The following is a 144179-nucleotide window of genomic DNA, read 5'->3' as shown; positions in this document are numbered from 1 at the left end:
TTTGTTTTAGATATGTCTATACACTTTTAGATAATATGACATCTTATAAGATCACATATAACTTTTGTCATGCCTGGAAAGCCATAAGCACAAGTTTAAAATTGTCTGCCAATTATTATCAGGCTGTGTGCCTCCTCATTATTGTTGTAAGACACTCACCTTCTCATGTTTCTCCATTCTGCTATCCACAAATACTTCATGGATAACAAAGCAAGGCTTCCAACTTTGCCATTGAGATATTACTTTGACAGTTTTTGCAGTAAATAGCTAGATTGCGAATTTATTTGAAATGTAAACAATTTAATCACCTGTTCACTCCCTCATACTCCTTCATTCCTTGCCATCCACAGGAGCAAGTCTGTTTAGTTTAGTTTAGTTTAGAGATCCAGCACTGAAACAGGCCCTTCGGCCCACCGAGTCTGTGCCGACCATCAACCACCCATTTATACTAATCCTACACCAATCCCATATTCCTACCACATCCCCACCTGTCCCTATATTTCCCTACCACCTACCTATACTAGGGGCAATTTATAATGGCCAATTAACCTATCAACCTGCAAGTCTTTGGCATGTGGGAGGAAACCGGAGCACCCGGAGGAAACACACGCAGACACAGGGAGAACTTGCAAACTCCACACAGGCAGTACCCAGAATTGAACCCGGGTCGCTGGAGCTGTGAGGCTGCGGTGCTAACCACTGCGCCACTGTGCCGCCATAAGTCAACCATAAAAATGTATTATCTTACCTATTTGCAAGAATGAAAGGAAATCATGGTTACACAAAAAACATTTCCTACTACACCAATGTGGTCTTTCCATTTCCCAGTCTGTAGCCCCAAATTTAGCTCGCCCAACTGGAATGCAGCGTGTGAGGAATTAAAATCGGGGTGGTGTCCTAACCTCCACATGTAAATCACTCCAACACCCAGTGTAATTTTTACTCCTGGGATTCGGGAAGTATATGATAGTCCGAGATTGGGATTGGATAACGGCATTCAGACTCCAGGGCAAATCAAACCCAGTGTGAATCACACCCTACCAATCGCACCCGGGAAATCTGCCACAATTTGAACCCAGGGCCAGAAGATGCCTAAGTGAGTATTTTTTGAAGATTTCCTTACAAGCAACAGTGCTCCTTAATGTCCCACAATGTACCCTTGGGCTTCTTTTGCCACATACATCCCTTTTTTTTCCCCTTGGGAAAAGCAGGGCCTTTCTGCTGCATGATTTCCCACTCTCGCCTTCAAGCCATCAAATCCTGCCAGGCGTCCGATTTCAAATTTGGTGTTGAGGCCCAGTGGTTGAAATTGCTTGGGCCTATTTCCGGTGTGGCCATTCGTTCCTCTGGGCCCCACCAATGCCACACATGCCCCTACGTTAATATCGGAGCACTTTTATAACCTCTCTCAGTGAGATTGCTGATCAATGGATAGTTCTGTTCTATGGGTTTGTATCCACTGATAATTGGATTGACCTTGTCCAGATGCATTTTACTTGGGATCCTTAGGGTTGGTAGAGAAAGAAAACTTTCATCCCATCAGTCTTAACTGAACGTAAACCTCGTCCATAGACTTCAACCCCATCCCATCACAAGCAAATAAATCTTCAAGATGAAACTATGTGTAAAACAGGCTAACCTCCAGCACACAATTGCATATATTTACATAAAATTTACATATTTGCACTTCAGACAAAAATTGTGTTGATTAAGCATTGTTTAAACAGATGTTATGAAACTAACGTTTCATTAATAAACTGTATCTGAATGTATGATCTTCCAGCTGCACTGTAATCCCATTGTACTCAAATGATTCCATGCCCAGTCAAATTATTTACAGCGTGCTAATCTCTTGTAATATTCATCAAAACAAATCATAACAAGTATCGGCACCTTTGATGAGAAGTTTTTTGCTTTGAAGTTTTAATCAGCTATGTTTATTTTCAGTGACTAAGCAACTTGGGTGGTGCTTTGGCACAGTACATTGGAGTGTCAACATGTGGGATACAACTGAGTGGGTGCCCATGCCCATGGCTACCATTTTGCAGAGTTGCTGATCTCCGTGGCACCACTTGGGTCAGGCCAAGTGGATTCCAAGTGTTTCTGCCTAGAAGTAACAAGCTGGGTGGGATGAATGGCGAGTCAGCTCTGGGCTGCTGTCCCATATCATCTTCTGTTTGGCTGATAGGTAACTTTAGTGTGGACCACATATGCAGGTTGAGAAAATGTATTTGAATGGCACCCACACACAAATAGACAGGCACACGAGCATACATTCAATGCGCCCACACATGTGCATATAAACGCACATACACAGACACATAGCTGAAACCTTTCTTTCCATTTTCTCAAAAAATTGAATTTAAGGATTATCTGTGCGATTCTGTTGCTCAGAGTGCAACACACTGGTCATCATCCTGCCTACTCAGTGCCTGTGAGTCAGCAATACCATTTCTGAGATTGAAAGCACCATGATAATTTATTATTAAAAATGGGCATGATCTCAACAGTGGAGCAGTTAAAAAGTTTTAAGCACTAAAATATCAAATTTATACAAGTGACCAAATGACATCCTCCAGAGCAGTTACTCAGCCAGGAGCAATAAAATGATCATGGCATTTAGGAAAGGACACAGTTGGAAGTAGGTTCATTCTAGAACAGTATTTACTCTTAAATTTCTATTTTCATAAGCCCTGGACAGAAGCTGTTTATACTGTAACTTAGGGGAAACTAATCAGATCGTTATTTTGAGACTGACTAACTGAACACAGACCAGGCAACAAATCTGATACTTTGCCAAGCTGCAGAATAACTTTCCCCATTGGGCCACTGGAAGGGACCACCGCCCCCTCACTCCCCGATCCTACCATAGAAACCAAAGAACCATTTTGGCCTCACAACTAAAATCAGCACGAATGAAATCAGCGATAAGATCAGAGCTCAAGACTCCTGTGCTGATTGATGATAACTGAACTCTGGACTTGTAATAATCAGACTGTAAGGCTGAGAAAATGCAGCACAGCAGGACAGAGTGACAACAGCACAAAGCCAGATCCGATCTTTAATTAGTTAGGAAAATCTGCCAAGGACTTAAGTTCTGTCATTTGGGGCATCAGCCACCAGCAAATGGCAAAAAAAAAACACTACAATTAACATAGTTCTTCAATGTGAATAATTGATTTCCACAAAATGGTTTTCAAAATTTTTGGTGGTGTAAACATTTCTCAATCTTTTGTTAGTTGAACTGCTTGAAGATTCATAGAAAACGTGAAGCTCCCTGACGACTCATTGGTTCAACGTACCCACTGGTGCAGGGGCACCTGGCTTTCACCCTGTTCTTTGCTGAGTTAGCTGACGTCAACTAGAGTAGCAGTAAGGCTACAACAATTGGCTGAATCCTCCCTTATCTTGGAAGGGGGAGAAATCAACCAGGGCTACTGCACCTGATCACTAGCCAGTGATCCTGTAGAAAAATATATGTGTGTGTAGATGTCGAGTGAGGAGAGGAACAGGCTTGACTGTGATCTCCCATAGTCAAATGGTTCGCTGACTCTTACTGTCTTTGCTCACAGGTGAAGAATGGCCCTTTGATTGGGGTGCAGGAGGCTCATGCAACATGACTATCGGCCAGTATGAGTCACAGTGGCTGCAAGAAAGGAGGAGAGTGAAGAGGATGTTCAAAGCATAAAAACTCACAACATGACTCACACCTTGAACACTCAGACTGGAATCAAATCACAAAGAAATAAAGTGTATATCACACCACTCTGATAGCTGTTTGTCGAATTTAAATGTGATATAAACATAAAATATCATAAAGACACATGGATAGGATTCCACTGGAAGTCTTGAAGTGCTGACTTTGACCCTGGCTATAGATAGTTCCCCGCGGACTAAGCATAAATCATATACCGCACGTCTAATGCCTCCTTTATATCTTCCTCTCCAGTATTTTAGCTATTTAATCCTCACCCTCTTTAGATCCCTTATGCTGTTTCCCTTCATTGGGTGAGGGAGAGGAGGAGAAGAATGAAGTGCTGCCAGTATAACTCATTATTCTGTCCTCACTTTTTCATCCTGTTGTTCTTTGTGGCCACAACTAAGTTATATGAAATAAATCAATCTGTCAAGGAATGGACCAAATATGAAAATTATGTGCAGAGATACATAATGTTATAACGCAGCAAGCCATTGGTTCTAATTAGATGATCAGTAAAACTGTTTATCAAAGGACTGCATGAGAGCTTATACTTAGATTAAAAAGAAAAGGCTTGGCAAGTCTCCGAACTAAGGCATGTACATAAAATTCAGTGAAATGCAGGTGAATGCAACAGCCGTTTTGAATGCAGCAAGATCATGGAGAAGCAGTAACCGGTTTTTGGTTGGCCCAGACACTGGAAAAAAACATCTAACTCTTCTTCTAATTGCTCCAGGGGCCGTATAGTGTTTACCCAACGCACTGGAGGAGGCAGATGTGATTTAATGTCAATCTGAACAGCACCACCTTTGACAAGGCAGCACTCCCTCAATACTACATTGCAGTATTGGCCTAAATCGTGTGATAAAGTGCTGGGGTGCGTATGAGAGGTAAGGATGCTACCAAAAGAGCCCAGTTAATTCATGAAGAAATTCAGAAATATGTACACAAGGAACACAAATGTAAATGTTCTGTTAGGAAATATCTGTGAAGCCCAAGCCTCTGGGCTGTCCTGTCAGGTGCATGATAAAGATTCCTTTGGCACCATTTTGAAGAAGAGCAGTGGAGTTATCCTTCGTGTCCCAGCTAATATTTAACCTGCAATCAACATGACAAAAAAAAAATTATCTGGTCATTATCATCTTGTTGTTTGTGGGAGTTTGCTGTGCACAAATTGGCTGATGCATTTCCTACAATACAGCAATGACTACACTTCAAAAAGTACTTCATCAGCTGTGAAGCATTTTGGGACATGTTGCGGTTGGAAAAGGCTGTATAAATTTAAACCTTTCTTTCGTTTTAATCTTGCTTAGCAAGATTTATGATAATAGTTCGAATGCTACAGAATGTGTTTACTGACCTGGGTCCTGTTGGATTCCAGTCACAGTTGACCAAGTTTCCTGTGGGTTTCGTATGTATAAAAATTATGTCAAAACTTGACCTGATAAGATATCACAAGCCTTGGCTTTAAACTGGCTGAAAAAACAACTTTTGTACATAGTTTTACTCTTAATGATTGAGCAGTGACAGTTAAGTATTTATTCACTGAACACAAAATGTTATCACAACAACCAGTTGCTCCGTCAATCAGATTACTGCAGTATGCTCTGATTGGAATCCGTTTGCTAATCTTGTTTTATAGATTGCATGTTTCCTTTTTAAAAATAGCACAATTAGATTTTACTTTATTATTTTCAAGGGGATGTTACATTTGCGATAACTGTAGGGTTACCAGTTACATACACCAACAGTCTTAACTGTGACAAAATGCAACACTAGATTACATTTGTTTCAAGGTTCGACATTACCTTTAACTACATCCTTAGGGCAAGCATAAGATTATGGCTCAGTTTATTTGTTTTAATATTCTGTGCTCCAATTTACCAGCGATGGGGGAAACATGCACATGAAAGAGAGTTTACTACTCTGAAACAGACTAATCCTACAGAAAAACTTGGATTGTTAGATTTCCTTTCCTACTTTACCCCTACTGAATTGCTCAGATTCCACACAGCTTGAATCATACTCTTGTTTCCTTCCTGTTTCCCTTTCTACAGCAACACTGAGCTAAACCCAGCCTGTGATGAACATTTAGGGATGCTAGTTGCCAAGCATAGCAGTATCAGTAATGTCATGAGCAATGACACACCTATTTGTTAGCTAGCAACAGCAAGAGGAGGAGCTTTGAAGTGTCAGGGATCGGACCTTATAATCCATTGCACTCCACATGCACGTCCACTTAACTATTACACAGCCCATTGACTTATAGATGGATCGTGAATAGTTAAATTTATCTTCAACCTTTCACAGACCTGTGACATCTTCGATAATGAATTGCAAAGACAATCTTCAGTCAGTGCAGCTGTTCCTGCAGCAGTCAAAATAATGACATTTCTAAGTAGCTGCACAGCCTAGCTGGGGTGTGGTACAGTCACGGCCAGACCAGCATCCTGATCAAGCAGGTCTTTTACATGCTCAAACAATACTTCAGGTGCTCAGAATCCTGTAGCAACCCCCCTCACCCACACAGCTGCAGTGACACTGAAAAGTGGCCAGAGCAGTTGATATGTAATATTCTCTTCCATTGTCTTCCTTTGTTTCTAAAGCCACACACCAACTCCCATGAGGGAAGGTAGGTGAGCTGCTCCCAGGGGATCTCCAGTGAAGAGCAGGCACTAGCGCAACAGGAAGACAAAAAAGAGCCACACTATCTACCCCCTTGAGAAAGGACAACTGGCAGCACTAGCTTTCCGACATCAATTAATGCCTCTTCTCCTGAGCTGTGTCATAAGCCTCACGCTTGCTGTAATGACGTCTGTCCAATCTGCTTGGCAATTCGTGCGCTGCATCCTTGTATAACTCATCACCAGCATGTGCTGATATCTCTTGGTGTTAACAGAACACTTATAAATGTCACATAAATATACGGCTCTTTTCTTCCACTCAATGTTGTGGTCCTCGTGGGGATGGTCAAAGTAAAATAGCTTTATACTAGCAAAGACCCCAAAACATTTGCAGTGATATTAGTATCTTTGCTGTAACAGTACTTTGGTAAATCGCCATTCTATGCCATTCCATTCTTCCCATATCATTCTCATCCCATCCCTTCTTCCTATGCCATCCCCATCCCCCATGCTATCCCTCCCCATTCCCCGTTCCATACCTCCCACGTATTCTCCCCCTTCCACGTCACCTCTCCAAAGGATCGGTCAGCCCAGTTCACAAAGAATATGGCCTCGCTCATGCCTTGGTTAACTTTGGCTCCCGAGGCCAGTTCGAACTGGTCGCAGATGCTCATCAGTCTGTGAATGGACAGCGGATCCGAGCAGACGACGACGATGTTGCCCATGTACAGGGAGGTTTTAACCTGAGTGCCTCCACTGCCTGGGATTGTCACCCTTCTATGCTCGCAACCTTCCTAATAGACCCAGCAAAGGGTTCAATACTGCAAACAAACAAGACAGGGGAGACAGGACAGCCCTGTCTGACTCCAGATTGGATCGAGAAACTTTCTGATTCCCACCCATTGATTGAGACTGCGTTACTGATGTTTGTGTAGAGCAGTTTGATCCAATTGCAGAATTCCTCCCCAAACCCCATTTTGGAAAGCACGTCCATCATGTAGGTGTGTGATATCTTGTCAAAAGCCTTCTCCTGGTCCAGGCTGATGAGGCAGGTATCCACCTTCCTGTCCCGTACATAGGCGATCGTATCCTTGAGTAGCGCGAGACTATCAGAGATCTTCCTGCCGGGTACAGTGCAGATCTGGTCAGGGTGAATCACCAACTGCAGAGCAGACTTGACTCAAGTGGCTATGATTTTGGACAGAATCTTGTAGTCAACATTAAGCAGTGAGATGGGCCGCCAATTTCTGATTTCTGCCCTCTCCCCCTTCCGCTTGTAGATGAGGGTGATGATGCCTTTCCTCATGGATTCTGACCTGCTGCCGACCAGGAGCATACTCTCGTATACGTCCAGCAGGTCTGGGCCGACCCAGTCCCACAGGGCCGAAAAAAACTCAACTGGTAAGCCATCGCTTCCGGGAGTTTTACTCGTCTCAAAAGGACTTGACGGCCTTTGCCAGCTCGTCCAGATTTAACGGCTTGTCCAGTCTCTCCCTCATGTTGTCATCTAAGACCTCTGTGACAGATGACAGGAAGGACTGTGAGGCTCTGCTGTCTGTGGGCTTCGCGTCATACAGCCCAGCAAAAAAAAAGATTTGGTGATCATTAGTATGTCGGACTGCGAAGACGTTACCAAGCCATCCTCTTCCTTCAGGCTTCTGATCACAGAGCTCTCTCTGTGTACCTTTTGAAAGAAATCATATGAGCACGTCTCATCCTGCTCAATGGAGCGGACTCTGGACCGGAAGATGATCTTGGAGGCCTCCATGGCAAAGAGCGAGGCCTGCTGGCTCTTCACCTCATGGTGATCCTTCTCGACCTTGACCCCCATCAACTGCAGCCGGAGCAGATCTTGCATACTTTTCTGGAGTCGGGACATTTCCCTCTGTCTCTCTCTTGCCCTCTGAACACCTTTGAAGATAAAAAACCTCTTACTGTTCTCCTTGATCGCCTCCCGTCACTGAACTGGAGACTCAACCTCCCCAATCCCTCCTGCCAGGGTAACTTTGTTGTTGGGCTCCCCCTTACCTTCCACTGTGTTTTTTCTCCACCAACCTGTAATGAGCTATTTTTAAGTTGTCTGATGCAACATAAATGAGATGCATGGAGTCCAGTTGGAAAAGATCTCAAACAGGTTTATTAACAGCTAACTATTTACATAACCTTCCTCTAGGTGTTTTAGTTACCGGGTGACTCAGGCTTGTAGTCATGACTGCATCCTGGCACTTTGCTCATTAGCGTACTAAGATCTTAAAGGGACATCACTCGTAAAGGCAATCACACAACATCCCCTTTCTTTCCATAGATAAGTCTCGTATGCTAAAAGCAAAAAATACATAAAATTAGATACATCAAAATTATTTACACATGGATAGAGATTGTGAAATTTACAGATATAGTGGCTAAAAGTCCATATATCGTCTCGGTGGTTTGACAACTCTTGCTCATGACTCATCAGTTGCGCTTTTTTCTGAAGTTCCTCCCTCTCTGCATTCAGTTTCTGTTACTCTGCCTTCAGCCTGCTAACACACTCTGTTGCTTTTCTCAAGATGACAACTTTTGAAGCCTTGTCATTCTTGGAAAGTTCTGGCACCTCATCTCGAAGAGCCAACCAACAATGCTTCAACTCATTCTTCCTCTGCCTCTGAAGGACATTGCGTGTCCTTCGCCTCTCCTCATCCTCTGCGTCTGAAGGTCTTGGGCGCAAGGTCAATGACTTGTTGGGGGAGGGGTACTTGGCCTCATGGCAGTACCTGTCCGTTCTGGCTCGTTGTGCCGGCTGTTTTCTGGATAGAAGAGGTGAAAGCACAGCATAGTTGTGCTGTTGCTGGGTTTCCAAACTGCACTGTTTGATGCTGGCCAGAGTCTGCAAGCGGGTTCCAGTCCTTGGAGATTTCCCCTTGACAATGCTCTCGTGGATAGTTATGACGTTGAGGTCCTTACACACTGGTAGTCCTGTCACTGCTGGTCCACTCGTTTCTACTAGGCAGAATGTTTGCAGTTTCCATGCCACCTTGACATAGTTGCATGGCATTGTTAATGTGCCACTGCACGGGATGGGTGACCCATTATATGCAGATAACTTGGCAGTTGTTGGTTTTATCATTGATTTCCAACGTCTCCGGTACATATCTTTCAGGATTCGGACTGGTAGGATATTTGCGCTACCGCCAGTGTCAATCTTGAACTTGAGTGTGTGTTTGTCAGGTTCTTTTGGGCATGTGAAGTTAACAGTGGCAAAAGATTCCAGTAGCTTGACCTCATCAACATGATGTGTCAGCTTTACAATGTGGAAATCCTGTTCGTCTTTTGGCTGAGAACTGCTTCTCTCCGAGTCTTGCCTCAGGTCTGTTTCGCCATGGACTTTGCGTATCAGATTGCATTTACGCCAGTCTCTGGAGTTCTCTTTGCTGCTGTTACCCTGTTTCTGCACCTGCCATCTGTTTGTCTGTGACCTACCAGGACTACTGGCTGCGTCTTTGGAGCCAGAATTTCTGCATAGGTGGGCCCAATGCCCTTTTGCACCACACGCCTTACACAGGTCCTGAACTGCAGGACAACATCGGGACCAACCACACTTACCTCACAGCTTGCTTGCTCTTTTCGAACTGGTTATGCTGCCATTACTGTTGGCTGCATCTAGTACTTGCAGGTGCAATCACACAACACAACCCACCACTGCCTCTGAGGTCACCCCTGGTAGAAAATACCACAAAAATTTGTACCCCAAAAATTTGAGCAACAGGTAAAGCCAGCTGTTTCATGCTGCTACTATGCAGTAGCAACACGTGTGATGCTTGCCACTAGTAGGATGCTGCCATCAAGCCAAAAAGACGTCCTGCCTATCACACAAATGAGTAACGTGATTTATGAATTTCAATGCCAGTACGATGTTAGGTATATAGATAGGCCTTAAGTCCCAAAGACAGATGGATCGTATCAAACAACATGTCCCTTCTGCTATTTGCAATGGGCAAGGTACGGGCTGTACCCAACCAGCCCGTGCTTGCAAAACTCAAAACAGTGTCCAACATTAGATGTGATTCTGCGATTGTGGATTATTTAGCAAATGTTGTCCAGTGTGCCAAGAATTACACTGACAACCAATTTAAGATTGTCAGTAGGGCTTGCAGTGTGGTGCATTTGCGCGTACTGGAAGCTACATATATTAATACACAGGGCCGTGTTCTTTGCGGACAGAAAGAATATGTACAAACATTGTGCCTGTTTCAGCCAAACAAAGTAAGTGACAGCCATTCGCTGGTTCATTCCTCAGGGCAATGCCTTGACCAGAGTCAAGCTGCCTGGTTTAAATTTCAAACAAAGCTTGGCAGTTAACTGTCAGTCACCGTAAACTGGTGCATTCTCCATGGCAACACCTCTACCAATCAGAATTCACTTGCCAACCAATCAGCACTCTCTGCTCATGCAGTATAAGTTGTTGTTTTCCCTTACATTGGTTATTCTTGCGGATTGTCCTGATGAATGCAAGATGAAAAGCTTCGACAACATATCTCTATTTTCAGCAATACTCAAGTTCTGTACTACCAAACGACTAATTTTTGATCCATTTGATAGAAGCCAGTGGTGGTGTGATTGAGGGAAGAATACAATGTCCTAACAACTGAGGCAGGTTAGGGTAGCCTAGTGATAATGGTATTGGATTAACAACCTAGAGATCTAGTGGTAAATTGTAAAATTAAATTCAATAAATCTGGTCATTTGTGGGCTAGTACCAGGGAATGATTATGAAAGCTGCCAGATTGTTGTAAAAACCCCAACTGGTTCACGCTCATGATTGATGTTGAGCCACAGGCATTTTCCTGCTTCTACTACCCAATTCTTCTAGTCTTTCTTAAAGACTAGGATAACTTGGGCCTCTCCAAGCAATCACATTTCTTGCAACATTTAAGTAGGCATAGCCCTTTAAATTTTCCCAGTCAACATTAAGAACCATTGAGTCATGACCCATCAGTGTACCCATTAAATCAAAGCCAATGTGTGTGGGGAACATGTTCTAATAATTAAAATGATATGGGCAAGGTCAGAGCAGTGTGCTAATGACACAAGTGTTGTACGCATGGAGCAGAATTCTGCAGTGAGACCACAGAATCAGTTCTAGGTGCTAAATATAGACTAGAAACACTGAACATTTCACAAAAAAACTCAGTGAGCTAATGTGCAAAAAAAAAGCACTGTGACAAGATTAAAACGATTTTTAAAATTTTTAGTTAAACACATAACTCAATTTTATATTTCCCCTAAAACCTGCATCAGCAACTAACTGCACTGCATGCAATTTTTCAAAGCACTAACAATAATTTGCTATTCTCGATTGGGCTCTCCATCAGAAGGGACTACGCTGTGCAACTACTTTATCTCATACATGTGACAATAAATCATCCTGACAGGACTGACCCCATTTCAACACCTGAAGCAGGGAAAAACATATGATTGATAAAGATTTCCTTCACCTGCCCTCTTCTTCAGTCTCCATTTAACACTGTGGTTTTCCCTAATACTGTAGTAGATGTAAAATTGAAATGTTAACTCTTGGACTGGTCTGGCCTGTCTTTTTCAGTGTGTTAATTTTGTTCTTTCAAAGCTGTTGAGCCACATTTTCATTCCTCCGTGTTTATTTTATGGTATGGGGCGTTAAATATTCTCCTGCAGTTTGAGGTTGAAACGTTGGTGACTATCACAAATCTGGATGCTTTTTTGCATCTATCAGCTTTTGTTTCTTTTTTTTCCCCTTTTCTCCACTCTTGTCCTGAAGGTGTTGACTCATGCTGCCTGCAGTTCCTGCTGGGAACTTGCCAAAGTGACAAATGGTTGCCCGTAGATATTTAACTGAGGGGAGGTAGCACAGCTGAGCCTAGTCTTTCCCTCGCGCAATGTCCATCTGTATGTACTTGCCAGCACAAATGGCTTGCTGGTGATCCATTGTGGCAACCATGGCATGTTTTTTTCCACTTGCTCAGCCAGAGGCATTGCAGCCACTTGACAAACCTCAACTATAGCCCGGGTGGAGATCAGCTAACTCAATGCAAGTCAGAGTATGAACATAAGTAGAAAGCCCTATGAAGCATTTGTCCAGTAAATCAGAAGGGACCTAGTTGCTTCATGTTTTATTCACATGTAGTACACTATACAAGTTCACTTTCTTACATTTGGGTTGACTGTGGGCTTGCATCATTTAAATCTGTTCTTCCCTCATGCAACATGATGATTTTGTTTATATTTACTAATTCTCAGGATGTGAGCATCACTGGCAAGGTCAGCATTTATTGTCCATTCTTAGGTGATAGTGAGTCTTCTTCTTAAACTGCTGCAGTCCATACAGTTACTCCTGCAATGCTGTTAGATATGGAGATCTGGGATTTTGACCCAGCGACAATTTTTTTTTATTATTCGTTCGGGGATTGTGGGTGTCATTGGCCAGGCCAGCATTTATAGCCCATCCCTAATTGCCTTCGAGAAGGTGGTGGTGAGCTGCGTTCTTGAACTGCTGCAGTCCATGTGGGGTAGGTACACCCACAGTGCTGTTAGGAAGGGAGTTCCAGGATTTTGACCCAGCTACAGTGAAGGAACGGTGATATAGTTCCAAGTCGGGATGGTGTGTGGCTTGGAGGGGAACTTGCAGGTGGTGGTGTTCCCATGCACCTGCTGCCCGTGTCCTTCTAGTTGGTAGAGTTCGTGGGTTTGGAAGGTGCTGTATAAGAAGCCTTAATGCATTACTGCAGTGCATCTTGTGGACGGTACACACCGCTGCTACTGTGCATCAGTGGTGGAGGGAGTGAATGCTTGTGGATGGGGTGCCAATCAAGTGGGCCCCTTTGTCCTGGATGGTGTCAAGCTTCTTGAGTGTTGTTAGAGCTGCACCCATCCAGGAAAATGGAGAGTATTCCATCACACTCCTGAATTGTGCCTTGTAGATGGTAGACAGGCTTTGGGGAGTCAGGTGGTGAATTACTTGCCACAGGATTCCTAGCCTCTGATCTGCTCTTGTGGCCACAGTATTTATATGGCTACTCCAGTTCAGTCTCTGGTCAATGGTAACCCCCCAGATTGTTGATAGTGGGGAATTCAGCAATCGTAATGCCGGAATGTCAAGGGGAGATGGTTAGATTAGATTAGATTAGATTAGAGATACAGCACTGAAACAGGCCCTTCGGCCCACCGAGTCTGTGCCGAACATCAACCACCCATTTATACTAATCCTACACTAATCCCATATTCCTACCAAACATCCCCACCTGTCCCTATATTTCCCTACCACCTACCGAGACTAGTGACAATTTATAATGGCCAATTTACCTATCAACCTGCAAGTCTTTTGGCTTGTGGGAGGAAACCGGAGCACCCGGAGAAAACCCACGCAGACACAGGGAGAACTTGCAAACTCCACACAGGCAGTACCCGGAATCGAACCCGGGTCCCTGGAGCTGTGAGGCTGCGGTGCTAACCACTGCGCCACTGTGTTAGATTCTCTCTTGTTGGAGATGGTCATTTCCTGGCACATGTGTGGCACGAATGTTACTTGCCACTTATCAGACCAAGCCTGAGCACTGTCCAGGTCTTGCTGCATTTCTACACGGACTGCTTCAGTATCTGAGGTGTCGCAAATAGTGCTGAACATTGTGCAATCATCAGCGAACATCCCCACTTCTCACCTTGTGATTGAAGGAGGGTCATTGATGAAGCAATTGAAGATGTCTGGGCCTAGGACACCACCCTAAGGAACTCCTTCAGTGATGTCCTGGAGCTAAGATAATTGACCTGTCTGTTGAGCAGGCAGATACCGAGTGGAGAGAGTCTGTGAGGAAGGTTAGACAGTTGACAGGGCAAAGTTGCAGCCAGTATGATGGGTTGAAGTGTGTCTATTTTAACGCAAGAAGTGTCAGGAATAAGGGTGATGAACTTAGAGCATGGATCAGTACTTGGAGCTACGATGTTGTGGCCATTAGGGAGACGTGGATATCACAGGGGCAGGAATGGATGTTGGATGTTCCGGGGTTTAGATGTTTCAAAAGGAATAGGGAGGGAGGTAAAAGAGGTGGGGGAGTGGCATTGTTAATCAGGGATAGTATCACAGCTGCAGAAAGGGAGGTCGTCGAGGAGGGTTTGTCTACTGAGTCATTATGGGTGGAAGTCAGAAACAGGAAAGGAGCAGTCACTTTGTTGGGAGTTTTCTATAGACCCCCCAGTAGCAACAGAGACATGGAGGAACAGATTGGGAGGCAGATTTTGGAAAGGTGCAGAAGTAACAGGGTTGTTGTCATGGGTGACTTCAACTTCCCTAATATTGATTGGAACTTCCTTAGTGCAAATAGTTTGGATGGAGCAGTTTTTGTCAGGTGTGTCCAGGAAGGTTTCCTGACTCAATATGTAGATAGGCCGACTAGAGGAGAGACTATGTTGGACTTGGTGCTTGGCAACGAACCAGGCCAGGTGGCAGATCTCTCGGTGGGAGAGTATTTCGGTGATAGTGATCACAACTCCCTGACCTTTACTATAGTCATGGAGCAGACGGGATGGGAAAATATTTAATTGGGGGAGAGGGAATTACAATGCTATTAGGCAGGAACTGGGGAGCATAAATTGGGAACAGATGTTCTCAGGGAAATGCACGACAGAAATGTTGAGGTTGTTTAGAGAGCACTTGCTGCGACTGCTGGATAGGTTTGTCCCGATGAGGCAGGGAAGGGATGGTAGGGTGAAGGAACCTTGGTTGACAAGAGATGTGGAACAGCTAGTCAAGAGGAAGAAGGAAGCTTACTTAAGGTTAAGGAAGCAAGGATCAGGCAGGGCTCTAGAGGGTTACAAGGTAGCCAGGAAGGAACTGAAGAATGGACTTAGGAGAGCTAGAACGGGACATGAAAAAGTCTTGGCGGGTAGGATTAAGGAAAATCCCAAGGCGTTCTACACTTATGTGAGGAACAAGAGGATGGCCAGAGTGAGGGTAGGGCCAATCAGGGATAGTGGAGGGAACTTGTGCCTGGAGTCGGAGGAGGTAGGGGAGGTCCTAAATGAATACTTTGCTTCAGTATTCACTAGTGAGAGGGACCTGGTCGTTTGTGAGGACAGCGTGGAACAGGCTGATATGCTCGAACAGGTTGAGGTTAAGAGGGAGGATGTGCTGGAAATTTTGAATGATATGAGGACAGATAAGTCCCCGGGGCCAGACGGGATATACCCAAGGATATTACGGGAAGCGTGGGAAGAGATTGCTGCGCCTTTGGCGATGATCTTTGCGTCTTCACTGTCCACTGGAGTAGTACCGGATGATTGGAGGGTGGCAAATGTTGTTCCCTTGTTCAAGAAAGGGAATAGGGATAACCCTGGGAATTATAGACCAGTCAGTCTTACGTCAGTAGTGGGCAAATTATTGGAGAGGATTCTGAGAGACAGGATTTATGATTATTTGGAAAAGCATAGTTTGATTAGAGATAGTCAGCATGGCTTTGTGAGGGGCAGGTCATGCGTCACATGCCTTACTTAATTCTTTGAAGATGTGACAAAACAGATTGATGAAGGAAGAGCAGTGGATGTGGTGTATATGGATTTTAGCAAGGCGTTTGATAAGGTTCCCCATGGTAGGCTCATTCAGAAAGTAAGGAGGCATGGGATTCAGGGAAAGTTGGCTGTCTGGATACAAAATTGGCTGGCCCATAGAAGCCAGAGGGTGGTAGTAGATGGAAAGTATTCAGCCTGGAGCTCGGTGACCGATGGTGTTCCACAAGGATCTGTTCTGGGACCTCTGCTCTTTGTGATTTTTATAAATGACTTGGATGAGGAAGTGGAAGGCTGGGTGAGCAAGTTTGCCGATGACACAAAGGTTGCTGGAGTTGTGGATAGTGTGGAAGGCTGTTGTAGGTTGCAACGGGACATTGACAGGATGCAGAGCTGGGCTGAGAAGTGGCAGATGGAGTTCAACCTGGAAAAGTGTGAAGTGATTCATTTTGGAAGGTCGAATTTGAATGCGGAATACAGGCTTAAAGACAGGATTCTTGGTAGTGTGGAGGAACAGAGGGATCTTGGGGTCCATGTCCATAGATCGCTCAAAGTTGCCACCCAAGTTGATAGGGTTGTTAAGAAGGCGTATGGTGTGTTAGCTTTCATTAACAGGGGGATTGAGTTTAAGAGCCGCGAGGTTATGCTGCAGCTGTATAAGGCCCTGGTTCGACCACACTTGGAATATTGTGTTCAGTTCTGGTCGCCTCATTATAGGAAGGATGTGGAAGCTTTAGAGAGGGTGCAGAGGAGATTTACCAGGATGCTGCCTGGACTGGAGGGCATGTCCTACGAAGAAAGATTGAGGGAGCTAGGGCTTTTCTCATTGGAGCGAAGAAGGATGAGAGGTGACTTGATAGAGGGGTACAAGATGACGAGAGGCATAGATAGAGTGGATAGTCAGAGACTTTTTCCCAGGGTGGAAAGGGCTATCACCAGGGGGCATAATTTTAAGGTGATTGGAGGAAGGTTTCGGGGAGATGTCAGAGGTAGGTTCTTTACACAGAGAGTGGTGGGTGCGTGGAATGCGCTGCCAGCGATGGTAGTAGAAGCAGATACATTAGGGGCATTTAAGCGATTCTTGGATAGGTACATGGATGATAGTAGAATGAAGGGTAGGTAGTTAGTTTGATCTTCGAGTAGGTTAAACGTTCGGCACAACATCGTGGGCCGAAGGGCCTGTACTGTGCTGTACTGTTCTATGTTCTATGTTCTATGTTCTAAAACCCACAACCATCTTTCGTTATGCTAGGTACAACTCCAACCAGCAGAGATTTTCCCCCCTATTCCCACAATGAAAGAACGGCGACATATTTCCAAGTTGGCATGCTGTGTGATTTGGAGGTGATAGTGTTCCCATGCGCCTGCTGCCTTTGTCCATCTCAGTGGTGGAGATCACAGATTTGTGAAATGCTGCTAAACAAGCCTTGGCGAGTTGCTGCAGATGGTACACACTGTAGACATGGCATGCCAGTGGTGGAGGGAATGAATGCATGAGATGGTGGATCGGGTGCTAATAAAATGAACTGCTTTGTCCTTGATGGAGACGAGTTCCTTAAATGTTGTAACTGCACACATAAATTTATTCCCGAAAATCATATTATTTTACTCAGTATTGGTGTGAGACTAATGAATCTGTTGTTGACTGGATCTATTTCTCAGCCTTTCTTGAAAGTAAAAGAAAGACTTGTATTTATTTAATGTCGTTCACAACTTTAAGACATCTCAAAATGCTTTACAGCCAATAAAGTACTCTGAACGCAAGACGTAATTGTAATGTAGGAAACACAGCAGCCAATTTTCACACAGCAAGCTCCCACAAACAGCAATGTGATGATGACCATGTTATCTGCTTTGTAATGATGTTGATTGAGGGACACTCCCCTGCTCTTCTTTGAAATATTGCCCTTGGATCTTTTACACCCACCTCAGTGAGCAGACATGGGGCTGGATTTTATTTCGGCCACGGGGGTCCCGGCAACAAGGCAGAAGTTTGGGGGTGGGGGTGTGCATATCTGCCTTGGCCCTTTATCGGTTCCCCGGCCAAGTTCAATGGTGGACAGGCAATTCGCTGCCTGCTGTCGGAGATGCCGTCCCCTTTAAGGGACAAGATCCCACCCCAAGAGTTTGTCTCCAATCAGAGGGCCGGCAGCTCAGCAGTCGCAGCAGCACCACTAGAACCGGTGGCAACTGCCAGTACTGCAGGAGGCCCAGAACAGAAAAGATGAAGGAGGCCCTGGGGTCAAGGTAAGTGGGTTTGGTTACATCACAGCCAACCAGGCAGGTCCCGGTGAGAGGGTGGGGCAGTGGTTGGTGGGGGCAGTGGTTGGTGGGGGCAGGAGAGTGTCTTGCCATGAGGGTGGCCATTGCTACCGGGGAGCACTCTGTGGGCCATGGATTGCCCCTAGAGGAGGGATCTCCCATGAGCCTGCTAGGTGGCCACTAGGTCTGACCTGGCGTTGTTTCCACTTGGCAACGGGCCTCTCCAACAATGGCTAAATGCCACTGGTGGTGGGAGGCTGCCCTTAATAAGCCACTTAAGTGGTTTAATTGGCCTCCCAACAGACTTCCTGTTTGACACAGACAAAATGGAATGTGGGCAGCACAACATCAGACACACCATCTGGTGCCACTCCATCTGTACCCCTCCCCTCCACCATGGTCTTAGTTTAATACTTCACCTTTATGATTGTAGCACTCCTTCAGTACTGTACTGGAGTGTCAGCCTAGAGTATTGTACTCAAGTCACTGGACTAGGACTTAAACCCACAATCTTTTGACTCAGAGGCAAGAGTGCTATCAGCTGAGCCACAACTGACACTGTAAATGAACCTTAGACTCCAACAACACGGTTCGCAAATTTCATCCATTATCTCACAGGATCCAAGAATAACCACCATCCATCTCTCTGGATTTATTTGATTTGAACTCTTTTAGCTTCTAGGATTTCAATCTTATTTATCTGTGTATCTCAATGATTTTAATGCATAATCAGTTATTAGTGTACATGTTCCAACCTCGCTTCGGGGGTTTTAATAAAACACTGGATATAATATTCTCCTCAATATCCATTCTGTCAATGAGATCCGAATCAAATCCATAAAAGGCAACTTTTCTCAAATAGAAAAAGCGAGGGAAACAAACCAAGGCTATAGTGCAGAACACCATCCCACTGTAAAAGAATTAAAAAGACAAGCAACGAGAATTTTCTTGGGCTTGAGTGAGAGTGAGCAAATATCCCTTGACACATAGATCTCAATGTTGATTTTTTTCGATGCAGTCCTGTTGAACAGACTCCCAACAATAAGACCTTGGGCAATGGGAACAACAACAAATCCTGGTATATTGAGAACAATAAAAGCAAAACATGGAGCAGTGGGAAAGGAATAGGAACCAAAGTAGTGGAAAAACACGAAACAAAACACTGGACAGCAGTAGCAATAAGAAGGCCTGAAGTATTGGGCACAGGAACAAGGCCTGGGATAATGTGAGCAGCAACAGCAGAACCTGGGTTAGTGGGAACACATCAAGGAGCAAACTGATAATGGAATGAGGTGGGAACACAGTAAAAGCAAGTTTTCTAATTTGGAATGAGGTGCAGGGTGGAAGGAGGTGCTCAGTACACTAACCGATATGCCAGTAATATATACCTAAAACTAGAACAAATGAACTAAATGAAGAAAATGGGAGTACAGGAACAGACAGAGCTTCACCATTCCTGCAAGATGTGGGAGTTTTGAGCATCACGTATTGAATTCAATCCCTGCACATTAAGAGACACAATAATAATGGATGTCACATTATATAACTCGCCAAGGTTTCTTCGACAGCACCTTCCAAACCTGCAACTTCTACCACCTAGAAGGACAAGGGCAGTAGATGCATGGGAACACCACCACCTGCAAGTTTCCCTCCAAGTCACACACCATCCTGACTTGGAACTATATCACTGTTCCTTCACTGTCACTGGGTCAAAATTGGAACTCCCTTGCTAACAGCACTGTGGGTGTACCTACACCACTTGGACTGCAGCGATTCAAGAAGGTAGCTCAGCACCACTTTCTCAAGGGAAATTAGAGATGGGCAATAAATGCTGGCCTAGTCAGCAACACCCACATCCTATGAATGAATAAAAAAAGAATTTAAACAGTGACCAACAGATGAGAAAAAAAGTCTTACCATGAGGGAAAGAGGCCAGTTAACTCTGATAAACCCTTGATCTACACAGTATCATAATGAACTTCACCTAAGAGTTTATCCAATGGATCCTGTGTTAGGGAATTGGAGCTGGAGCTGGATGAACTGAGGATCATTCGGGAAGCTGAGGGGTTGATAGATAGAAGCTACACGGAGGTCGTTACTCCACAAATCAAAGGCAGCTGGGTAACAGTTAGAGGTGGGAAGAGGTCAGTGCAGGGATCTCCTGTGGTCGTTCCCCTCAACAACAAGTATACAGTTTTAGATACTGTTGGGGGGGACGGCCTATCGGGGGCAGGCTGCAGTGACCGGGCCTCTGGCACGGGGTCCTGCACTGTGGCTCAGAAGGGAAGGAGGGAGAATGGGAGAGCACTAGTCATCGGGGACTCGATGGTGAGGAGTACGGACAGGCGGTTCTGTGGGCGCAGGCGAGACGCACGGATGGTTTGTTGCCTCCCTGGTGCCAGGGTCCGTGATGTTTGTGATCGCGTCTTCAGGATCCTTAAAGGGGAGGGGGAGCAGCCAGAGGTCGTGGTGCACATTGGCACCAACGACGTAGGAAGGAAGGGTGGCACAGATGTTAGAAGTGAGTTTAGGGAGTTAGGCTGGAAGCTGAAAGCTCGGACGGACAGAGTTGTTATCTCTGGTTTGTTGCCGGCGCCACGTGATAGTGAGGCTAGGAATAGGGAGAGAGCACAGCTGAACACGTGGCTGCAGGAATGGTGTAGGAGGGAGGGCTTCCAGTTCTTGGATAATTGGACTGCATTCTGGGGAAGATGGGACCTGTTCAAACAGGACGGGCTGCATCTGAACCAGAGGGGCACCAATATCCTGGGAGGGAGGTTTGCTAGTACTGTTCGGGAGGGTTTAAACTAGTTTGGGAGGGGGATGGGAACCGGACTTGTAATCCAGGGACCAGTGGGTCCACTCAGAAAGACAAAGAGTGTAGTGAGGTATTGGGGAAGGTAGCACTGTCACAGAGGACAGATGGGCACGGAGAAGGGTTAAAGTGCGTATACTTCAACGCAAGAAGCATCAGGAATAAGGTGAGTGAATTGAAGGCGTGGATGGGCACTTGGGACTACGATGTTGTGGCCATCACTGAAACGTGGATAGGTGAGGGGGAGGAATGGTTTTTGGAGGTACCTGGTTATAGATGTTTTCATAAGATTAGGAATGGTGGTAAAAGAGGTGGGGGGGTGGCATTGTTAGTTAGAAATAGTGTAACAACTGCTGAAAGAATTTTCGAGGAGGATCTGCCGACTGAGGCACTGTGGGTTGAGGTCAGGAACAGGAAAGGAGCAGTCACCTTGATGGGAGTTTTCTATAGGCCCCCCAATAGCAGCAGGGAGGTGGAAGAGCAGATTGGGAAACAGATTTTGGAAAGGAGCAGAAGTCACAGGGTAGTAATTATGGGGGATTTCAACTTCCCAAATATTGATTGGCAACTCTTTAGATCGAATAGTTTGGATGGGGTAGTGTTTGTGCAGTATGTCCAGGAAGCTTTTCTGACTCAGTATGTAGACTGCCCGACCAGAGGGGAGGCAATATTGGATTTGGTACTAGGTAATGAACCAGGGCAAGTGATAGAGCTGTTGGTGGGCGAGCACTTTGGAGATAGTGATCACAATTCTGTAGCATTCACTGTGGTAATGGAGAGGGATAGGTATGTGCAACAGGGCAAGGTTTACAATTGGGGGAAGGGTAGATATGATGCTGTCAGGCAGGAACTGAGGAGCATAAGTTGGGAGCATATGCTGGCAGGGAAGGGCACGGTCGAAATGTGGAACTTTTTCAAGGAGCAGATAGTAGGGGCCATTGATAAGCATGTCCCTGTCAGACAGGGAAGGGATGGTCATGTGAGGGAACCGTGGTTGACAAGAGAGGTTGAGAGTCTTGTTAGGAAGAAGAAGGATGCGTATATAAAGTTGAGGAAAAAGGGCACAGGCATAGCTCTGGAGGGATACAAGTTGGCCAGGAAGGATCTGAAGAAAGGGATTAGGAGAGCTAAGAGAGGGCATGAAAAATGCTTGGCGGGTAGGATAAAAGAAAACCCCAAGGCCTTTTACGCGTATGTCAGAAATATGAGGATGACTAGGGGGACCATAGGTCCGGTCAAGGACAATAGCGGGAGACTGTGTGTTGAGCCGGAAGAGATAAGTGAGGTTTTGAATGAGTACTTCTCTTCGGTATTTACGAATGAGAAGGGGTGTATTACTGAAGAGGACGGTGGGAAGCAGACTGGTAAGCTCGAGGAAGTGCTCGTTAGGAGGGAAGATGTGTTGGGGTTTTTGAATAACTTGAAGATAGACAAGTCTCCCGGGCCTGACGGGGTATATCCAAGGATGTTATGGGAAGCAAGGGATGAAATTGCAGAGCCGCTGGCAATGATCTTTTCATCTTCTCTGCTGACGGGGGTGGTACCAGGTGATTGGAGGGTGGCAAATGTTGTGCCCCTGTTCAAGAAAGGGAATAGGAACAACCCTGGGAATTACAGGCCAGTTAGTCTTACTTCGGTGGTAGGCAAGTTGATGGAAAAGGTGCTGAGGGATAGGATTTCTGAGCATCTGGAAAGACACTGCTTGATTCGGGACAGTCAGCACGGTTTTGTGAGGGGTAGGTCTTGCCTCACAAGCCTGATTGAATTCTTTGAGCAGGTGACCAAGCAAGTGGATGAGGGTAAACCAGTGGATGTGGTGTACATGGATTTTAGTAAGGCATTTGATAAGGTCCCCCATGGTAGACTTATGGAGAAAGTCAGGAGGCATGGGATAGTGGGGAATGTGGCCAGTTGGATTAAGAATTGGCTAACTGATAGAAGGCAGAGAGTGGTCTTAGATGGTAAATACTCAGCCTGGAGCCCAGTTACCAGTGGCGTGCCGCAGGGATCAGTTCTGGGTCCTCTCCTGTTTGTGATTTTTATTAACGACTTGGATGAGGAAGTCGAAGGGTGGGTCAGTAAATTTGCAGATGATACAAAGGTTGGTGGAGTTGTGGATACCGAGGAGGGCTATTGTCGTCTGCAAAGGGACTTGGATAGGTTGCAGTGCTGGGCTGAAAAGTGGCAGATGGAGTTTAACCCTGAAAAGTGTGAGGTCGTCCATTTTGGAAGGACAAACATGAATGCAAAATACTGGGTTAACGGTAGGGTTCTTGGGCATGTGGAGGAGCAGAGAGACCTTGGGGTCTATGTGCATAGATCATTGAAAGTTGCAACTCAAGTGGATAGGGCTGTGAAGAAGGCATATGGGGTGTTAGCGTTCATTAGCAGAGGGATTGAATTTAAGAGCCGTGAGGTGATGATGCAGCTGTACAGGACCTTGGTAAGGCCTCATTTGGAGTACTGTGTGCAGTTCTGGTCGCCTCATTTTAGGAAGGATGTGGAAGCCTTGGAGAGGGTGCAGAGGAGATTTACCAGGATGTTGCCTGGAATGGAGAATAAGTCTTACGAGGAAAGGCTGAACATTCTAGGCCTCTTCTCATTAGAAAGGAGAAGGATGAGGGGTGACATGATAGAGGTTTATAAGATGATCAGGGGAATAGATAGGGTAGACAGTCAGAAACTTTTTCCCCGGGTGGAGCAAAGCGTTACAAGGGGTCATAAATTTAAGGTGAAGGGTGGGAGATATAAGGGGGATGTCAGGGGAAGGTTCTTTACCCAGAGAGTGGTCGAGGCATGGAATGCCTTGCCCGGGGAAGTTGTTGAGTCAGAAACTTTAGGGACTTTCAAAAGGCTTTTGGATAGGTATATGGATAAAGGAGAATGATGGGGTATAGATTAAATTGTCCTTGACAGAGGACAAAGGATCGGCACAACATTGTGGGCCGAAGGGCCTGTTCTGTGCTGTATGTTCTATGTTCTATGTTCTATATCACAACATAGCTAAAACACAAACATGCACAGGTCCATTAGCACCATTATCTCCCATCCCACCCACACCCCAACTAGTAACAGGGGCAAGGGCACACAAAGCAAGATCTCCCAGCCAACTGTCCCCACAATCACAAAAGCTAAGTGTTCACATCGATTCACAAGAGTCTCTATGAACCAGGGATAGGCACTGACATACTGCACCACAGATATATGACAAAATTATTGACTCAACCACAGACATGGAGCCAATTAATCTGTGTATAAAGTATATAGCCAATCTAATGCCATGAAAATACAGTCTGATTTAAAACACATTTCCCCCTATAAATAAAATAGCTAAGCATACAAACATCAATGGAGAGCAGCACAACTGTATTAGCTAGCTAGCAAGCAAAATAGTATGCAATGCCAATGCAAATTACTTTTGTTGACAGAAGAGAGCTAGCTACACCATGTCACAGGGCGGTAGATGGATCTTATCGAATGACCTTTTTGGATTCACACTGTGTCAGGAGTTCAAATTCATCCAATAAACCATGAAACCCAAGGAGAGGATTGTTATTGTGGTTACTGAGGTGAGGCAGTAGAAAAATCAGCAGTAGTAAGATGGACCATTTCCTACACTGCTGTTGTCACAAGACAATTTAACCCGTGATGGTCAATGTTTGTGTAACTTCTCCACCTGCTTGTAATATGTGTCTGAAGACAGGGAAGCTAACAAAAGGGCAGTGATCTCCAAATCTGGAGAATTTTAAAGGATGGAGCAGATAGTACTTCAGAAAAGTCATGTAAAACCGAAAAGCAGAGCGGGACAGGAAGGGGCAGAGAGATTAACGGTAGATAGTCAAGACTAGTTTATTCATCTTGACAGGCTTTTAAACTAGGTCCTGTATTGTAAAATATAGAAACAATAGAATCTCTACCCAACAGTTGATTGGAATGTGAAAAAAATGAAAAGATTTATAAGGATCACATCAGCAAAAAGATAGTTGAAAGTGGTAGAAACCATCACCAATACTTTGTCAAATAACCAGCACAAATTGCTGTACATACATCTCACAAATAAATAATAAAGAGCTAACACAAACTGACATTCAAACTCATATAGAGCAAATAAACAGAGCTGCCCACAAACTGCCAGTCAGTCAGAGCATTTTTTGTTTATTAATTAAAGAAGGGTGAGAGGAAGAGGAAACCCAAAGAAGGGAAAATATACAATTGGCACAGTCTGTAAGGTGCAGCAAATCAATGTAGGCGAGGAAACTGGAAATACATCTCACCATTACTAAACTCAAAAAAGAAACAAGAACAAAAACAGAGCAAGACAAAATGCCCACTCAGCCCCTCCTCCACAGGACACTGATCAAAAACAAATTCTGACCTCAGATGCGATATCTGTATAAAATAAACTGCGTCACTGTCCCTTATCTTTTTATATTGATACGCTTTGGGAGAGCTGACAGAGTAGATCAGTCATGTAGTTGGTAGACAATCCTACACCGTTTCTGACATAAAAGCAGCTGCCACAAGTGTTTCCACTCAATATTGGGAACTGTAGTAATTGTTGCTTCCACCATACCCCATATTGTGGATTAATAACAACAGCAAACTATTAATAATAGATTCGCCAAATGATTACGGGAAATTAGTAATAATTTTGACTTACTGCTGATTCCTGTGAACACCACTTTAGTAAATAAAATGTCACTTCCAGCTGCAGCTAAAGGATACCTGGCAGATGTGGATGCTAACCCCTTTGCCCCTGACCACCCAAGTGTGAACAGAGCGAGAGACTCTTAAAAAGACACTGTTCAGGGCAACCTAGCAGAAGGAGAAGCAGGGAGCAGGACCACCTGCATGTGTTATAGAATTGAACTGTCTTCACAATGGCAAAAAGGATTTTGCCGACACACACCTTGTTTAACCCAAGGGCTGACTGCTCACATGCAGCAACTGTATCTTTGGAAGCATCGCTCAATAGCATGCTTTTACGATCCGTGATTTAAGCATCTGCCAACTGGAGAGCCTGCAAGATCTGGAGGGCACAGGGACTGTTGGCTTCTCTACTCACTGCTTCCGCCAGACACGAGTTAATGGTTGGAGCGCTGGCCATACAATTTTTTTTTTTTCGGCCCACAAGCAATGGTACAGGAGGTTAGCAAGTTTATCAATGTGGTTATGGAGAAACAAGTGAATAACCACCAGCCCAAGACATTCATTGGAAAATAATTTTGAGGCATATAGTAAAATGCTCAAGAGGAGTCAATGGGAGCCAAACCCAGGACAACTATGTGAAAGTTAGGAATCGTAACTAACTGATCCCATGGAAGATAAGAGCTCATTCCTGACACGACCTAAAATGGCGGCTGTTGATCTCTTGATGCCAGCTGGTCAGGTTCACCTTCATCCAATCCATGAGACTCCTCCTGTACATCCTCACATGGCCTCAGTGCCTTATTTTCAATCATGCTCTAGATGGTTGCACTAATCAAAATTATTAACAGCAACAGAAAGCAGCAGCCCACATCCCCAGGGGCTGCACTCACCAATGATCCCAGTCCTCACACTGTTTTGACACCGTCAACATTTCCTGCAAACTATGCCAGCAACACTATTTGAGATGGACCCAGGCATGATCATGTCAATCGCCACCCTTATCCTCTGACCTTGCCCACCTAGTGCCACCAGGTTGTCCCATTATAGACTGGCATTTGCCTTGGTTCTCCAGCACCCATTTTTATTTGCCCTTGGCTGCCAATTTGGAGTAAATAGATGCTACCGAGAGAGAAGCAAAAATACAGTAAAAATAGTGAAGGACCAGACATTAGCAAGAGGATAAACTAATAGGATGGGAATTTAATGTTAAAAACCATAGTACAAATTTGTACGGTATGCTGCTTAGGAAGCAAATTTACAAAAAGAAGATACTGAGATAAGTTCCAGTGTGAAAATTGCATGCAATTGAAATTCTGCTGATCCTCAAAAGGTCTTTAGACAGTGTGCAGCAGGAAGCATTTCGGGTAAACCTTAAAATTAACTCACCAGCATCCAGAAGATATTTTATCAATAGAAACTTGCATTTGTATAGCACCTTAACACGTTGTTCAAAAATACATGTCAAAGCACTTCATATACAATAAATTACTTTTGAGGTGCAGTCACTGTTGCTACAGAGGCAAATGCAAACAAGAGGGTGAAATTGATCTATCCCAGCTGCATGAAATGGGCTTGTGCCACACGAAAGGTTACTAGGCAAGATAAGGGTTCATGGAGTTGGGGGTAATATATTAGCACGAATAGATGATTCGTTAACAGACAGGAAGTAAAGAGTGGGCATAAATGGGGCATTTTCAAGTTGGCAGATCGTATATAGTGGAGTGCCGCAAGGATCAGTTCTGGGGCCTCAGCTATTTACAATCTATTTCAATGACTTAGAGGAAGAGATAGGGAGCTAGGTTTGCTGATGATACAAAGGTAGGTGAAAAGGTAAGCTGTGGGGAGGACACAGAGAGGCTGCAAAGAGATATAGACAGGTTAAGTGAGTGGGCAACAAGATGGCAGATGGAGTACAATGCAGGGAAGTGTGAAGTTACAAACTTTAGTCGTAAAAATAGAAAAACAGAATTTTTTTGCAAGGTGTGAAACTGGTAAGTGTCGATGTTCAAAGAGACTTGGGTGTGCTTGTACAAGGAACGCAGAAAGTTAACATGCAAGTACAACAAGCAATTAGGAAGGCAAATGGCATGTCGGCCTTTATTGCAAGAGGATTGGAGTACAGGAATAAGGAAGTATTGCTACAACTGCACAGGAGTTTGGTGAGACCACATCTGGAATACTGTGTGCAGTTTTGGACTCCACATTTAAGAAAGGATATACTTGCATTGGAGGCAGTGCAAGAGGGTGAAATTGATCTACCCCAGCTGCATGTGCCACACGAAAGGTTAATAGGCAAGATAAGGGCTTAGGGAGTTGGGGGTAATATATTAGCATGAATAGATTATTAGTTAACAGACAGGAAGCAAAGAGGTGAAGCAGATTGGTCCCTGGAACGAAGGGGTTGTTCTATGATGAGGCGCTATGTAAATTGGGCCTGTATTCCCTGGAGTTTAGAAGAATGAGAGATGATCTCATTGAAAGATATAAGATTCTGAAGGGGCTGGATAGGGTAGACCCAGAGATCATTTCCACTGGTCGGCACATGGGGGCACAGTCTCAGGATAAGGGGCTGATCATTTAGGACTGAGATGAGGAGAAATTATTCATTCAAAGGGTTGTGAATCTTTGAAATTCTCAGCCCCAAAGGGTTGTGGATGCTCCATCGTTGAATACATTTAAGGCTGGGATAGATAGATTTTTGGTCTCTCAGGGAATCAAGGAATATGGCGAGTGGGCGGGAAAGTGGAGTTGAAGCCAAAGATCAGCCATGATCGTACTGATTGGCGGAGCAGGCTCGATGGGCCATATAGTCTACTCCTGCTCCTATTTCTTGTGGCGAATCGGCAACTGAATTTTCATTGGGTCAGCTTTTATTTTCGATCGACTTAGAAAATATTGTGAAGATTTTTAATTTCGAACCAAGTAAAAGTGACAGTGAGACTAGGAAATGAGTCTCTAAAAACTGTTTGAACAACCATTCTGTGAACCTCAGTGGAAAGAAGATCAGGCCTGGTGAAAAATGGGCTGCAATTCACTACGAGCCCGTTTCGCGTGGCTGGCAGTTTCATCCCCAAGATCTCACAAGCATCACAAATATGAATTGCAAGTGGATCTGTATTTTCTGTTATTGGCTAAGTATGGAATGTCACCCAGGATACTGGGGGAAACCACTTTCCTGCATGGTACCATTGGAACTTAAACATCCACAGGAACTAACGGAATAGGATGTGTGATCCAAAATGACACCAACGACAAATGCAGTGAAGTGTTGGAGATTATGTGGACAAGTCTGGGTTGGGGATTGAGCTCGGAACTTTGTGACGCAGAAGCAAGGACAATATCAAGCTGATACGCATATTTTCATGGCAGCCATTGGGCATCTCACTAGTTGCTTAGCACGAGTGAATAGGGATTTAGACTATGGTTTTTGACTTTTAAAAGCAATATATGCCAAGCTATTTTTAATTCAATAAATTAAAAAGTTCAATTACCAAATGCAGGGCCAGGGAGATAAAAAGAAAGTGTTTTATTCTAATCCACAAATAACATTTAAGCTCCAATGTAACCTTTGTAGGTTATTACTTACATAATCTTCTTACATAATCGTGAACCTATTGCTAATCTTTGAACATTTTCTGCTTGTTATTTTAACCCTTTCAGTTGGCTTTATGCTGGATTATATTTGCATTAAGACTGATAAATATTCACCAACATTAAACATACTTCCGATGTAAATTTAAGGTGACAGGTTATGAAAAGCTGATAGAATAAAAACATCGTGTTACCTTCAAAGAAACCATTAGCCACTGCATATGCACCCTGTTGATATTAAGGTACATTAATTATGAATATTGTAAATGTCAGAGGTAAACCCCTGTTATTTTTTTTCATTACTTAATGAATTCTATACTGTCAAAGTGACTGCAACTGGAAGCTGTCCTGTGCTGTCACCTGTGCTGAGTTACACCCATTCATTTTGTGCAACAGCCAAGTTTTCTTTTCATTATGTACTGGATACACCCATCCATTTGTTTTATATAAAGCGAAGGATGTTCTCTTCCATTAGATATTCCCCATAATATTAGGCGAGGCCAACATTTATTGGCCATCCCTAATTGGCCTTGAGAAGGTAATGGTAAACCGCCTTCTCGAACTGCTGCAGCCCATCTGGTGTAAGTACAGTGCTGCTGAAAAGGGAGTTCCATGATTTTGACCCAGTGGCAGTGAAGAAACAGTGATATAGTTCCGAATCAGCAGGGTGACTTGGAGAAGAACTTGCAGGTGGTGGTGTTCCCATGTGTCAGCTGCCCTTGTCCTTCTAGGTGATAGAGGTCGTGGGTTCGGAAGGTGCTCTCAAAGGAGGCTTGGGGAGTTGCTGCAGTGCATCTTGTAGATGGTACACACTGCTGCCACTGTGCGCTGGTGATGGAGGGAGTGAATGTTTAAGGTGGTGGATGGGGTGCCAATCAAGCGGGACCCTTTGTCTTGGATGGTGTCAGCCTTCTTGAGTATTGTTGGAGCTGCACTCATCCAGGCAAGTGGAGAGTATTCCATAACACTCCTCACTTCTGCCTTGTAGATGATGGATAGGCTTTGGAGACTCAGGAGGTGAGTTACTCACTGCAGAATCCCCAGCCTCTGACCTGCTGTTGCAGCCACAGCATTTATATGGCTGGTCTAGTTAACTTCATGGTCAGTGGTATCCCCCAGGATGTTGATGGTGGGGGTTTCAGCGATCATAATGCCGTCGAATGTCAAGGGGAGATGATTAGATTCCCCCTTCGTTGGAGATGGTAATTGCCTGGCACTTGTGTGGCGCGAAAGCTACTTGCCACTTATCAGCCCAAGTCAGAATATTGTCCAGGTCTTGCTGCATGAGGACACAGACTGCTTCAGTACCTAAGGAATTGTAAATAGTACTGAACACTGTGCAATCATCAGCGAGCATTCCTACTTCTGACCTTATGATGGAGGGAAGGTCATTGATGAAGCAGTTGAAGCTGCCTTGAAGCTACCCTGAGGAACATCTGCATTGATATCCTTGCTACTTCCTGAAAACTTATTAACTATTTAGGAGCCTAATAAAATTCACAACTACGTTTCTCATCTTCCACACCAAAATGTATTTCTAAATGATCTAACAGGATACATTTGTTAATGTGCTCCAACTTAGCTGGGACAAGAGCTCAAGATTGCTAGCTTTTAAATTATTTTTATTATTTTGATTCATGTAATTTAATCTTATGATCTCCTCAAGACCAGCTGCTATTTCTTTCTTAATTGATTGTAATTGTTGACGGGTATTTTTGCGACTGGAAGGCTGTTTGCAGTGCGGTTCCACAGGGCTCAGAACTAGGTTCCCTGCTTTTTGTGGTATATAGAATCATAGAATGGTTACAGCACAGAAGGAGGCCATTTGGCCTATCGTGTCTGTGCCAGCTCTCTGCAAGAGCAACTCAACTAGTGCCACTCCCCTGCCTTTTCCCTGAAGCCCCACAATTTTTCTCTTTCCAGATAATTATCCAATTCTCTTTTGAAGGCTTCAATTGAACATACATTATTGATCTGGATGTAAATGTAGGGGAATGATCACAAAGTTTGCTGACGAAACAAAAATTGGCCGCATGGTTAATAGCGAGGAGGATAGCTGGAAACTGCAGGAAGATATCAGTTGACTGGTCAGGTGGCAGAAATCTGGCAAATGGAATTCAACGTGGAGAAGTGTGAGGTGATGCATTTGGGGAGGTCAAACAAGGCAAAGGAATACACTATTAATGGGAGAATACTGAGAGGTGCAGAGGAAGTGTTGGACTTTTGAGTCTATGTCCACAGATCGATGAAGGTAGCAGGACACGTCAATAAGATGGTTAAGAAGGCATATGGAATCCTTTCCTTTATTAGTTGAGGTATAGAATATAAGAGTAGGGAGGTTATGCTGGAACTATATAAAACATTAGTTAGGCCACAACTTTAGTACTCTGTGCAGTCCTCTTTGCAGAAAGGATGCAATTTCACTAGAGACAGTATAGAGGAGATTTACGAGGATGTTGCCAGGACTGGAAAACTGCAGCTATGAGGCAAGATTGGATAGGCTGGCATTGTTCTCCTTGAAACGGAAGAGGCTGAGGAGAAATTTGATTGAGATGTACAAAATTGTGAGGGGCCTGGTTAGAGTGGATGGGAAGGGCCTATTTACCTTAACAGAAAGGTCAATGACTATGGACATAAATTTAAAGTGATTGTTAGAAGGATTAGAGGGGAGATGAGGAAAAACTCCAGAGGGTGGTGCAGGTCTGGAACTCATTGCCTGAAAGGGTGGTAGAGGCAGAGAACCTCATCTCATTTAAAAGATGCCTGGATGTGCACCTGAAGTGCTGTAACCTGCAGGGCTACAGACCAAATGCTGGAAAGTGGGATTAGACTGAGTGACTTTTTTTTTTATTTTGTCGGCGCAGACACAATGAGCCAAGTGGCCTCCTTCTGTGCCGTAAACTTTCTATGATTTTATGATTCATTCATGCTCACTAATGTTGTACCAGATTTATTACAACTAGACCACTACTGGTGATGCCTTTGTGCTAGCATGTGGCCTTCCACTTCGAAGGTGTGTTCATTTCATCTTGTTAGCCTTAGTTGCATAAATGTTTCAACAATTTACATGAGTGGGCTTACTAAATTGAATCAAATCCATCTGACAACAAACGGAGTTTATACCAATGGAAACTTCTACTCAGTTAGCAATTCCTTTTGCACCATTCAACTACACAGTTGGATTTAAAGCCTGGCTACCCGACCCGAACCCGACTAAACCTGACTACATGTGTCAGGTTCCGGTCCGGTCGGGTCTATATTCAGTGTCCAGCATTCGGGCTCGGGTCGGGTTGGGTTCGGGTTGGCTGCGATCGGGTTTTGTTTCGTATTTTTTTAATCTATGTTTTGACGCGATTTTATTTTTCCGTTAATAACATGTTTTGATATTTTCGGGTCGGGTCAGGCACGAAAAAAAATTGAAGGACTAGGGCCCGGGTCAGGTTCGGGTTGGCTGTGGTCGGGTGGGGCCCACGTCGACTTTTAATTTTATACCCGAGCCAGGCTTTAGTTGGATTGAGTGTCACATAAATGTTTCCATTAAGGTGATTCTACTGTACATTGTGATTATCTGCAGAAAGTGAACTATGTCAAACTCTAATAACTGCAGACCAATATCCCAACTTCAATATGTAGTCGAATGCACAGAATCAACGGTGAATGACTTGAAGTTAAGGAAGCCTTAAGGCTTAAAACTCCCCAAAGAATTAAGGAAAAATGAATGCCAGACCTGCTTCTAGCTTTCTGTTCTGCAGCTAATGATCCCTTTAAGTAGCAGCAGAAGTGACTGCCTCTTGGCCTGCACTGTCCATGAATTGTGAATGGGTTAAATAAGCAAAGGTGACACTGATTGACATGAAAATTGCATTGGGATCTTAACTGCATCATTGACCCTTATTTACAGATATCCTTTAGACCCTCACCTACTTCTGAAATAGAATGGGGGAACATTCCACAGTAAGTCAGCAGAACCTTTGCTTTGCAACTTTTATCCTGCTACCACTCTGTTTACATGCGAAAACAAGATGGTAGAAAGACAAGAATTGGTCCTTAAAGCTCCAGTTCATGCTTGCTGCCAGTGGAGCCTTGAAAAATTAGACTGATTTTATCAATCTGAATTAAACAGCGTTTTAGAAGCCTATAAGAACTCTCAATGTATTGTGTAAAATCAACTGTACTGCACACTTTTCTATCTTAGTTTGTCAATGATTAAAGATGATTAAACAGAAGGGAATTGACTCAAGCAATTTGAGTTAGCCATTCTGATCTTGCTACATGATGGAACACAAAAGTCCGAGTGTATCAAGCCTGTGTCCTCAGTACCTTGCTCTATGGCAGCGAGGCCTGGACAACGTATGTCAGCCAAGAGCGACGTCTCAATTCATTCCATCTTCGCTGCCTCCGGAGAATACTTGGCATCGGGTGGCAGGACCGTATTTCCAACATAGAAGTCCTCGAGGCGGCCAACATCCCCAGCTTATACACACTACTGAGTCAGTGGCGCTTGAGATGGCTTGGCCATGTGAGCCGCATGGAAGATGGCAGGATCCCCAAAGACACATTGTACAGCGAGCTCGCCACTGGTATCAGACCCACCGGCCATCCATGTCTCCGCTTTAAAGACGTCTACAAACGCGACATGAAGTCCTGTGACATTGATCACAAGTCGTGGGAGTCAGTTGCCAGCGTTCTCCAGAGCTGGCGGGCAGCCATAAAGGCGGGGCTAAAGTGTGGCGAGTCGAAGAGACTTAGCAGTTGGCAGGAAAAAAGACAGAGGCGCAAGGGGAGAGCCAACTGTGTAACAGCCCGACAAACAAATTTTTCTGCAGCACCTGTGGAAGAGCCTATCACTCTAGAATTGGCCTTTATAGCCATTCCAGGCGCTACTCCATACACCACTGACCACCTCCAGGCGCTTACCCATTGTCTCTCGAGATAAGGAGGCCAAAGAGAGAGAGAGAAGAGACATGATACTTTCCAATCTGTTGCACAATGGCATTACTTTCGCAAACAGTACCGTTATGCAATGTATCGTCATCACTTATTTCATCAAAAGGATGAGTCTCCGATACATGAATAACTAAAAATAAAAGATACAGCAATTCCTGCAGCACACACTGAGCATGGGAAAGAAAGTAGCTCTTTTACTTTTAAGAAAATCTTGTTTTGCCTCCAAATGTTTGGACAGTTTAACTGAAAGAAATAATTGTCAACAGGAATTTCTGGCCTAAATTGCAGAAATTCCTGATGCACCAGAATCTTCAAACTGGCAAACAGGCTTTCACTTCTATTCTTTTGATGGAGTTAAACCATGTATAAGAGGTTGGTGGTTGGGCACCGATTTGTGTACAGGTTAATCAAATATTTGCTTAGGTAACAATTCAATTCTTGGCACTGAACTGCACGACTGGATGAAGGGAATGTGTTAGTACTCCACTGGTGGGGTCCCAGGAACAAGATTTTCTGCAAGCTCAGCCAGCACCCCTCCCACAAACAACACCAAAAATAGATTATCTGATCATTCAATCAGTATGAGGGGAACTGTGCAGTGCATAAATTGGCTGCTTTGTTTGCCTTCTTAACAACAGTGACTGCTTCAAAAGCAATTCCCTGATTGTAAAACACTCTAGGAAGTCCTGGGCATACAATAAGATACTATACAAACTCAATTTCTTAACTCTTACCTTCTTTGGTAGGGAGTGGTGCATGATGTACAGAGGACTGAGGAGAGAAGTGAAATAACATAGAAAATAGGTAGAGGAAAGGCATATGTGAGCTGACTTGATATTTTCCATCGAACCTAATGTAACAGGTTTGCACAGCAAATTGCATGAAATGTACTTCCTGCAGAATTTCACCTGACTGTAATTGAAAGTCCAATTGAATAATTAAAAGTCTCTTGATTGGCTGGCTCTTTATCTGTCCTTCCTAATCAATAATGTTCAATTGTTGGTTATTTTAAGCTGAATAAAACTTTAGCATAATATACTGGTTTTGGTATTTATATTTTTTACTGCATTATGTTTCTCTTTTTCATTGATTTGTAAAGATATGTCTGGACACGACTGAATTTATTAACAGCATTATCACCCTGAAAATGAAATAGTTCTATCAGAAGCAACATCCGACATGTCTAAATGTTTAAAAAGTACAAATGGCAAAGAACTTCAACCAAGCTCATGCTGCAGCTGTGACCCTGTAATCCCAAGATTCTCTCAGAGTGTGTGGTATAACAACAGACAACAGGAACATACTATTGGCTTTGCTATGATGCTTGGCCCTAAATGACCACCCATTGCTTCAGATCTGATCATTTCAAGTTGGACCTTAGTTGCAAAACCACCATCGACAGGGAGCAGCTGCCTGCAGTCCATACTTAATTCATTTATTTTAGTGGAGGTCACAACTTTGAAGTGAAGTGGGAGCTGATCTCTAGAAAAACACTAAGTTGGAGACTGCTGCATACTCATTATGCTATTAGTACCATACAGTGCTAGTATCTTGTATATTCTTTCAGGAGATTAAGTAACTGAGGTACAGTCCATTGAAGAGTGGATTGTACATAGCCTGAGGAAGGAATTGGATTAATATGGAGAGTCAAGTTCCCTTTTCCTGCTCACTCTGTCTTAACTTCCTACATCGATATAATTTTGTCCCTCATCTATGTTGTAATAGTTCTACAAAGGATGAATTTGTTTACCAGATCATTCTGCAGAGACAGAGAAGGCTTGAATTAGGGAGAAATCCACCCCCCCTCCCATCTGAGTTGATGAAATCATTGACAATCCCATGAGAAGGCACAAGCTCACAGTTTGTTAACTCCTTGCTACAAGAAGAAATGTCAAAGTTTTATGTCTCCACCTACATAGAATCTTGAACATCTTCCCTTCCATTTCTTGTACATCCTTCACTTCATATAAATCTCCGTTCTAGGTAAACAAGCATAATAATAATGGACAGGAAAGAATGGGCATAATAAAATAATTTCAATCTGAAAATACCAATGCTCCCATAATACTTTGTAATAAAAATGCAAATTCACATATAAAATTACCATAAATCAGTTGCCATATTAATATATTATACATAACTTTGCATTAAACTGACAGTGTGAGCAACACAACAGGAGATCCACTGGTGTGTACACAAATTTCAAATTTAGCATATGTCCAACACCCTTCAGATGTCATAGTTCAGACTTCAACATGTTAAAATTAAAAATAAATCCACTTATTTACTCCTGATTTTGTTTCTGACTTTGACAAACTAGCCTCTCCCCTCAGACAGGAGCCAGGGATTTCCAATCAACAGGTAGTTCTCTAAAGGATTAGCCTCTAGTTAACTTCAGAACTTACTTGGACCATAACTCCACAAGGAATACCTAAGCAGTAGCTCTTAAGGTACAAGTCCAATTATGCACTCCATATTAACAGCTAAACATCGCACTGCTGCTCTGGACCCTAGTCTACTGTTGAGCAATGCCACAGATGATCAATTAATACATACATATATACCCTTCTATATAGTCTTAAAAGTTCATAGTGTACCTCATGAACAAAATGTCTATCACATGTATTTGGTGATGCACTGCATCTGCACTTACTGTGAAGTTAACAAATAAAATAAAACTTCCAAGTTTTGTTGCTGTTCATTGCCAGAAAAAAACAGTGAGTGCATTTAATTTCTTAAAGAAACACAGGAAAAAAAATTAACTATTATCTGAATTCATTCTCATATAAAAGAAAATTAACTGATGCAGATGCCACACAGCATTGAATAATAATGGCCTGGATTTCATTGGTGAAGGGATGAAACTCAGTGCTGACTTTGAAGAAAGCAGCCCACAAAGATCTAGCAATCTCTGTGGAGTGGATTTCCACTTTCCCGATGTTCATTTGTTATCTGGCACCAAGTCAAAGGGATCTCCAGGATCCAACAAAAGTGATGCCAGCGAGCAGGGCAAGCAACCAATCACATTAATGTATTCTCACAGACAGCAAACCAGGAAGTAAAATGCACTGATTATTCCTCACTTTTAATTAAATCTATAGAGATCAAAATAAATAATTGGGACATACTCTTGGGATTGAGATAGAAACTGAAAAATCTGAAAATTTGTTTAAAAATTTAAAATATGTTTTTTATCATAATGAAAAACTTGACATTCCACAAATATAAAAGTAGTTTTCAGGGACAGTGAGGCTGCTCTGCAGTAATCATAAACTTAGTATACCTTTAAAAACCCCGTTACACTTAATCCAACAAGGTGTAACTTTATTGAGGGTTTTTACAGTGAGACTGATGGTGTAAAAGGGCATTTCAGTGATTTCTACTTGATTGCATTCTGCAGGGACTCCAACACCCGATGGAGAAATTTACTGACAGCAACTTCTGATTTCTGTGTTAACTGCGAATATGCAGACTCCAGAATTTGCTGTCAGTTTCAGAGGAATAATGATGGCAAATGCTGACAGTTTCATCATTATTGCTACTGCAAAATCCAGGCCATTGTGAAGTCATCCCACCAAGGAAAACTTCACAGGAAATGAACGGCGCTTGCAAATCCAGAATGCATATGTTAGCACTTGGTGGGGATTTATTCATACTTTACACACTGCAACATGAAGGTACACCTGAGAAAAAACAGTGAAAAGGGGAGGGGAAGTGACACCAGGTAACTAATTCATATATATACAAAAAATGCTGGAAATACTCAGCAGGTCTGGCAGCATCTGTGGAGAGAGAAGCAGAGTTAACGTTTCAGGTCAGTGACCTTTCATCGGAACTGGCAAAGGTTAGAAATGTAATAAGTTTCAAGCAAATAAAGCGGGGGTTTTGCCCTGGGGAGACAGAATTGCAAGATCCATCACTTCAGTATAGCTACAGCATGGGTATTATTAGGTTATTTTTAAACATGTGCTAGAAAAAATTGGTTTAAGCTGGAATGTGGACTGCACAGCCTCCTCATGTACATTTTTTTCTCCATTTTAGGGGAGCTTTATATTTATTATACCAAATGCAGTTGGTAAAATCTGTATCCAGTTAAATGAGACAATAATTATGGATTCAATCTGCAGTTCTATATGGCCGAGGGGGTTTGGAGCTGGGTATAATTTCACGATACAGCAGTGCCGTTGCAAAATGAAATCAGACTGCTAATGAACTCACAAGGACATACAAAACCAGACTTAAGTGGAAGCCGTACCCATGGTTCCAAGGCAGAGGCTAGGGAGGCTTCTGTACAACAACTCTTCCACATTATGTTTCAGAAGGGACAAACTTTCGGCATCTTCTAGTTTTTGTCCTTTCACTTTGAATGTCAATCTTACAGTGCCCAGTGATGATATTAACTATATGTACAAAACATGAGTTAAGTCGAGTACTGTGTGCAGCTTTGTCTACCCCATTATAGAAAGGGCATTAAAACCATTTAGGGCATACAGTGTAAACTTAACAAGATGATACCAGGGATAGTAAACTTGTCATGAAAAGAGACTTGAAATACTGGGACTATTGCCCCTGGAGCAGAGAAGGCTAACAGGAGATTTAATTATGAAGGATTTTAATAGAGTGAATGAAGTAATACTATTACCCCAGGCTGGGGAGATAGTGACACAGGCTATCAATTTAAGCTTATCATAAGATTGTGGGCAGCACAGTGGTGCAGTGGTTAGCACCGCAGCCTCACAGCTCCAGCGACCCGGGTTCAATTCTGGGTACTGCCTGTGTGGAGTTTGCAAGTTCTCCCTGTGTCTGCGTGGGTTTCCTCCGGGTGCTCCGGTTTCCTCCCACAGCCAAAAGACTTGCAGGCTGATAGGTAAATTGGCCATTATAAATTGCCCCTAGTATAGGTAGGTGGTAGGGGAATATAGGGATAGGTGAGGATGTGGTAGGGATATGGGATTAGTGTAGGATTAGTATAAATGGGTGGTTAATGGTCGGCACAGACTCGGTGGGCCGAAGGGCCTGTTTCAGTGCTATATCTCTAAATCAAATCAAATAAGAGAGTAAAAAGACACATTAGCAGAAAGTTGTTTGCGTGTATTATTGGACCATTTGTGCCATGGGGAGCTGTTGAGGGTGAGACTATTGCATATTTTAAGGGAAAATTTGATAAATAGTTGAAGCTGAGCAAAATATAGGGCTATGGGAAGAGAGCAAAGCAGTAGGAGTACTCAAGCAAAGACCTAGCACTGACACAATGGGCGCTGAATGGCCTCCTTCTGCACTGTAAACTTGTATGTTTCTATGTTTCTAACTTTTCCTTGAGTAGCGTCATGGAATCTTAATACATAAACAGGGCTTTGGTTTAACGTCTCATTGGAAAGATGGTAAATAAACTGAACAACTCCTTTGGTTCACCCTTTAAGATTGCAATGCACCAAAATCAAAAATGTTGGAAGATCACAATTTGTTTATTCTAATCATGTCCTGAAGCAGAATACAACATCAAACAGTAAATGGTTTTTTTACAGACTATTTAATTGAAATGTTTTTGATAGAGCAGTTGACTTTTAGATACTCTATTTATAGCTCCCTAAGTATATAACTCTATAAGAACAGCCTTCGGCTATATGAGGTCCTGCAGATTTTTTTCAGCCAATTGACTTTGTTATGCTTGGGGCTGACTGTATTATTGTGTTCAAATTGTCAAAATTGCACAATTACAAAGTTATCAGCCGAGTAGTAATTATTCTATTATTAGCCACATAAGACCTTGAAATCAAATCAAATTACCTTCCAGTTAATTTTAATGCATGTTAATAGATGTATGATTTGACGAAATGATGTCATGGATTCTATTGGTGCTATAATACAGCCAAATCTGAACTCACCTGGTAATCTTTGGTTCTTACCTGTCTATCACCCAATTTATCCCACAATCAGTTTATTGTGCTTAAACCTTTAGGCTATTAGTTATTTTATTAGAGACTGGGTCTACTTATTTTTCACAAATCTGTTATCGACACTGTCACAATAGCCCAAAACTGGCAAAAATGCAGCTGAATATCAGAGGAACAATTAAAATATCAATTGGTGACCAATGGTTATAGCTGAAAATCCACTGCTAACTCACTTTTGTAAAGTACTGGAAACGCCAGTGATTCAGTGGAGATGTGTGCACCCAAGAATGTAATATGGTCTCCTTTGAACAACAACAACTTGCATTTATACAGCACCTTTAATGTAGTAAAACGTCCCAAGGTGCTTCACAGGGACATTATCAAAGATAATTTGACAGAGGGTTTAAAAGAGAATTTGTGACAGTGGGGCCTTGGCAGCTGAAGAGATGACTGCCAATGGTAGAGCAAAGGTAATGGTGGGGCCAGCGTGAAGAATGTACAAAAGGCCAGTGACAGAAGAATGGAAAGTTTGAGGTTGTAGGGACGGAGGTGGTTACAGAGAATGAGGAGTGTGGACAGGGGATGTGATGCCTCCATTGGCACAAGACCAATTAGAAAATAGAGGTCTACCAGCTACTCTTGAGTTTCAGTACAGGTCTAGTGCTATATATTGTGGAATCTTTACCAGGCTGGACTCCAATTCTCTCAATTCCTCATATTTAAAATTCTCATCCACATGTTCAAATCCGTTCATGCCCTTCAGGAGGGAAGTTAACAAACTCTTCTACAGTCAAAGGATGGTAGAAGTTTGGAACTTTCTTCTGTAAATGGCAGTTGATGCTGGGTCAATTGTTAATTTTAAATCTGAGATTATAGATTTCTGTTAACCAAAGATATTAAGAGATATGGGGTATATGGAGTTAGGTCACAGATCAGCCATTGAATGACAGAACAAGCTTATGGGGCCAAATGGTCTGCTCCTGTTCCTATGTTCCTTCTAGGGGATGTCTGTATTTTGGGGTGTTTGATTTTAGAGCAGCTGCAGGTGCACAACATACCAAAATTTGCAGCCAAAGTTTGACGTCCATTTTTACTATACTTGTTCCTGTCAGCCAATGTAGAATTACTGAAGTCGAGCCAAGTATACTGGCTGCTGACATCAGCACCTGCAAGTTTGTAAGACAGCACCGTAACATGCACAATAGAGACTTATATAATGTTCAAATATAAAAACATTTAGGAAACATTTAGTGATCTTGGGCTTGGCACCAAAAAGTGTTTGAGCTACAATCCTGGATATCCTCACTAACTTCAGACAAATGTCTGAAAAACAAACCCTTGTGGGTGGTCTCAGTTGGAACTGCTTCCATGGATGATATTAGGGAGCCTGTTCTACACACTAAGTAGTAGCAAAAAAAAACAGTATAACAAAGGAGTATTAGTGGGAGTGCCTGCTACAACTCTACAGAATGACAGCAAGTGAAAATGCAACCAGTTTTGTGTGCATGGGTAGCATGACTTCTCCTTTGCCTCCCAGCCAAGTTTTTAAGGATCTACACTGATAACTATTAAATATCTAATATTTGCTATCTAACTTAACCTATCCTGACATACCTATAATGCATTGTATATAATAATTTTCCCGACTTAATGACTTTGTGCTACAGTTCGCTCAATGGTTTAGTGGGTAATGTTATCAGCTAGTGCCATACTGAGTTATGTAGACCAAACGTGTCAGGTTCAATCCTTGGTCCATCCTGATTTGACTGATCTAAACCGGAATGGCAGTATAGACATTGCAATTGAGGTTCGTGTCCTCTGGGAAGGTGTGAAAACATCAGCCAGGGTTCCCATTTCTAGTCTCTATCCGTGACTGCCGCCACCTACCCCCCCACCACCACCCCCCCCCCCCACCCCCATCTGCCTTCTGGAAAAGTGCATGTATGTGCACAGTTTTGGTCTTCGTACCTAAGGAAGGACATACCTGCCCTAGAGGGAGTGCAACAATGTTTCAGTAGACTGGTTCCTGGGGTGAGGGGATTGTCCAGTGAGATGAGATTGAATAGACTAGGTCTATATTCCCTGGAGTTTGGAAGAATGAGAGATGATCTAATTAAAACACATAACATTCTTAAGGGGCTTGACAGGGTAGATGGTGGGAGTCTGTTTCCTTTGGCGGGGAATCGACAATGTGGGGTCACAGTGTCAGAATAAGGGGTTGGCTATTTAGGACTGAGGTGAGGAGAAATTTCTTCATTTAAATGGTTGTGAATCTTTGGAATTCTCAACCCCAGAGAGCTGTAGATGCTCAATTGTGGAGTAGATTCAAGACAGAAATATTAAGGGAATTAAGGGATATGGGTATAGTGCAGGAAGGGGGATTTGAGGTCGAAGATCGATCATCATTTTGTTGAGTGGTGGAGCAGCCTCGAAGGGCCAAATGGCCTACTCCAGCTCCTATTTCTTGTTCTTATGTTCTTGTGTATGTGTGGACAGGAGTGGACATGTCTCAGATGCATCTTCTCCTTGATTCCCTAGCCTGCTAACACCTACTGTGTAGGCTCAAAGATTAAAAATGGTTACTTCAGTAAGTTGTTGATCTATTAGTGGAATTATTAGTGGATTAGTGTGTTCTTGCACCTACACTGTTTGGGATCTTCTTCTCCCTGCTGCTTTCACAGGCATTTAAGTCCTCAGAAGAAGGAATTTTCCTCCACACAAGATCAGGTGTCAGGTTGTTCAACCTTGCCCGTCTAAAGGCGAAGACCAAAGTACGGAAAGTCCTCATCAGGGAACTCCTCTTTGCTGACGATGCTGCATTAACATCTCACACTGAAGAGTGTCTGCAGAGACTCATCGACGGGTTTGCGGCTCCCTGCAATGAATTTGGCCTAACCATCAGCCTCAAGAAAACGAACATCATGGGACAGGACATCAGAAATGCCCCATCTATCAATATCGGCGACTACACTCTCGAAGTGGTTCAAGAGTTCACCTACCTAGGCTCAACTATCACCAGTAACCTGTCTCTTGATGCAGAATTAAACAAGCGCATGGGAAAGGCTTCCACTGCTACGTCCAGACTGGCCAAGAGAGTGTGGGAAAATGGCACACTGACACGGAACACAAAAGTCCAAGTGCATCAAGCCTGTGTCCTCAGTACCTTGCTCTACGGCAGCGAGGCCTGGACAACGTACGTCAGCCAAGAGCGACGTCTCAATTCATTCCATCTCCGGTGCCTCCGGAGAATCCTTAGCATCAGTTGGCAGGACCGTATCTCCAACACAGAAGTCCTCGAGGCGGCCAACATCCCCAGCATATACACCCTACTAAGCCAGCAGCGCCTGAGATGGCTTGGCCATGTGAGCCGCATGGAAGATGGCAGGATCCCCAAGGACACATCGTACTGCGAACTCGTCACTGGTATCAGACCCACCGGCCGTCCATGGCTCCGCTTTAAAGACGTCTGCAAACGCGACATGAAGTCCTGTGACATTGATCACAAGTGATGGGAGTCAGTTGCCAGCGATCGCCAGAGCTGGCGGGCAACTATAAAGGCGGGGCTAAAGAGTGGCGAGTCGAAGAGACTTAGCAGTTGGCAGGAAAAAAGACAGAAGCGCAAGGAGAGAACCAACTGTGTAACAGCCCCGACAACCAATTTTATCTGCAGCACCTGTGGAAGAGTCTGTCACTCTAGAATTAGCCTTTATAGCCACTCCAGGCGCTGCTGCACAAACCACTGACCACCTCCAGGCACTTACCCATTGTCTCTCGAGACAAGGAGGCCAAAGAAGAAGAAGAAGAAGAGTGGAATTATAACCCACTGACAAGTGAGTGCCTTCAGGAGAGGAGGAGCAAACATTGGAAAATAAAAGACCATTTGCTCTCTGTTCTAGCCTTGTATGGATCAATTTGCCTCAACAGCTTGTCAGGTATGGTCATAGAGATACCAAAATGTTTTAAGATTATTATTAAATGGTGGCAAAGGGACTGAAAAACAGGATCGTCAAAGCAGCATGTTAAATCAAGACAATATTGTTATCTCTGCTGCAACTTAGATTGTGTAGTCACAATGGACTTGATCAGTTTGCCACCATCTTGGATATCACTGAACATGAAGCTATCAAACTCCCTCAATGGCTCAGTGCATCAATGTATTTCGTGATATAGTACTCAGCCATGCAGGGCAGGTAAGCCTCAGGTTCAATCTGCACTCAATCTGATCTGTACTCAATTAGCTGATCTCAACCAAGAAAGGGAAAAGTAAGCTGTGAGAAAAACACAAAGAGGCTGCAAAGGGTTATAGACAGGATAAGTGAATGGCAGATGGAATATTATGCGGGGGAGTGTGAAGTTATCCACTTTGAAGTAAAAATAGAAAAGCACAATATTTTTAAATGGTGAGAGATTGGGAAATGTTGGTATTCAGAGGGACCTGGGTGTCCTTGTACACAAATCACAGAACGTTAACATGCAGGTACAACAAGCAATTAGGAAAGCAAATGCAATGTTAGCTTTTATTACAAAGGTATTGGAGTATAAGAGTGAAGAATGACTGCAATTGTATAAGGCTTTGGTGAGACCACACTTAGAGCACTGTGTACAGTTTTGGTCTCCTTACCGAAAGAAGGACATACTTCCCTTCGAGGGAGTGCAACGAAGGTTCACTAGACGGATTCTTGGGATGAGGGGTTGTCCTATGAGGAGAGATTGAGTAGACTAGGCGTATATTCCCTAGAATTTAGAAGAATGAGAGCTAATCTCATTGAAGCATATAAAATTCTCAAGAGGCTTGATAAGGTAGATGCTGAGAAAATGTTGCCCCTGGCTGGGGGAGTCTAGAACTAGTGGGGGGGGGGTGGTAAGTAACAACAGAGAGAAAACTTCTTGTTAAATTCAGAGGGGACTGCAGGAAAGGAACTCTTCAATAGCACAACTACTTTTCAGAGTTAGCAGATAAAAACATAAATGCATCAAATCTCATGATTTTGCAACAGTAATGTCCTAGAACTACCAGCAATGTCAAAGTAGTACTTGTCCCAAAATGAAAATAGTGCAGACTGTACCATCTTCCCTCCAAACCTCCAGGAAGCCCTGTGTAGTAGTGAACAGACTCTCTCATGAATGATGGCACAGGCTAGGGAAGTGACTCACACGTACCATTTTTTTCTTCAGAGGAGTTCAGTGGAACAAAGCAACATGCCAAATTCTTTGCGGTTTAGTTGAATAAAAAAATCAGACATTAAAGGTTTATATACTGCTGACCTGATACATGTCCTTCAATCTAAACAATGCCAGAATCTTGCCTCTTCCACAGAACCTTATTATCCAGTCCTTGTACTATCGACTATCTGCTGCTTTAGAAACGAAGACATTTTGCAGCAAAGCGGACAGAATCCCACTTTATAATATTTCTAGTGGTATTTCAAAGGCTTGTAAAGAACTATGACTAAAGCTGTTTACAGTGAGTACTGAACTAATCCAGGGAACAGCTGGACTCCTGAGTCTATCACTTTATTAATCATTTAGTCAGTTTGAATCCTCAATGCGTTATTCCTCTGAGCAGCTTGCATTCAATCATTTGAATGCTTATGTTTTTTTTTACGGATCATGTAAGAGGAACTTAAGCAGTTCTGCTCTTCAGATTAGTTTCCTGCACATCAAGCAGTCCCTTTAGAGAATGGTCTTCAGTTAGACGTCACAGCCAATCACCCAGCAGCCCAGTCTCCGTGGTGTGTTAAAAAAAAAAGGAGAGATGATGAGGCAGAGCTGGGAGGCAGAGAGCCCAGAGCTGACTCACTTTAGGATCAGTCTGCTTCTAACTTACAGCAGTGGCTCTGTCTGCTGTGCTGTCTGCATGCAGCAGGCACTAAGCTGAAGAGTTCACTCCAGTAGCCAGCTGCCAGTCACTAAGGAGAGCTTTAGAACAAAAATGGATTTGGAATCTGGGGAACTGAGTGAAGGAGATCTTTCTTCAGGTAAAAAGGTTTCTTTTAATCTTGAGAAAGGACTTTATATCATTTTCATGAAACTACTGAAACCTTATTAGGCATAAGTGACCTTACAGTGCTCTGCGCAGTACCTGTTGCATGGTTATTAATAAGATCACAACAATGGCTCATTTAAATAAGTATTCTGTCTTCTTCTGTTCTTTGCTTCATTAAGTAAAATGTATATCACTGCTGTTTCTAACGTAACAGAAGAATACACTGAAAAATGCACTCAGCTCCGTCAGAGGCAGCTTTCAGCATGTAACTCCACTTCCTGTGTAGTCTATTATTTGTGTTTTTCATTTCTCAACTTGTGAGTAACATTTTACACTGTTCTCACAGTGTCTTTCAGCCAAGCCAAAGAGTCTGTGCAAATTCATCATAAGAGGAATCAGTGGATGTGTGTTGGGGGCTTTTAACAAAAAAGTTATATCTACTGTTCGAATGAATTTCTTAGATTGGAAAAACCCCAATTTCTCGAGGAGCTGGAAAGAAAATCTTATTTCTTTTTCACGGCTATTGAATTCCCTTAACTAAAGGATAAAAGGCAAAAGCAGTTTAACATCTGCATTAAGCTGTTATTGTGTCTTTGTATCACAGGCCAGGTTTGGCCAAATAATGTTTTCCAGCTCTTCAAAGGGACTCTCTATTCGCAACACAGCTTTAGAATAAAACATCTGTATTGTCAAGCAAGTCTGTCTGTTTGTTGCTGAACATCAGCAAGGAAGAGATGGCCGCACTTTCTGAGTGTTAGGGGAGGGTGGTGGGCAGGGGAAGTAACCAGGAGATAATGATCAATTCATTTTTTTCGGAACTAGCAAATGTTGGGATCCATTCCACTCTGTGTTAATGCCCATCTGAAAATGTACTGATTCCTTTTGGCAGGATTTCCTGCCTTGTTAATGATTAATTGTGTTCAGCAATTAACACCTGCTGTACCGGGCAGTTATCGACCCTAGTTAATAATCTCAGTCATTTGCATTGGTTATAATCTTCTCTCTGATTCATGGTAAAAAAAAACTTGTTAATGCAAAGTGCTGTTATTTATGCAATCTTAGTCCACAGTAAACAAAACTGACATTCTTGATGCCAGATTTATACCAGCTGGAAGCCAGTGACAGAGCACTCACTAACTGGTGTGAACAGGCCGAGGTGAGTCAATTGTCACTTCCTGTCACACAAATGGCAGTCCAACTCAGACTTGTGATTTTACACTTTTGGCAAGGGCAATAAAACTTCGGCACAGTTGCCTCCCTCTTTTACTTTTTGACTGCCTACTGGTCACTCTGGGCTCTTGCTGGTGACTAAAATTCAGGGGTCAGTCCCCTTCATTAATTTTAATTTAAAGCAGTTCTTTTAACCTCATGTTAGATTCGGAGGCTCACAGTATCCTTGAACTATGATATTGTCTGTTCCCTGAATTTTGAAGCTTTCACATCGTGGAGTGCAGACACACATGCCTACAATAGGCTGCACTCCTGCAATATAAAGTTCCTTAAAAGTGAGCCAATAAACAGATCTGGATATATGGCTGTGCCTTCAGCTGCCTTGGCCATTATAGTTAGCTGTGGAATTCCCTCTGCTCCTCCTTTAAGTCACTCCTTAAAACCAAGCCATATGTCTTAATATCTTTTTAATGTAGCTCAGTGTCAATTTTTTGTCTGATAGTGTTTCTGTGACATGCCTTGGGACATATTTACTACATTTAAGGTGATATATAAATGCAAGTTCTTGTTGTTGACATAAGTTAGTGCCAATGCTACAAGCAATTTCAGCTTAAGTAATTCACGCCAGCCTGTATGAATGGGCTGCACTTTATCCTATTCATATTTTATTGCACCTTGTAAAGCGGTTACTTCCCCTGTCTCAAGGAAGGAATGTGGCACAAGGAGGGCAGGTTAAACCATCATCCTTGGTATCACCAGATGTCACTGTCCTATGCCAGCTGCAGCAGTTCCTTCCCTTCTGCAGTAAGGAACAATGAATAAAAGAAAGACTTGCATTTATAAAGCTCTTTTCACGACCTCAGGATGTTCCAAAGCGCTTTACAGCCAATGTATTACTTTTGATGTGTGGTCACTGTTGTAATGTAGCAGCTAATTTGTGCACAGCAAGATCCCACAAGCAGCAGTGTGATAATAACTAGATAATCTGTTTTCATGATGTTGGTTGAGGGATAGATATTGGCTCAGATACCGGGGAGAATACCCTGCTTTTCTTCAAAACAGTACCATGAGATCTTTTATATCCACCTACAAGGGCAGACAGGGCCTCAGTTTAATGTCACATCCCAAACTCAGCACCTTTAACTCCTTCAGTACTGCAATGAATTGTTAGCCTCAATTTTGTGCTCAAGTCACTGGAGTAGGGCTGTGAACCCACAACCTTCAGACTCAGAGGCATACGTGCAAAGTACTTGCCTTTCTTCTGATGCTGCCATGGGTGTTCGGAATCCACACTGTAGTGTAAATGGGATGAATTCGGAAATACCAGCACCTCTACCACCAGCAATGTAAATAGGCACTGGCATGCATTTTCCTCCATTTGGTAATCTGACTGGGAAAAAAAAGCTATTGCAAGTATAAAGCAGAGAAATGCAATGACTAGAAGAAATCCATCCAAGTGAACAATCAGATCACAATACAGACAGGTTCTGCAGGCTCCAATGTGTTTTACTGCATCACTTCGCAAGTCATTCATTGCCCAGATCTAAGTTCCGTCCTGTGCCTTTTTAGATTTGTGGAAATGCTAACCAAAAAATAAATTCCAGCAGTGATGCATGATGCCCATAAACCACATGCTTTATCTCTTTCAGTTTCCTAGGGATTTAGTTGTTCATAAATAAACTGTCATGCTGCAGCGGAAACATCTGGGGCCATTGTTTGTAGCTGAATTGTGTTTAAGTAACCTTAGTGCAGTGTAAATATTTTGTACATCATTAATTCGTTTTTAAAGGGGCTCTGACTGCATGAAAAAGTGTCAAAACAGTTTTGGGGGGTTAGTGGAGGGGGAGGGAGATCCTTGCATCTTTTTCATTCTGGCAAGAACACAAGTAAGTGAAGCAATGATCAAGATCACATGTTAAGTACAGATGAGGAAGGTCATGCAGCCCATTCATCCAGATGAACCCTGTGAGCTCCCCATTACAGTATCTAATTTGTTCTTAAATGACTGAGGTTTTCACTGTGATGCCAGCGTGGCTCTGTTAGCAGTTCCCTTTTCTCTAGGTTAAAGCATTGAGTCCCACACCAGGACCTGAGTTCAGAATCCAGACCAACATTTAGGGAGTGCTAAGTTGTCAGTGCTGCTGTGTTTCGGTACATGTCGAACTCGGGTCCTTTTCGGATGGTGAATAAAAGCAGCTTTTATGCTTCATCCCAAGCAGCTGAGGATAAAGTTGCCAATCAAAGTGGTCTTTCTTTCTGTAAAGCTGGCAAGTTTACTTTGCTGTTGCTGCCCGCTCTGTGTGGCTCATCTGCCACTGGCACTAGTATGCCCGAGGCACTAGTATGCAATAACAAAGCAGCTAAAGATCCCAATTTGGAGAAGCTCGTCCACATATTTCAATGTTGGTCCCAAGGAGAGGTTTAGGGAGGGATTAATGGAGCCTAGGGCCTGGGCAGCTGAAGGCACAGTCACTCTACCTCTCTTTCCTCCTTTAAGATGCTCCTTAAAGCCTACCTCTTTGGTTACCTGCCTAATAATGTCAAATTTCTCTGTTATAAAAAGAATCCATATATTTTTTAAATAATTACTTTTTTTTTAAAGCTTATGACATGTTAGCTTCTATTGTAATCCAATCAGAATCATTTATTTCACTATCTGAAAATTTAGATTAAAAATGATGGATAAAGTGCTTTTAACTTCCTGGTTTGCTGTTTGTGAGAATAGTTCAATGTGATTGGATGCTTATCCTGCTTGCTGACATCACTGCTGCTGAACGTCTGGAGATCGCCTTGACTTGGCGCAAGATTTAAATTGCTGCCGGGGTGGGGGGGAGCGAAATCCACACCACTGAGATCGCTAGATCTTTGTGGGCAGCTTTGAAGATCAGCAGTGAGCGATGCTGCTTCACCATTGAGCATATTTTGGTTAGTCACCATGTAAATCTCCTACTTTGCTCCACCAATGTGCCTTACCATAAATCTCAGAAGAGCATTCCTCTCCGTAGTGCCTGACAGCTGACGAAGAGGAGGTTTTCATCTCCACAATTTGCTTAAGCATAATATAGTAGACATGAAAGAACGATGTGCAAGTTCACTTTGCCACCTAGTTATCTCAGGATATATTATTTAAGTACTGCATAATAGCATAAGTATGTTCTGACCTGGCGTAGCAACATAGCCACAATATGCCGGTGGGAGTAGACAATTGGACCACCTACCCTACCCATCCCACTTCTCACAAGATTACCTCGATGTATACCTAAACCTAATAACTCTGAACCTTATTTCCTGACAGGAGTTTGTTGACTCCTTTATCAGTTTCTTGTTCCAACATCCCTTTGTTACGTGTCTATTGGCCTTTAATTGAAAAAGATTTACCTGAATTTCCCATTTTCTTTTGCCGTCCTTAATTTGAAATTATGATCATTTCTTAATGGTCCAACGTCTTGCTATAATCATTGCTATCTTCGGACATATTTGAAGTTGTTGCTGTTCTACTTTATGGTTGAAGGTATATTGTTCTTGCGTTTTTTTTAGTATTTCATCAATTTGTTCACATTTCACAGATTATTTTTATAGATCTCCATGTCCTGATCCTTTCCTGAACATTTAAAAACTGCCCTACTTAACCTATTTACTGGAATATAGGTACCACCTCAGTTTAGTTGAAGACTGTCCCATCTATATAGTCTTCCCATGTCCCAGAAGTAATCACTGTGCCCCAGGAAGGTAAAACTGTTTATCATACACCATTTCTGCAGCTCTGACCTGCCTTTCTACCTTTCCATAATATTCCAGCACTTGGCTTGTAGAGTAATGCTGAGAGTTTTACCTTGGAGGTCCTCTCATTCATCTTTCACCTGAAATTCTCCATGAAGGACCTTCAACTCACTCCTCCCTATGTTGCTGTTTCACACAAGAACCTTGACCTCTAGCTGCTTGCACTCCCTTTACAGAATATTTTTCACTTACTCGTTTAAGTCCCAAACTCTGATTTCTGGGGGGGAAACTTGCAGTTTAGGACTCACAGTGAATATTGCAAGGAAACTATCTTGCCTTTTGACGGAAGAGCTGCTTATAACTATTTTTGCTATTGTCTCACTATTCCTCCTGGATAACCACTCATTGCCTGGTATCATGGTTTTATTCCCAATTTCCCTCTCATGTAATACTATTTTTGTCCACCTTCAGCACTGACAATCTATTGGACAGGTCCATAAGTTGTGTAAATGGTCCATTTCATCAGATTCCACTTTATTCATACAATGACTCACTGATTAGAGTATTTTACATAATTAGCTTAAAATTCTAAAACTGTCATTTAAAATGAACTTACCTCCTAAGAAGGCATTGCTAACTCCATATGTAGCTTCAGTGCCATTTAAAGGTTTAAAGAGACAGGGTTGTGAAAATGTGAAATAAAATTTTATTAACATGTCCAATCCCCTCTCCCACCCCATGAATAATCAGTTGATTTTTTTGTCCTATCCCCCCCAAAAAAGTGAGTTTTCACTCACGTACCTTCCCCCCGAACTTTATTACCTTTGACCCTAAACCCCTTCCCACCATCCCTGCAACCAATCGGAGCAGATTTCCCCGCTCCCCCAACACCCCCTGCCCTGAAATTCTTACACCTCCCCCCTCCCCACCAGTATCACACCTCGGAACTCCGAACAGAGTTCGAAAGGCGCGAGTTGCGGCCGGCAGCCCAAACATCGGCATGGGACGGCCATCGGGACCAGGTAAGTTTATTTGCATGCATTAACCTTTATTAACATATTCAAATGAAGGCCCTGCCGCCAAGTGACGGGGGTGGGAGGCCGGCACCGAAGCCTTGCCGCTGCCAGTAAAATGTGGCAAGGCCTTCTTGGTGTTGGGGATCGTGACGGGCCGCTCCTGGAAAAATTGTCTGGGGCACCCCCCACCCCCCGCTACAACCTCCGATGCCGGAGGCCTCATAAAATTTAGCCCATGGAGTGCAGAAATTCTGGAGCCTACCATGGAGTGTAGGCCTGAAGCCAAAGAATTATTTCTTGTTGGCAATCAGCATGAAGTTTTGATGCTCAATGGAATACATCACTCTCCCTGTCTCCCTGTTTATATATGTAGTAAATATATAGTTGTGAATTGTGGTGGATAACTAAGCAGCTAGCAGGAGGAGTCATAGAGTAATACAGCACAGAAACAGGCCCTTCGGCCCATCGTGTCTGTGCCGGCCATCAAGCACCTATCCTAATCCCATTTTCCAACATTTGGCCCATAGCCTTGTATGCTATGGTGTTTCAAGTGCTCATCTAAATACTTCTTAAATGTTGTGAGGGTTCCTGCCTCTACTACCTCTTCAGGCAGTGTGTTTCAGATTCCAACCACCCTGTGGGTGAAAAAAATTTCCTCAAATCCCCTCTATGCCTCCTGCCCCTTACCTTAAATCTGTGCCCCCTGGTTATTGACCTCTTCATTAAGGGAAAAAGTTTCTTCCTATCTACCCTATCTATGCCCCTCATAATTTTACATACCTCTGTCAGGTCTCCCCTCAGCCCTTTCTGCTCTAAGGAAAACAACCCTAGCCTATCCAGTCTCTCTTCATAGCTGAAATGCTCCAGCCCAGGCAATATCCTGGTGAATCTCCTCTGCACACTCTCCAGTGCAATCACATCCTTCATATAGTGTGGCAACCAGAACTGTACACAGTACTCCAGCTGGGGCATAACTAGCGTTTTATACAGCTCCATCATAACCTCCATGCTCGTATATTCTAAGCCTCGGCTAATAGAGGCAAGTATCCCATAGGCCTTCCTAAGCACCTTATCTACCTGTGCTGCTGCCTTCAGTGATCTATGGACAAGTACACCAAGGTCCCTCTGACCCTCTGTATTTCCTAGGGTCCTACCATCCATTGTATATTCCCTTGCCTTGTTAGTCCTCCCAAAATGCATCACCTCACACTTCTCAGGATTAAATTCCATCTGCCACTGCTCCGCCCATCTTACCAGCCCATCTAAATATATAAATATATAAATCATTAAATATATTGGCCAAATCATTAAATATATTCAAAAAAGAGTTAGATATAGTTCTTAGGGCTAAAGGGATCAAGGTATACGAGGAGAAAGTGGGAACAGGGTACTGAGATTGGATGATCAGCCATGATCGTATTGAATGGTGGTACAGGCTCGAAGGGCCAAATGACCTATTCCTGCTCCTATTTTTCTATGTTTCTATCTATATCGTCCTATAATCTAAGGCTTTCTTCCTCACTATTTACAACACCACCAATTTTCGTGTCATCTGCGAACTTACTGATCATACTCCTATATTCACATCTAAATCATTAATGTACACTACAAACAGCAAGGAGGAGTATTCCCAGGTAAATTTATTTGCATGCATTAATATTCCCATTCAAATAGATGGTACAGCCCAATATGTCAGTGCAAAAGGCAAGGCTGAGGCATTTGCAACCATCTTCAGCCAGCGGTGCTGAGTGTAGACCCACCTCAGCCTCCTCCTGAGGTCTCCACCATCACATTTGCCAGTCTTCAGTCAATTCAATTCACTCCACTTGATATCAAGATGTGACTCAACACATTGGATTCAGAAAAGGTTATGGCGGGCCCAATAGCACTCTGGCTGAAGAATTGTGTTCCAGAACTAGCCAAGTTGTTACAATACAGATACAACACTGGCATCTACACGACAAAGTGGAAAATTTATGCCCTGTCCACAAAAAAACAGGACAAATCCAATCCAACCAATTACCATCCTATCATCTAATCTCAATCATCAGCAAAGTGATGGAAGATCTTGTTGACAGTGCTAACACTTGAGCCCTTACTCATCAATAACCCACTCACTGGTGTTTAGTTTGATTTCCACCAGGACCACTTGACTCCAGACTTTCTTACAGCCTAAACATGGTCTAAACATGGGCAAAAGAGCTAAATTCCAGAGGTGAGGTGAGAGTGACTATCCTTGACATTAATGCAGCATTTAATCGAGTGTGGCACCAAGGAGCCTTAGCAAAATTGAAGTCAATGGGGATGAGAGGCAAAGCTTTCTATTGGCTGGAATCATACCTAGCACAAAGAAAGATAGTTGTGGTTGTTGGAGACCAATCATCAGGACAGTGTTATTCATTTGTGGTTTGTGGCCATCACTGGCTAGGCCAGCATTTATTGCCCATCCCTAATTGCCCTAGAACTGAGTGGCTTGCTAGGCCATTTCAGAGGGCAGTTAAGAGTCAACCACATTGCTTTGGGTCTGGAGTCACATGTAGGCCAGACCAGGTAAGGACGACAGATTTCCTTCCCTAAAGGGCATTAGTGAACCAAATGGGTTTTTACAACAATCAACAATGGTTTCATGGTCACCATTAGACTAGCTTTTTTAATTCTAGATTTTTTATTAATTGAATTCAAATTTCACCATCTACCGTGGTAGGATTTGAACCCATTCCCCAGAGTATTACCCTAGGCCTCTGGATTACTAGTCAGGTAACATTACCACTATGCCACCACCTGCCCATCTTCAGCTGCTTCATCAATGACCTTCCCTCCATCGTAAGGTCAGAACTGGGGAAGATTGCTAATGATTGCACAGGATTCAATTCAATCCGCAATTCCTCAGATACTGTAGCAGTCCGTACCTGCAAGCAGCAAAATTTGGACAACATTCAGGCTTGGGCTGGTAAGTGGAAAGTAACATTTGCGCCACACAAATGTCAGGCAATGACCATCTCTAACAAGAGAGACTCTAACAATGTTCCCCGATGTTCAATGGCATTACCATCGCTGAATCCCCCATCATCAACATCCTGGGGGTTACCCTTGACCAGAAACTTAACTGGACCATCCACATAAGTAAACTGACTACAAGAGCAGGTCAGAGGCTGGGAATTTTGTGTTGAGAAACTCACCTCCTGACTCCCCAAAGCCCTTGCACCATCTATAAGACACAAGTCAGGAGTGTGATGGAATACCCCCCACTTGCCTGGATGAGTGCAGCTCCAATAACACTCAAGAAGCTCGACACCATCTAAGACAAAGCAGCCCATTTAATCAACACCCCAATTACCATCTTCAACATTCACTCCCTCCACCACAATGTGGCTGCAGTTTGCACCATCTATAAGATGCATTTCAGAATCTCACCAAGGCTTCTTCAACAGCACCTCACATACCCATAACCCCAAACATCTAGAACGACAAGGGCAGCAGGCATGTGGGAACACCACCATCTCCAAGTCGCACACCATCCTGTTTTGAAAATATAAGAATGTAAGAAACAGCAGCAAGAGTAGGCTGTACAGCCCCTCGAGCCTGCTCCGCCATTTAATAAGATTTTGGTTGATCCCCGACCTCAACTCCACTTTCCCACCTGATCCTCATATCCCTGGATTCCCTTAGAGTCCCAAAATCTAGCAAACTCAGTTTTTAATATAATCTGCAACAGAGCATCCACAGCCCTCTGGGGATAGAGAACTCAAAAAATTCACAGATTTCTGAGTTGTTAAGACCGAGGCAGGAGTAATGCACTGTCAAATCAGTCCAATGACTCCACAGGTCACAGCATATTATTAAAGTTTCCCACCTACTGGAAATTTGCCAAATTAAACACTTTATTAACCCCCAGAATAAAACACACCAAACCAGGTATCTTTAAACAACAACAAATTAACTATTTATTAATAAACTAAATCTTAAACACTATTGAGATAAATCTATGTCCGAAAAGATTTTATAACTTCTTATTCCTGACAACCCTCATGCACATACACATTCATTCAAAAACCAATGGTTAACCGGTTTTAAAAATGATGTTTTAAATTAGAGCTGTTTCTTAGGAATAATAAAATAACTGGATTTTTTTTATTCGTTTCATGGGATGTGGGCATCGCTGGCCAGGCCAGCATTTATTGCCCATCCCTAATTGCCCTTGAGAAGGTGGTGGTGAGCTGCCTTCTTGAACCACTGCAGTGCATGATTGGATTGTTAGTCCATGTGGGGTTGATACACCCACAGTGCTGTTAGGGAGTTCCAGGACTTTGACCCAGCGACAGTGAAGGAACGGCGATATAGTTCCAAGTCAGGATGGTGTGTGGCTTGGAGGGGAACTTGCTGGGTTGTAAGTCTTGGTGGATTACATTCCTGGAGCGATGAAGTGTCCCAGAGTCGAATAGTCAGATGCCACTCGAAATCTCCAGGTGAGTTTGACGAACAGTCTGTAATGGATAGGTGTTCAAAGCACTTCGGCTGCAGCAGGCATCACACAGATCTTTCAACAAGGAGTATAGCAACAGGTCTATTTGGATTTTTAAATTAGCAGTCTAAGAGTGGAAACTTTCCTGAGAATTCTAGAACGCCCAGAAAGGCAACAGAAAGTCACTACTGAGGCAGAGACTTCTCAGAGACTGGAAGTAAAAAATAATTTTCTATCTCCAACAATACAAAGATTCCTTTCCAGGGGTTTTTTCTCTTTAGGTGAAACATAGCCTGTAGGCCAATGTAGATTTTCTGCTGAGAGAGAGACAGATCCTTCCTTCAGGGAGAGCACACTTCGCTGGTCTGCCAGATCAAACGTGTTCTAGTCAGTCTTTACTCACAGTCAAATTGATACAATACAGCACGTGCCCTCTCTCTCTTGCTGTTGCTTAGGGTCAGACTTGCAGCTCGCACACTGTTCCCAGAGAGTATAAAAACTTCTCTTTGCCTTAAAGGCACACAACCCCCCCTACTTAGTTTTTAACAGGAAAAAAACTACACACCCATGACAGAGTGAAGAAATTTCTCCTTATCTCAGTCCAAAATGGCTGACCCCTTACCCTGAGCTTATGCCGAATAGTTCTAGATTTTCCAGCCAGGGAAAACAGCCGCTCAACATCTACCCTGTTAAATTCTCTCAGAAGCTTATATGTTTCAATGAGATCACCTCAGATTCTTCTAATGTCCGGAGAGTATAGGCCCATTCTAGTCGATCTTTTCATAGGACAACCTTCTAATCCCAGAAATCAATCTAGTGAACCTTCATTGCACCCCCTCTAAGGCAAGTATATCAGGCCTTATGAACAGAGCCAAAACCACAGTATTCTAGATGTAGTCTCACCAATGACCCGTACAACTGCAACAAGACTTCCTTACTCTTGTACTCCAACCCTCTTGCAATAAAGGCCAACATACCATTGTCTTGCTAATTGCTTGCTGCACCTACTTGTTAACTATCTGTATTTCATGCACAAGGACACCCAAATCCCTATGAACACCAACATTTAAAGGTTTCTCACCATTTAAAAAATATTTTGCTTTTTTATTCTTCTGACTGGGCTTTATAAATAGAGGCATAGAGTACAAAAATAAGGAAGTTATGGTGAACCTTTACAAAGCACTTTACAAGTTAAAAGTTATGGTGAACCTTTACAAAGTAAGGCCTCAACTGGAGTATTGTGTCCAATTCTGGGCACCACGCATTAGGAAGGATGTGAAGGCATAAGAGAGGGTGCAGAAAAGATTTACGAGAATTGTTCCAGGGATGAAGAACCTCAGTTACGTGGATAGATTGGAGAAGCTGGGGTTGTTCTCCTTGGAGAAGGTTGAAAGGAGATTTGACAGAGGTGTTCAAAATCACGAGGGGTCGAGACAGAGTAAATAGAGAGCAACAGTTCCCACTGGCAGAAGGGTCAAGAAATAGGGACACTAATTTAAGGTAATTGGCAAAAGAACCAAAGGCGAGATGAGGAAAAACTTTATCAGGCAACGTGTGGTTAGGATTTGGAATCCATGCCTGAGAGTGTAGTGGAGGTAGATTCAATCGTGGATTTCAAAAGGGAATTGGATAATTATCTGAAGAGAAAAAAATTGCAGGGCTGCGGAGAAAAGGTGGGGGAGTGGGCCTAGCTGAGTTGCCCTTGTAAAGAGCCAGCATTGGACATGATGGCTGAATTACCTCCTTCTTTGCTGTAAACATTCTATGATTCTATTCCACGAGGCAGTATTTGGCTCAACTATGACCCACAGCCAAATAGCCTGCTGATGCTCAATTATTCAGGTCATATATGAAGTATTATTATTTAGGGTAAGGTATTAAGAGCCTCATTCCTTTCTCAAACCATCATTGTCACCACCCAGCTCTGTGCTCACGTCTCCTAAAATGTTGGGATATTGGTGTATGGTAAAAGTACGTCAGTCATCCACAGCCTTAGTAATTCCCTAATATCTGGGAATTATTTAGCTTTAATTCACTTAGTAATATATTTTTGCAATCACCATTCAGCCCCATCCCCATCCCCATTTTCTGTTTATTCGCTTAAGTATTTTCCCTACATACATTCACTTTAAAAGGAACTAAGCTGGACTCTTTTGAGTTCTGAATTTAGATCATTCTAAAGCTATCCAAACAATTGGAAGGTCTGGCTTCAGGCTTCAAGCTAGGCAATAATTAATCAAAGTAATTTGGCGAAAATAGAGAAGACAGAATTAGTCAAACCTAATTCTCTGGCCAAATTCCACCTTCATGAACTCCTGCTGAATTGAGTTTGGTTGACTTGATACAGAACTTTGACTAAAAAGGAAAGAAAAAATTGTAGCCAAGAGACAATATAGTGGATTGTTGGATATTTCTGACTTAGTTTAAACAAAATTCTTTAATATAAAACAATGTTGACTTCATTGTGGGGGATTGGCATCAAAGAATTATTGAGCCTGACATTACATTAAGCCAAATTAAGACCAGTGGAGATAAGGGAATAAAATTCATCGATTAAAACAAGAGAATGTCTATTTTTTCCACAACTACAAGCAGTTATATTAATATAACACTGTTAATGTGATAAATCAAGGCATTTCACAGCCAGGAATCAGGCCTCAACCTGTAAGTAGCAAAGGCGCAAGGTTCTGTCATGAAAAGGTTTATGGAGAGAGTTCTGGAGTGTACATGGAGGATAGCTGAATCCTGTGGCACCAGTGGTAAATTGTAGAGAAATAAGAAGGGAGCTAACACTAGATCAGAGCTAGAAGAACAGAGAGTGCAAGAAAGGATGTAATGTTGGAGGAACGTAGAACGGCATGAGCATGTGTTGGGATTTGTAGATGAGAGTGAGGATTCCAAATTTGATGTACTGAGAGACAGAGAATCAATGAAGATCGACAGGGAGATGGCTAAGCAGGATTTGGTGCAGGTTAGGATATTGGAGTTTATGGACAGTTAGATTTTGGAGGCTAGTTGGGAGATCATTGATTCTGGAGTTGACAAAGCATGGATATGAGTTCCAACACCAATGGGGGTGAGGTCGGAATTTAAACAGATAGAAATAGGTTGACTTGACAATGTATTGGATGTGGGGCTTGAAGCTCAGCTCAGAGTCAAGCAGGACACTTAGGTTGAGCATTATATAACAACTTGTTGCCAAAAGTTGCATTCTCAGAAATCACATGTTTCAAAGCAGATTGTTAATTTCCCTCCACCACTGGGCACAATAGCAGCAGTGCGTGCCATCTACAAGATGCACTGCAGCAACTCACCAGGTCTCTTTCGACAGCACCTTTCAAAACCGCCATCTCTACCACCTAGAAGGACAAGGGCAGTAGACTCATGGGAACTGCAAGTTCCCCTCCAAGCCCCACACCATCGTGACTTGGAACTATATCACTGTTCCTTCACTGTCACTGGGTTGAAAACCTGGAACTCCCTCCCTAACAGCACTGTGGACGTACCAATGCTATATGGACTGCAGCAGTTTAAGAAGGCGGCTCACAACCACCTTCTCAAAGGCAATTGGGGATGGACCACAAATGCTGGCCTTGCCAGCGATGCCCACTTCCCAGGAATGAAGAAAAAAATCAACAGGTCTTTAATTACAGGGGGAAATACGCATTCTCTTCTTTCTCATTAAAAAGGGGATTTTACCCCCAACGTCACTTAAAAGGTCATTTTAGGTTCAACTGTGCTTGTTACTTCAGCCACCAGATATAGTAAGTTCTTCAGAGCAGTCCCCTCCTTGCCCCATGATATCACTACTTACAAAAATATATTTTTTCAAATGACAATAACAAACATATTGATGTTCACATTAGTGGTAATTATTTCAAGGTGTTTAATTTGGAGACTGTTGATAATACTAGATTCAGAGCAATGTAAAATCGTCCAAGCCAATATCAGTTCATGACTTGGCAGTGACTATGTGACCAGCTTGATGGAATCTCATATGAGACAACCACAAGGAGAAACAGTCATATCGCTTGGGCTTCACGTCAACTATATTTATATTTTTCAGCAAAATCAACTGTGTAAACATTAACATAAAAGTCACTGAACTAGCACTAAAGCTTCTAACGGATAATCACTAACATTCAGAAAATATAGTGAATTTCATCTGCATGTTTTCTGCCTCATGAGACTAGACGTTTAGGACAACTGAACAGATTTTGGATTTTCAAATACCTTTCTTCACTGGAACATACTTAATTTTTCAGTGGGGAGCATGCCCTGACCATGAACTATTAATCTAGTAACTTTTAGCTTAAATGCAATTCCAAAATATCTAATTAGCGTCAAAGCTAATTTGAAATTTAGGATGAAAGATTGTTTTAATGGTCTAACTAGGAAGAGTGAGATTGGAGATGAAAGATTTTCAAGGTAGCTACTCAGATTTATACAATCAGCAAGTTGGCTTTCTGTCTGCTCACAGATTCTGGCAATAAGGTCCCATAATTAATAATTTATTAATGGGCCAGATTCTAGCAGTTTAGAGACAAATATGTTTAATTGGTACATGCAGTTCAACACATGACTGAAGCATGCTGAAAAAAAAATTAACTGATAAAGGTTTCTTCATTCTTTTAATGATGTTCTAATGCGGCTAGCACCAAATCCTTGCCTTGTACAACCAAAGCATCCGGCAGTGTTAATGTGGTTTTTACATTAGTGGCAGATAATGGGCACCCTACTGAAGACTTTGCTAAGATTCAAGTAGCCTTCACCGAGCTTGAGGACTGCTGTCACCAGCCACGTGGGGAGACAGAACACGGCAAATTGATATTACCCTGGCATTCAGGGTGGCAAGGAAATCTAACAGGGTTTGAGAGCACAGCTCATAAAATAAATGGGCACTTTTTGCTTTTTATACTTTTTGGGATCCCAAAGATCCTCATTGGCACTCTTTGACAAAATTGTTTGATACTCAGTTTTCCCATTCAATTAGAAATTCTGTGTGGCTTTTCAATTCTGAAAATCTGTTGTTGTGCTCCACAGTGATGTTCTCCGCAGTCAACCTTTCCACTTCCATTTGATTTAATATTCTTGATATTGGAGTTCATTGAGGTGCCAACTAATGGGCACAACCAAATTGAATTGTCACCTTTTGCTAAAGATTGCCACCATTCCTGTGGTGTATGGAAATATGTGTCATATTGCTAAATATCTATTGCATTCAGCTGGATTGATTGGGAGCCTACAGTCTTGAGGAGTTTAAAAGGGGGTAAGAGTTCTGTAGAAGCAATGTTACTATTGGTTTATTCTGTAGTTTCTTCACACAAAAGCCACAATGTTTATTGGTTTGCATACCAGGCTATTATTTCAGGAAATGCTTACATTTTAAAAACTCTTACAGATGTAGGGTGCACGGAGCTCTTGTAACAGATGGACATTATCACAGTGACACCATACTTGGGTAGGTTCTTTTAAAAGAAACACTTGCTAAGGTTGCAATTAGTTAACTTTGAAACATCTTCTAATGCTTACCCAGGAACAATTGCTTGTCATGGTTGTGTTCCGATTAAGTAACTTATACTATAAGCCCCTTTTTGTACAATTTTTTTTTACATAATCTTAGAAATCAGTAAAATTCACTCAATCTGTAAATCTCCTGATGTTGTTTGGGTATTGTACTGCGAGGGATGTTACAAAGCCTTGCAGATAGGGAAGGTGCCAAGCTGGATAACTGGCCTGTGCTATGTTAGGTGGTCTCAGATTGGGAATCAGTTCAGCAGCCCTGGGCTAGGAAGGGATAAAAAGTAGCCATGGCTTTGAATGAGTGATGATGTCTCTCAAGTTCAAATAATCAACACTCAGAATGGAGCTTTCCGCTTCTGCAATTACTAACCTGCGATTTTCACCCATTCATCTTTAACGGGTGAAATGTCACAGGCTGCAAACGCAGATTGAAAAATCCCAGTCCCAATGTCCCATGAATAATGGTCACTTAGACAATGAGTCGGAAAGCTTCTGTCACTTGTGGAATTGTGCCACAGCACGAGTTGGTGCCTTGAATCATAGAATATAGAATATCACAGCACAGAAGCAGATCATTTGGCCAATCAAGTCATTGCCAGCTCTTTCCAATAGGAATCCGGTTAGTTCCACTCCCCTGCTCTTTCCCCATATCCCTACAATATTTTCTCCTTCAAGTATTTATCTAATTCCCTTTTGAAAGCTACGTTGCATTGGTATCCACCACCCTATCAAGCAGTGCATTCCAAATCCTAAGCACTCACTGTGCAAAAAACATTTTCCTTATGCCACTTCTGGTTCTTTTGCCAATCGCCTTAAATCTGTGCCCTTTGGTTATTGACCCTTCAGCCATTGGAAACAGTTTCTCTTTAATTACTATATCTAACCTCTTCAAGATTTTAAACACCTCTATCAAATCTCCGCTTAGCCTTCTCTGCTCTAAGTAGAACCCCAGCTTCTCCAGTCTATCCACCTAATTGTAATCCAACATCTCTCGAGCGGAATAAATTTTTCTAATCTATAAATTTGCCAGTGAAATAATAGAAGCTTTGAGCGCACAGAAAACGAGTGAGAAAGAAACAAATTACCAATAGTTAAACACATCTAGAGAACAACAGAACTTTTCAAAAGTACAATCTTTGGCTATAAAAATAAAAGTAATTTTTCGTAGGATTTACTGATGCTTGGCCCAAAGTCTTGCACTGCATAAGTTTCCTACAATCAAAAGTTCCATTAACAACCTCTATTGCACACCAATCTTTGAATGTCATAATATCTTCAGATAAGATTCCAGCCAGGACTGATTCATTTTCAAAACATGCAACGGAAAGACAACTGAAAGTACCTTTTAATCATTTCCGGGTACAAGAATACTGAAAGCCGTGTTCTTGGCTGATAACATCATGCTTGTTACAGTAAAAATTATTGCTCACTGGCAAAGAGCTACATAAAATTGAAAATGATAACTCCGCTTTCTTATTTTCTCCCTTTTACCAAGTAATGCAGGCACCATACATTACGCTGCTAAACCTATTCATCCCTGTTTTAGAAGTGATTCTTCTGCTTTCACCCTGTATTTCCTCTTCTAATTCTTTGTCTTCTCCAAGCTGAGATTCAAAAATATAGGGCATTAGTTTATAAATGTTATGCACCGGGAGGAGAGCTTTTTGTACATAAAACTGCTTTTTCCCACATCTCTTTTGCAGAATCAGTTTTACACCAGTGCAGCCATCATAGAGGTACACCTCAATCTGGTTAACTGCTCACATCATTGTGACAGCACAGAGTCAACATGTACCTCTTTGTTCGTGTTCGAGATGCCGCACCTGTGCTGCTTCGTTGGAAAACTGTTAAAAGTATGAAATAATTTAGGGCGTTTCTCACATGGGAAGGAAACGGCTGCACTGTGTAATGCAAATAATTCCATTTAGTTTGCAACTGGAAGTAAGTATCCAATTGCAATCCATTGGAGAATTTACTTTAAAAATATAGGAAGGTGCAAAATCAATGAGTCACCAGACCACATGGTTTCCTGAAACAAGGCAACAAACGGAGACTAGAAACAAAGCACAGGAAACATCTGCCTTGACGAAAATATTAAGGTTGACCAGCTCACTGATGAAGTTCTGGTTGACTAACTAATGAAGTATAGGCTGACTCTTCCTGAAATTCAATATAATATGGTGATTTATATCATGCTAAGGAGATTTCTCACCCACAGCTGTTACAAAAATTTCTAAATTCACTTGCAACAGCCCTTCAAAACACTCCCACAGGGGATGCTGAGACCAAGTGGGCCCACATCAGAGACGCCATCTATGAGTCAGCTTTGACCACCTACGGCAAAAGTGCGAAGAGAAATGCAGACTGATTTCAATCTCATAATGAAGAGCTGGAACCTGTCATAGCCGCTAAGCGCATTGCACTGTTGAACTACAAGAAAGCCCCCAGCGATTTAACATCCGCAGCACTTAAAGCAGCCAGAAGCACTGCACAAAGAACAGCCAGGCGCTGCGCAAACGACTACTGGCAACACCTATGCAGTCATATTCAGCCGGCCTCAGACACCAGAAACATCAGAGGAATGTATGATGGCATTAAGAGAGCTCTTGGGCCAACCATCAAAGAAGATTGCCCCCCTCAAATCTAAATCAGGGGACATAATCGCTGACCAACGCAAACAAATGGACCGCTGGGTTGAGCATTACCTAGAACTGTACTCCAGGGAGAATGTTGACACTGAGACTGCCCTCAATGCAGCCCAGCCTCTACCAGTCATGGATGAGTTGGACATACAGCCAACCAAATCGGAACTCAGTGATGCCATTGATTCTCTAGCCAGCGGAAAAGCCCCTGGGAAGGACAGCATTACCCCTGAAATAATCAAGAGTGCCAAGCCTGCTATACTCTGAGCACTACATGAACTGCTATGTTTGTGCTGGGACGAGGGAGCAGTACCTCAGGACATGCGCGATGCCAATATCATCACCCTCTATAAAAACAAAGGTGACCGCGGTGACTGCAACAACTACCGTGGAATCTCCCTGCTCAGCATAGTGGGGAAAGTCTTTGCTCGAGTCGCTCTAAACAGGCTCCAGAAGCTAGCCGAGCACCTCTACCCTGAGGCACAGTGTGGCTTTCGTGCAGAGAGATCGACCGTCGACATGCTGTTCTCCCTTCGTCAGATACAGGAGAAATACCGTGAACAACAGATGCCCCTCTACATTGCTTTCATTGAGCTCACCAAAGCCTTTGACCTCATCAGCAGATGTGGTCTCTTCAGACTACTAGAAAAGATTGGATGCCCACCAAAGCTACTAAGTATCATCACCTCATTCCATGTCAATATGAAAGGCACAATTCAACATGGTGGCTCCTCATCAGACTCCTTTCCTATCCTGAATGGTGTGAAACAGGGCTGTGTTCTCGCACCCACACTTTTTGGGATTTTCTTCTCCCTGCTGCTTTCACATGCGTTCAAGTCCTCTGAAGAAGGAATTTTCCTCCACACAAGATCAAGGGGCAGGTTGTTCAACCTTGCCCGTCTAAGAGCAAGTCCAAAGTACGTAAAGTCCTCATCAGGGAACTCGTCTTTGCTGACAATGCTGCATTAACATCTCACACTGAAGAGTGCCTGCAGAGTCTCATCGACAGGTTTGCGGCTGCCTGCAATGAATTTGGCCTAACCATCAGCCTCAAGAAAACGAACATCATGGGGCAGGACGTCAGAAATGCTCCATCCATCAATATTGGCGACCATGCTCTGGAAGTGGTTCAAGAGTTCACCTACCTTGGCTCAACTATCACCAGTAACCTGTCTCTTGATGCAGAAATCAACAAGCACATGGGAAAGGCTTCCACTGCTATGTCTAGACTGGCCAAGAGAGTATGGGAAAATGGCGCACTGACACGGAACACAAAAATCCGAGTGTATCAGGCCTGTGTCCTCAGTACCTTGCTCTATGGCAGCGAGGCCTGGACAACGTATGTCAGCCAAGAGTGACGTCTCAATTCATTCCATCTTCGCTGCCTCCGGAGAATACTTGGCATCAGGTGGCAGGACCGTATCTCCAACACAGAAGTCCTCGAGGCGGCCAACATCCCCAGCTTATACACACTACTGAGTCAGCGGCGCTTGAGATGGCTTGGCCATGTGAGCCACATGGAAGATGGCAGGATCCCCAAAGACACATTGTACAGCGAGCTCGCCACTGGTATCAGACCCACTGGCCGTCCATGTCTCCGCTTTAAAGACGTCTGCAAACGCGACATGAAATCCTGTGACATTGATCACAAGTCGTAGGAGTCAGTTGCCAGCGTTCGCCAGAGCTGGCGGGCAGCCATAAAGACGGAGCTAAAGTGTGGCGAGTCGAAGAGACTTAGTAGTTGGCAGGAAAAAAGACAGAGACGCAAGGGGAGAGCCAACTGTGTAACAGCCCCGACAAACAAATTTCTCTGCAGCACCTGTGGAAGAGCCTGTCACTCTAGAATTGGCCTTTATAGCCACTCCAGGCGCTGCTCCACAAACCACTGACCACCTCCAGGCGCTTATCCATTGTCTCTCGAGATAAGGAGGCCAAAGAAGAAGGAGATTTAGGAAGATTATATCATGTGCTTTCACACATCTATAGAGATTAAATTTCACATATAAAAACATCCCAACTACATCTATCTGTATATCCTGTCCATAACGACCTAGGCCAATTAAATCCAGCTTCATATTCTATCTAGGCTGCAGCTGATTATTTTACAGCCTTCCCAACCCAACCTGAAATAGTTTAACTAAAAGTTGCAATGACAGTTCATACTGGGCTGAAGTCTTTCGCCCTTTCAGCATCCTACACAAAAAAATTAGGAATAAACATACTTCCTGTCCACAGAAACTGAATGCCTGTTGCCACATTTTGTCATATTTTTGTGCTAACTTTTTTTCTGTTATGGCCTCGTGTATAATGGAAATAGTCCATGCAAACTTGTCACGCAGTAAATGCACCCTCCCACCAATGGTGGTGCTGTAGCACCTCAGTTTTGCATTTCATATGTCCTCAGCATCAGCATGTGGAAAGTCCTATCCTCCAACTAACTGTAATTTTGTTACCTTAGTTAACTTCCATTTTGTTATATAACTATAAATAATATAAAATCAAAATATTACATTGTAAAAGGAAGGACAGAGCTTATGACTTTAAAATGGGGACTGAATTACATCTGTGTTCCTCGGTCCAATTATCCCCAGCGCTCTAACCCCAGTTCACTTGTAGGTTACTGTCCCTGTGTGTAACACCACAGGTGATCTCGTGAATCTGAAATAGGGACAACAATAGCAATCTAAATTCTTACTGCCCTTCATTTACTGTGCTATATGGACAGCTTGTGTCAGCAAATTGGACAGCGAATTCCAGATTTTATATTGTGTCATTTTAGGTGAATTCATAAAATCCTGGATTTGGACCAAAGGGAGCTTGTTGAGGTGCAACCCGTCCCTTTTGAATCAGTGCCTCCTGCCACAGAACTGGTCCCAATGTCCCAAAAATCTGAAGCCATCCCTCCTGCACCACGTCTACTCCTTTAAGCATTTTGTAGGTTTCAATAAGAGCACCTCTGATTCTTCGAAACTCTATAGAATACAGGCCCAGTTTCCCCAATCTCTCCTCAGACAACAGTCCCGCCATCCCAGGAACAAGTCTGCTGAATCATTACTAACCTTATGACACAAGGATCATTCTTATCCAAGTATTCACCGACAGACACTTGGCCCTCATTTCCCAACACCAGATCCAACAACGTCTCCTTCCTAGTTGGACTGAAAACATACTGCTCATGGAAGTTCTCCCCTCCTTATCATTTACTTTAACATTATCCCAATTGATATTTGGGTAATTAAAGTCCCCCAATAACTCCACTCTATAGTTCTTGCACATCTCTCTGTTTTCCCTGCAGTTTTGCTCCTCTATCTCTCTCATTATTTGGAGGTCTATAGAATACCCCCAGTAGGGCAATTATATCCTTTTTAGCTTCTCAACTCTAACCAAATAGATTTTGTCTTTGTCCCATAAAGGATATCCTCCCTTTCCAACACTACAGTGTCTTCCCTGGTCGTTACTGCTGACCCACCTCCATTTTTCCCTTCCCTATCATTTCTGAACACTTTGTATCCTTGAATATTAAGTGCCCAGACTTCACCATTTTTAAGTCACATTTCCGTTATTACCAAAACACCATTTTCCCACAGGGCTATTTGTGCTTGTAGCTCACCAACCTTATTCACCAACTTTACACATTTACATACATGTATCCTAAGCATATCTTTGCATTCCTCATAGACCTTCTTAGTCTGCTCCTATCTAATATGGTGCTACTTCCTTCTCTCATACTATTCAACATGCTCACTCTTTTATGCAGCTTATTCCTCTTTTCTACTTCTATGTGCTGGTGCCCGACCCCTGCCAATTTAGTTTAAACCCTTCCCAACCACACGTGAACCTCCGCACGAGGACATGGGTCCCAGTCTTGTTGAGGTGCAACCCGTCCCTTTTGAACAAGTGCCTCCTGCCACAGAACTGGTCCCAATGTCCAACAAATCTGAAGCCCTCCCTCCTGCAACATGTCTCAAGCCATGCATTGATCTTGTCATTTCTATTCGCGTTAATGCGTGGCACTGGGAGTAATCCAGAGATTATTACCTTCGAGTTCCTACTTTTTAACTTCCTCCCTAGCTCCTGAAAATCTGACTGTAGGATCTCAATACCTGCTGTTTCCATGTCATTGAAAAACTGCTGGCTCACTCCCTTACTCCTTCAGTTTTAATTTTCTAACATTTTTGTAGGTGAGTGATGTAGGTGTCTGTGCTGGAGCTACAGTATTAAAGGAAGGTGCTATATAAGAAAAGCAAAGTTGTGATTTTGTTCAGTGTTTATTTGTGTGGTGACTATTTGTGTGTGTAGGAGGGGGAGAAGTCTGATGTCTTGCAATCTGACATCAAATCTGATGTTTTTGGGTAAGGGGATGCATTTTCTCTATTGGTTGAGAGGGGAGAGTTGATCCCTTAACACTCTCGTGGCAAAACATCTGCTAATTCATCTAGGGTTGTCTGCATTTGATCATAGACAGTGTGAAGGCAAGTATACATCTGCTTTCCACTGTGGAGGGAATGCACCAATGTTTCATTATGCTACAGGAAGGCTTGTGCATCAGAAACAGAACTTTGCTTCATAATTTTCCACATTTAACAACATCAAAAGTCAAAGCAAACTAAAACCTGACCTTAAAAAAAACCTTTCTAACTTGTTTATATTAAAGCACTAGACTCAACAAACGACTTGCTGGCCATGGGACAATCCTTGTTCGGTACAGTATAAATTAAACCACAGTACCATATTTGGTGAGAACTTTTTCACACATTTCCTCAATTAACTGATTGCTGAACGATCATCTAAAATTAGTCCAACATGCTTTCCTATATTTATATAACTGCTACAGTGAAATAAACATTAAAGACAAGATTAAGCCAAATGTCAGCAGATTTACATAAAATGTACCTGAAATTAGTCACTATACGCTGCTATTGTGAAGTTACTAACTATAATTAACACTCTATTGGAAAACCATCTGCCACTTTGTTTCAGGATGTCTGTATTTGATCACTGACAGTGTAAAGGCTTTCTGCTAATACATCTGCTTTCCATCACCTGGGATGGTGATGTGGTGGTTATGGAAATCCAGAGGTCTGGACTAAAGATCCACAGACATGAGTTCAAATCCCACCATGGTACCCAGGGAATTTAAATTCAATTAATGAAATGAATTTGGGAATTTTAAAAAGCTGGTATCAATAATTGTGGCTATGAAACTACTGGATTGTCGTAAAAGCCCCTCTGGTTCACTAATGTCCCTAAGGGAAGGAAATCTGCTATCCATACTCGGTCTGCCTATATGGGTCTTCAGATCCACAGCGATGCAGTTGATTCTTTGCTGCCCTCTGACGTGGCCTAGCAAGCCTTTCAGTTGTACCAAATTGCTACAAAAAAGTATAATAAGATTAAAATTGACAGACTATTTGGCATCGACCTAAACATTAGATTTGGACATGACAAAGGCATACCCAGCCCAGTCAAAGTCTTACTCACTAACAATTAGAGGCTTGTGCCAAAATTGGGAGAGCTGTCCCACAGGTGAGTAAAGCAAATGCCTGGCAGATTAATACTCACAGAATCATAGCTTTCAGCCAATATCCCAGACTTCTCTATTACCATCCTTGAGTATGTCCTGTCTCACCAGTTAGTGGCAACACAGTGGTATACAGTTGGGAGGGAGTGACCCTGGTAGTCCTCAACATTGACTCTGGGTTAATTGGTAAATGGGATAGATCTAGAACAGTTTTAGCAGCTCAAATCTGGGCATCCATGAAGCGTCGTGGACCATCAGCAGTCGCAGAATTGTTTTTCATCACAATCTGTAATCTCATGGCCCGGCATATCCCTCACTCTACCATTACCATCAAGCCAGCAAGCCAACCCTGGTTAAACGAGGACTGTAGCAGAGCGTGCCAGATACAGCACCAGGCGTACCTAACAATGAGGTACCAACCTGCTGACGCTACAACATAGGATTACATGCATGCTAAACAGCAGAAGCAGCATGATATAGACAGCTAAGCGATCCTACAACCAATGATTCAGATCAATGTTCTACAGTCCTGCCACATTCAGTCACGAATGGTGGTGGGCAATTGAACAACTAACTGGAGGAGGGGATGAAGGCTCCATGAACATCCCAAAAGTTGCATTCACAGAAATCAGATGTTTCAAAGCCGATTATTAATTTCCCTTCACCCACCGTGGCACAGTGGCAGCAGCGTGTACCATCCACAAGATGCACTGCAGCAACTCACCAGTTTCGACAGCACCGTTCAAACCCGCCATCTCTACCACCTAGAAGGACAAGGGTAGTAGACACATGGAAACATGGCCATCTGCAAGTTCCCCTCCAAGCCACACGCCATCCTGACTTGGAACTATATCGCTGTTCCTTCACTGACACGGGTTAAAAACCTGGAACTCCCTCCCTAACAGCACTGTGGGTGTACTGACGCTATATGGACTCCGATGCCATTATGGCATCTCTGTAATAGAAATGAAAATCAGGTGCAAAGTGTAATATCTGATATCGCCCTTTTAACACTGTTCTCCGAAGTCAAAATCACCCCCAGAGAGTGACAGTTACACTGCCTGCTCACATTAATAGGGAATGGGAACATATGGAGCTGTGAATACAATAATCAAATACCTCAGACTCCAGTCAGTGACTGAAAGAGCTACTAAAAGAGTCAGGCCCCTTCAATCAATAGAAATTGTAAAGCTGCCTCGGGTCGCATCAGAATATCTTCAAAACAACATATTACTACCTGCACAAGGCAAAAATGTAAGCCATTTCCAGGAGATAGTGCAGTAAGTGAGACAATCATTCAACAATGACAGCCATAGATTATGCTTTTAGCATCAGTACCAGAGAGATGGGTGACGGGAGAAATGGCTCCCCATCCTAATTTTCCACCCAACCACTGTGTCAGGAAAGGGCTGCCCTAAGTTTGTTTTTTCCAGTGCATCTATCTTCTATTGTGATAAATACGTACTCACTAACAAACTCTTGCAAAAGTCAGTGTTTATTTTCTTTAATGTAACTCTTTTAATTGGACTGAGTAAAGCTATTGCTGGACAAAGATCAACTTAAGTAAAGCATCAAAGGGTTTTAAATTAAAAAGGGCATTGCCATTGTAATGATAAACACAAATTAACGGATGCCATATTTACAAAAAGCTTTAATTATGTGTAGTTGTTACATTGATGTGGAATTTCTAAAAACAAATGTTGTAGGGATGTATAAATATCTCAATGGATCAGCAAAATTTTGGGTTAGACATTGTTCAAAGGCTCAGTCATGGTCACTCGTAGAGCACGAGTTTGCACTAGCTTGAATCCTTCTGTAAGATTAAAGTTAATGTCTTCTCTTTCTGTTAGCTGTTTATCACAAGTGAGTAATCTTCTTCCGTAAACTAAAATGAGCATGCAACCACCATCTTGAGAAAGTGGTGGTGAGTCTCCTTCTTGAACTGCTGCAGTCTGTGTGCTGAAGGTACTCCCACAGTGCTGTTAAGTAGGGAGTACTACGATTTTGGCCCAGCAATGATCAAGGAATGACAATATATGCCCAAGTCAGGATAGAGAGGGACTTGGAGGTGATGGTGTTCCCATACGCCTGTTGCTCTGGTCCTTCTAGGTGGTAGAGGTTGTGAGTTTAGGAGGTGCTATCAAAGAAGCCATGCTGGATTGCTGCAGTGCATCTTGTAGATGGTACACACTGCAGCGACAGTGTGCCAGTAGTGGAGGGGGTGAATGTTTAAGCTGGTGGATAAAATGTTGTTTTCACTGAGACATCCAAAATTGATGGTCATTATAGCACTATTGACACTTGACTATGCCTGCAACATTGTGGATTGATCTTGCCAGTTCTTGATCAGGACCACAGATTAATGGCGCATAACAGTAGACCAAGCAGTAATGGCAAAGTTTTTAATTTATTAAATATGATGTCAGAAGAACAAGGAATTTAAAGCAGGAAACATAGAATCGTAGAAGTTCACATCACAGGAAGCCTTTCAGACCATTCTATCTGCACCAGTTCTTTGCTGGAGCAATTCAAAACAAATCCCACTGCCCTTGGTTTCTCCTCACAGCCCCTAATTTTCCCTCTGCTTCAAGCATTTATCCTTAAAAGAGACAATGGGCTCTGCCTCCACCATACCCTGTGACACAGTATTCCATGTTCCAACAACCCACAGTACAAAAACATTTCTCCTAACTTCACTCTCATGGTAATATGTTTAACTTGGTGATCCCTTGTCACTGACTCTTTAACCAGAGGAAATTGTCTTTCTCTTCTCACTCCATCAAAACCCTTCATAATTTTTTTTTTAAATGTTAAATGGGAAAGAAAGAGGCTAAAAATGTAAGTATATTTTGTACTGAACATAGTGAAACTGGACAAAAGAGTCATTGATACTCTTCCCTTACATAAAACTGTATGAGAATGATATCATAAAGGGCCTAAGGAATACCAGCTCAGCCAATTCATGTGCAAGTAGTTTTTCATTCCAATTTAAAAAACAGTATGATAGAAATGCATTTCTGCCTGTACTGCTCAACTATCTTCAAATAGTTAATATATGATCAATTTTAAGACTAACATTAATGTTCCTTTATGAGATATAATTTACTGATGTATTTATTGATAAGAAAGTAAAAGTCGTGCGTCCAGTGCACACTTTGTGTAGGTATCATGGTTAATTCCTGTCGCAGAATCTCTGTCAAACTTTGTTGATTATCTTAAAGTAAAACTGGTAAATCAGAACTTGAGAGATAGAGAATGTACAAATCAAAATTGAAGAAAGCTGTTTTTCTAAAACAGAATATCATCCAACTTCTCATGAGAAACCTCATAGCAAAGCCACTATAACAGATTAAAAATCTTGCATATAGTGTGCATTTCCTACCAATATCACACTTACATCCTATCATGCTTTAACTGTCACACTTCAGCTGTTACAATACCACTTTAATACACCACGTGCAATGCCACAGAAGGTCTGCCAGTATCATTATAAAACGTCTGAGACTGTCACACTTAAGGTGTCACACTTCAAAGTGTCAAAAGTTAAAAAAGTAAAAAGAATGACAATCATTTATCTGATCTGGAGTCAGGAATTTACAAGCATTTGCCTATCTACAAACCTCACTCATCAATATTAACTAACCTCTATTGACCTTAGAATCTTGGTATTTAGAGCAATTAGACTTTGTTGCGTAGAGGGACAGGTCAGTTTAAACACACCGGCAGCACAATAATATATTGTGCATTACCATGCCTGTTGTCACAAAATAGTCTATCATCCCACTAACCTTAAGCACCAGACTACGGGATCCACAGGTCATACCTATAATTCGTTTTTCCCCATTATTTCTCCCAATTCAAAAGATACCAGCTGTGCTCTGCTGTGAGCTTAAACAGTCAATATCAGTAGACTATGTTCTTATGAGTGGAGGCATTCTAACAATTCCGACTCAAACAACTTCCTCACAGAAGCACGTTCCACCACAAAAAGTAATTAGGAGCTGGAATTCTGGCTAATCCTTTACCTTTCCTGTCTTGGACACACCAAACTAAGACTAAATGTGCCCCACTACTGCCCTGATTTGAATCATCATAACTAATTCAAGTTCAAACCTGAAATTGTTGCTGGTCTATATTACACATATATATGTGTATGTATTGAGTAGATATATATATATACATAAAACTTCATGCAAAGATTGTAACTTACCTCACTATACTTTCTGTCAGCTGGTATAGTGCAGGCTGGGGCAGAGATTTCTTTTTAGTCAACATCATTAGTAATCCATAATTATTTGAGATGGGATGTACTTTTCTTAAGTTTGAGACATATTCTTCCTCTCCTTCCCTCCCCATAAAAAACATTTATTTTCCATTGTAACCCATTCTAGTTAGTTACTAAACAAAGATAATTTAGTGATGATTTGCTGCTGTGTCATAAACACAATATTTGAGTCAGTTACGAGGTCACGTACAATTTCCATGTGTGGCAATTTTAAGTGGCATGATGACAGACACAATCAATAAAAGATTGTTAATATTTGAATAAATATGTGCTCCTCAATATCCAAATTTCTTCTATTTTGCAATTAATGATAACATCAAGAATTGTCAAACTTAGGTGTAGATCAGATTCAATGCATCACTCTGCAGAAATCATTTCAGCTATCCATTCTGAACTGCAACATTATTGAAACATCCATTACACCACTGTTTAACATTTTCCTTATTCTCAGCCTCTCATCCCTCTGAGTATCTCCGAACTGCATGGCCAACTTTAGTACAAACCAATGTAAAACTGGTAGGTAGGTTTTTTTTTGATGTGGTCTCATGCCCATTAGAAACCATAGCCTCATTGGATTCTTTGTAGTCAAGCCCAGAAGCAATATGACAACATGAAACACAATGGCTCGGATTTTAACTGTCCCACCTGGCAGAAACCAATGCATAGCATCTCATTTGAAAGCTTGCACCTCCAATAAATGCAGCATTCCTCTATACTTCACTGAAATGTGAACCTGGATTATATGCTCAACTCCTTAGATTGGAGATTGAACCCATAGTCTTCTAACTTTGCTGAAAATGCTGCCAACTGAGCCAAATGAGATAGAAACATAAGTCTGATACCTTTATAAGTTAATAAAGCATATGGAATTCTGGGCTTTATAAATAAAAACGAAGAGTACAAAAGCCAGGACGTTATGCCAAACCTATATAAAACATTAGTTTGGCCCCAGCTGGAGTATTGTGTCCAATTTTGGGCACCACACTTTAGGAAGGATGTGAAGGTTTTGGAGAGGGTGCAGAACAGATTTCCTGGAATGGTTCCAGGGATAAGGGATTACAGTTACTTGGATAGACTGGAGAAGCTGGGGTTGTTCTCCTTAGAGCAGAGAAGGCTACGAGGAGATTTGATAGAAGTGTTTGAAATCACGAAAGGTTTAGATAGGGTAAATACAAGAGAAATTGTTTCCAGTGGTTGAATGACTGATAACCCGAGGGCACAGATTTAGGGTGATCAGCAAAAGAACCAGAGATAGCATGAGGGAAAAAAAATTTACACAGTGAGTGGTTAGGATTTGGAATGCACTGCCTCATATGGTGGTGGATACAGATTCAATTTTGTAGCCTTCAAAAGGGAATTGGATAAATAATTGTAGGAGAAAAAATTACAGGGATATGGGAAAGAGTGGGGGAGTGGAACTAACAGAATAGTACAGCACAGAAGGAGGCCATTTGGCCCATCAAGTCTGTGCCAGCTCTTTCAATGATTCTAAGTTGCCTTGATATTTAAAATTATATTACCACAATTTCATCCCCCGTGTTTGTTGGGTTCTGGTACTGACAGGAGATGCACTGCACAGGGATTGAACAATATGCAAGTACAAATTGGGTGTCAATGAATGATAACAACATTTTCAAGGTATTAAGAGGAGCAGATAGAGTAGATATCTCCCCTTGACATTCAACGGCATTACCATCGCTGAATCCCCCACTATTAACATCCTAGGGGCTACCATTGACCAGAAACTGAACTGGAGTAGCCACATAAATACCCGAGGCTACAAGAGCAGGTCAGAGGCTAGGAACCCAGAGGCGAGTAACTCACCTGCTGACTCCCCAAAGCCTGTCCACCATCTACAAGGCACAAGTCAGGAGTGTGATGGAATACTCTCCACTTGCCTGGATGGGTGCAGCTCCAACAACACTCAAGAAGCTCGACACCATCCAGGACAAAGCAGCCCGCTTGATCGGCACATCTACAAACATTCACTCCCTCCACCACCGATGCACAGTGGCAGCAGTGTGTACCATCTACAAGATGCACTGCAGCAACGCACCAAGGCTCCTTAGACAGAACCTTCCAAACCTGCGACCTCTACCAACTAGAAGGACAAGGGCAGCAAATTCATGGGAACACCACCACCTGCAAGTTCCCCTCCAAGTCACACACCATCCTGACTTGGAACTATATCGCCGTTCCTTCACTGTCGCTGGGTCAAAATCCTGGAACTCCCTTCCTAACAGCACTGTGGGTATACCTACCCCAAATGGACTGCAGCGGTTCAAGAAGGCAGCTCACCACCACCTTCTCAAGGGCAATTAGGGATGGGCAATAAGTGCTGGCCTGGCCAGCGACGTCCACATCCCATGAATGAATTAAAAAAAAGATAGGCAGAAACTATTTCCTTTATTTGTGGAGTCTAGGACTGGGGGCACAGTCAAACAAATTAGAGTCAGATCTTTCAGGAGTGAAATTAGGAAATATTTCTTCACACAAATGGCAGTAGAAGTTTGGAATTCTGTTCCGCAAACAGCAAGTGATGCTAGATCAATTGTTAATTTTAAAATTTAGATTGATAGATTTTTGTTAGCTAACGGTGTTAAGGGATATGGCATCGCAGGTCAGCCATGAATGGCAAAACAGGCTCAAGGAGCTAAATGGCCTCCTCCTATGTTCCTATTATAGTGCCAGCTCTGCTATTTCCCCTGCAAAGCTAACATAAGTTATCATAAATAAAATGGGTATGTTTAGTGTGCTGTGTTTTTAATACAGCAAATGTTGGTTGGAAAATGTGTTGCTGTTGGTTCTGAAAATGCTTAAGCAGAATCATCTATTGGAGTTAAATAGATGTTGCTGAGCACGTATGCACACCCTCGCAACCAAAAGGGCAGCATGCATTTCTAAGGCTTTATAATTAAAGCCAGGAAAATATTCTTGAATAAAAACAGGTGTCTAATAACTGGTGTGAAAGCCATCCTTACACAACATAAATTGTCCCATTTTGCTAAGAGAAAGGACAACCATATTGTATGTTGAAAATGCATAGATCAGCAAGCTTTTCTGCAGCATTGCTTCCATTATTTTCCAATAATTAACTACTTGGAAGGTCAACCATAAAATTTGAAAATAATTGCAGTTTAGGTGTGAAAAAAGATATTTAGCCTAGTTGGGTTGCTTTCTGAAAATTTCTGAGTTAAATGTTGCAGCAGGTTATTTACAGCATAGCCTTCATGTGTTTTTTTTAATTCTTTCATGGGATGTGAACATTCTGCCTGTCCAGCATTTGTTGCCCATCTCTAATTGCCCTTGACAAGGTGCTGGTGAGCTGCCTTCTTGAACCTCTGCAGTCCATGTGACGTAGATACACCCACAGTGCTGTTAGGGAGGGAGTTCCAGGATTTTGACCCAGCGACAGTGAAGGAATGGTGATATAGTTCCAAGTCACGATGGTGTATGACTTAGAGGGGAACTTGCAGGTGCTGGTGTTCCCATGCATCTGCTGCTCTTCTCCTTCTAGGTGGTAGAGGTCGCGGGTTTGGAAGATGCTGTCGAAGCAGGCTTAGCGAGTTACTGCAGTACATCTTGTAGATAGTAAACACTGCTATCTTGTGGACCTATTTCGACTTTGCAGACACGATGGGCTGAATTTTCTTTCCCGGTGGCTGACGAAAAAATGGCGGCCACCATGCGCGGACCATGCACCACCACCCTGCCGTGATCTAGCGTGCAGCGACTCATTTAAATATGCAGTTTGGGCCAAAAACCCCAACACGTGGTGGGGTGGGCTCTGCGATGCATGAATGGTGTCAGCTGCTTCTGTGCAGGCACTGGTGCCATTTTTAAAGGGCTGCCAGACCTGCACAATTGAACCCTGAACACCCCCCCCCCCCACCCCACCCCACTACTCTGTAAATAAGTTTCTGACCCGTCTCTTCCCCTATACAATGACAACAAATGGCCGCCCCATTCCCCACCCCCCAAAACACTTACATTGAACATTTGATCTCTCCCCCTTCAACAGCACAAAGTGCAGAGGTCACCCCTTCTCCCCCCCCCACCACACTAGAAATGCAGAGTTAACCCCAATCCCCCCCGCCCCACGACACTAAAAATCCTAAGCTCCCCCCTTTTCTACCTCAGTGGCGTCAGCTTTCCCTGGACAGGAAAGTGAAGGCACGTGAACGCAGCCCGTCAAACGAAAGATCCTGGACAGCCAGTACGATCGCAGGGAATTGTAGGTCAATATATTCATGAGGTTTATTTAAATATTTAGAGTTGGGGCCTGTCGCTGAATGGTTAGTGGGGGCCTCCACGGAGCCTCGCCACTGCCGGGAAGATCAGGCCCGGCAATCCTGGCGTTGGTCTCCGTAGCGGGCCACTACCGCTGTGATCTTCCGGCGTCCCCTTCACCCCCAACACAGAGCCCAATGCTGGGAGCTCAAAAAAAATTCAGCCCGACATGTGATGTCCGTCCGTATTCTTGGACTAAAGACTAGCCTGTCCCTATTTCCCTCAGGCTTCTTCTTAAAATGCTTGAGAGTTTTTATAAATAATTTTCTAAAAGGGATCGGCCATGGCTCAATGGTAACGCTCTCACCTGAGTCAGAAGGTTGTGTGTTCAAGGCCCACACCTGCGACTTGAGTACATAACATAGGCTGACACTTCTGTGCATTACTGAAGGTGTACTACTCTGTTGGGGGGTGCCATATTTCAGGTGAGACAGTAAGCTGAGGCCCCATCTCCCCTCTCAGGTAAACATTAAAAATCCCATCGCACTATTCAAAGAAAAGCAGGGTAGTTCTGCCAGAGGCCTGGCCAAAATTTAACTCTCAGCCAATATCACTGAAAAGCAGAGTACCTGGTCATTTATCTCACTGTTGTTTGGGGGATTCTGTTAATGCAAAATGCCTGCCATGTTTCCCTACATTACAATGATGACTACTTCCTTGGCTGTCAAATGCTTTGTCAATGCAAATTCTTTCTTTCTAATTATCAAAGCATTTTATTTTATTTTTTTATTTATTTAGAGATACAGCACTGAAACAGGCCCTTCGACCCACCAAGTCTGTGCCGACCAACAACCACCCATTTATACTAATCCTACATTAATCCCATATTCTCTACCACATCCCCACCACTTCTCCTAACACCTACCTACACTAGGGGCAATTTACAATGGCCAATTTACCTATCAACCTGCAAGTCTTTGGAGGTGGGAGGAAACCAGAGCACCCGGCGGAAACCCACGCAGACCCAGGAAGAACTTGCAAACTCCGCACAGGCAGTACCCAGAACTGAACCCGGGTCGCTGGAGCTGTGAGGCTGCGATGATAACCACTGCGCCACTGTGCCGCCCATGATAGAGAACAATTTCTTTTAAACCAGGGAATGCATGCAATAACATCAGATATGGCTTGAAGGTAACACCAAGATTTGCCCAGCCAACACCATTACTGCAGCTATATTATGACATCACAAGAAGTCCCATTCAATATTCTTTTCATTCCCAACACTCCAGCTATTTCTACACAAGTCTCTACTTCCTCCAGATTGAGTGAATTCTTGGCTGGTGGATCATGCTAATTTTCCTGAAACTTTCTACCTGGGTCCTACCCTTTCTCTCCTAAATCCAATGTACGGGGCATGAATTCGTTGCCACCTAGATCAATAACAAATATGTCCCAACTTTTCCATGGTGAATCTGGCAGGGGAATTTCTCACCTCACAATAGCTGCTTTTTCTTCATCAGATGCCCATTGCTTTTTGTTTAGCCCCACAGAATAGCTGTTGTAAAAAAATGCAGTTTTGGGATTCTCTGACAGTTTTAGAATTTATATACTTTCCATACTTCTGGAAATAGTGTCGGTACTTTATGATTGGGGACTGGCATTTAAACTGACTGGCTCATGTGTAGAGCATCAGGGATTCTGTTAAGCTCCGACAGCTGATCAAACTACATCACAATGGCATTATAACGGTAGAGTTTCTGCTTGGGTTGTACTGGTTTATTCAGTGTAATTCATTCATAATCAGCGCAACCACTGTAAAAGATTGCGGAACTTAAGCACAAATTACATTCAATGCAAAGCGAGTCCTTGCAATATTTTGTGCCATGAAGACGTGATATGCTGAATGAGGATTTTTAATTCATTGATTGAAAACCAACATTAAACTTTAAAAATATCTAGAATATTACATTCAACTTTTACAAAGACTTTGCCACAGCTAAAAATGGCTGCCACTATTTGCAGTTGAACACCTTTCACATTCCAAGGCACCAAAGTAGAAACACATGTCTGATTAGCCTTTACACAAAACAATGGCCTGCCCTATAGATTAAACTACCTGAGATTGCTTTCATTGGCAAGACATTCAAAGCTATCCTGGGATATTAACATTGAAAGGGCAAACCCCTCCTGGGGTAAACATTGACACCAAGAGGCCTGAGAGAGATTGAGATTCCTAAACTTGAATCTCATTAGAAGGCACCGGAGAATAGACTGAGACAGTGATGTCACCATCTGTCCATCTCTGTGAAAGCTGACAAGTTCCAGAGAGACTCAATCTGTGCAGAAGCCAGAAGGGGTACCTTGCATCTCTCTCTCTCTCTCTCCAGAAGACCTTGTGCGGGGCATGCGAAGCCTGCTGCCAGCTGTAAGATCCAAGACAAAGACCCCAGGAAGGAAACCCTCTGCTCAATTGTCTCCAAGAACAACTCAGAACATCAGGACCATGACTTCAACCAGAAGACCACTAAAGTTACCAGACACCACAGAGTGTATATTCATTTTCATTGATCCAAACTCTATCCCAACTACTAGTCTTCTCCATTCTGTAATCTATTGGTGTGTGTGATTCTCATGTGGTATGATTCTCATGTGTGTGTGAGTGAAAGTGTAGCATAATTTTATTATTTTATTTAGATCAGATTTTTGGTTAAGTACAATAAACTCACCTCTTTCTTGTTTGAACTAAAGAAAACCTGTCCGATTGGTTCTTTTATGATCACAACAAAGGTAAAACAGTCATTGAAGTGGTAAGCACATCCACTGTTTAAAATAGAATAAAACCTGTTGCGGTGAAGTAAGAGGAAGGACGAGGAGAGTCTTGCTACCCTTCCTCACCTGATCATAACATTTGCGTTAGTTTAGAAAACATCTCACCAGAAGCTGTCCCTGGCCATGCCCCCAGGATAAAGTAATTAATCACTGTTGTAAATTTCGGCTAATTCTGTTCGTTTGTGGGTCTTTGACGTGATTCTAAAAGTTAAACTAATACTTTTGGGTACCAGGACACTACTTGGCATGATTTAAAAGATTTTGAATGTAATTTATTTTTTAGTTTACTAAGAAACTGACAACGGTACCACAATAACTAGCAAATGGCTCTCTATAGTTTATTTTCAGCTGTATTAATCAAACTGCACAGGTTATCAGTGTTAAATATATCACAGAATATATTTTAAGTCATTTTTGCTCTTTAATTACATTTTAGTACACCATGGTCTTTTGGATTTGATGTTAAACTGAGGTCTTATCTGCCTTTCAGGTCGATGTAAACAATGTCATGGCACTATTTGTAGAAGAGCAGTGTAGTTTTCCCAATATTCTAGCTAATATTCCAGAGGTCCAGGCTCTGGGGACATAGGTTCAAATCCCAACACGGCAGATGGTAAAATCTGAATTCAATTAATAAAAATCTGGAATCTTAAAAAAAGCTGGTCAAATGAGCACCATGAAACCATTGTCAATTGTTGTAAAAATCTATTTGGTTCACTAATGTCCCTTAGGGAAAGAAATCTGCTGTCCTTACCTCATCTAGCCTACATGTGACTCCAGACCCACAGCAATGTGGTTGACTCTTAAATGGTCCAGCATGCCACAATGTTCAAGGCAATTAGGGATGGGCAACAAATGCTGGCCGAGCTAGCGATAACCATATCCCATGAATGAATTTTTTTTAAAGTCTTAACTCCGTTCCCAGACAGTATGGCTCCAAAGCACAAAACTGCCTCTAAACAAGTACAAGAAGACAATTTCATTGAGAAATATCATAATGATATGTAGGGAATGGGAAGAAAAACCTCACATTGGTGCAGTTAGAGTAGGTTCAGGGTAGAGAACGACTTTTGCTGCTTCTAACCTGTGCTTTGCCTTGACAAGTAGGTTATGTGCATGCTGGGTATGAAAAATGTTGCTCAGAGCAAAAATTCACCAGAAGGTAAACAGAAATGCTGTGACAATCTGTGACTAGTTATTGTCCCCATGGCAGCTAAACATTCAGCCCATGCCATAGACCCCACACTACCTGTTAGCAAAGCCAAAGGAGGTCCGATCATTTAAAAAATGTCTTCCCAGCACAGTGCAATGGGAGAACATCTCTCAATTCACAACATTGTCAAAAATGAACTTTCAACTAGTAGTGCAGCTTTTAATTTTCTTTATGCTTGTGAGGAAATGCTTTTATAGATGTCAAAGGACTGAAGGTTATTTGAATCGCTCTTCCAATCACACAGCATAGTCTCAATTCACCTACATCAAAGAAATCACTGACTGATAAAAATGTGGATGGATTGCCTAAAAGATTTTAAGCTCAGGATGCAAGGATGAGTGTATCAAGCTTCTATTTTTGACACAAATTACTTTCAGATCTGTGTATTACTTACTTCCTCCGCAAAAGTGTAGGCACAAGTGGAGTGAAACAAGCTACCACTTCAGTTTGGTAAATTAAGCCTCGTTCCACTAAATCACATCTGTCTAATGAAATTAATTCCTCCCTGTTTAATTTCAAAATAGAAGTTGGAAACAAAAAGCAACTGCGTAGCTGCCTAGATGTAAGGGTACAGAAGATACACAAACAGTGATTTCTTTTTTAAGTTCAGCAATGGCGCATTTGGCTTAGCCATTGTGGGAAAGGACACAGAGCTACACACACAGGGAGGCACCCCTGGTTTGACTCCCATTTGGTGCTGAGTTAGCTGATTTGAAATGGATGATATTTGAATGAATGTGGGAATTGGTTTCTTCCAATCATGGAGGAGAGTGGGGGGCTCATTTAAGCTCAGGAGTGCAGAATACCAGACCCACATTGGTTAAAATGTCCAGCATCAGAAATGAAATTAGACTGACCGAGGGCATAATAAAACTTACAACAGAAAATAAAAGCTATTATTCTGTTTGTAGAGGGAACACTTTGGGAGCTTTCCTTTCTATGTTATATTCCATAGGCTAGTGGACTGGGAGATTGGGCTCATGATACATGGAGACCACCAGAAATGAAGGAGAAAACTCATTTTAAATCAATACGAGACCATCACAAAATGAAGAAGTCAATTCAACCCATCCTGGTTCAGCCATCTAGAAAGAAGCTACAGTCGGATTGCGGCACCCCCACTTGTTCGTTAAATGATTCCAGGGATGTTCACCTTCGCTATCCTACCCAAAAATCCATTCCGCATTTTGATCACTTTTTGTGTGAAAAGGAACTTGCTGATATCATTCTCAAACAAGCCTTTCACTTTTGTTGTCTCCCTGTTATATTTTAATTTGAAGCAGTATTCAGGATTTATCTTTTTAAAACCATTTTTTATCTTATTAATATCACTATGAAGTCCTCTTTCAGTCATTTCCTTTCAAGGCGGAAAATCCCAAGGTTTTCCAGTCTTTTCTTATAATGCAGGACACACAAAATTTTGGACCACTTGCCAGGAGCCATCAATATTTTCACATTACATTTTCGACTCCCAGTTTCTGTTACCCATTGGACGAGTGCTGCTAATGTAGGCACAGAAGTATTTACAATGCAACCAAAACCACCCCAAAAGCTGAAGGAGGCTGGACAATGATTTCAGGGAAACCCAAGTTAAGAGGTAGGCGGAAAATCACAGATAAGAATAAAGTAGTTTAAAAAGAAATGTTTTTTGATCAATGTCCTAGTGCAAGCTTAAACAATCCATCAAGTAACAACTGTGGCCCTTAATGTGTCACATAAAGCACTGGGTTACCAACATAATTACCAGTTATTGTAAAGCAATTGACCCCTTTATTCAGTGGTAGTGACTTCCTAATTTTACTCTGCTGTGTATTTTTTTTTTAGAGATTATTGTACAAATTGCTATACAACATCCTAAATGAGAGGCTTAAATATTTTGATCTCTTAATAACAAATCTCTCTGTAATCCATTTTCTTACTCCATTGAACTCGTAAGGTTACAGTCGGCTACTCAATAATGTTAAGGAGGAGTTACAAAGTGACAAATAAAAAGAGCTATTTGAATACTGCTTGAATGGATTTTGCACCCTCAACCAAAAAGTACACTCCTGTGTGTAAAGCAAACCTCAACTGCTAATGGATTGCATAATAACCACAAATTCTGAACTGGAAACATCTTTGATTTATTATTAGTTGAAATTGATATTTTATGTAATTCTAAGTATACTATCGATTCAAATTGATAAACGAATATTGGCAGCATCTTGAAAAGGTCTCATGACAATCAAATTTCTCTTTTTTTCCCCTTTATCTTCTATTAAGTCAGCACAGCGGAGTTAACAAAAAGTTAGCTGTGCACATATGTTCCGTCAAATTATCATTGCCATTAACTAGCACATATTATTATACCATCGCAGTTAACAAGTGGTCCATTACTGGCATATGTAATATCATCGATTCTACAGCACACTCACTGCTCACTCTCTATTTTCCAAGACACATGTTATACCCTTTTCACTCACTTGTGGCAAGAAACATTTAGATTCTTGTGGATTGTTCTGTGTGGATGAATTAAGATTGGCTGAATGTGCTAGCTTATGATTCTATAAAATCGACTACACCACCAAATGGTAAAGTACAAGCTTGTGGCTGCAGTGTAATTTTAGGATTATGGATCGCCTGCTGGGGGGATGGAAGGGAGAGTCTACACAAAGAGTTTTGGTGCTTGATGAAAAGGCAATGCATTGTAAAGTAGTGGGTAGGTAGCACCAAGCTTGAATATGAAAGCCTGAAGATTGGAGCAATCCAGCCAGTCCCATTTCTCTGCTGTATCTGCGTAGCTCTGCAAGTTTATTTCCTTCAAGTGCCCATCCAATTTCCTTTTGAAATCATTCACCATCCCTGCTTCCACCACACTCATAGGCAGCGAGTTCCAGGTCACTGCCACTCACTGTATGATAAAGTTCCTCCTCACATCCCCCAGCATTTCCAGCATAACCTTATAGCCAAAATCCTTCATCCCTGGAATCATTCTGGTAAATCTCCTCTGCACCCTCTCAAGGATCTTCACATCCTTCCTAAAGTGTGGTGACCAGAACTGGACATAATATTCCAGTTGTGGCCTAAGCAGAGCTCAGGGAAAGAATGAATTGCTGTAGAAGGTGGTAAAATTACTCTTAACTTCAACACAGTGAAGATGCAGGAAGAGGCAGGCATTTGGAAGCGGTGAGGGATGTTTCGAGAAGCACCAGCCATAGCATTATTGATGAGAGAAAAGCATTTGTAATGAAGGTTGAGTGACACACAGCTGCTCGCATAGATCTCCTCCTTGTGAGTGATCTGGGTTGGCAGATGCCTGCCACAGATTACCTGAATCTATTGTCAGCAAAGGTTGGCTGTAGTGTGAGTGAAAGCAGAAAGACAAACATTAGATAACATGGTAACCTTTTGGCAGTTTTCCAATAGTATTCAATGCGACATACTTTGCAAGGACAAAGATAGACATTCTTTATAATTGGACAATAGTAAGGTTTAAAATTACAACAGAAATTGATATATATCCCATTGAAGGCCTCCAGTGACTCACAAAAACACAAGAAACAGGAGCAGCAGTAGGAGTAGGCCATAGCCCCTTGAGACTGCTCCCCCATTCAGTAAGATCATGGCTGAACATCTACACAAGCTTTTACTTTCCTGCCCTTTCCCCATATCCCTTGATTCCCTTACTTCCCAAAAATTTATTGATCTCAGTAGTGAATATACTCATGGACTGAGGTTATCTGGGGTAGAGAATTCCAAAGATTCACAACCTTCTGAGTGAAGAATTTTCTTCCCATCTCAATCTGAAATGGCTGGTCCCTTATCCTGAGACTATGATCCCGAATTTTAGACTCTCCAGCCAAGGAAAACAGCCTCTCATCATCTACCCTGTCAAGCACTCTCAGAATTTCATATATTTCAATGAGATCATCTCTCATTCTTCCAAGTTCCACAGAATATCTGCCCATTCTACTAAATCTCTCCTCACAGGACAGCTCACTCACCACAGTTATGTTCCTGTTTACACATACATCCTTCCCAGCAGAGGCCGGTAGATAAGGATCAGGAAGGAGAATAAAGAACAAAGAACAGTACAGCACAGGAACAGGCCATTCGGCCCTCCAAGCCCGTGCCGATCGTGATGCCTGCCGAAACTAACACCTTCTGCACTTCCGGGGCCCATAATCCCTCTATTCCCTTCCTATTCATATATTTGTCAAGATGTCTCTTAAACGTCGCTATCGTATCTGCTTCCACCACTTCCCCTGGCAGCAAGTTCCAGGCACTCACCACCCTCTGTGTAAAAAACCTGCCTCACACATCCCCTCTAAACTTTGCCCCTCGCACCTTAAACCTATGTCTCCTAGTAACTGACTCTTCCACCCTGGGAAAAAGCTTCTGACTATCCACTCTGTCCATGCCGCTCATAACTTTGTAAACCTCTATCATGTCGCCCCTCCACCTCCGTTGTTCCAGTGAAAACAATACGAGTTTTTCCAACCTCTCCTCATAGCTAATGTCCTCCAGACCAGGCAACATCCTGGTAAACCTCCTCTGTACCCTCTCCAAAGCCTCCACGTCCTTCTGGTAGTGTGGCGACCAGAATTGCACGCAATATTCCAAGTGTGGCCTAACTAAGGTTCTGTACAGTTGCAACATGACTTGCCAATTTTTATACTCTATGCCCCGACCGATGAAGGCAAGCATGCCGTATGCCTTCTTGACTACCTTATCCACCTGCGTTGCCACTTTCAGTGACCTGTGGACCTGCACGCCCAGATCTCTCTGCCTGTCAATACTCCTAAGGGTTCTGCCATTTACTGTATACCTCCCACCTGCATTAGACCTTCCAAAATGCATTACCACACATTTGTCCGGATTAAACTCCATCTGCCATTTCTCCGCCCAAGTCTCCAACCGATCTATATCCTGCTGTATCCTCTGACAATCCTCATCATTATCTGCAACTCCACCAACCTTTGTGTTGTCCGCAAACTTGCTAATCAGACCAGCTACATTTTCCTCCAAATCATTTATATATACTACAAAGAGCAAAGGTCCCAGCACTGATCCCTGCGGAACACCACTAGTCACATCCCTCCATTCAGAAAAACACCCATCCATTGTTACCCTCTGTCTTCTGTGACAGAGCCAGTTCTGTATCCATCTTGCCAGCTCACCTCTGATCCCGTGTGACTTCACCTTTTGCACCAGTCTGCCATGCGGGACCTTGTCAAAGGCTTTACTAAAGTCCATATAGACAACATCCACTGCCCTTCCCTCATCAATCATCTGCGTCACTTCCTCAAAAAACTCAATCAAATTAGTAAGACACGACCTCCCCTTCACAAAACCATGCTGTCTCTCGCTAATAAGTTTGTTTGTTTCCAAATGGGAGTAAATCCTGTCCCGAAGAATCCTCTCTAATAGTTTCCCTACCACTGACGTAAGGCTCAACGGCCTATAATTTCCTGGATTATCCTTACCACCCTTCTTAAACAAAGGAACAACATTGGCTATTCTCCAGTCCTCTGGGACCTCACCTGTAGCCAATGAGGATGCAAAGATTTCTGTCAAGGCCCCAGCAATTTTTTCCCTTGCCTCCCTCAGTATTCTAGGGTAGATCCCATCAGGCCCTGGGGACTTATCTACCTTAATGCTTTGCAAGACACCCAACACCTCCTCCTTTTTGATAATGAGATGACTGAGACTATCTGCACTCCCTTCCCTAGGCTCATCATCCACCAAGTCCTTCTCCTTGGTGAATACTGATGCAAAGTACTCATTTAGCACCTCACCCATTTCCTCTGGCTCCATGCATAGATTCCCATCTCTGTCCTTGAGTGGGCCAACCCTTTCCCTGGTTACCCTCTTGCTCTTCATATATGTGTAAAAAGCCTTGGGATTTTCCTTAATCCTGTTTGCCAATGACTTTTCATGACTCCTTTTAGCCCTCCTAACTCCTTGCTTAAGTTCCTTCCTACTGTCTTTATATTCCTCAAGTGCTTCATCTGTTCCTAGCCTTCCAGCCCTTACAAATGCTTCCTTTTTCTTTTTGACTAGGCTCACAATATCCCGTGTTATCCAAGCTTCCCGAAACTTGCCTTTCTTCCTCACATGAACATGCTGGTCCTGGATTCTAATCAGCTGACGTTTGAAAGACTCCCACATGTCAGATGTTGATTTACCCTCAAACAGAATCTTAGATGATGTTTTGCCTCCTAAGTCCAGAGACCCCACAATGTATAAAGGGTTCGGGTGGAGAGATGGGTGGGTGGCAGGATATCATAGGCAATTACAAGATTTGAAGTGAGGGAATAGAGGGTCATGCCCATACAAAATAACTGGGGCAGGGTGGTGTGGGATGGGGGGTGCAGAGTCATTCTCTTCATTGTCCAATGGTTGTGCTTCTGTCCAGGGCCAAGGGCACTGAGGCTAATTATACCTTTTATGGGATCAACTACACAGCACAGATTGGAAATTGAACAGAACCTTTTGGAAGGCTTAGAACTTTCCATGGTGGTGCATTTAACCACCATGCCAGTCCAAATGCTGTGTGCCTTTCTAATTGGTATGATGACTTTAAAAATAACAACATGCATTTACATAACGCCTTTAACATAGCAAAATGTCCCAAGGTGCTTCACAGGAGTGTTATCAAGCAAAATTTAACACCAAGCCACTTAAGGAGATATTAGGGCAGATGACCCAATGCTTGGTCAAAGAGGTAGGTTTTAAGGAGCATCTTAAAGGGGGAAAGAGAGATGGAGAAGCTTACAGAGGGAACTCCAAAGCTTAGGGCCTTGGCAGCTGAAGGCATAGCTGCCAATGGTGGAGTGATTAAAATCACTTTCTTAAATTTAGTTGAAACTGTTTCTGTGATAAAAAGCAAACTTAAAAATAGCTTTGGTGCTCACTAATTTGCCCTTAAGGAAGAATCTGGTCTCTCTGTGTGCAGCAGCAAATTGCTGTTAATTGGGTGGCACAGTGGTTAGCACCGCAGCCTCACAGCTCCGGGTTCAGTTCTGGATACTGCCTGTGTGGAGTTTGCAAGTTCTCCCTATGACTGCGTGGGTTTCTGCTGGGTGCTCTGGTTTCCTCCCACTGCCAAAGACTTGCAGGTTGATAGGTGAATTGGCCATTATAAATTGTCCCTAGTGTAGGCAGGTGGTAGGAGAATGGTAGGGAATATGGGATTAATGTAGGATTAGTGTAAATGGGTGGCTGATGGTCAGCACAGACTTGGTGGGCCGAAGGGCCTGTTTCAGTGCTGTATCTCTCTCTCTCTCTCTCTCTTTAAACTCAGAGATCAGGTGAGAATGTTCATGACAGCAATTGGAGAATAAATGGGGAGGTATGGAGCCCTCAAAAATCATTTGAGGAGATGATGTGATGTCCTAGGATTGAAATGCCAGTTGATTGGGGCACAGAGAACCATGGCAGCAAGTGAGGGGCAATACGGGAGGAGATGTCAGGTACCTCAAGGGCAGGCATCGTAAAAAGAGCCAGGTGGAAAGGAAGGATTTTTTTTTTGTTGCAATTTAATAACGCGTTTTTTGTAGTGTAGGATTCAGTGGAGCAAAATGACGACCTTGAGGTATCCCTCTCATTGCCTGCTTGAATAAAGCTGCGCATACTGCTCTAGAAAGCACAAACACGGTATACTTTTCATGTAATAAGATAACATTAATTCAGTAGTGCATTCATTTTCTAAGGTATTCAACATTATTCCCCAAAGTTGCCTCCTGCTGACCTTAGATGTTTATCACGAAGTTTCATAATTGAAGTAGTTTTGTCCCCACCTTTTGGTTTTCGCCAGTCCCATAAGCAGCCTGACTGGGCCACTCCTGATGTCCCACCTCCAATGTTAGGCTATCTGACACCCACTGTCTGCCAGTGCATTTCCAATATTTGATGTTTTTATCTCAGTGTTTGTGTATTATCCTTTGATCCTTCCATGTTTGTGTTTCATTTTAACTGACAGGAAAAGTTTGCCTTCTGCTTAGCTGAACTTGCAGACTCAAAAATGGAGGGATGAGGGAAAATAATTTACCACAGAAAAGTGTGGGAAGATGGTGTCTCCTGGTCGTACAAATGCTCGTGGCATTCTTGTGCACACCATGAAGATTTTCTCCGATTACTATTTTTAATGAAATTGTAAGCCTTTTACAAGGTTGTGGTGAAAACATACAGCAACCAGAGGAAAGCTTTGTGTGTGAACTCTATTTTCACGTTGCTCACATTCACGACCTCCTCTAATTGTTAAGCGTTTGAGAGTCAAGAAAATCCATGGAGTACTGCCTGTTCTCAAACCAGGCCCATAATCTTGAAGTGAGTCAACATTCAGAGTTGTATTTGCTCCTCCCTTAAGCATGAGACCATAGGGCAAGCCATATAATTAGTGAAGTTCACCCATGGACACAACGCAAACGTGCTATATTTCTGCATGAGTTGTTTTTACACAGGCCTTGATCCATTTAAAATAAACCTGTCAGTGCCTGTCTGAAAATAATATACTGAGCTGCTTAAGGGAAAGTTCTGCAATGCTGTGCTCCAAGAGTGGTCGCGCTAGGCAGGATCTTGTGTTTGACAATTGTGGCGATAGTATTACAGGTCTCCTGCTGACATATGTTCCTGCCTAATGAGGTTCCACCCCACGTCCTCACTAAATGGATCCTGTTGTATGATTCAGGGTTGTACAGAGCAGTTGTCCATCTCCGCCATAAGGACAGTGTATAGTTCTGGTCATTGCATTAACACAAGAACATCCAAGCATTAGGAAATTGGCTTGAGACTCCCTATGTCCACCATTGGACAGCAAGTGCACCCGCATCATGTAGACATAATACATCTTGGCTGCCAGAAAAGAAGAAAAGGCCGGATTCTGGACGATGCTGTCATCCTGCAAATCAGGCCTCCTTTGATGACATTAGAATGGGAGTGGGGTGGGGACATGGAACGTGCCCCAGACTGGAATTTATGACTGCAGGTAAAAAGGAGTTCGGACCTAATGAAACCAGATCCAGCAGCAAAATCCAACCTCCCCCACCTCCCCACCACCACCCCACAATCCCAACATCACCCTTATCAGACCTCAGATATACAGTGACCTAATTCGAAATGAAGTGACTGTTATGTATGTAAACAGCCATTTGATGCACAGCAAGATCCCACAAACAGCAGTGAGATGAATGATCAGCAAATCTGCATTTTTCAGAAGTTGACCAGGATTCCAGGAGACGTCCCTTCCCTTCTTCATAGCACCACAGGATTTTTAACATCCACTAAAACCAGTAGTCAGATCTCAAATTTGACATTCCATCCAATGAATAACCAAAAAATACAGCACTGCCCTTCAGTACTGCACTGGAGCGTCACCTTAAATTCATTGAGTATTGCGAACAGTTCTGGTCACCACATTACAAGACGTAATTGCTCTGGAGAGAGTACAGAGGAGATTTACAAGAATGTTGCCAGGGCTTGCAAGTTGCAGCTATGAGGAACGATTAGATCAGCTAGGGTTGTTTTCCTTAGAACAGGGGAGGCTGAGGGGTGACTTAATTGAGGTGTACAAAATTATGAGGGGCCTAGATAGACAGGAAGGACCTTTTTCCCCTAGCGGAGAGGTCAATTACCAGGGGGCACAGACTTAAGGTGATCGGTAGAAGGATTTGAGGGGACATGAGGAAAAACCTTTTCACCCAGAAGGTGGTGGGTGTCTGGAATTCACTGCCCAGATCGGTGGTGGAGGCAGAAATCCTCAACTCTTTTAAAAGGTACCTGGACATGCACCTGAAGTGCTGTAACCTGCAAGGCTACGGACCAGGTGCTGGAAGCCGGCCCAGACACGATGGGCTGAATGGCCTCCTTCTGTGCCGTAACTTTTCTATGGTTCTATGCTCAAGTCAGGCTTGAACCTATAGCTTGTCGAACAAAGGGCACAAAGAGTGCTGCTAAGTGACCTAAATTTCATTTCCAATGAGCATGATGAAAATATTTCTCCTGGTGTTACAATAATCAGAAATGGTTCTGGTCATGGAATTAATGTGACCTACTTTAATAATCTTAGTGGGTTTTTCTACATGCATAAGAACCATAATTCTGCTTTTTATTTTAAGTCTATATATTGGGCAATGAAATGACAGCCTGCTGTAGGCCATTTATAGATTAAATCACAGGCTTGCTGGCCATTGTGGCCTGAAATAATGTGGCAGAACCTGTGATCTGTCGGGTTACTGACAGCTCCTGAAGTGCCCCGATACATTAAAAAATAAATCTGATTTCTCAGGCACTGCTTTAGCCAAAGGTAAATTGTTTCTAATCTTTGAGCAGTAACAGCTGTGGTCTTTCCTATCCAGCTGCCATGAATCTAGCTTTTAGTTTGATCCACGTCACAAAGTGTAGCAGCAGGTTCCAAATATATTGCTGGAATGTTGCTCCTTTGCCTACTCTCAGTAATGCAAGTTATTGTTTTATTTTTTAACCCTGGATTTTCCCATTCTGGATGGCCCACAGAAGCTGTATGTCCCTGTACAACCACCAGGAGGCAGGGTAGAGCATCAGACTCCACAATGGTCACCAATGCCAAGGACCTCCAACCTGCCAGTGGACCCTGAGCCCTGACAGCTTAGCCTTTGAAAGCCAGGCAACTTGGTTGCGTTTGCGCTGATGTTTCACGCCCACTGATGGGTCTGGAATGCTTTTAATGTAGCTGCCTCATTGAGGGGATAAATCTTAAATCAAAAGACAAAGATCTGTTTGTATCAGTACTTTGAGACACGTGCCAATTAAAGGGAACATGAATTTAAACTTTATATGCTTAAACAAGGATGTTATGCACAACCTTTAGAAATCACAGGTTTTCATTGTGACCAATTTTTAAAAATTCTTTCATGGGATGTCAGCATCGCTGGCACAGCCAGCATTTGTTGTCCATCCCTAATTGCCTTTGAGAAGGTGGTGGTGAGCCGCCTTCTTGAACCACTGTAGTCCATCTGGTGTAGGTACACCCACAGTCCAGTGAGGAAGGGAGTTCCAGGTTTTTGACCCAGTGATTGTGAAGGAACAGTGATTTAGTTTCAGGCAGGGATAGTGTGTGGCTTGGAGGGGAATTTGCAGGTGGAGGTATTCCATGCATTTGCTGCCCTTGCCCTAGGTGGTAGCTGTCACGGGTTTGGAAGGTGCTGTCGAGTTTCTGCAGTGCATCTTGTAGATGGTACACACTGCTGCCGTGATGCGCCAGTGCTGGAGGGTGTGAATGTTGAAGGTGGTGACTGGGATGCCGATCAAGCGGGCTGCTTTGTCCTGGATGGTGTCGAGCTTCAAGAGTGTAGTTGGAGCTGCACCCAACCAGGAAAGTGGAGAGTATTCCATCACACTCCTGACTTGTGCCTTGTAGATGGTGGACATGCTTTGGAGAGTCAGGAGGTGAGTTACTCACCGCAGAATTCCCAGCCTCTGACCTGCTGTTATAGCCATAGCATTTATATGGCTTGTCCAGTTCAGTTTCTGGTCAATGATAACCCCAGGATGTTGATGGTGGGAGATTCAGCAATGGTAATGCTGTTGAATGTCAAGGGGAGATGGTTAAATTCTCTCTCTTTGGAAATGGTCATTCTTGTGGCATGAATGTTACTTGCCACTTATCAGACCAAGCCTGAATGTTGTCCAGGTCTTGCTGCGTGCGAACACAGTCTGCTTCAGTAACTGAGCAGCTGCGAATGGTACTGAACATTGTGCAATCAACAGCAAATATCCCCACTTCTGACCTTAAGATGGAGGGAAAGTCATTGATGAAGCAGCTGAAGATGGTTGGACCTAGGACACTACCCTGAGGTACTCCTGCAGTGATGTCCTGGGCCTGAGATAATTGGCCTCCAACAATCACAAGCATCTTCCTTTGTGCTAGGTATGACTCCAAACAGTGGAGAGTTTTCCCCAATTTCCATTGACTTCAATTTTGTTCGGGGTCCTTGATGCCACACTCGGTGTGAGGACAATCACTCTCACCTCACCTCCATTCTGGGGACCATACTTTAGGAAGGATTTCAAGGCCCTGAAGTGGTTACAGAGGAGATTATCAGAATGTTGCAGGGATGAGGGACTGGAGAAGCTGGGATTGTTCTCCTTACAGCAAAGAAAATTAAGAGGTGATTTAATAGAGGCATTCAAAATTATGCAGCGTTTGGATAGAGTGAATAGGAAGAAACTGTTTCAACTGGCAGGAGGGTTGGTAACCAAAAGTAACAGATTTAAGATAACCGGCAAAAGAACCAGAGGGGAGATGAGGATAAATTTCTTTTCAGTAATGAGTTATTATAATCTGAAATGCACTGGCTGAAAGGGTGGTGGAAACAGTTTGAATTGTAACTTTCAAAAGGGAATTGGATAACTACTTGAAAAGGAAAAGATTGCAGGGCTATGGGGAAACAGCAGGGGAGTGCGACTAATTGGATAGCACTTTCGAAGAACCGGCAGAGGCTCAATGGGCTGAATTGCCTCCTGCTGTGCTGTATGATTCTATCTTGATCCTGAGGCTTCATAAACTCAAACACAAAACCTTGGACACCACCGCCCTATAGCACTCCTCAATTTTATGATCGGAAGTGTACTTGCAGCATGGGTGAGGCATATGATCCCTCGCCCGCACCCCCCCCCCACCCCAACTACCCACCCCCAGTCTCTGCTATAGTGCAGTGCTCCATCTAATGTTGTAACTCACTGACCCTCAAGCAAAGTTTCAATGAATAAAAACGAACACTTTCCATCTAACATACACAATCCTGCCAGAGTACTGCTCGGAGTCTGTTTCTTCACTGTCTGGGTGTAATTTACTTAGATATAGAAATGCAACATTCTTCAGAGGTTTAACAATGTCTGTTAATTGTTTAGTTAGATAACTCTAGAGTCTGATGAAATTAGCAACATATTCAGTTATTATACTCTGCCGTTCAGTGGATATAATAGTTCTCATGGACGAGAGGATAAATGCACCACTCGATGTGCCACTAAACCATAGACAACAGGCATGTGGCCAGTTCAACTTCCACTTTGTGCTGAATTAGTTATGCCACCAGGATGTCTGTGCCCTGAGCAGAGGAGGAGAATCAGCCAGAGTTCTGGCGTCATTGCTCGAATCCAGTGACTGGAGTGTGCCAATAGCAGCACAGACAAGACAGGGTTCGAGTGATTCCATTTACAGTCAGTTGTCCTACCATTCACAATCATGACTCACAAATGAAGGATGACAACCTGGGTGAGGTACTAGAGGGCTGCTGAAATCCTCAGGATGAGACTGCACCTTCAGGAGGGGAGAAAATAGAAGAGTGAAAAATGAAATGCCCAATTAGTTCCTAAAATTTGGGAAGCTTTTCACTGCTTGCTCTTTAAAGTGAAACCATAAACAGGTTCCTTATATGTTTTTACAACTTCAACATAGCAAACAGCAGAGATCTTCCCCAAGTGTGTTAAAACTACAGGGAGCATCAAAGCCATCAGGGTTAATTGTGCGATAACTTGACTTCAAAATATACTGAACTCCTTTCACAAACTCTGTGATCTGGCTGTGGGTTAGCCACATACTGCAAAACAAATGCAGACTCCTTGAAATGTTTGGCAACAAGTTGGGACCTGAGTTTAAAGCTGAATGAGAGAGACTGTTCACTTATAAAAATACTCATCCTGGAGTGACAGCTTCAAGAAACCTAGACTGGCCCGATACTCGTATCTACTGGATGTAGCTAGTAAAAATAGATTAAGCAAACTTGGCATATCATGTAAACTGAAAAATGAATTGTTTCACTGAAAGGTTAACTCCATTATACTAATAATAGTGATAAAAGTGACAAGCCATTTCCTATTACCTTTAGTTATTGTTCCCCTCCAGCTCCATCCATCACTAGAATCTTTAAACATTGGGAATGGGGGAAGTGGTTGCTTGTGGCTGTCTTTTTCCTTTCATTTGCATTTAAAGATCTTGGTGCCTCTTCCACACCCTTGACATGCTGCAAACTCTTTCCAATAGCTCAGTTCATGTTGCCCTTATTTCTACATTTGCCCTGTGGCTTATTCATTTCTTATTTAAATCAGCCCTTGATCCTCAGTCTGACCTCTCCCTCAGCTGCTCTTGCTGTCAGTATCAAACTTGGCCCTGCTAATTATGAGTGCAACCGCCATTATCTGTAGACCTGATGCTGGGATGAAAGTCAATTAATCAATATTGTTATAGGATTCATAACAAATAAATCTACCAGAAATCATCCAAGGTGACAGCATTTAATAAAATATTCCAATTTAAAATTAATAGGATGGTCACAGTGAGAATTCCTCTCCAGCCAAATGTCATCAGCAGCAGAGTTGAGCGATGCTGTTCGTGAAAGGTTAAGGGCTAGATTCTGGCAAGTTTTTGGTGTTGTTGAAGGGTTGACATTTCCAGGACTTCAGCACAACATACGAACCGACGCTTGAATGCAGTACTGGGAACTCATCTCATTGCTATTTGAGGGGCCCATTGCTGTGCACAGCATAACCTACTACATCCTACCCACATAACTACGTCCAATGTAATTCATTCTATGGGAAGTAATTTGGAATTTTTCTCAGAGCTATGATAAGGCACTATAGAACTGCAAGAATCTTAGCTTCTCCCAAGGGGTTACATAACTGTGAGGTGGGCAGAGTGGGGAGGCAGGTGGAGGGAGGTGGTGTATAGTCATGATGCTCCATCCGTCATGGTGTGAGGTAGGCTTGATGAACTAAATGGTTATTTCCTGCCCGTCAATTTTGTACATTTGTATGACACCATCCAAGAAAAAGCAACCCGCTTGATCGGCAGCCCAACCACTGCATTAAGTATTCACTCCCTCCACCACAGGCGCACAGTGGCAGCAGTGTGTAATAGATGCACCGCGGCAGCTCACCAAAGCTCTTCAACAGCACCTTCCAAACCCGTGGCTTCTACCACCTAGAAGAACAAGGGCAGGAGACGCATGGGAACACCACCACCTGCAGGTTCCCCTCCAAGCTACACACCATCCTGACGTGGAACTATATCGCCGTTCCTTCACTGTCGCTGGGTCAAAGTCCTGGAATTCCGTCCCTAACAGCACTGTGGGTGTACCTACCCCACATGGACTGCAGCGGTTCAAGAAGGCAGCTCAGCACCACCTTCTCAAGGGCAATTGGGGATGGGCAATAAATGCTGACCTTGCCAGCAATGCCCATATCCCGAGAAGGAATTGAAAAAAAGTCTTTCTTTCTTGTATCAAGTGGATTGTGGTAAATTGTATGCTGTGGTTTATTTCGACTGCCAAAGTTCCTCACTAAAAATATTGAATAATTTCAAAGTAGTGGGAATTCCAGATAAAACCTGGAAATGATAATAAACTGGTAGGAACAATGAATAGTGCTAGACTAAAGGCGGAGGGAATTATAGAGTGGAGTATCTCAGGGAATGGACTTCCAGGGATGAGATATGGGGGCAAAAGCCTCAGTCAATCTAGATCTGGTTGGATAGTATGATGATGGGGAACTCCTGGCTTTTCCTTTTTTTGGACAGATTAGCTAAGATGGAGCCAATGGCCTCACTCAGCTGCATTCAACTTGTGAATTTGCTGTCAAGGATCTGTCATTATTTTATCAGGTTGAGTCCTACTCATTAATTTGACCATCAATGCTATAATCTGATTCTGGTACTTTTTATATTTTAACCCCTCATTTCCCATATTTTTGTATATAGATAATATTATTGATATTACTTGATCATCGTTATTTACTACCAAAAGATATTCTTCGATGTTGAATTCATCCCATGCAGTATAAACTGGATATGCAGACCTGTCTGGAAAAGTGAGATCAGCTGCCTTGTGTCATGTTATAATGTGTGATCTTGCATGGGCCAGGAAAGCTGCACTAGGTGCTGGCCATGTCTGCACCCAGACGAGTTGACCTGCTGCCACAATGTGAGATTGGCTCATTTAAGGATTATTTGGCCGTTTCCAGTGTGTAGGGGATGATATACCAGGGATATATGCAGCCTGCAGACTGCCTGATCACTGCTACTGTTTATTGCTGCTTGCAGCTAGATTTAATAAATGAAAATTAAAAACAAAAAGCCATAGGAGCAATAACTATGGATGGCCCTATATCAAGAAGAGGGCCTCCTTGGATCAAAATCTATTATCTTCGCCACCAGACTCCCCTGAAGCTTTCCTTCCAAGTCCCGAATTTAATTATTTCCTGGAGCATTACTGTTTCTGCAAAGGCTCCCAGAAAGTTACTTGCTGTCCAGCCGCACTGTGGAGTGCTGAGTATCTTGGGCATGTTGCTGGACTTTGCCCAACATCATGTTATCAGCCATACGGAATTCCCTCAATTCAATCAATGCTATTATTTCACATCAATTTTCATACATACTTTATACAAACTTCCTTAGCAATTAATACCGAGCAATGTATAAATTCAACAATTGGTTTAAGGCAGGCTATCCAGCCAAACCTGAATATGGAGCTTGCTAGATGTTAAACTGCTGCATATATTGTTGTTTTAAACCTTAATAAATGTATTGCTTTTTCATTCAATTTTGAATTACAAAGAAGGATAAGACAATTTAAAATAAGAGCATTATCATCAGGATTCCAGATTAGATTGTCTCAGTAAGTCCCAAGGAAATAATCCTGGGCTTATTCACATTAATTAGCTATAAACTGCCTTTCAGAAATGGACTTTGGCTAGTGAGTATTGCCTTTGGTAAGTGTACTTTAATTGGTTCCTTTATATTAGATGCTTCGGACCTTGTTAAAAAAAAAACTGTAAACGTAGCTGGTGTCTTATTTTCTGGTGCTGATCCTGTCCTCATTAAACCATGCAAAGAATTCAGTAACAGCTTCCTTTACGTCTATTCTCAGTCGCTCAAGGACTATTGGATGCATTCCAACCAGTCCTGATGTCTTATGAATATTTAAATATCCCCAGTCTTTATAACAACATGTCATTACTAATCTCCGTTTTCTCCGGGAATTCTGAAGCACTTGTTGCTCCTCCAACAACCTGAAACAGCAAACCAGCATTTTCTTTCTTTCTTCCAATCTTCTCATCTCTCCAGATGGCACTGACTCTTACTGGGGTGTTTGGTGGGGGTGGCTGGTAGTGCTTTGGTATCTGATCTAAGTGGCCACTTTTCGCGTCAGCCGAGAAAGTCAAGTGGATCTTTCTCAAGGCTGGCATCCCAGCAGTGGGAACAGTGCGCAGTGGGCCATGTGCCCAGCTGTGCACCTGACAGCCGAAACTTCCTTGATTAACATATTTAGAGATTCACTAAGAGTTCCCAGCTGAAATCTGCCTGCCACTGTGAACTTGCTCATGGGTTGAAAGGGGAGAGGAGTTTCCGGTACTCCTAAAGGCATTATTTTTTAAAAATGCCATGCAAATGGCCGAGTGCAGGAATCAGATCTGGATAGAAACAAGAAGTAGATGACAACAAAAAAAGTCATCGGTGTTAGGGCCAGATGAGGAAGGGGTCACAAGCTCCCCTCTTGTCCTTTCACTTACTTGACCGCAACATGGTTTATTCCTTTTTAAACAGTGGTTGTGTTTACCACCTCAGTGAGTGTTTTACCTTTTATTTTTAATGCAATCATGAAAGAACAAGACAGGTTTAAACAAGAAAGAGGTGAGTTTATTATACTTAACAATTGAAAGCTGATCTAAAAAAATTTTTTTAAAGCTACACAGTCATGCACACATTCTCACAAGAATCACACACACACAAATAGATTACAGAGTGACAAGTAGATTTTGTGGTTGGATTAGAGTCCAGAATAAATAAAAATACACAGTCTTTGAGGTCGGATGATTTGGTGGTTTTCTGGCTGAAGTTGTATTCTTGAAGTCTTTGGCTGGTCAAAATGTACTTTGTTGCTGACCCGCACGGCTCAGGGTTTTCTTGGAGGTAGATTTGCAGGTGGCTCTCTTCCTCTGGTCTCTGTCTATAGGCTTAGAGGGTCGACAGCCGGAGATGGTTTTCAAACTTGTGATGTTATCTATCCTAGCAAAACTAGAGACAATGGGAATCGGGGAAAAAACTGTGCTGGTTGGAGTCGTACCTAGTGCAAAGCAAGATAGTTGTGGTTGTTGGAGGTCATTCATCTCAGCTCCAAGGCATTACTGCAGGAGTTCCTCAGGGTAGTGTCCTAGGCCCAACCATCTTCAGCTGCTTCATCAATGACCTTCCTCCAATCATAAGGTCAGAAGTGGGGATGTTCGCTGATGATTGCACAATGTTCAGCACCATTCATGACTCCTCAGATACTGAAGCAGTCCATGTAGAAATGCAGCAAGACCTGGACAATATCCAGGCTTGGGCTGATAAGTAGCAAGTAACATTCGCACCACACAAGTGCCAGGCAATGACCATCTCTGACAAGAGAGAATCTAACCACCTCCCCTTGACATTCAATGGCATTACCATTGCTGAATCCTCAAATAACAACAACCTGGGGGTTACCTTTGACCAGAAACTGAACTGGAGTAGCCATATAAATACTGTGGCTACAGGAGCAGGTCAGAGCTAGGAATCCTGCAGCGAATAACTCACCTCCTGACTCCCCAAAGCCTGTCCACCATTTAAGGCACAAGTCAGGAGTGTGATGGAATACTGTCTACTTGCCTGGATGGGTGCAGCTCCAATAACACTCAAGAAGCTTGACACCATCCAGGACAAAGCAGCCCGCTTGATTGGCACCCCATCTACAAACATTCACTCCCTCCACCACCGACGCACAGTGGCAGCAGTGTGTACCATCTACAAGATGCACTGAGCAACACACCAAGGCTCCTTAGACAGCACCTTCCAAACCTGCGACCTCTATCACCTCGAAGGACAAGGACAGCAGATGCATGGGAATACCACCACCTGCACGTTCCTCTCCAAGCCACGCACCAACCTGACTTGGAACTATATCGCCGTTCCTTCACGGTCACTGGATCAAAATGCTGGAACTCCCTTCCTAACAGCACTGTGAGTATACCTACCCCAAATGGACTGCAGTAGTTCAAGAAGGTAGCTCACCACCACCTTCTCAAGGGCAATTAGGGATGGGCAATAAATGCTGCCCTAGCCAGTGACACCCACATCCCAGGAATGAATAAAAAAAGAGGCACACAGCCTTACTGCTGCTGCACAGTTTCAGTTACTGCTTGTCTCTCTTTGTTCAAGGAAACTCCCAGCTTTCACAGAGACAGACAGATGGTCACATGACTGCATCAATGTATTCCCTAGAATCTTCTAATAAGATCCAAGGTCTGGAATTGGTTCCCCAGGCTACCAATATTTACACTTGCAGGGGTTTGCTCTTTCAAAGTCAAGGTGTTAGGATTGCCTTGAATGCCATGCTAATGAAGCACACTTAGGTAATTCAATCACTTAGAGAAAACCATTGTTCTGGGTCCAAGCTCCTCAGACCTCTGCCTCTGGTTGGGCCTTCGAATGTGAAATGGTGTTTCAGATGCAAATTGTGGTGGTCATCTTGGCTGCTTGTTTTTAAAAGTTAACTGCAGGATTTTTTCTATTAAATGTTTAATGTAAGTTTCCAACTGATGAATTAATATTACTCATTTGGCATATTCAATCTCAAACGCAGCTGGCTCAGTAGGGTGTATATGCTGGGGATGTTGACCGCCTCGAGGACTTCTGTGTTGGAGATACGGTCCTGCTACCTGATGCCAAGGATTCTCCAGAGACAGCGAAGATGGAATGAATTGAGACGTCGCTCTTGGCTGACATACGTTGTCCAGGCCTCGCTGCCATAGAGCAAGGTACTGAGGACACAGGCTTGATACACTCAGACTTTTGTGTTCCATGTCAGTGCGCCATTTTCCCGCACTCTCTTGGCCAGTCTGGATATAGCAGCGGACGCCTTCCAACGCAGAAGTCCTCAAGGCAGCCAACATCCCCAGCATATACACCCTACTGAGCCAGCGGCACTTGAGATAGCTTGGCCATGTGAGCCGCATGGAAGATGGCAGGATCCCCAAGGACACATTGTACAGCGAGCTCATCACTGGTATCAGACCCACCGGCTGTCCATGTCTCCGCTTTAAAGACGTCTGCAAACGCGACATGAAGTCCTGTGACATTGATCACAAGTCGTGGGAGTCAGTTGCCAGTGATCGCCAGAGCTGGCGGACAGCCATAAAGGCAGGGCTAGAGAGCGGCGAGTCAAAGAGACTTAGCTGTCGGCAGGAAAAAAGACAGAAGCGCAAGGAGAGAGCCAACTGTGTAACAGCCTCGACAACCAATTTTATCTGCAGTGCCTGTGAAAGAGTCTGTCACTCTAGAATTGGCCTTTATAGCCACTCCAGGCACTGTTTCACATACCACTGACCACCTCCAGGCGCTTACCCATTGTCTCTTGAGACAAGGAGGCCAAAGAAGAAGATTTGGCATGTTGTTTTTTTTGGACACTGGGCAAGTGGTGGGGCAACATAGCGCCACAAGCCCTCAACTGATGGATAGTGAAGTGGAAGTTCTGCTGCAGCAGGTTGGTACCTGGAGGATTGCTCTATTTGCCATTACAGGGCATCCTTCCCAGCACTTCTGGCAGGAAGGGGCAGCCAAAATCAAAGCTACATTCACTTCCTGCAGGACCTGGGAAGAAATGTGGAGGAAGATGTCAGAACTTAAGTGCAGCCTGTCTCTGGGCTGGGATGATTATCACTGTTTCAGGCTTCAGGCCTCTGCAGGCTCTGGAAACTGATGAGTTCCCTGGGAGACAGTTGCAACAGTGAAAGATTTTTTTTTTTTAATTGGCACTCTGGCCGAGTCCAAATGATTGGCTTTTGATCAATTTGACCTGGTTTGTGGATTGTTTTAAAAATTAACTTTCCTTCTGCCCTATAACACCGGATGCCTGGAACACACCAAATTCCTCACATCCAGGTTAATTTCTGCAGCCATGATGGAAAATGCATCTTTTGTCATGAATGTATAACTTGAATATGCCTGGGATGGAATGGTACGGAGTAGATACAGATCATATACTGTCATCAAGTGGAAGTTCTGGTTCAAGAATCCTTAAACTTAAACAATAAGTAGGGAAAAAATAGATGCATTAGTTTTCAACTTTGGTCTGATATTTCTTAATGATGGTACAGAACAAGGTAGCAGCACAGGAAAGGATGGACATCCATGGGAGCTGAAATATGTGTTGTGCTGCCTTTGATAGTCAATAGAGAACAATGTTGGCGAGTGATTTGGGACACTTAGGGATGGATTTTACCAGCTATCTGGGAATGAGCTAGGAGGTGGCGTAGACCCGTAAAATGGTGTGGGAAGTTGGTAGGGAGGGGGGGGGGGGTGGTGGCAGTGGCCACCCACTGCCACCACCCCCCCCACTGTCTTCCCACTGCCATGCCATCTTGCCAGTGGTGGGGAAAGTGGCAGACGTCTCTTCTGCCTAGAGGCCAATTGACTGCTTAGGTGGCCAATTAAGGGCCCCTTCCCACTGCCATTTTACCAGCGATGTGGGGGGAGGGGGTTGGCGGAGGCCTCCGTCACATTGGGAAGCTGCCAGGGTTTACTCTTTGGCCCATGGAAGGGCTATCCGGTGGCAATAGCTGGCGTCCCCAGACCCCACTTCGTGGTTGTGTGTGCATCGTCCATCCATTGCATTCTCTTCTTCCAGGTGCAGTCCCAGCAGTGGCTATTCTCCCGATGGCACTGCTGAGATGCCAGCCCTCCAGTTGGCTGGCAGCTCCCGGGGGTGGGCAGGCAAATGCAAATTGCGGTCCGGGTCCTGAAGACCACCAAAGCAGGATCCCCCAACATCCCCCCACCCGCTTTCGCAGGACCTCGTTCCTGATGACTAACTTCAGCTCCTGATTTCTCAAATATGGACAGGATGGTTAGTCGAAGAGATGACTTACATAACTGGCTGAGGGGCACTGGGATGAGTAGCTTGTGTAGTCTTCCTGGCTGCACCTGTGTTTCTACAGCATCATCCTAGTGATCAGAGTCCGTCTCCTGCACTTGATTTTGGGATGTCTACGTTCTGCTTCTCTTTGGTTAGGCCTCTGTATATGAAGATTGTGCATTACACAGCTGACAACAAGGATTTTGCATTGTGGAAACTCCACTGTAACAAACCACAGAATCACAGAACTGTTACAGCACAGGAGGCGATTCAGCCCATCAGCTCTCTGAATGAGCTATTCACCTAGTGCCATTTAATTGCCTTGTCCCCATAATGCTGCGCATTCTTCCTTTTCAGATAACACTCTAATTCCCTTTTGAATGGCTCGATTGAACCTGCCTCCACCACACTCCCAGGCAGTGCACTCCAGTCCTTAACTACTTGCTACGTGAAAAGTTTTTCCTCATTTTGCTTTTGCTTCTTTTGCTAATTACTTTAAATCAGTGCCCTCTCGTTCCTGATCCTTTCATGAGTGGGAACAGTTTCTCTCTATCTAATCTGTGCAGACCCCTCATGATTTTGAATACCTCTATCAAATCTCCTCTCAGCCTTAAAATAAAAGCAAAATACTGCAGATGCTGAAAATCTGAAAAAAACAGCAAGTGCTGAAGAACTGATGAAAGGTCACAGACCTGAAACGTTAACTCTGCTTCTCTCTCTACAGATGCTGCCTGACCTGCTGAGTATTTCCAGCACTTTGTTTTTTTTAAAACTCGTCTCAGTCTTCTCTTCTCCAAGGAAAGCAGTCCTAACTTCTCCGATCTAGCTTCATAACTGAAATTCCTCATCCCTGGGGTTATTCTTGTAAATCCTTTCTGCTGTCACTCTCTCCAATGCCTTCACCACTTGAAGTGTTGTTTCTGGATACCAGTGGTGTGTTCTATACTGATCTTGCTGGCTACATGGAACTTTTATCTGGGCTCTGCTTCTGTTCACAGCTGCCACAAGAGTGTAATTCAGAAGGGCTGAAGAGCGTAGCCTTGGTTTCCACGTAGCCGTCCTTCAAATCTGCCTTCACTTTCATAGGACTCTGGCATATATAATCAGTACTAACTGAAAGCATTATGACTGCTCTCTGAGAATGAGCTATTGCCTTGCACGCTGTAGTGTTTCTGATCACTGACCTGCTGCGCATTGGCTCGTATGTTTGCACGGGCCTGGTATTGTGTCACTGACCACACAGAGGCCATCAATGGCTCCCCAGATTTTGGAGGATCAAACAGTTCAATATGTACCATGTTGTCTTTGATAGTCAATAAGATAACAAGAAGAGCTGGGACTGCTGAACAATGCATCAGCCCCTCCATTGTTTCATCTGCAGGCAGCAAATTGGCCTTGATTGTAAAACAACCTGATGCTAGTCTGGAAGGAGGTGGAGGCATAGCAGTGGAAGGCACCAATGACCTTGATTGACACTGGCAGTGCCAGCTTTATTTGCAGGCATCTGCGACTGCCTCCACCCTGACTCAGTTTGTGGAAGCAGTTGATATTGGCTGATGCCAAATGGCATACCAGGCCTTGCTGGTGAGGCTTAATGGTGCATACAGGCAGCCTGGCTCTGGGATCAGCATTGCATTATGTGCTTTCATCATGCACAACCAAATACTGCAACAGGGGCACGTTAAATGCTCATCCTATCAGCAATTTTAAGCTAATTTTCCCAAAAAAAACACCAGACTCCTTACCCTATAGTATGGTGCACTGTTGCTCTCTGAGGAGCTGTGTCCTGGAAGTAACTTTACAGACCACCTCTTCTTCAGGGATCTTCCTGTTCTGCTGAACTCTCCCAAATCCTTTTTATACAGGTGGCCTATTGGTTCTTTTGGAGACAATGGTTCAGTTGATGTATTAATATAAACATTTTCTACAGCTTCTGTAAACCCTCTGCCTAAGAGCTTATTTCTCTATACAGCTTGTGAATATTCAAAATTACTGAAGGTTGAGACTTTTAGAATTAGAACATTACAGCGCAGTACAGGCCCTTCGGCCCTCGATGTTGCGCCGACCAGTGAAACCATCTGACCTACACTATTCCATATGTCTATCCAATGACCACTTAAATGCCCTTAAAGTTGGCGAATCTACTACTGCTGCAGGCAGGGCGTTCCACGCCCCTACTACTCTCTGAGTAAAGAAACTACCTCTAACATCTGTCCTATATCTATCACCCCTCAACTTGAAGCTATGTCCCCTCGTGTTTGCCATCACCATCCGAGGAAAAAGACGCTCACTATCCACCCTATCTAACCCTCTGATTATCTTATATGTCTCTATTAAGTCACCTCTCCTCCTCCTTCTCTCCAACGAAAACAACCTCAAGTCCCTCAGCCTTTCCTCGTAAGACCTTCCCTCCATACCAGGCAACATCCTAGTAAATCTCCTCTGCACCTTTTCCATAGCTTCCACATCCTTCCTATAATGCGGTGACCAGAACTGCACGCAATACTCCAGGTGCGGTCTCACCAGAGTTTTGTACAGCTGCAGCATGGCCTCGTGGCTCCGAAACTCGATCCCCCTACTAATAAAAGCTAACACACCATATGCCTTCTTAACAGCCCTATTAACCTGGGTAGCAACCTTCAGGGATTTATGCACCTGGACACCAAGATCTCTCTGTTCATCTACACTACCAAGAATCTTCCCATTAGCCCAGTACTCTGCATTCCTGTTACTCCTTCCAAAGTGAATCACCTCACACTTTTCCACATTAAACTCCATTTGCCATCTCTCCGCCCAGCTCTGCAGCCTATCTCTGTCCCTCTTTTGCCAGAAGACTAGGAAATCCCAGGACCCCAGGTGTATGAGAGTACAAAGCGCAGGCATCATGAACAGAGATTTGCATGAAGGAAGGTTAAAGCAAAGACCAAGTGACCTGGAAACGTCTGCTTTTCAATGACACCAAGTGCCCTGTTTGAGCTGGTGGGAACATTGCTGCTGGTCAGAAATCCTACCCCACGCAGTATTTTCAGCCTCTTGACAACAAATGTGCTCAGTTCTGCTCTCCGTGTTACAAAAAGCAAGTAGAGACACTGGAGAAGGTGCAAAAACATTTTGCAAAGATGATGCAGATGTTATAACCATCAGGAAAGATTGAACAGGCTGGGTCTCTTTTCTCTAGAGGCTGAGATGTGACCTGATAGAGGTCTTCAAAATTATGAAGGAATTTGATAAGGTAGATGTAGAGATGTTTCCAGTTGTCCAAAACTAGGGGCCATAAACAGGTCATAATCACTAATAAATCCAATAAGGAATTCAGGAGAAATTTCTTTAGAGGGTGCTTACAATGTAGAATTTGCTACCACAAGGAGTACTTGAGGCAAATAACAGACATATTTAATGGGAAGCTAGATAAATACATGAAGGAGAAAAGGAATAGAAAGATGTGTCAATAAGGTGGAGATGAGACTCGTATGGAGCATAAACATCAGCATAGAGCAATTGTGCTGAATGGTGTGTTTCGGTGTGTAAAGTGCATTATAGACAAACCCATTTCTGAAACACCAATCACAGCCAATTGTGCACGTCCAATTGTTTAAAAGACAACTTTGGGTTTTCTGGTTGCTGGACCCTTGCCTGTTGGCAGGAAACATACTCGACAGCTAGCGAGCAAAAAATATTGTTCCCAGTTCATATGCCTAAACTTATCACCTGGCACATCTCAGGCCAGCTCTCTGACCAGAAGTGAGCAGGTAAATTGCTTATGAATGATTTTTAGAGCAATTTTGCATTGTTTTATTTTATGTTCATTCGTAGTTTAAATGGGTGCCCCATTCTTGCCATTTTAAATGCAGTGGGTGCCAGTTCTTATCAGCCTGTCGTGGTTCTAGTATGAAATATGGAGAGATGATTGCTAGTAGAGTTTAAATGTGCAAAGCCAGCTTCACGTTTAATTTTCTGACGCAAGGAGGCCTTAATCGAATAGCAGATCTTTAGATCCACATTTTCACAGGTCTGCATTGTCACATGGAGGTGTAGCTGACAGCTAAATAATCATGTATTTGCTATCTGGACTCCTTTTTTTGTAAGAGTGTCTTCAGTGACTCTGGAGGGAATAGCATGGCTTCCTTAACCTTTCATCATGGGAGCTGACATGACAGTACCATGCAGTAAATACATCAGATATTCCCCTTACTATCTTACCTCTAAGTATTTAATTGGTTCTTCCCCCTGCCTCCATATCTGTTATTTTTAGATTATATTCTATTTTACTAAATATCAATATAATTTTCAGTTTACATATTAGGAAGTCACATTATGATGCAGGTTTTGATGAAGTGAATTGAATGCAAAAGTAGAGAGGTTATGCTGCAGTTATACAGGGCATAGGTGAGACCACATCTGGAATACTGTACACAGTACTGGTCTCCTTATTTAAGGAGATATATAAATACATTGGAAGCAGTTCAGAGAATGTTTACTAGACTAATACCTGGAATGGGCAGGTTGTCTTATGAAGAAAGATTGGACAGGCTAGGCTTGTATCCGCTGGAGTTTAGAAGAGTAAGATGTGACTTGATTGAAACATACAAGATCCTGAGGGGCCTTGACAGGGTGGATGTGGAAAGGATGTTTCCCCTTGTGGGAGAATCTAGAACTCGGGGTCACTGTTTAAAAATAAGGATTCGCCCATTTAAGACAGAGATGAGGAGAAATTTCTCTGAGGGTCTTTAGTCCTTGGAATTCTCTTCCTCAAAAGGTGGTGGAAGCAGAGTCTTTGAATATTTTTAAGGCAGAGGTAGATAGATTCTTGATAAGGGGGTGAAAGGTTATCGGGGATAGGCAGGAAGTTGGAGCTGAGATTACTATCAGATCAGCCATGATCTTGTTGAATGGCGGAGTAGGCTCAAGGAGCTGGGTGGCCTACTCGGTATGTTCCTATGACACATCCCAAACAATAAGTGGCTTTCTCTTGCAGATGTTAATTAACCTGCTGCACATTTCCAACAATATTTTGTTCATTTCAGGTTTCCATCATCGTTGGTTTTCCTTTTTGTCTCATCTTAAATAATATTAGTTATACATCGCAAGGTTCTTTCTGGTAATTCAACAATAATGTATTGCCTCGAGATAAACCCAGAATACTACTTTCAAGCTGAACTGCGACAGTATAACAAGGAGGGGGTCACAGGTTCAAACTAGTCAATTTAGGGATGATGTCAGGAAAGTGATCAATGCATAATGGATTTCCAAGTAGGATAGTCAAGTGGAAATAGTATGGGACCACTCAAAAGACAGTTGGAAGCTAAGAGATGTTGCAGAGAACCACAGCTTTTTTTCCCCACTTGAATAAGCTAGGCTAAACTAAATATAGGTTTCCTCATTTATATCTATCAATCATAAGTAGGTAATACATATAATGAATCAAATAAGAAATGCAGGAGAAACTTATTTATCCAAAGATTGGTTAGAATGCAGAATAACTACCAAAGCATAAGTTGAGGCGAATAGTATACATACGTTTGAAGGGAAGCTAGAAAATCACAGGAGAAAGAAAGGAATAAGACATGCGGATAAGATTAGATGGAGATGTGGGAGGGGGCTTATGTGGAGAATAAATGCTAGCATAGACGAACTGCCTGTTTCTGTGCTGAAGACTATGTAGCTACATCGCATGAAAATCCTTTGAGTGATCATTCTAATTTTTTTCTCCCCCAGCTGGAACGGAATCCTTTAACTCCAAAAGCTTGGCCCTGCAAGCTCAGAAAAAGATCCTCAGCAAAATGGCCACCAAGGCAGTAGCCAACATGCTCATTGACGACACAAGTAGTGACATCCTAGACGAGTTATACAAAGTGACCAGAGATTACACAAGTGACAAGAAAGAAGCCCACAAAATCTTGAAGGATTTGATCAAGATTGCTTTAAAAATTGGGATCCTCTACCGCAATAACCAGTTTAACCAGGACGAAGTGGAGATTGTGGATAAATTCAAGAAGAAATTAAATCAGGCAGCCATGACAGCAGTCAGTTTTTACGAGGTTGAGTTTACGTTCGATAGAAACGTTCTGGCAGAACTGTTGAACGAATGTAAGGATTTGCTGCACGAACTGATTGAGCGTCACCTCACTCCCAAATCCCACGGACGCATCGATCACGTTTTCAGACTCTTTGGCGACCTGGAGTTTCTGTCTGAATTGTACAATCCTGACGGAGTTTACAAAGAGTATCTGCAGAAAATCTGCGAGGGCGTCAACAAACTGCTGGATGAAGGAATCATCTGAACTTTACAGCCCAAAAAACAAGAAAACATTTGACTTCCTGCTGGTCTGCATGGAACAGCCTCACTATCATTGAAGGGTTTGATGGTCTATTTTCATTGTTTGTATTTGAGTGCCACAGAGAATCCTTTTGTCTGAATGTTCTACTGTAAACGTATGCATTTAAAAACAAACCCGTTTGTGATCAATTTTGTTGCTTTGGAGGAAGAGTAAATTATCTGCTGTGACAATGCATGTTGAAGAGCTTTTTGTAAAAACTTAAAATTACATTTTCACTCATTCATGGTGGGATGTTTTAAATACTGCTGATTTCAGAAGCTAAAGTATTTTCCAGCACCTTTATATAAGTAACAATATGCTATTAAATTATAGTTGGAAAATTTATTGTAGAAATGCAAAAGATTAAGCTAAATAACCCATAAAATATTGCTCTAACAATTCAGGCCAAAACACATCAGTTGCTTTACAGCACAGAAGACATTCGGCCCACTGTACCTGTGCCAGTTCTCTGAAAGTGCCATCTACCTAATCCCATTTCTCCTTCTCAGATATTTATCCAGTTACGTATTAGAGCTATTAAAGATTGCACTCCCACTACCTTCTGGTAGGACATGAAATGCCCCACCAACCCTCTGTTAACAAATTTCCTAATCTCACCAGTCAATGAACAAGTTGAGAGAGAAATGCACTATTTTCTAACAGGCAGACGGTGCACAGCTCAAAACCCAGAGTAACAGTAATACTGCCACTCAACACAAACGTGAAGTAGTAACTTCATAGGAATTGTCATTTTGTCAAGTAACCAGCAGCAGGACCATTTCCTGCTTTAACTATTTTTTTTTCATTTAACTAACACAAAAATCTCCAGACTCGGTGAAGTACAGCTGCTTTCCCAGGGCAGAGGGAGCCCTGGTCTGTTTCAGTTGGTGTACTCCATAGTAGAAACAAACCTAACACCCGTTTTCCCCCTCAGCATCTTTGACACAAAAAGTATAGGTCTGGGATTCTGCTATCAGAATAATCAGTCAGGTTTAGTAATTCAAAATATGCTGGTGGTTGGTCTTGCATGTTTATTCTCCATGGAAAAGCGAAAGCTAGCAAATTCAGGGAAAACACATCCTAAGGCCAAGGGTAAAAGTCGTAAAGATATACATCGATTATTGCTCTCCTGAAACTGGATAAAGTTTTGTGTAGAATAAAAAAAGGCACCTTAAAATAACTGTGATTGATGGCAGGCTATAAACAAAACTGGCACACTCACCTAAAACAACTAATTGCAACGCTATCAGAATGTGAAGTAGTAGTTTCAAAAAGTGGGGTTATTTTATCAAGTAAACAGAAGCAGGATCATTTTCCCGTTTTAAATGTTCAAGATTTTACTTTTTGATAGAAGCCCTTAAAAGTTCCAGTGAATGTTGGTAAGTTTCTGAATGGTTTAAAAATAAAACCAGTATTCAGAACCTGGGATACTGTCACTTTAAATGATGGCTTTTAGTCATGTAAAATAACCTGATCTTTAACTTTATCTTAGTTATCAAGTAATGATAATGTAAACCCAATTTTAAAGACTATCATGCCTCACATGTTTAGTCTTTTGTTCTGCATCAACCCTGTGTTTGGACTATTCTTAAATCCTTTTGCACATACCCAATGGGCCTGTTTCCTTGGTTACTGAAATCTCTGCTAAACCAAGTACAGCAAAAGGACAAGGCGCAGTGAGTCTCTAGGTTTAGTTACTGGAATAAAAACAAGAAATGCTGGAAATATTCAGCAGGTCTGGCAGCATCTGTGGAGAGAGAAGCAGAGACCTTGTCCTATCAACACCTCTTTTGTTATCTCTTGCCCCAGCCCCCCCTTTACTTGCTTAAAACCAATTACATTTCAAGCCTCTGCCAGTTCTGATGAAGGGTCGTTGACCTGAAACGTTAACTCTGCTTCTCTCTCCACAGTATCTCTGGAGAGAGAAGCAGAGTTAACATTTCAGGTCAATGACCCTTCATCAGAACAGGCAGAGGCTTGAAATGAAACAAGTTTTAAGGGGGGGGGGGGGTGGAAAAAGAGGGTTGCTGGGGCAAGAGATAACAAAAGAGGTATTGATAGGACAAGGTCTCTGCTTCTCTCTCCACAGATGCTGCCAGACCTGCTGAATATTTCCAGCATTTCTTGTTTTTATTTCAGATTCCCAGCATCTGCAGTATTTTGCTTTTATTTTGATTTAGTTACTGGGTTCTTCTCCAGCTACCTTCATTCTAGTCTGGTTTAACTGCATTTATACGAGTATGTATTGAATCTATGTAATTATATATTTTAAGTCTTGCTTTACAACTAACATAACTAATAATCCATTGAAACATCAAAGTCAATGGTACTTTGTAAACAGACTGGGGCTATTTAGAGCTCACCTTGTATCAATTAACGACCCTCATCAAATGTGCTGCTCCATGTGTGTCTGTCACATGTTTTGGGACATTGCTGGAGTCAGGAAGTAAGGTAAGAAAGAAGGAAAGCTTGGGATGGTGATCATCACTAAATGTTTTGTAAGACTCAGTAAAGCACAGTTAGGAAGGTTCAGGGAAAATAAATGCACCTCAAACTCAATCAAAGGTGGGCATGTTAGTTACTGTGCTTGTATCCACATCCGTAACAAAACAGGCAACATTGACCAGATACTGGTGTGAGATTTTCAGTCACAAGATGCATACATAAAGTATCCACTCACGCCAAAAACACAAACATGCATGTAAGCGACGAGCTGCCTCTGTTGCAGGGCCTGCCAAGTGAGGTTAACTTTTCTTTTTATTCTTTCATGGGATGTGGGTGTCGCTGGCAATGCCAGCATTTGTTGCCCATCCCTAATTGCCCTTGAACCGAGTAGCTTGTTAGACCATTTCAGAGGGCAGTTAAGAGTCAACCACATTGCAGTGGGTCTGGAGTCACATATAGGCCAGATCAGGTAAGGACAGCAGATTTCCTTCCCTAAAGGGCATTAGTGAACCAGATGGGTTTTTATGACAATCGCTGATAGTTTCATGGCACCATTACTGAGACTAGCTTTCAATTCCAAATTTTTAATTAATTAATTGAATTTAAATTTCACCAGCTGCTGTGGTGAGATTTGAACCGGTGTTCCTAGGCCATTAGGCTGGGTCTCTGCATTACTAGTTGTGACATTGCCAATACGCCACTGTCTCCCCCAATTCTTCTCTAATGAACCAACTGATTAAAAAAAAAAATCCCCAGTTAAAGCACACAGTTTCAATATCAGCATCAACCCTCATTACTTTTTGACAAATTATATAATATTTTTCCATTTTATGAAACACTTTCACAGATTGATTCATCACTGACCTCCCACAGAATTTGTTCACTAGCAATCTAATATAAACTTGAGAGGAGAGGGGAAAAAAAAAGTAATTTCACACAGGGAACAAGGTGGTGCAGTGTGTTAAATACTGGCTTTTTGCCTTTAGGTTCACAGTTGAAATCCACTGCAGACTGACGCAATGAAAGCCTCCTTTGTCTATTAACTGTGAGGGTCCTATGTGAAATGAATATGAGCGTTCTCAATCTAGCTCCTAGTGGCTACAAACCCACAGCACAGAATAGCACTGATTGACAATCACTCAAAGACCACAGAATGGCTGGTCTGGAAAATGGGAGAAATATATCAATGTAGTAGGGAATGCAGATTCATGGCCTGACAGAGGAAGGTTTACTCTGCATTTGCGTGGACTACACTTTACCCAGGAATGCTTGAACGGTGTTGACAAATAGAAAAGCAAATTTCTCAGCACTAACATCCCTTAACTTTCTAATGATGTGATAAAAATATCACAACACAGCTGCAATATGTTTGATCAGTTAGCGAATAAACTTGAAATTTCCTGACTGGTGTATCTAAAGGCAACCCAGCTCTTGGCAAAAATGAAATCAAGTAAAAGTTGTATTTTTACAATGCAAGCATTTTTTTTAAAAATATATTTACATCAATCAAATACATCCTTCACTCTCAAGTGCAGAATTAACCCAGCCATAAGTTGATCAATGTAATATGTTGTAAGGGTTATTACATCCAAAAGGTGTATACCATATACTAGCAGGCACAATTTAGCAGTAAGTCAATTATTAATTTCAGCAACTTTTAAAAACACAAGACTCATCACATGCATTTGCTAAGGATCAATCCTTTTTCCATGTGAGGCAAATGGATTGGATTCTTAGAATTAGCTATCGATGTTTTAGATTTGCTCGCAAGATGAGGTAATGACAGTGTTGGGTGCTGCAACATTCTTCTCCTGCAGCCTCAGTGATAGAATCTACCATTCACAAGTCAGGTAAAAAATATAACACTGCCTAACAAACCCAACCTCAAAGATCTTGTGCAGTATCAATGTGCCTTTTACACCTCCTCAACTGCCTTTTTAAATGAACTGCTACATGTGTCCACTGTGCTAAATTTTAGGGTATGTGCATGCTCTCGTCTCATGCACGAGGAATTGGATTGGGATTCACTAAACTGATTGTAAAGGATTACAAAAAAACTCTGATCCTGCCTGTCTGACCTCTGTTCAAACCCAGGTTCCAGAGCTGAAGGGTTACAACCTTTCCGACTCTATCTATTTTCCAATAATCAGAAGTGGATTATTATTTGATAAATTTGCAAAGATTAACGTCACGCTCTTTAATCTTTGTCTGCAAAATGTCACACAATAGCCACATGGAGTGTGATACCTGCTGCTGGCAACAAATGAAAAAGCATTAGCCATAAATTTTACAGCACTTGTTCTTGATCAATAAGCTTTATCTTAAGCAGCCTAGGTGAAGGGTCAAGATCCATAGTGCAGGACGCCACCAGACCTATGACAAGTGTAGGAGAGAAGATGAAGTTGATCAAGAAGTAAAATAGTTAGGTAATATCAAGCTTGGGTTTTAAGAGTGTAGGAGAGAACACTGAAGTGGAGTGCAGGGGAAAGGACAGTAACATAGGAATAATTACAAAGAAACAAACTAATAGGATTCAGGTAATGGTAACAAACTTTTCATGGGTTTACTGACATCTGAAGCTCCTGGCAAGACTAATGCCTTGCAATCACTATGGTATTCATCATCGTCTACATGCTGGGTACATTATTTTTTAGTCATCAACTGCAAATCATTTCTGTGGGGCTTGGAATGTTGGAGTGATGGCAACAGAGTCATTAATCTTTCCACACCACGCACCAGTGATATTGGAGGACACTGGACATCAATGTTCACAATGGTACTGTTTGTAAAAATATGATCTAGAAATAAAACAATTAAAAACATCATCCTGGACACTGAACACCAATAGATGATTTGATCCTCTCCTCACCCAACATCCAATCATATGCACTCTGCTTCAGTAGTCATTCGATAATGATCAGAACCGGGAACTCGAGGATAGTTTCTCCTCCACAATCCAGGGATTCTGAGGTAAACTGTAGCATTCTGAACCTACCCCAGCTGATCGCAGCTAATTTAGCACAGATCAAGGATCAAGCCTGGGAACACCCAGTTTTGTCTCAATGGCACAAAACACAGTGCAGCCTTTGGGAGGTCCCAAGTCTAAATTAGTGACCTAATTCAATACTTCAGTTTTCCATTCAGATGTCTAGATTAGATGGCACGCCAAATCATGAAAACATGAAAGTTGCATGAACTTGAATTGGTTATGAAGCATCCATCCTTCTGATATTGGCTTATACATTTCAATCCTTTAAAGCCAATGTTGCACCATTTAAACTTTTAAAATTACAAGAGATGTTAATTCCCAGCAAGTAGAAAACGGAATGTTTTGAAAAAGGTTTGACCAAGACAGAAGGTTGCTGGACATTACCAAATTATCTTGGCTGCCACTTCAGTGCAGTATTAAGCATACCAAGGCATAAAAGGTTATATTATGATATTGCATTAATTTGGCTTGTATTCCCTCGAGCTCAGAAGGTTGAGGGGTGATCTAATTGAGGTGTTTAAAATGATAAAGCGATTCAGTAGTGTGGATACAGAGAAATATTTCCTCTGATAGGGAAAGTCAGAACAAGGAGACACAATCTTAAAATTAGAGCTTGGCCATTTAAGAGTGCTTCCCGATTTCACTTTTTCACACAAATACGAATTAGGAGAAGTAGGCCATTCGGCCCCTCTAGCCTGCTCTGCCATTCAAGATGATCCGTTACTCTCTCGAATTCCACATTCCCATCTACCCCCGATAACCTTTGATTCCCTTGCCTAACAAGAATCTATCTACCCCCGCCTTAACACGAACATACATATGACAATGGAAATTTGGAACACCTCACTTAAAAGGCTGTAGATGTTGGTCAATTGAAATTTTTAAGATGAGATTGGATAAAGGTATCAAGTGATATGGAGCAAAGGCATAAACTAAATGGAGTTGAAATACAGATTGGTCATGATCTACTAGAATGGCAGAGCAGGCTTGAGGGACTAATTGGCCTACTCCTATGCTGCACTGTTGGAAGTGGTGTCTTACAAATGAGACATTAAACTGAGGCCCCATTTGTGTGCTCAGGTGGAAGTCCCATTGCACTATTTAAAAAGGAAAAGGATAGTTCTCCAAGTGCCCCAACCAACATTTATTTTTCAATCACCAAAAACAGATTAACTGATTAGCTCATCGTTGTTTGTGGAACCTCGCAGTCCGCTAAGCAGCTGCTGCATTTGCTTACAAAACAACAGTGACTACATTTGACCGCAAAGCACTTTAGAATGTCCTGAGGATGTGAAAGGCACTATATAAATGCAAGTTCTTTCTTTTACAATTAACTATCATTCACTGTGAATCAATAGCTTCAGGAAATACATATTGTCACCAACCAAAACACTGGCAGCTTACTCAAAAGTTAACGTTGATTTTCTTTTGTGACTGCTGGATCGTTCTTAATGCTTTTGATATTCAGTAATTTTCTCAAGATTTTTCTATGTACTCGCTAAACTTTTATTTAGCTGCTATTTCCCATCAGTTGCTGTTCAATTTCTCTGTTGTACAGACTGTGTTGTATTAATAGGCTATAATGTGAATGTAAAATTGTCTTGAAAGGTCAAACAATCTGCAGTTGACTTTTGAAACCATATTTCAATCACATTTAGTATATCAGTTTCTAGTAATTGATAGACTTTGTAGGAGTGCCAGTTATGTACTGTCAGTTCTCCATACATTTTAAATAATGTATATTAAATGTAAAGTCAATTTTAATCAATTATGTTGTCTGTGTTTCATTAGGTGGTTACACATCTATAGAGTTGGACTTGCAACTGAAAGCTTAGGTTCAAATCTTGATGGTTTCCCTGGAAGCTGTGATTTGACATCTCTACCTACTATATATGGAGACGTGGAAAACTACCAAAGGATTCCCTTTCCTGCACTGTCTAGCAGATAAACTAAGGGGGCATTGATGCTTCATTTTAAAATAATTAATGACTGCATTAAATTGCAAACATAGGAACTTAATCCAAAAGTATTAACTAAAAATGCGTAGCAATTTCTACTTCAGTAACAGCAAGATTCACAATGCTGTAAAATGAATTGGTTTAACAGCATTTATTCTCCTGGGAAATTACTGATGACAATTGCAAAGCCAGATAATAACTAAAATATAATTCCTTGTCAATGATTACTTCTGTTCATGGGGCACCTTTAAATGAAAAATATTCAAGTACTGCCCTCACTAATTGCGGTCGTTGTGCTCAATTACTGTAGATGATTTTTTTTTAATGTATGATCCTTGTATAAGACGTCAATACTAGTCATATTCATATCATCACTCAATTATCCTTTGTTTAAATAAGCTTGCATCTGAACAATCTCTGCATTCTGAGCAGTGTCCAGAAAAAACAACATCTGAAAAAGACACATGAACACAAGAAATAGAAGTAGACCATATGACCCATCAAGCTTGTTCCACCATTCAATACCAACATGGCTGATCTTAGGATTCAATTCCACGTTTCAGCCCTCTCGCCATATCCCTTGATTCCCAGAGACAAAAAAATCTGTCTATCCCCACCTTAAATGTATTCAATGATGGAGCATGCACAACCCTCTGGGGTAGATAATTCCAAAGATTCACAACCCTATGAGTGAAGCAATTTCTCCGCATCTCAGTCCTAAATGACGGACCTTATCCTGAGACTGTGCCCCATGCTTCAGATTCCCCAAGCAGCAGAAATAATCTGAGTGTCTACCTATTAAGCCCTTTCAGAATCTTGCATGTTTCAATGAATTCTTTTAAACTCCAGAGGATAGGCTCAATTTACTCAGCCTATCATAGGACAAACACCTCAACCCAGGCACCAATTTAGTGAACCTTTGCTGTACCGCCTCCAATGAAAGTGTATCTTTCCTTAAATGTGGAGACCAAAACTGCGCACAGTACTCCAGATGTGGTCTCACCAAAACCCTGCACAACTGTAGCAAGAATTCTTTATTCCTGTACTCCAATACCCTTGTAATAAAGGCCAACATGCCATTTGCCTTTCTAAATGCTTGCTGTACCTACATGCTAACCTTCTGCATTCCTTGTACAAGCACACCTCGTTGAACATTAACACTTACAAGTTTTACACCTTTTAAAAAATATTCTGCTTTTCTATTCTCATGACCAAAGTGAATAACTTCACACTTCCCTACATTATACTCCATCTTCCATCTTGTTGCCTACTCATTTAACCTGTTTATATCTCTTTGCAGCCTGTGTCCTCCCCACAGCTTACCTTTCCACCTACCTTTGTATCAACAGCAAACTTAGATGCATTATTCTGTCTCTTTATCCAAGTCATTAATATAAATTGCAAATAGCCGAGGCCCCAGCATTGATCCTTGTGACACTCCACTATTCACTGCCTACTAACTTGAAAATGCCCTGTTTATACCCACTGTGCTTCCTGTCCATTAACCAATCCTCTATCAATGTTAATATATTACCCCCAACTCCATGAGCCCTTGGCTGGAATCTTATGTCAGAGCAGAGGCCTAGCTCACCGGCCAAAAAGTTGGGAGTGAGCCCACCTCCGCCGGGCCTGGAAGCCACACTGTGATTTTACGAGGCCCTTAATTGGCTGCGGGTAGGACTTCTGACCCTCTGAGGCACTTCTAAGAGCTGCCAGTCCTAGCTGCGCCACCGGGAGCAGTGGCCACTGCTGGGCATGCATCCAGCGAGATAAGCAGCAATGAAGGTGGCCTCGGAATGGAGGTAAATATAAGGGACCTTGTTGTGGACAATCAATTGGGCCCCGGTGAGGTGTTTTGGCATGGGGGGGGTGGGGAGAAGCGTGCTGGGTGGTGAGGTGGGGCTCTCTGCAGGGCACAGGGTCACTAATCAGGATGACCACTCCCAGCCCACCAGGTTTTACTGGGCAGTCTCCTGTGGTGCTGAGCCACCCATCCACCGCTGGTAATATCTAAGCGGCAGCAGGAGGCGGCCCTTAAGCGGCAATTAACTGGCAACTTAAGGGCCTTAATTGGCCTGGGGTGGGCAGGTCGTTTGTCACTGCCCCCGCTGCTCATAAAATTGCAGCAGGGGCAGGAACGACAGCCCCCGCCTTCAGCACGCTCCCGTGGGGGAGTAAAATTGCAGCCCTTATCTAGATTATTAACCTTTTGTGTGGCATATTATTGAATGCCTTTTGAAAATACAGGGTATACTACACCTATTGGTTCCCCTTTATCTACCCTATTAGTTACATCTTGAAAAAATTCTAATAAATTTGTCAAACAGGATTTCCCTTTAGTAAAATCATATTGACTTGCTCTAATCATACTGTGCTTTTCTAAGTGCATTGTTCAGACTTAATAGATTTCAGCATTTTCCCAATGACTGATGTTAGGCTAACTGGCCTGTAGTTCACTGTTTTCTCTCTCCTCCTTTCTTGAAATGCGGTGTAGCATTTGCCAACTTCCAATCTGATTGGCCCGTTCACAAATCTAAGGAACTTTGGAAAGTCATAGCTGGTACATCTCTGCAGCTATCTCTTTTTGAGCCCCGGGCTGTAGGTCATTAGGTCCCATGGATTTGTCAGATTTTAGTCCTTTAAGTTTCTCCAATACCTCTTTCTCTGCTGATATTAATTTTCGCCCCTTGGTTATTGTCTGTTTTTGGAATGAAACTCGTGTCTTCGATTGTGAAGATGAACACAAAATATTTGTTCAATGCCTCTGCCATTTCCTCATTCCCCATGATAATTTCTCCTGTCTCTGCTTCTAAGGGACCAACATTTACTTTACTCTTATCTACCTATTAAAGCTCTTACAATGCTTTTATATTACTGGCTAGCTTACTCATTCTATTTTTTTTCCCTTTTTTTAAAAATCAACTTTATGGTGGCCCTTTGCTGGTTGCTGAAACATTCCAGATCCTTAGATTTGCTACCTTTTTGCAATATTGTAAGCCTCTTCTTCTAATCTAACATTATCCTTAGCTTCCTAAGTGAGCCTTGGAGGGTCTTTCTTGCTGAGTTTTTGCTTTTCAATGGAATGTATTTTTGTTGAACATTTTGAATCGTTTCTTTAAAGGTTTTCCACTGTTCATTTACTGCCACACCTTAGTCTATTTACCCAATTTAACCTGACCAGTTCTTCACTCATACCTATGTAATTAGCTTTAATTTAAGATTCTTGTTTGTGATTGGAGTATGTCACTTTCAAACTTAAGAGTTCAATGGTATTATGATCACTATTTCTCAGTGGATCTTTCACTATGACATTACTAATTAATCCTGCTTCATTATACAATATTCGTCATTAATATTTTATTCTTTCTCATAATTTGAGACACTTCAGTATCTTCAGTACAAGGTGTTTACAAGGACGGAGTTATTCTGAGTTTACTGAAAATGTAGGGTCAACTTTAAACCACTTTCCCCAAGTTTGCCCGAACTGACAGCTACTTCAGCACAGACAATTCAAGTAACATTTGTTCAAAATACAATGTCAAGTACAATTCGTCTTGCAGAATTATACTTCTACTCTAGTTCACAAGACTCTTGAATAGGTTTCTTTCTTTTAGAAGTCTACCTGAAGTAATGAGGTCACTACCAGCTCCTCAGCATAAACCTGGTCACTTGTGCAGTTATCTGCCAAATGGCAGAGTTAGCAAAGAGCATCCAGAAATTCTTGACTGCAATATTTACTGAGAACCTGAGAAACCAACAAATGCTTCCCGTGCATTATAATTAATCTGCATTATTACAATCAAGTTGTTTAATTGATTTTCTAGCTATTAGAGTATTGCAGGTTATGAATGGTAGCTGGTTGACTCAAGCAACACTTTCTTCCTTGTTGAATTCTGTTAAAAGAAAACAAAACTGCAATGATAAATGGCCAGATCATCGTTTTTTGGTGGTGGTTGAAACATAAATATTGGCCAGGACACCAGGAGAACTTCCTGCACTTCTTTGTAAAGTGTCATGAGATCTTTAATAAAAGCAAAATACTGCGGATGCTGGAAATCTGAAACAAAAACAAGAAATGCTGGATTCACTCAGCAGGTCTGGCAGCATCTGTGGAAAGAGAAGCAGAGTTAACGTTTCGGGTCAGTGACCCTTCTTCGGAACTGACAAATATTAGAAAAGTCACAGATTATAAACAAGTAAGGTGGGGGTTGGGCAAGAGATAACAAAGGAGAAGGTGCAGATTGGACCAGGCCACATAGCTGACCAAAAGGTCACAGAGCAAAGGCAAACAATATGTTAATAGTGTTTTGAAAGACAAAGCATTAGTACAGATTAGGTGTGAATATACTGAATATAGAACATCAGCAAGTGCAAACCTGAAGAAAAACAACCTGAAAAAAACAGTGGGTAAGCAAACTGAACAAACTAAGATGAAATGAAATAAATGCAAAAAATGTAAAAAGGAATGCAAAAAAAAAGAAAAAAAAAAAATAAATAAAAAAAAAAAAAAAAAAAAAAAATAATAAAATAAAATAATAACTAAAAATGACTAAAAATGAAAGTAAAGTGGGGGGCTGTCATGCTCTGAAATTATTGAACTCAATGTTCAGTCCGGAAGGCTGTAGTGTGCCTAATCGGTAGATGAGATGCTGTTCCTCGAGCTTGCGTTGATGTTCACTGGAACACTGCAGCAATCCCAGGACAGAGATGTGAGCATGAGAGCAGGGGGGAGTGTTGAAATGGCAAGCAACCGGAAGCTCAGGGTCCTGCTTGCGGACTGAGCGGAGATGTTCCGCAAAGCGGTCACCCAGTCTGCGCTTGGTCTCCCCAATGTAGAGGAGACCACACTGTGAGCAGCGAATACAGTATACTACATTGAAAGAAGTACAAGTAAATCGCTGCTTCACCTGAAAGGAGTGTTTGGGGCCTGGGATAGTGAGGAGAGAGGAGGTAAATGGGCAGGTATTACACCTCCTGCGATTGCAAGGGAAGGTGCCCTGGGACGGGGACGAGGTGGTGGGGGTAATGGAGGAGTGGACCAGGGTGTCGCGGAGGGAACGATCCCTTCGGAATGCTGACAGGGGAAGGGAGGGGAAGATGCGACTGGTAGTGGCATCACGCTGGAGGTGGCGAAAATGGCGGAGGATGATCCTTTGGATATGGAGGCTGGTGGGATGAAAAGTGAGGACAAGGGGAACCCTGTCACGGTTCTGGGAGGGAGGGGAAGGGGTGAGGGTAGAGGTGCGGGGAATGGGTCGGACACGGTTGAGGGCCCTGTCAACCACAGTGGGGGGAAATCCTCGGTTGAGGAAAAAGGAGGTCATATCAGAAGCACCGTCATGGAAGGTAGCATCATCAGAGCAGATGCGTCGGAGACAGAGAAACTGGGAGAATGGAATGGAGTCCTTACAGGAGGTAGGGTGTGAAGAAGTGTAGTCGAGGTAGCTGTGGGAGTCAGTGGGCTTATAATGGATATTGGTAGACAACCTATCCCCAGAGATGAAGACAGAGAAGTCGAGGAAGGGAAGGGAAGTGTCAGAGATGGACCATGTAAAGGTGAGAGAAGGGTGGAAATTGGAAGCAAAGTTGATAAAGTTTTCCAGTTCGGGGCGGGAGCAGGAAACGGCACCGATACAGTCATCAATGTACCGGAAAAAGAGTTGGGGGTGGGGGCCTGAGTAGGACTGGAACAAAGAATGCTCGACATATCCCACAAAAAGACAGGCATAACTAGGACCCATGCGGGTACCCATAGCGACACCTTTTACTTGAAGGAAGTGCGTGGAGTTGAAGGAGAAGTTGTTCAATGTGAGAACAAGTTCAGCCAGGCGGAGGAGGGTGGTGGTGGATGGGGACTGGTTGGGCCTCTGTTCCAGGAAGAAGCGGAGAGCCCTCAAACCATCCTGGTGGGGGATGGAGGTGTAGAGCGATTGGACGTCCATAGTGAAGAGGAGGCGGTTGGGACCAGGAAACTGGAAATTGTCAAAATGACGTAGGGCGTCAGAAGAGTCACGGATGTAGGTGGGAAGAGACTGCACCAGCGGAGAAAAGATAGAGTCTAGATAGGAAGAAATAAGTTCAGTTGGGCAGGAGCAGGCTGACACAATGGGTCTGCCGGGACAGTCCCGTTTGTGGATTTTGGGAAGGAGATAGAAGCGGGCTGTCCGGGGTTGCGGGACTATGAGGTTGGAAGCTGTAGAGGGAAGATCTCCAGAGGAGATGAGGTCAGTGACAGTCCTTTGGACGGTGGCTTGATGTTCGGTGGTGGGGTCATGGTCCAGAGGGAGGTAGGAAGAGGTGTCTGTGAGTTGGCGTCAAGGAGATCTTTAATGTCTGCCTGAGAGCAGACAACACCTCAGTTTTAGGTCTCACTCAAAAAGCATTAACATTGAAATAACCAGATATATTCAGCTGTCCTTATTGCTTTACTTAAGTTATTGTATGATATTAATTCACAAACTAGCTCAAGGGCATTTTCATCCTCTGAATACAAATGAGCACATCATATTGCTTCACAACGTTGCTAAGACATGTATCTAAACAGCTGTCCCACATGAGCAACTGCATTCACATGCAAGTTATGCTCAGTAATGAAACCAGTAATAAAGTCTCAGCTCAAAAAACCTGGAGATCATCTTCACTCAAGTCATTTAGTCAGATATCAATTTCAAGACACTACGTCCTCTGATCTACTGGCTTATTGCAATACATAGAATTACAAACAGGTTGCCCCAGTGAGTGGAAACGAGAATAGTTTCAAAATACTGGGCTGTTGTCCAGTGGGGTACTTGTGTCTAGATAAGAGACCAAGTCAGTTTGGACCCCACCTTAGACAGCCCTGGTAAGTAGAAACTGGAGGCTCTGATTACTGGGTTGATGTCAGTGTATGCAATAGGTCCAATGGGTGCAGGTGGACACCCACTCCACCCAACCATAAAGGGTAAGTGGGGCGTTTAGCATTGGTTGCAGCCAACCTAGAAGATACTCTGAAGATAAAAACCACAAGGAAGACAATTGGAAACAGCTACTCGCCCCTCTTAAATGGCTCAAAATTCTCTTGTGTGAGACTTGAGTTAGGTCCTGGCGAAGGACAGAACAATAGATCGACACAGAAGTTGCAACACGGAAACAGGATGCTTGGCTCAACCAGTCCATTTTGTCATTTACCCTCTATGGGAGCAAATAATTTCAATCACAATTATCCACATTGTTTCCTACATTACAAGTGACTATACTTTGAAAGTACTTTTTTTTTTACTATTTTATTCTTGGGATGTGGGTGACACTGGCAAAGTCAGCATTTATTGAGAACGTGGTGGTAAGCTGCCTTCTTGAACTGCTGCAGTCCATGTGGTGTATGTACACCAACAGTGCTGTTAAGGAAGGAGTCCCAGGATTATGACCCAGCGACGGTGAAGTAACAGCTATAGAGTTCCAAATCAGGTGGGTGGTGGTGTTCTCATGCATCTGCTGCCCTTGCTCTTCTAGGTTGGTCGCGATTATGGGTTTGGAAGGTGCTGTTGAAGGTGGCTTGGCGAGTCGATGCAGTGCATCTTGTATATGGTACACACTGCTGCAACTATGTGCTGGAGTAAATGTTTAGGTGATGGATGGGGTGCCAAGCATGCGGGCTGCTTTGTCTTGGATGGTGTAAAGTTCCTCGAGTGTTGTTGGAGCTGTACTCATCCAGGCAAGTGGACAGTATTCCATCACACTCCTGACTTGTGCCTTGCAGATGGCGGACAGGCTTTGGGGAGTCAGGTGGTGGGTTACTCGCTGCAGAATTCCCAGCCTCTGACCTGCTCTGGTAGCCACAGCATTTATATAGCTGGTCCAGTTAAGTTTCTGGTCAATGGTAACAAACAGGATGTTGATGGTGGGGTATTCAGCAACGGTAATGCTGTTGAATGTCAAGGGGAGATGGTCATTGCCTGGCACTTGCTACTTATTAGCTCATTGTCCAAGTCTTGCTGCATGGACTACTTCAGTATCGGAGGAGTCATGAGGGCTGAACACTGTACAATCAGCAGCGAATACTCCCACTTCTGACCTTATGATGCAGGGAAGGGCATTGATGAAGGAGCTGAAGATGGTTGGGTCTCGGACACTACCCTGAAGAACTCCTGCAGTGATGTCCTGAGCCCGAGACGATTCGCCTCCAACAACTACAACCATCTTCCTTTGTGCTAGGTATGACTTCAACCAGTTTTCCCCAGTTCCCACTGACATCAATTTAGCTAGGGCTTCTTGATGCCACACTTTCAAATGCTGTCTTGATGTCAAGGGCAATCACACTCACCTCATCGGCTGTGAAGTGCTTTGGCACGACCTGTGGCTGTGAAAGGCGCTATTTTAAAGGCAGGTCTTTTTTTTTCCTTCTTTGCCATCCATAACCCTCTGCAATGTATCCCTTCCTAGGCCAATATACTTTTTTCTGAAGTTTGGTGCTAAAATTGATGGCAGTATTCCAGATGGAGTCTGGCGATGGCTCTGTACAACTGGAGCATAAATTTCTCACTTTTGAATTCCAGCCCCAGCATGCCACTAGCCTTTCTTATTATGTTTTGTACCTGCGCACTAGCTTTTAGTGATGTGTGTATGTGGGCATCTTTACTGATAGTGTATCATTTGGAAAATATTCTGATTTGTCTTTCTCAGATTCAAAGTACATGATCTCACATTTAACCACATTAAACTCCTATTAGCTATAATCTTAGTCTATGACTCTTTGTAACCTCCTATTTCCATCCACACAATTTACTGCACCTCCAAACATAACCATCTGCAAACTTGGATATGCAACTCTCCCTGCAGCCGAGTCATTAATAAATATGGTGAAAAACTGAGATCTTTGGGAACACCATTTATCACATCCAACGAAGGGAACAAATCCTTTACCCCTACTCACTGTTCCCTATCCCTACCTCCCAACCTATTACTGATCTCAGCCACAAGGTTACCTCCAATCCTTTGTGCTCTCATTTGTCAAATGTCTTCCAGATCCACAAACACTCCCCTACACTACCTCCGACTAGTTGAATTTTTTGAGATGACCTATTCATCCCAAATATAATGCTGGTTTTCTTTGATCAGCAGATACTTGTCCAAATGCTCAATCGCTCTGTGTCTGATGGAGTTGTCAGGCCTCTGCCACTATTCCCCTGAGAAAATTAAGAACCATTCCATGCTAAATATTATTTCAAATACATACATTAAAATTTAACTTTCTTTTACCATTTAATGACATGTTAGCCACAAAATTGGTCCTGTCAAGTAGTAACCAACATTATTCAGATTCTTGGCTTGCTGCCCTTAAAGTTTCAAAGAAGGACCAGAATTATGAAGCCAGAAAAACTTTTAATACTGTTTACAATGCCAAAACAAATGTGCATCAACGCTAAAAGATCAATGGGTTCACAGGTTACAATTCTCAGATCCTCTGCTCCATGGATTACTTATAGGTGACCTCTGAACTGAACGGCACCCTTATTGCTCTCAAAACATTTTTAATGCCCCTACATTGCCAATGTCTTCAAATTTGTCTTTTCACTATACAATATTCCTAGGTCACCCATCTTTCTCCTTGGATTTCTGTTTGCCTATCTTTAAAGGAGGGAATGCCTGGTACCCTTTTAACTACCAAACTTTAAGCCTCAAGTGTATCCTTTCTAAAGTTATATAAACTAATGTTAATTCTCAAAATTATCCATCACCTTGAAAGTTTTGCCCTAATCCATAATTAACAGTATAGTTTTTAGCACAGCTGTTCCATTCCTGATCTTTTTGCCTATGCTACACACCTGAAATTTTGCAGAACACTTTAGTGATTCATTTATTACCATTTTAGCCATTTTCAAAGCCTTAATAGGACGTGACTCAATCAACTTCTAAACAAATTGCTTTAAATGGTCTTCCATCTAAGCCATGTTCACAGCTTTCATGTTTCCCAAATCACTACATTGTGGTGGATGACACCATTTAATTCTATTTTTCATGAGCCTAGGGATTTCTCAGGACTTTGTTCTCTCTCTCACTTTGTTGTCCAGGTCAGGCCAGTATACTTAATTAACTTAGCTTTACCTAATCTCTCACTGAACTCTTGGGATCACAGAACATTGAGAATATAAAAAATTTCCAATGGCACATCTTCATTTCTCTGTTTATAAACAAGAGGGAGATATTCGTGGATTTTCTTTCCTCTTGAAATAGCAAATCTGATTTTGGGCATCTTTGTGTTGGAAATAAACCAATTCGACGATGCTTCTCTCACCATTTGCTCTTGATGGCAGCAAAAAGCTGGTTTATAAATGTATGAAATTCTCTGTCTCCTATCTTTATTTAGGCTGTCCAAAAGAGTGTTATCTGATCATAGAAAAATTATAGTGCCATGCAGATCAGTAATAATCCCACCGTGTTGTCCAAGTTCCCAAAGACCAAGTCACTGGTTCCCTGACAATGGGTAGTTTTTAAAAAATCTGATTTCACTTACAAGTCATTTCATGAGCTGTGTTTCATAAAGCTGACACTCAAATGCAACAAAAATGGGACCTATCAGTCCCACAGCTGAGGTTGATTGTTCTAAATAAATAAAGCTTGAATTTAACACTTAACATCTTAACATATCAAATTGACTCAAACCACTTCACAGAATTATTTGGAGTGTAACGACTGTTGTGCAGATAAATTTGGCAACTATTCTGCACCAGCAAAATATCTCAAAATGAGATAAATAGCCAATGAACCGGTTATCCTTATGTTGGTACTAGTCTTTACTTAAATAAAGGCCTTAAAGAGCTTTATCATTTAAACAAAGGTCTTTAATTTAAAAGGTAATGCAGATCAAGTTAAAAGGATACTTTTTGTAGAGTACATTGTCCAACTGTGCGCATGTATGCCTTTGGAGAAGGAGTGGGGAGAATGGTAGAAAAATCAGCAGAAATTGTACCATATGTTGAATACCTACCAAGCATCCATCCAGATTTTCAGTTTCAGCAGCACAGGAGCATAGTACTACTGTCAAACTTTAGGTGGCCAGTGCAGTTGATGAATATAAACTGATGTAACCAGAGGTGAAATTATGCACAGTATGATTGATAACACAATCAAGGACAGCAAGATGTGTAATACTGCTGTGTGCTGAGAAAGGAAATTAAACTAAGCAGTAACATGCAAAAATATTTTAAGCATGGTTATTTATTAAATTACAGGTGCTTATAAAAACCATAATAAAACACCTACAATATTATAGATATATATATCCATCCATTATTAAATAGGGAGGTTGTACCACAGGTACAAATAAATTTTGGTTATTGTATTGTACAAACATAAGGCTTTGGGTCAGTCTTCAATAAACATTATTAAATTACATGCAGGGCTGACTTGGTACAGCATAAAAAGACTTCCCTGATTATTACTTTTATCTTGTCCACAGTGCAAGAAATAAGCAAACTTATAGTGCAACAAACTAGCTGAACCCTTGTGATGAATTATGGTTACATCTAAAATACTGGAGCAGTAAAACAATGTACGAGTACCAAACACTTTCAATACAGTTTGAAGTAATAACTTCACCCTCTACAGCAAAGACGACCCAATATGCTCAATTATAAAAGATACATTTGGGTTAGACTCAAAAAAAAGAAAAGAAAAAAATCAAACAAAAGATTGTGTGTACAAAATACTTCAGGTATTTGAATAGATACCCAATACATAACTGACTTCAAGTTCACAGGCAGAATAAATTGGTGTGCACTTCGGTGGAACTTTTCAATGAGAACTTTAATTTTGCTTGTGAACTGTAAGCATGTTACAGTATTCCAAGGCTCTATGCATTTATCAAAAAGGTAGGAATCTGTGCATTTGTTTCATTGATTCCAACATGTCCAAAATTTCAAATAGACGCAAAATGTTTTTACCTCATTTTTGCAGTCTCCTCTAGTGTTCACAAACAGAATTTCACTGCTGCATTTTGACATTAACCAAGGTCTCAACTGGAATTTCAGTCCTAAAAAAACTTTGGAAATATCAGTGAAATATTTGAATATCTCTCAAAGAAACCACCAGGAAGACAAATCTATCGAAGAAGCCATAAAAATTGGATAAGTGGCTGCTTCTTCGAGCTTTCACCATTACAAAATGTTCTTGCTCTGAGGCTAAACGTCACCTGCAGTGGTTAACCAGTGTTCTTATTGTGTCATTGTTCTAGAACAACCATTCTTCAACAAGAAGTCACACATCAAACATTTCAGCCATCTCAATCTACGAGAAAACCTTTGCAAACCACAGGTGAATCCAACACAAGCTAGTTGACTTTCTTTTTGGCTTGAGTTTTTGCTAAAGTTAAACTTTTTGTATCACCTTTTGGCATTCGTACAACAAACAGTCTGGAAGGGCACAGCAACCTGATCGCAGCCACACTGATAAAATCCCAGCATGAAATCGACAGTGAAGTAAACAGGAGGTTGATGGAAGCAGTTGACATGCTATAATCCCTTCTGCACCTGCAGATGAAAGTAAAAGTTAATTTGGACAAATACTCCAAAACGAGCACAGTAGAAATACTTCACAGTGTGTGGTAAGGTTTGCTTTCCTCAACATCTATTTTACAGCACCGAATGCTAACTAAGGTTTGTTCTCTGTGGTGGAGTCATGTTCACCAGCATCTAAACTGAGACTACCCTGACGCATTCCAGGAAAGAGAACGAGCTCCTTCACACCCGACTATCCACAACACCCCATGAGCTGAGGACAAGTGTCCTTTCCATCATGTGGTCACACGTGGTTAACAGGAAATCATTTTCACCACCCCTCACTCAAATCTAAATAAACAAACATAAATTTAAACTTTGTCTGATATCCATGTTAAATTAGATAGAAAACTGGACTACACAGAAGAATGAATGGGTTAACAGCCATAAAAACAAATAGAAGCAGTGAAGGTAGTTTTAAGCTGCAAATTTTCCTACTGTCTACTTCCTCCCCCTCGACTGCTGGGATGATAGTTAACTCTTTCGCTACAGTTAACATTTTAATTGACAATGATGCATTCATTCTGTTTTTTTTTTTAAAAACAGATCAAAAAGTTACACTTGACAAATGTACTAGATTAGGGCAGCTTCTCCGTTGCTCATTGTCATCAAGACCATTGTCCAGTGCTGAACTGTGCAGATCAGCAAGGTCCCAAGGTTCAACTCCTGATCTGAGCGGAGTTGACTGTGAGCTTGGACAATGGCTGGGTGTCACAATCGGCCTCAGTGCCCCGGACTAGGAAGGGAAGAGAAAAAAAAGTTAGCCAAGAGTTCAGCTTACGATTGCTGTCTAAAATGTACACACGACGACATCAAGTGGACTGGGTTTTGCCTGTAATGTTTGGATGGATAAACCTAATTATCACACATGCAAAAAGACTCAGATGAAAGCAAGTTAGTTAAACCCCTATTTGTATTATTTTCTTTTCATATTTGCACTTTGCCTATTCAAAATTGATTAAACTACGGCAATATAATTGGGCACTGGACCATACTGGAGCCACTCTCAGCAAAGCAGACAGCAACTAAGACCAGAATCAAGTCTTCATTTACTGTTACTATGGGCTTCCTCAACTTTTGCTAAATTGCTTCCAAAAGGGATTGTGGAGAGAGAGAGCACGAGAGAGAGAGCGCATGAGCGAGCGAGTGACAGAAAAAAAAGAGGAAAACGAAGGAAAAAGCAAACGGTTGATGCAAAAACAAAGCTGAAAGGAAAAAATAAATGCCAAAAGTGTGTGTGTTTTGGGGGTGCGTGAAGAGAGAGATAAAATCAAGGGTAATAAAAAAATTTTAAGCAGTCCAATAAGAGGAGAAAAAATGGCTTCTAAACAAAATGGGCCATGCCATAGACTCTTTGTGGAAGGCAGTCATGTATTGCAAGATTAAAATGGAGGCACTCCACTATTATTTTGAAATGAGAGTTCTCTGAATAAAGCCTTGAATTTCTGGAGGTCATAAGTCAATAGTTATAGCCATAAGCATATGTATCTGTCTAGATCAAACCCACTTCCACCTTTGTCGATTGAGAATGAACAAGGGTATTATAAATGGATTAATGCCTCCACTAAGTAAGGCGGCAGAGGAAGCTAATGCAAATGCATTAAATATTTGTTATTAGCTTAATGAGTCAAAGTTCCTGATTAAGTTGGTAAAACTTTGATAAGTACATAACAACTGAAAGTTCTTTAAATGTTAAATATACAACCCTCCAACTGGATAGCTCATAGCAACATGCGCCTTTACAAAAGGAAGCTGCAGAAAAATAAGAGATGTTCAAGTTTTGCAAACACCAATACCAAGTTCTTCAAATTAAAAGACTACTAACAATAATCAATTGAGATCTTGTGAAGTTGAGTGAAGCATTTTTAAAAAATCTATGGAGCTAACAGGTTAGGGCTCACAGAAAGGCAACCAACTGGTATATAACAACTTCCTCGCCCCACTTCTGGTAAGGGAGTGTCATACAAAGTTACCTACTCCATTTCATGTTACATACAACTATAATCATCAGCAAAGAGGAGTTCCCTGATGAGAATTTTCCGTACTTTGGTCTTCGCTTTTAGACGGGCAAGGTTGAACAACCTGCCACCTGATGCTGCATTAACATCTCACACTGTAGAGTGTCTGCAGAGACTCGACAGGATTGTGGCTGCCTGCAATGAATTTGGCCTAACCATCAGCCTCAAGAAAACGATCATGGGACAGGACGTCAGAAATGCCCCATCTATCAATATCGGCGACCACACTCTGGAAGTGGTTCAAGAGTTCACCTAACTAGGCTCAACTATCACCAGTAACCTGTCTCTCGATGCAGAATTAAACAAGCGCATGGGAAAGGCTTCCTCTGCTATGTCCAGACTGGCCAAGAGAGTGTGGGAAAATGGCGCACTGACACAGAACACAAAAGTCCAAATGTATCAAGCCTGTGTCCTCAGTACCTTGCTCTACGGCAGCAAGGCCTGGACAACATACGTCAGCCAAGAGCGACGTCTCAATTCATTCCATCTTCGCTGCCTCCGGAGAATCCTTGGCATCAGGTGGCAGGACCATATCTCCAACACAGAAGCCCTTGAGGCGGCCAACATCCCCAGCATATACACCCTACTAAGCCAGCGGCGCCTGAGATGGCTTGGCCATGTGAGCCGCATGGAAGATGGCAGGATCCCCAATGACACATTGTACAGCGAGCTAGTCACTGGTACCAGACCCACTGGCCGTCCATGTATCCGCTTTAAAGACGTCTGCAAATGCGACATGAAGTCCTGTGACATTGATCACAAGTCGTGGGAGTCAGTTGCCAGCGATCGCCAGAGCTGGCGGGCAACCGTAAAGGCGGGGCTAAAGCGTGGCGAGTCGAAGAGACTTAGCAGTTGGCAGGAAAAAAAGACAGAAGCGCAAGGAGAGAGCCAACTGTGTAACAGCCCCGACAACCAATTTTATCTGCAGCACCTGTGGAAGAGTCTGGCACTCTAGAATTGGCCTTTATAGCCACTCCAGACGCTGCTTCACAAACCATTGACCACCTCCAGGCGCTTACCCATTGTCTCTCGAGACAAGGAGGCCAAAGAAGAAGAAGAACAACTATAATAAAACAGATGAGAAAGGAATTTTAAAATTGAGGATTTGAAAACTTCCAAATGAGTTAAAAATTGTTACTCTTCTCTGCCTGCTTTTTTTGGACGTGATTTGTTTCAGTCTCTGGCCAGACAGCAGCACTTTCATATGCAGTGATATTGAATGAACAGTGGTGTCTTAACAGTTTGTCACTGACCTCTACTGGCCATAAATCTAACTTACTGCATCAGCAGAATTAGGTTAATGACACCAACAGAATATGCCTGTTGATGCCAATCACAAGGTCAGAGAAGCCCACCGTCTACCACACAGGAATTGGCCAGTGCTAAATGTATACATACCCAGCAGTAACATTTATTCAAATATTTGGAAAGAGCTATTATGAACACTTTTAAACTTGCTATGTTACTTTTATCTTTTTTTCTAGTTTTTTTCAGTATGGGGGGGGGGCAAGGAGGGCAGAGAAAGGGGGAGAAAGGCTGAGAAAAAGGGAGTAAGAGAGGGAGAAATGAAAGAAAGATTGAGATTAGTTTTATTCTTTATGTATGTGTTTAAAGCTTTTAAGGCTCTTTCTAATTCACTGACTTTTTTGGGAGATGCAGTAAACTCAGCTTTAGATTTCCAATTCATTTTTGGATTAAAGTGCGATCTATCCGTGCCTATTGTCAGCCAATTGACAGAAATGCCACCTGTCACAGTCCTTTAGTGACCAGCCTCAGAGAGAAATTCTTCTGCAGATTAAAAAAAAACTGTAGTGTTCTAAAATTAAGAATGAACTTCTCATAAAATGTACAGGTTTCCAAGAGAAATCCTTCCCAGGATTGCATAATGGCACAGCCTGGGGACATGGTTTTAATGTATTGTGTACAATTTTAAACTTGTGGCCTATGAGTGGATGGCTCTTCTGATTAATAGCAAATGCCCATGTGTGGATGTTGAATGTAGCATGGATAGGCTTGTCTGCCATGCCCCCCGCAGTCACCTAGCCAACCAAAAGTCACGACTCACATATGAATCATGAATCATGGTGTTAAAGGTCAACCATCACCTCTGGAACTGTTCTCCAGCAAGAAGAATGGAGGAGAGAAAATTGGTCAGAAGTGAGAAAACAATAATCTGACCATATTGTAACAGGAAATGTTTTCAGATCAGATATAAATATGGTGTTGACTCGGTTTAGATTTCATTTCAGATCAAGAAGCTGCACAATAAACTGACATTACCTATAATATCCACAATATGTAGCTTCAGTTCTTGCTGCAGTGTATGAAGTGCTGAACTTAGAGATTCAGGTGAATTTGATGTAAAGCTAAGATTTTGTTTCACGTCGTTGGATAGCGAAAGCCAAAGGTGCCCAAATTCTTTAGTGGACAGTCTTAATGGCCTAGAAGCAGAGACACACGTGAGCTAAGCCAGAGAGCTTTTTAAATGAGAATACCAATTTTTACAATATACTTTAAATAAAATTTAAATTAAACTTCATCACTTCATGGGTTCATCAGAACAGCATCAGCACAACTATATTGCTAAATTGGACAACATCTTAATTTTGTCCAGTTATTAATATATATATAGTTGCAGGAACTAAACAAGCAGCAAAGCCTAACTTGGACAGCTGTATAATGCTGCATGAAGGTAGTACATTTCCTTTCTCTGACCCTTGTGTAATGAAGTGCTGGAAAACAAACTGCGTTAAAGAAAACATTACACCATTTTTGTAATCACCTCCTGCAACAGTTCTGTTTTTTTCTGGGCTTTCCAATAACTATGAAGGTAACATTTAATCTCAGCAAGGGTGTAAAATGGGTAGCACTGGTTCATAAGCTCTTTTTAAAAAAAAAACTTTCCACAGAGCAGAAACGTGGAACTAATTGGATAGTTCTTTCAAAGAGCAGACACAGGCACAATGGCCTCCTTCTAGGCTGTCTAACTCTCATAGGCACAAGATAATTAATTGCCTTGCAAATATTGCCCTGCATTTTTTTTCTTTATCTAGCAGCTTTTATTAAAAGACACAATCTGTGTCACGCTGTTATAACTTGAGGAACACAGGAGAGCTTTTCTCTAAGTGATATCCGAATCACTCAATGACATTACAGCTGAGCAATCCAGGTATTTGATTGTGATTAAAAGACAATGAGGTGAAAGCAGTCTCAAAGGTATTTTTGGTCTTGCACAAGTATTTTCTAGTTCATTGAATGCAAGACTTAAAAAAAAATTAAGACTTTTTGCAAACACAGAGCAAGTAATTTATACTGTAGATATTTCCCCAGACACTGTTGCTCCCATTTAAGAGGACTGAGATTGCTCAAACATGTCAACCATTTTCATTTAAAATTGGCCGATACAAGTGCCTGAATTTTATTGTACCGCTGCCACTGTAAAATATGGTGGCCCGCATGCTCGGACTTTACTCCGTGGAGGGACCGCGATATTAAACGTGACGGCTCATTTACATGGACCCGCCCCCGCCCCCCCCCCCCCGATGATGTGGAGGGGGTGGGCAGTCCGTCCCCGTCGCCATAGCGCAAGCACCAATGCCATTTTTAAAGGGCTTCCAGCCCTTCAATTTAATTTAAATTTTTAAAGCAACACGAGTGCAAAAACTTAACTGTTATCCCGACCCTCGCCCACCCCCCTCAATGACCAAATTTATTACTTGCCCTCTCCCATCTGACCTCCTCCCCCCCAAAGTTCATAAACTATGAATTTTACCCCTTCCCACCACCCCCAGACCCAAAGAAGTTTGATCCCGCTCCCCCCACCCACCCACCGCCTGAAAACTTACCTCCTGCCCCTTCCCCACCAGACGGAGATCCAAAGGCGTGGGAGTCCCGGCAACCGACCACAATATCGGAGCGGGATGGCTGGCAGGAGCAGGTAAGTCATTAATTCACATTCATTAACACATTCAAATCCTGCTCCCATTGCCAAGTGGCTGGGGGGGTTGCCACGAGTCCTCACCGATGGCGACAATATGGGGCCATGACTTCTCGGCGTCAAGGCCTGTGGCGGGCCTCTCCCGGAGGCATTTTCCGGGCTCCCCCCAGCCACGACTCCCGATGTCAGGGGGGGGTCGGTAAAATTCAGCCCAAGATGTCAGAGTGTGGCCCAAGGCAATTCTTCCTTCAGCTATTTTTCCCTCTCTTGCTGTGCAACAACACCTGGGCTCCAGGAGGCATCTCCTCACAGCAAGACAGCTCAGATTTTTTTTAAGCATTTGGAGGAACACAGTTTGAGCTAGTGTCCCATCGCTCTACCAGATAGTAGGAAGCAGCTCTAGTGGTAGCGTTGGATTTTGCTCAGAAAAAAAAAAATCTGGGGTCCAAGTCAAAACCTCAACTGATTTTTGAACTTGGTTGCTTTCCAGCATGGGTTTCATCAACTTGCAAAAATGACTGTAATAGTGCGGCCAATTTCAATCCAATTCCTCTTAAATGAGAGCATCAGTACATCGGAAAATATCTACAGTGTATTACTCAGTGTCTCCCCTACAGTTTTTTATTTCACTTTCTCGAGCATGATGATTAGAGAATTTGGCCGGTAACTGCCCTACAGATGACAGGTGTGCCTGCATTTTGTTTTGCAGGATTAGAAAGACAATATTACAGATTGGCAGGAAGGTTGTGTCTGGAAACAATGAACTTTGACAGTTGTTCCTTGCCTTTCCACTCGGAACAGACTATAGTCTATTCTTGATTACCTCAGAATACCAACCAATATAGAGTCATAGAGTATATGTTAGTTCAATTAGCAGAGAGGCATCATGCCTTGTTATTTGAGTATATGCCTTTTCATAACTATCCGATTCAAACAAGGTCAAATATTTTTTTTTAAAATCGCTAATCAAAATGCAGCCCCATAGATGGCTGTCCACAAAACACATTCTCCAGAAGGTGGTAATGGGAACTTTAAAACATGAAACAAGATATTAGGGGCCAAGGGATGCATACCATCCCTACATGGTTATGAGCTAATGCTCTTATATAGACCTGGGATTAGCATACCAAGGCCCAATTTATTCAGGACCTTTAATAGTCAGATGGTTTTAAACTGTCAGTTACTGATACTTGCATCACGACAAGCAGATGCCCAAGTGCCAAGAACTACACTGTTATACCCTAAGAAACAGCAGCTCCAGCAAGTTTCTTCAATTCCATATCACAAATATTCTAATAGAAATGCACAAAGAAATCTTTCAGTAAATAGCCCAATAGTATGCATCATTAAAACTGCAAAGGGCATTCAATATTCAAAAGTGTAATGACCAAACTTCTACTAACTGCAACATTGGACAATTCATTGTTATGAAAATTATTTTGGTACATGTTAATATCATACCTGATGAAATCAGTTAAAAATAGAACTAGTGCAAATTCCTCATGGGTACATCGAGTAGACGCCAGATGATAAGTAATGTGCCCTGTAAGTAGCACCCGGGTACAAGGTTTCACCATCTGCAGACACAGTTGACACTTGACTGTGGTTTGGGATTCCACTACTGGAAAAGGGAAGTCTGTGTGCTCACAAGCCTGTGCAATAATAAAGACATGAAAAGTTGAGATAGGAACGTTAACAAAATTATAAATATACAGCATCACATTTAAACAAGAAAAATATGATCAGGTAAAACGGTGTGTAACATGCTGTGTTGCCACAGTAGAATGGGTTTGCAAGTGGAATCCTCCACACAGTAAACTCCTTATTGTGATTCATCCATCCACAAGACAGCCTGAGATAAAGATGAACATTTTTCCCAAATCCAAAGTCATAGGACTTCTGTCAACAAGCTACAGAGTAGCAGATCACATGTTTGATCACTCAGCTGAGGAATGATGAGTGTGTTTGGGGGAAGGTGGGTGGTGGCGCAAGCGGTAGTTGACAGAGAAACCAAATTCCAGGGAAAAAGAGTGAAATATGAACAAGTTCACTGTACTTCACAGATCTATGATTGACCTAATTCTAAAGCTTTTATTTCAGAATAATGACTGGTAAATGTAGCTGTATTAGGGTTTTTTTTTGAAGTAATGATTACCACAAATCCCATTCATGTTCAAAAAAATATTTTGATACTTAATTTAATGCCATTTATCCTTCAATGACAACATTGTGGCTTACCAAATTTAATTTCAGCAAATTACCTCATTTTAATTGCTTAATACTACACCACTGCCAGACAATATTTACCTGCAATTCCTCAGTTAATGCAAAATTGACCGTTGCGTTAGTAACTTCCACGCTGCTGAGATTAGTCAAAAACAGGACTATTAGCAGACAGTCCTCTTTCCAAACTTTACAGGAAAACAAAGCTATATTTTCATTGGCACAAATGAGCTCGAGGTTTGAATGAGAATGCTGAGAGAATTCTATTGGCAAGCTTGGAGTCAGACTGGGGATCGGTCCATGGGCCACGGAGACAGAGCTGCAATTTGCAGGCTGTATGATGTCAAAATTTCCATCTGCAAATAGACCTGAAAAGGATTCCTTTGATGCTGAAGGCACGGCTTTGATTGTCTTTAAGCTGTTACTTGGAGTCCACATTTTGTCAGATCCTTGGGCAGGCTCCTCTGTGGGGGCCTCTGCAGAGTCAGATGCTGTTTTCCTTAAAAGTATCGCTTTACTTTCTTGGAAGGGATTACAACTTTCTAGGACATTATCCATGAGGTTTGGAATCAGAGCATGGGGTGGAACAATGGCATTCTGTACACTCGTCCTTTCATGGATTTTCTGTCCCTCGACAATCTTTGATTTTCTCCGAAATTTCTGGATAGTGCTTTGAGGTTTTCCCATCTGGAAAGATTGCAGAAAAATGTAGAAGTTTTCTTTAAAAAAAAAGTCTTGAAATTGCCAACCAGCATTAGTCATACATTCTTATTTAGGTGAATTCACGTACATTAAAATGCAATTTTTATTTTAAAAACTGTGCTAGAAAATAATGTTCATTTTTTTTTTTTAAAGATACACACAGATTATTAGGATTTCAGACTAGATTATTAGCAATAGTCTTTATTTTATTTGAGATACAGCACTGAAACAGGCCCTTTGGCCCAAGTCTGTGCTGACCAACAACCACCCATTTATACCAATCCTACATTAACCCCATATTCCCTACCACATCCCCACCCTTCTCCTACCACCTACCTACACTAAGGTAAATTGGCCATTGTAAATTGCCCCATCAACCTACAAGTCTTTGGCTGTGGGAGGAAGCCTGAGCACCCGGTGGAAACCCACGCGGTCACAGGGAGAACTTGCAAACTCCGCACAGGCAATACCCAGAACTGAACCGGGGTCGCTGGAGCTGTGAGGCTGCGGTGGTAACCACTGTGCCACCCCCAATTCTTCTGCTGCACAATTTATTACAGACTCCAGGGAGATTGCTCAAATTGCTCTTTAGTTTTTATAATTCGGCAGATTTTTGAAACAGATGGAAAATTATACATACCAGTATGTAACATGCATCTATAAGCCTAGTAAAATGGGTGAGCAAAAAGGAATCATGTAATAGTAATTTACAGCTAAAATTAGTTACTATGAGAAAACGGGGTAGAGATATAAATTAGTTTGAAGACCTATTCAATTGACAAACATCCACAGTTCATCACCTAACTGGAATATCTGGAATATTGAGACTATGCAAAATACTTCTGGTTTTAGTCTTGGACTTTCAAATGAGGTTAATTCCATAACTAAATGCAAAAGTGCTCCAGATTCCCATCTAGCCCCATAATACTGCCGAAATAGCAATCCCCCACCCCCTCTAGTGACAGTACTGGATGCTGCATTCAATTTCTCAGCAGTTCCCACAAACTAAGCAGATTTTTCCTGTAGGTCTTGACCCTCAAAATGCAGATCCCACAGCTCTTATTTCTTTGTTTTTCTTCCCCACATTTTTAATTATACATGTGCATGCATAAATATCTGCCCTCTTGGAAGTATGATTTAAGATTATTTCCATTTTAAAACATTGCGAAGAGTCAAAAGTAATTCAGTTTCCAGAAAAAAAAATGGTTGTGTTACCTGGCTGCACAGCTACTAATTATAGTCCACAAAGAGATTATGAAGTCAGTCAGTAAAGTGACAATAAAATTTCAAATGGGTTGTCTAACTGAAGTTAACATTTGGATTTTGCAGTCATCCAAAAATTGATTATAAAGCCTCCTGGTTAAATCTTTATGTATTCCCCCATTAGTGTACTAAAACAGACTTAAGTATTAGGATGAAAGAAATGTTGGCAGTCAGTATCTTTCAGTGGGTACTGTAAACTTTAAGCAATTAATCCTAACAATTACTAAAAATGTGACAGGAAGATTTTTGGCTAGCCATTGGACTGATTACACATGTTAAACTCTGCCAATATCCTCAAAAATAACCTTTAAAGGTTTTATTTGGGATTGTTGTTTGAGTTGTTGCATAGCATAGAGCTTATCTGGAACAGGGAGGTTTTAAACAGAAAAATCACCACTTCTGCCTTGCATATTTTGCAAATAGATTTCTTAGGTTCAACCAGAAAGTTGAGTGATTTCAAAAGAAAATATAAGTTACTTAGCTGATCAAATTCATTCACCTGTCCCATTAGCTTCACTACTATAGTGATAGCTTGGCTCAATTAGTAGCACTCCTGACTTGGGAGTTCGAATGTTATGCATTACTTTTGGACTCAAGGCACTAGTAGTCAAGTCCTACAGAAATCATGAGGACACGAAAAGGTGATTTATAAATGCATGATCCTCCTTTCTTATTGCACAAGTAAACCAGGATCGTGTACAGCTAGTTCCAAGGATGGAACAGGCCAGTGATCTGAACATCTTGCTGCATTAGACTTCCCAGAGATGAGGTGCAAGGTACAACCTTAGCACCATAAGCTTTTAAAGGAGATGGGCTAAAATTCTGACATATTAGCAAAAAACAAAGTGGGTTGAGGTTCAACAAGATATGGTGGATCTGCCATAACACCTCAGAAGTTCACATATTTTATGTACTGAAAGTATTAGTTATTTCTAACTGCCATTCTGGGAGGTCAGACCGAGAGGAGCAATTTTCCTAGTTGAGCAAGTTGAATTAAGAGTTATAATAAAAGCAAAATACTGCGGATGCTGGAAATCTGAAATAAAAACAAGAAATGCCGGAACCACTCAGCAGGTCTGGCAGCATCTGTGAAAAGAGAAGCAGAGTTAACGTTTCGGGTCAGTGAACCTTCTTCGGAACTTTGAATTAAGAGTTGATGTGGGCACATTTGGGGTGACAAAAGCTATATCCGCAGAGGGCCTTCACTAAATCCTCAACACCAATGTTACAGCAGTAGTACACAGAATGGCAATGGATTTCCACCAACTTTATATCCAGTCCATACAGTATCCAACCTGAAAATGCTTGACAATAGCAGGAAGTAGAAATGTCATTAATCCAATATCAAAGATTCTGCAAATTCAGATTGTCAATTCACGACCCCCAAGTTTTAAGTGCTGATTCTTTATACTATGCATCATAAGAAAGCAATGCAAACAAGAGAAACTAATGACAATTCTTTTTAACAGACACACTTTTGAGGGCATCAGCTTTTTAAGGGGGCTTTTGTAATTCATACTTGGGTCACACTTCTACTTGATGTGAACCTGTACACAAGCATGTTAAAGTTCACTTACCAGTGTGACTAAATTGTTGGATCCCAACCCAACAAATAGTGATGATGCTAAAAGCTGTTTCTCTTGCTCTTCTGCAGAAACACTAGTAGTTATTTCAGCTGTGGAAGAGTATTCTGAAGTCACTTTACTTTCAGAATTGGGACTGGAGAAGGTTTCTTCTTTAGATTCCTTCTTCTTTCGAAGGTAGCCTTCCTTACCCCATACTTTCTTTACTCCGTCAAGTTTCAGACTATCTGAACTAAATAAAGGAGATGTACTATTCAATACACTTTGTCCAAACACTGGCTAAAAATACCTTATTCAACAATGTTAGAAATCACTATTGTAGACATTCTATCGCTGAAGTATAAAACCAGAATGTCTGAAGTTCTCAGGCAATGTTCCCTCTAAGCTGCATGGCCACACGGCAACCCGAAAGTACCCACAGAGGCTACGCATAAGTTTGCCCCTTGAAGTTACCATGCATGAGCAGCCACACAAAACTTCTGAAGGACCCACGCATTTAAACAAATTGTCCACGAACTACAAAAGAAAATGAGGTTACACTGTTCGCAGGTTCTAAATGTACAAACAAAAGGATTATAGAATTGCATAATGGAATACAGTTTGCAGCATTGGTTGGAAGTTATTTGTCAGCCTTGGCTCATGGTAGCACTTTTGCATCAGTCAGCAGGTTATAGGTTCAAGAACCACTCCAGAAACCTAAGCACTTAATTCTAAGCTAACACGAGTGCAGTACGGAGTGTGCCTTTTGGATTGGACATTAAGCCAAAGCCCATCCACTTGTTAAAGTGAATGCAGAAGATCTCATGGCGCTATTCAAAGAGCAGCATGGAAGTTTTCCTGGTGTCTTGGCCAACCTTTAACCCACAACCAGCATCACTAAAACAAAATGACTGATTATTTCTTACTGCTGTTTGTGGGGCCTCAATTTGCACAAATTGACTTACACTTGCCTATGCAACTGTCATTAAAAAATTCACTGGCTATAAAGTGCTTTGGGATATTCTAACAACATGAAAGGTGTTATATAAAGGTAAGTCCTTTCTTTATCTTTCCTTTAATTGAAGGATATGCTACCCTTTTATTTGTCCCATTGGCCGTTTTTTGGGGAAAAACACATCTTCAGGGTCAAAAGGGCAGATGAAAAATTGCTCCCAGGCTTTTGCCTATATCACTTCCGATCAATCAGCAGAAATGTGACAATAGGCAAGTGGCAATTATTCCTACAATTATACCCCTGCCATTTGCAAGTGTTTGGCCTTCATTCAGCAGTTACCCACAATAGCATGATTGAGATCAGGAACTGAGCAGTCATGGGAACAAAACCTTACCTGAATTAACTATTAAATGAGTACTTCCAATGGAAATTCGTCATAATTTCCATAATTAATGTGTATAATTACACATTATGCAATGGTTTTATTACATTCATATGTAACTAAAATTCTTAACTTGGTTATAATGATCTACCAGTATGCAAATATGGTAAATCATAGTAGTCATGCTATTGAGCTCAAAGGACATGTTTTCTTGGGATTGACATTTTTAATACACCCAAGCACATATGTATTGCATCTGTTCTACTTATCAAATTGCAATTTGGCAAAATTTGTTTCCAAAGTTTAAAAATAAAACGTATTACGTTGCCTCAAAACCTCAGTTTTCGAATACACAATTCAAACACAAAGAAACGTCCACATTATGCCTGCACTAGACTGCTGGTGAACAGAAGACAGGTCG

At 42.4% G+C, this 144179-nt stretch overlaps 2 protein-coding genes across 2 annotated transcripts in view; one reads left to right on the top strand and one right to left on the bottom strand.

Annotated features, from left to right (window-relative positions):
- The first annotated feature begins 45732 nt into the window (after positions 1 to 45732).
- Positions 45733 to 110928, top strand: tnfaip8l3 (tumor necrosis factor, alpha-induced protein 8-like 3). Its single transcript, XM_068017626.1, has 2 exons — positions 45733 to 45971; positions 110193 to 110928. Exons 1-2 carry the CDS (start codon positions 45926 to 45928, stop codon positions 110756 to 110758), a joined length of 612 nt encoding a protein of 203 aa, XP_067873727.1. The 5' UTR covers positions 45733 to 45925; the 3' UTR covers positions 110759 to 110928.
- Positions 110929 to 130340: 19412 nt separating this feature from the next.
- Positions 130341 to 144179, bottom strand: part of ap4e1 (adaptor related protein complex 4 subunit epsilon 1) — a 50939-nt gene continuing 37100 nt past the window's right edge. The window contains exons 17-21 of the mRNA XM_068017997.1: positions 142437 to 142674; positions 138979 to 139581; positions 138133 to 138323; positions 135015 to 135175; positions 130341 to 130689 (exon numbers count right to left, since the gene is read on the bottom strand). Of these exons, the coding sequence (XP_067874098.1) occupies positions 130529 to 130689; positions 135015 to 135175; positions 138133 to 138323; positions 138979 to 139581; positions 142437 to 142674 (1354 nt within the window). The 3' untranslated portion in view covers positions 130341 to 130528. The remainder of the gene's footprint in view (positions 130690 to 135014; positions 135176 to 138132; positions 138324 to 138978; positions 139582 to 142436; positions 142675 to 144179) is intronic.

The sequence above is a fragment of the Heterodontus francisci genome, chromosome 38 (genome assembly GCF_036365525.1).
Source record: "Heterodontus francisci isolate sHetFra1 chromosome 38, sHetFra1.hap1, whole genome shotgun sequence".
NCBI lineage: Eukaryota > Metazoa > Chordata > Chondrichthyes > Heterodontiformes > Heterodontidae > Heterodontus > Heterodontus francisci.
Note: the sequence above shows the minus strand (reverse complement) of the source record. Positions and strands in the feature narration are given on the sequence as shown.

Coding starts and splice junctions, on each gene's coding strand:
- tnfaip8l3 (XM_068017626.1), top strand. CDS start 45,926: ATGGATTTGGAATCTGGGGAACTGAGTGAAGGAGATCTTTCTTCAG. Junction 45,972..110,192: donor TGAAGGAGATCTTTCTTCAG/GTAAAAAGGTTT, acceptor TTTCTCCCCCAG/CTGGAACGGAATCCTTTAAC.